This window comes from Giraffa tippelskirchi, chromosome 10, assembly GCF_054371585.1.
Source record: "Giraffa tippelskirchi isolate mGirTip1 chromosome 10, T2T-mGirTip1v1.2.pri, whole genome shotgun sequence".
NCBI lineage: Eukaryota > Metazoa > Chordata > Mammalia > Artiodactyla > Giraffidae > Giraffa > Giraffa tippelskirchi.
In genome coordinates this window covers 147026021-147147916 of record NC_137284.1, presented here as the reverse complement: position 1 = coordinate 147147916, position 121896 = coordinate 147026021, and the positions used below count along the sequence as shown (strand labels likewise).

The 121896-nt window shown below is 44.1% G+C and overlaps 2 protein-coding genes across 9 annotated transcripts; one reads left to right on the top strand and one right to left on the bottom strand.

Moving 5' to 3' along the window:
- Positions 1-14161: 14161 nt before the first annotated feature.
- On the bottom strand, positions 14162-28949 carry RAB19 (RAB19, member RAS oncogene family). The gene is made up of 5 exons (XM_081534295.1): positions 28812-28949; positions 28034-28166; positions 25396-25608; positions 23072-23255; positions 14162-15816 (listed from the first exon to the last, which is right to left on the bottom strand). Exons 3-5 carry the CDS (start codon positions 25594-25596, stop codon positions 15548-15550), a joined length of 654 nt encoding a protein of 217 aa, XP_081390421.1. The 5' UTR covers positions 25597-25608; positions 28034-28166; positions 28812-28949; the 3' UTR covers positions 14162-15547.
- Positions 16033-119354, top strand: SLC37A3 (solute carrier family 37 member 3). Of its 8 annotated transcripts, XM_081534288.1 has the most exons (21): positions 34735-34859; positions 41915-42075; positions 43438-43546; positions 53742-53834; positions 56957-57040; positions 58894-59039; positions 63374-63470; positions 66171-66255; positions 67000-67178; positions 69370-69511; positions 71911-72012; positions 72614-72661; positions 73576-73727; positions 78480-78545; positions 91071-91167; positions 92475-92588; positions 93077-94376; positions 106342-106454; positions 106573-106751; positions 118170-118305; positions 119207-119354. In XM_081534288.1, the coding sequence occupies exons 2-15, from the start codon at positions 41987-41989 to the stop codon at positions 91134-91136; spliced, it is 1458 nt and encodes a 485-aa protein (XP_081390414.1). In that variant the 5' UTR covers positions 34735-34859; positions 41915-41986; the 3' UTR covers positions 91137-91167; positions 92475-92588; positions 93077-94376; positions 106342-106454; positions 106573-106751; positions 118170-118305; positions 119207-119354. The 8 variants fall into 8 exon arrangements, with proteins under 8 accessions (XP_081390413.1, XP_081390416.1, XP_081390414.1 ...); XM_081534290.1 differs by lacking the exons at positions 34735-34859; positions 106342-106454; positions 106573-106751; positions 118170-118305; positions 119207-119354 and adding an exon at positions 16901-17086 and having other exon boundaries at positions 93077-94365; XM_081534289.1 differs by lacking the exons at positions 106342-106454; positions 106573-106751; positions 118170-118305; positions 119207-119354 and having other exon boundaries at positions 93115-94365.
- Positions 119355-121896: the final 2542 nt, after the last annotated feature.

Here is a 121896-nt window from a genome sequence, read left to right as displayed (position 1 = left end):
TTCCTCATTCTCCGATTTTCTGAGGTGATGGATAATATTCTAAGGAAGTGGTGGTTCCGTCGGCCAGGGTCTCCGTACGAGGAGGAGAGGTGGAGTGGGACACTTAGCTCACTTCTAAGGGGCATGGGACCCAGCTGTGTCCAGGGTGAAGAGCTCCTGAGATTTCGAGTGTTCGTGTTGTCACAGCATCATAGCCAGCCCCATGTTGATCTCATCTGTCTGTTTAAAGGAACTGTCATTTTATAAGGAAAACTGAATAAAAGATTGAGTATTTAAAATACTTTCCAGGCACCTCGATTCAAAGAAATCAAGTAAACAGTAAATTGTAAGGTGATCAAGTAAATTGTATTGATGAACAAACATAATAAACTTGATCTTTTACAATTGATACACAGGTGTACAGATATTAGTAGGGAATGCATTGTTACAAACCTGTTTTTTTGCCTACTCTTTGATAAATGTTACTAATGAAAACATGATATCTTTTAGAATAATGAGATTTTGTACTGACTTTTGTTGTTCAGTCACTAACTTGTATCTGACCCTTTGCAACCCCATGGACTGCAGCACACCAGGCCTCCCTATCTCTCCCTCACCAACTATAGTGAGTGTTTTCTTTTGGCCATGCCAGGCAGCATGAGCGGGACCTTAGTTCCCCAACCAGGGATCAGACCTGTCGCCCCTGCGTTGGGAGTTGGGAGTGCAGGGTCCTGACCACTGGACCACCAGGGAAGTCCTGTGCTTTGTCAGAAGCCTTTTAATTAAACTGTTGCAAATTGGGTAGCTAGATGCTAAGTTTTTAAGTAATCCTCAAACACCTTTTCTGAGGGTTGTATAGGCTCCTGTAGGAAAGGGATTTAACCTCTAAGTGGGAAAAGAATCTTTAACAACCCAGTGCTTATTCTTTGTATCAGATGACAGGAAGAGATTCATTGCTAATATCTTACTTCACCAGAACTAACCAGGTCTTCATGACAGAATGTTGTGCTCAGTCGTGTCCAACTCTTTGCGACCTCATAGACTGTAGCCTGCCGGGCTCCTCTGTCCATGGGATTCTCCAGGCAAGAATACTGGAGTGGGTTGCCATTGCCTCCTGCAGGGGTTCTTCCCGACCCAGGGATGGAACCCTCCTGTCTTGCATCTCCTGCATTGGTAGGCAGTTTCTTTCCTACTGTGCCACCTACAGCTCCCTTACCAGGGTGTAGAAGAGATACACCCTGTAGTACCTGGGCAAACAAGTGTTTTTAGGTTCAAGTGATATGCTTTACTTTGTTAATGGGTAACATTTTAATAAGATGAAGGTAACTTTGTTTTACAGGTATTCGAGTCCTTGCCAGTACTGAGCTAGCACTGAGGTGCTGTGAGCACCGAAGTGGCGGGAGCAGTGCCATCCAAATAACCCTGTGATCTTTATTTTCAAACTTTGGGACACCCCTGATAGCCCAGTGGTTAAGACCCTGCACTTCCAAAGCAAATTTCGATCCCTGGTTGGGGGATTAAGATCCCACATGGCATGCGGTGCAGCCAAGAAAATATAATAATAAATCATTTCTAAACTTCTTTGCGGTTAAGTCAGTGCCATGTGATTCACTTGGACCACATGCTGCAAGCCTCCTCCATCCCTCCTGCTGTGGAGATGTTGGAAGCCATGTGCTAAATTGACTGGTACAAGATGGTACAGGATGGAGGGGTTCTGGGGTCCCCAAATGACTGAAGAAGACAGCCCCTCCACCCCAAATCAGGTTTTGCATGAATCAGAGATTCATTGAGATTTGCAAGCCTGTTCTTTGTTTTGTTGCTTGTAGTGCTTTTCTTTACGGAACTTAGATTATTTGTGGGACTGTTTCTTATAGTTATGATAAGTATTATAAAGGTGTAAAGTGAGCTTTCAGTGGGAGGCCTGGCTCATCTCTGGCCAGGAAAAGCTCATCTGAGCTGAGATCTGAAGGGGAGAAGGGAACCTCCCTTCTGACCAAAGACGTGCCAAAGCCGTGAGGCCAGCAAAGGCAGACATATGACACCCTCTGTGGCCTGCAGGATATGCTCATTTTAGCTAAAACTATCTTTCCTTTTAGAAAAGTATGTCAATACAAGTGTGTTGGTAACATTTATAGGGATAATATTGGTTGCCCTGATATATCAAGGTGATCTTCCTAAGTTAGTACTTTTAGTAAGATGTGACACATCCAACTGGTCCTCTTCTTAGCCTAACTAGAGCTTAGCCCTACCCCCTAAAGTCACTGCACCCCCAGAATCCTGTCCTACAGGGACCTCAACTATCACTCTTCTAAAGCCACTTGCACGTTATTGGGCCACCTGGGCCGTAATTTGAAGTCCATGTCACCTGGCCATAACACTGTCTTCAAAAGGAGAACTTGGATGATGCTTTATGAAAGCTTTCTTTTATGATTTAAGTAATTTATTTTTTGATTGTGCTTGGTCTTAACCTGCTGTGTAGGGTTTCCCTGCTGGCTCAGACGGTAAAGAGTCTGCCTGCAATGCAGGAGACCTGAGTTCAGTTCGATCCCTGGATCAGGAAGATCCCCTGGAGAAGGAAATGGCAACCCACTCCAGTGGGTCCTGGAAAATTCCATGGACAGAGAGCCTTGCAGGCTACACTCCTTGGGGTCTCAAAGAGTTGGACACGACTGAGCGACTTCACTTTCTTCTTACTTGCTCTGTAGGCTTTTTTTTTTTCTTTAGTTTTGGCAAAATACGGGCTACTCTAGTCGTGGCCTTGGGCTTCTCACTGGGGTGGCTTCTCGTTGTAGAGCAGGCCCTAGAGCACGTGGGCTTCCATAGTTTTGGTTCCCAGGCTCAATAGCTGTGGCACACGGGCTTAGTTGTTCCACAGCACGTGGGATCTTCCCGGATCAGGGATTGAACCCGTGTCTCCTGCAGTAGCAGGCAGATTCTTTACCACTGAGCCACCAGGGAAGCCCCTAAAATTTTTTTCATAATGGATCCTCATAAGTCTGTAAAGCAGTTAAGGCCAGTATTTGTCTCATTTTGCAAATGAGAACACTGGTTTCAGGAAGGAATCCTTAATGGTTTTGGACTCCACCTGTGGGTCTTTACATAGATCTGCCACCATTTGCTTCCTGTGTGGATGTAGCTCAAGTTTTCTGGGTGTCTTGAATAGCAGATTTACATTCTTCCTCACCACCATCTCTTCAGTCGGCCTTTCTGACTTCAGCATCTGTTTTCTCTTGACACTGTGGAGTCCTAAAGCCTCAAAAAGTTTAGAGGGAATGATTTTTTTGTTGTTATTTCTAGCTATGAAATAACACCAGGAGACTGAAGTATAAGAAATTTAGTTTCTTGTAGAGGATATGCTTTGTTTAAATCCTGCAGACTTCAAAGATGGCCAAAACACAACTCTTACCCTCTAACTTATAGTCTAGTTCAAGTGTCTGAGACTCAGTGTGTTGAAGTGGCTGGCTTGCTAATCATAACTGTATAAACCAAGAAGTGGCAGAGACCTGGGACCTCCCTTCCAAAGTGGTGCTGTTCACTGCAGGTGATGGATTCGTGGATTAGGAGAACAATTCTTGGGCCACAAGCAACATTTAAGCAAATGAATGTTATATTTATATCAGTGCATCTTATGTGATAAGGTCATGTTTTACTAGCTAGAAATGTAAACTATTTCTTAATAGCAATGATAGTCAAAGTTCTATAAACACTGCTGTTGTATCCTACAGTCTTAGGGACTCTGAAGGTCATTCAAACAGAGACATAGAAATCTACGCACTGCAGCTTGAGACGGTGTGTTACAAATATTGGTACCAAGACAGTTACGAAGAAAGAAAGGCGAGGATGGGCACCGAAATGAAGGGAGGGTGCTGATTTACATGGTGCCTATTCACCAGCTGGTTACCAAAGAGAAAGGGGAGAGCTGGGCTCCAGCTGGCTTGGCTGAAAGCAAACACCCATGTCAAACACCATGTGTTGAGGGGGGCTTCATTGGTGGTCCGGTGGTTAAGACCCTGAGCTTCCAATGCAGAGGGTGTGTGAGTTCAATCTCTGGTCGGGGAACTAAGATCCCACATGCCTCGTGGCCAAAAGCTCATAAAATAGGAGCAATATTATAACATTCAATAAAGACTTTAAAAATGGTCCACATCCAAAAAAAATCTTAAACTGGCCGGAAAACAAAGACCTCAGTCCTACAACTAGAGAGAATGAATTCCGCCAACAACCAGTGGGTTTGGAAGAAGCACCTGAGACCCACAAGAGACCTGATACCTTGCTTCCAGCCCCATGAGACCAAGCAGAGAATCCACCTAAGCTGTGACTGCACTTCCACAGAAACTATGATATAATAAATGTGTTTTTTTGTTTTTACTTTACAATATGGTATTGATTTTGCCATACATTGACATGAATCCATCATGGGTGTACATGTGTTCCCCATCCAGAACCCCCCTCCCACCTCCCTCCCCATCCCATCCCTCTGGGTCATCCCAGTGCACCAGCCCCGAGAAACCACTAAGTTTGGAGCAATGCATCATTCAGTAATAATACACTAATATATCAAGAAATAGCTCTTCGGTTTATATCTTTCTAATACAATTTGTAGTTTTCTTTTTGTGTATATCTCCTTTTTTTGTGTGTATTAGAATATGCTTTCTTTTTAACCTTTTATTTACCCTATTGGTGAACATTTTTTACCCCATTAGACAATTTTACCACTTTTTTTTTTTTTTTAATTAGAGTAGAAGGGAATGGCAACCCACCCCAGTATTCTCGCCTGGGAAATCCCATGGACAGAGGAGTCCATGGGGTTGTAGAGTCGAACAAGACTGAGTGAATAGTTGATTTACACTGTTGTGTTAGTTGCAGGTGTACAACAAAGTGAATCAATTATACATATGTCCACTCATTCCCAAATAGGTCATTATAGAGTATTGAGTTCCCTGTGCTATACCGTAGGTCCTTATTATCTACTTCATATATGTTTTGTGGCTAAATCATGTCTGACTCTTTTGAGATCCCATGGACTGTAGCCCAGCAGGCTCCACTATCCATGGGGTTTCCCAGGCAAAAGTACTGGAATGGGTGCCATTTCCTTCTCCAGGGGATGTTCCCCACCCAGGGATTGAACTCTCATCTCCTGTGTCTCCTGCATTGCAGGTGGATTCTTTACCACTGAGCCACCAGGGAAGCCCATATATAGTCATTACTACATTTTAAAAAGCTGTATAGAATTTATGTAACAATCCTTTTTTTTTTTTTCCTAAGTTTTATTTTGTCTGTGGTGGGTCTTCATTGCTATGCAGCTTTTTCTCTAGTTGTGGACAGCAGTGGCTGTTCTCCAGTTGCAGTGCTAGGGCTTCTCTTGTGGAGCACAGACTCTAGGGTGCTTAGCTTCAGTAGTTGTAGCTTGTGAGCTCCGTAGTTGCTGTTCCTGGGCTCTAAGAGCACATGGCTTGATAGTTGTGTTCCATGGGCTGAGTTGCTGTGTGGCACGTGGGATCCTCCCGGACCAGAGATCGAACCCGTGTCTCTTGTGTTGGCAGGCAGATTCTTTAACACGGAATCACCAGGGAAGCCCCAATTCTGTATTGTTGATTATTTTCAGGTTTTCACTATGATTAGCAGTATGGGTTCACAAAATCCATGAAGAATTCCTGAGTCAAACTACCTAGAAGTAGTCTTCCCAATATTTAAAAAACCTTTGCTTGTTTCCAGCTACCAACTAATTCTCTCTTCCATTCACAGTGTGAGAGCTCTCGAACAAGGGGTAACTACTATTTATTGAATGCATGGGGTGTCAGGCCCTGTGCTTACCACTTCAGTTCTCATTTCCTCCTTAGAGCAATCTGAAGTGAACGGTGTCTCTGGTTTACAATGGTGAGAACTGAAACTTGCGTTACATCATTTGCCTGTGGTTTCACAGTTGATAAGCGGTGGAGCAGGTTTCAGATGTAACACCTTCTGATTAGAGGCTAGACTCAAGGAGATCATGCTGCCTGTAGTGGACTTGCCTCATCATTCTCCCAAAAGGGCATTGCCAAGGGCCACCAGCGACGGTCCTGCCAAATTCAGGAATTGCAGGCACCTTTGTCTTTGGCTTTTTGCAGCAATAGGTGAAATAGATCACTGTTCTCCCCAGTCTTTAATGTTATTTTACACCTGTGTCTTTCAAATGGTAAAAAGACTAATTGTCTTTTAAAAAAAAAATTCCAGGGGCTTCTCTGGTGATCCAGTGTTTAAGAATCCTCCTGCCAATGCAGGAGGCAGATTGGTCAGGGAACTAAGATCCCACATGCTGTGGAGGAACTAAGCCCTTGCACTCTGGAGCCCGTACTCCACAACTAGAGAAGCCCATGCACCACAAGAAAGACCCAGCATAGCCAAGAGAAAAAATTCCAGTTCATCATGGTCCAGAACTTCTGTGAAAGGCAAATAAATTGTTAGGAAAATGAGATGAAAAGCATCCTTCAAAGTACAATTCCAAAATTGTTATTGATTTCAACAGACCTAAAATTGGATGTTGTGGCAATTCCAAATTGACTCGTGTCCGACTCTTAGTGACCTCATGGACCATAACCCACCTGGTTCCTCTGTCCATGGGATTCTCCAGGCAAGAATACTGCAGTAGGTTGCTGTGCCCTCCTCCAGGGGATCTTCTCAACACAGAGATCGAACCCACGTCTCTTATGTCTCCTGCATTGGGCAGATAGGCTCTTTACACCAGCACCACCTAGGAAGCCCACCAAATTGTTGTTCAGTCACTAAGTCATGTCATGTCTGACTGTGACCCCACGGACTGCAACATGCCAGACGTCCCTGTTCTTCACTATCTCCTGGAGTTTGCTCAAACTCATGTCCATTGAATCCATGTTGCCATCCAACCATCTCATCTTCTGTTGTGTCCTTCTCCTTCTCCCTTCTTTCCCAGCATCAGGGTCTTTTCTAATGAGTCAGCTCTCCACATCAGATGGCCAAAGTATTGGAGATTCAGCATCAGTCCTTCCAATGAATATTCAGGGTTGATTTCTTTTAGGATTGACTGGTTTGATCTCCTTGCTGTCCAAGGGATTGATACAAAGATTTCTAAGGCTCTGCTTTCTGTACTTCTTGGCCTGGGACCAGGCATATTGTGTAGTCCCTTCCTTAGCAGCATTGGTTGACACCATCTAGTTCTCGTTTCTTTGGACTTGGCGCCTCCTTTCTCCTCCTCCTAATTATGGGCATTCCTTGAGGCATTTAGGAATTCCTTTGGCATTTCCACTTCTGCTTATATCTCTGTGGTCACCAGCCGCTAAGGCTTTGGGTGCTGAAGCTTGGAAAGCTGGTAGGAGCAACAGATGGGTTCTAGTCTGTGATACAACTGTTGGTCTGTGGATTGATGTGTGGGAATCCCCTTATGCTTTGAAGAGACTTCTAACAAGTACAAATTATGGATCCTGGTCCATACTTACTGAAGCAGAGCTGCGGGCCTCAGACCTGGTATGTTCAGCAGGTGTTGTGGCCCATCCCATGCACAGCCAGGACACACATGCATTCTCTAGTCCAGCCTTCTCTTCTTCCAGTTGAGGATACTAAAGCCCCCACAGGGGAAGTGACTTGAAACTGAAAAGAAAGTGAAAGTCACTCAGTTGTGTCCGACTCTTTGTGACCCTCATGGACTATATAGTCTGTGGAATTCTCTAGGCCAGAATACTGGAGTGGGTAGCCTTTTCCTTCTCCAGGGGATCTTCCCAACCCCGGGGTCAAACCCAGGTCTCCTGCATTGCAGGCAGATTCTTCACCAGCTGAAGCCACAAGGGGAGCCCAAGAATACTGGAGTGGGTAGCCTATCCCTTCTCCAGCAGATCTTCCTGACCCAGGAATCAAACCGGGGTCTCCTGTATTGCAATTCAGTTCAGTCGCTCAGTCATGTCTGACTCTTTGCGACCCCATGGACTGCAGCATGCCAGGCCTCCCTGTCCATCACCAACTCCTGGAGCTTGCTCAAACTCATGTCCATTGAGTTGGTGATGCCATCCAACCATCTCATCCTCTGTCATCCCCTTCTTCTCCCATCTTCAATCTTTCCCAGCATCAGGGTCTTTTCCAATGAGTCAGTTCTTCCCCTCAGGTGGCCAAAGTATTGGAGTTTCAGCTTCAGCATCAGTCTTTCTAATGAATATTCAGGACTGATTTCCTTTAAGATTGACTGATTTGATCTCCTTGTAGTCCAAGGGACTCTTGAGTCTTCTCCAACACCACAGTTCAAAACACACCACATTGCAGGCAGATTCTTTACCAACTGAGCTGTCAGGGAACCACAGAAGTGACTTGCCAGGTTCATATTGTAAATGACGAGCAAAGGACTTAAATCTCTTGAGGGGCTACCTGAGTAATAGCAACATCTCTGCACATGTCAAAATGTTATGGAAAGTCAATGTACAAGATCATGTTGAGAGAGTCACTCTTTGTGGGATCCCAACTTTTCTGTAATGTAATTTTTTCTTCAGTGTGCAGTAGAAGAAAAAATTACTAAAAATGTTACACTGGAAAAAAATATGAACTTTTCTAAAGCCAGTGTTCCTCATCTCTTTTCCTTTTCCCAAGTGACAAATCCCTTTCTTAGTTTTTCCTCAGTAATATATAATCTTAGTAATTCTCTTAGGAAATTAAAAATGTTTCAGTGTTTTTATATGATATACAATGGTTAAACTTAAAAGGCAATACTAATGGCTGATAAAGATTATAAAATTTATTTAAAATGGAATTACTTTCTCCTTATGCCCTTTTGAGCTCATTTTAAGATTCTTTTTTACAGCTTTAGTGAGATGTAATTCATATACCACACAATTCACTTATTTAAATACACAGTTCAATGAATTTTGTTATAATACATTTTTTAAAAATTGTGGTAAAATAATAAATATAAAAAATATTAAGGGTATAATTCAGTGGCATTAATTACATTTACAGTGTTGTGTACCTATCATCAACAGTGAAATTCTTTACTTATGTTCAGATATACTAATTTTTTTCCCACTAAAATGATGTTCACTAAGTTATTTTTATTTACATTAAGACATTGCTGAATTTTAAAATAACCTATGTTTTGGTTTGGAGATATATAGACAATAAAATACTGACAGACAACTGCCACACACACACACAAGCTTTTATATGGAGAATGCCTATATTCTGTACCTTTGAAAAAATAACTGACTTGGTATTTCTACAAATGCTAATTTTATTTCTGTAATTGAAATTTCATTTCTAGAGTAGATGAGGTTTCAGGCTGTTATTTGTAATCAACTTTCTAAAAATTAACACAATTATTACACATTATTAAAATTATGTGTGGGTAATTTTTATTCCCAAATGAATGAAAAACTCATTGAATATAATTATCACTCTGTGATCTCTTTTAAATATTGGTCTTTTCAAGTTCTAGAGACATCTTTGATATACCATGTAAGAATAAGTAAATGAAAGTTGCAATGATAGTAAAAGCAACTTCTAATCAGGTGAAGAGCAATCTTTGAATGACTTTGCAGAATTATCACCTAGTCTGTGCTACTTCTTAACTTGGACTTTAATATCAGCATTCCTGGAGCTTCCAGTTTTTGGCAATTATTTTGGGGTATAAATTAAACAATGTATGGTTCAGAAGAAACTGTATGATGTCAAGAACACTTTAGCAGCTTCCCTTCTGCTAATGGTAAACCAACTAGTGAGTCATTTGTGAATTGTGAAATTTACACATGTTCATTCAGTAATTGATCACAAGCTCTTGAAAAGATTATACTGATATTGTTGCAAATGAAAGAAATTCAGCAGGCACCGTTATTGCCTTTGGTGATATGAATCCCCAGAACCTCTTGTCAGTCTCAGGGAGGTTTGCAAAACACCTGTGGGGAGCCCCGAGGCATGCTGCTGGGTGAGTTCTCCCTCTTCTCAATCTAAGCCTTGGGCTGTGATGGCTCGACATCAGGCTGGCAGAGGCCACTCTGGTTGGCCCTGGATCACAACCACGTCACCTTACATATGAGGGAACTCAGGTTTCTACATCATCCCTGTTCAAAAGGCAGAGCACTCAGCCTGGGCCAGGCGTATTTTAGCCGCAGCTCCTCCAGAACTCCCCTGAAGTTAGATAGGACTCACCCAGTGCCCACAACCTGCTACCCTTTCCCCACCCTGCCCCTTCCTCACTGCCTTCTCTCCCCTTCAGCTTCTTGTATAGGGAGAGCTGCACAAGTGTACTTTGAAGGATATGGAAACGTATGTATGAGAGTTTATCTTGCAGTGAGTGTAGTTGTGTGTTTGTGTGTGTGTGTGTGTGTGTAGAGGGTGATGAGGGGTTAATGTGATAGAGCCCAAATCCAATACTGATCATTGTCTGAGAAAGCATATAGCATAATTGTTGAGTGGGTCTCTGGAGCCAGATGGTTTGGGTTTGAATCCTGGCTCTGCCACTTACTAGCTGTGTGACTTTAATCTCTCCATGTCTCATGGCTTCATTTTTAAAATAGGAATTACAAATAATACCTACTTCAAAAGATAGCTGATAGGATACACTGAGTTATGGCTTCCTTGGCAGCTCAGTGGTAAAGAATCCAACTGCCAAGCAGGAGACGTGGGTTCGATTCCTGGGTTGGGAAGACCCCCCGGAGAAGGAAATGGCTACCCATCCCAGTATTCTTGCCTAGGAAATCCCATGGACAGAGAAGACTGGCAGGCTAGAGTCCATAGGGTTGCAAAAGAGCCAGACATGACTTATACAGTAAAAAACAACAAAGTATAAATAAAATCCTTGGGGACTTCCCTGGTAGTCCAGAGTTTAGGACTCTGCTTCCCCTGCAGGGGGTTCAGGGTTCCATCCCTGGTTGGGGAACTAAGATCGTACAAGCTGAGCTGCCAAAAAAAAAAAAGCAAAAAGTTTGGTACAGTGTCAGGCACACAGTAATTGCATAGTAATGTGTTTGCCATTATTATTACCATAGTAGTACTATTACTGTTACTATTACTATTACCTGGCTCTATTACTAGTAGACCTTTTTAGTAATAGAGTGGGGAAGAGATTTAGGAATAATCTATGAACAATAAATTTTTTAAAATTAATTTTATTTTTATTGGTTTTTGAAAAATTTTGGCCATGCCCTGCAGCGTGTGGGACCTTAGTTCCCCCACCAGGAGTCGAGCCTGTGCCCCCTGCAGTAGAAGCATGGAGTCTTAACCACTGGACTGTCAGGGAAGTCCCAACAGTGAATTTTTTTTTTTAATTTTTGTTTATTTATTTGGATGCGCCAGGTCTTACTTGTGGCAGGAGGGATCTAATTCCCAGACCAGGAGTCAAACCTGGGCCGCCTGCTTTGGGAGACCAGAGTCTTAGCCACTGGACCACCAGGGAAGTCCCCCAACAATGAAATATTAACTGAAAAATGTTCTTATAGAAGGAAACGTATTTGACACTGGGAGATGAGATAGAGGCATTCATAATCTCTTTGTTCTTTCAAAATGTCCCTTTGGAACTTAATTTCATATAACTCACTTGTTAACAACCATACAGTTTTGGGGAAGTGGAAAAAGCGCCAGCAGTCAGTCAACACAGAGCCTCCCCCCACATAGCTCTAAAGCAGAACCCATCTGGGTGAGCTTCTAGTGCCCTGCGAGCCTGTGCTGAGCTTCAGAAAAGCCTGCACCTCTTTCCAAACAAAGGCAATGCCAAAGAATGTTCAAACTACCTCACAATTGCACTCATCTCACACAGCTAGCAAAGTAATGCTCAAAGTCCTCCAAGCCAGGCTTCAGTATGTGAACCGTGAACTTCCAGATGTTCAAGCTGGATTTAGAAAAGGCAGAGGAACCAGAGATCAAATTGCCAACATCCGTTGGATCATCGAAAAAGCAAGAGAGTTCCAGAAAAACATCTACTTCTGCTTTATTGACTACGCCAAAGCCTTTGACAATGTGGATCACAACAAACTGTGGAAAATTCTTCAAGAGATGGGAATACCAGACCACCTTATCTGCCTCCTGAGAAATCTGTATACAGGTCAAGAAGCAACAGTTAGAACTGGACATGGAACAACAGACTGGTTCAAATCGGGGAAGGAGTACATCAAGTCTGTATATTGTCACCCTGCTTATTTAACTTATATGCAGAGTACATCATGAGGAATGCTGGGCTGGATGAAGCACGAGCTGGAATCAAGTTTGCCGGGAGAAATATCAATAACCTCAGATATGCAGATGACACCACCCTTATGGCAGGAAGCAAAGAAGAACTAAAGAGCCTCTTGATGAAAGTGAAAGAGGAGAGTGAAAAAGTTGGCTTAAAGCTCAATATTCAGAAAACTAAGATCATGGCATCCGGTCCCATCACTTCTTGGCAAATAGATGGGGAAACAATGGAAACAGTGGCAGACTTTAATTTTGGGGGCTCCAAAATCACTGCCGATGGTGACTGCAGCCGTGAAATTAAAAGATGCTTGCTCCTTGGAAGAAAAGCTATGACCAACCTAGACAACATATTAAAAAGCAGAGACATGACTTTGCCAACAGAGGTCCATCTAATCAAGCTATGGTTTTTCCAGTAGTCATGTATGGATGTGAGAGTTGGACTATAAAGAGAGCTGAACACCGAAGAACTGATACTTTTGAACTGTGGTGTTGGAGAAGACTCTTGAGAGTCCCTTGGACTGCAAGGAGATCCAACCAGTCCATCCTAAAGGAGATCAGTCCTGGGTGTTCATTGGAAGGACTGATGCTGAAGCTGGAGCTCCAATACTTTGGCCACCTGATGCAAAAAACTGACTCATTTGAAAAGACCCTGATGCTGGGAAAGATTGAAGGCAGGAGGAGAAGGGGATGACAGAGGATGAGATGGTTGGATAGCATCACCAACTCAATAGACATAAGTTTGAGTAAGCTCCGGGAGTTGGTGATGGACAGGGAAGCCTGGCATGCTGCAGTCCATGGGGTCGCAAAGAGTTGGACACGACTGAGCGACTGGACTGAACTGAAGTTTTCAGAGCAGGCCTCTGTGTGCCCTCAGCCAGGAAAGCTGCTCCATTTCCAACCCTTTTGTCCCAGCACCGTCATTTCAACAGAGCCCACACTGGCTAATTACAGGTTGCTGGTGTTCAGATGAACTTGTTCTCACATATATAAACCTGTTGGTAGGAGTATTTAATTCCAGATAACCCGCAGAGTGCATCATCCTAGAAGCTGATGAGGTTTTCGAGTGTTGGTTAAGACTGATGTACAGATAAATGAAGGAGGATTGGTGTGAGCTCTTCACCTCATAGCCTGCTCAGCCTCTTTCTTCTCTGCCCACTTTCCCCTGATCCACTCAATTTTCCTTCCCCTTGTTAATGACTGCCTGCTCACTGCCTTTTCTGAAAATTGCTCAGTGGTTTGGTATAGGTATATTGCTAAATCTGTCTTGTGAACTCTTGCTTCACATAACCCTTTCTTTCCTTTTTAAAATTTATTTTCGGCTGCAGTGGGTCTTTGTTGCTGTGTACAGGCTTCCTCTAGTTGTGTTGTGTGGGCTTCCATTGTGGTGGGTTTTCTGGTTGTGGTGGGTTTTCTGGTTGTGGAGTACTGCCGTGTGGCCTCAGTAGTTGTGGCCTCAGGATTCCTGAGCCATGTGGAATCCTCCCATACCAGAGACTGAACCCGTGTCCCCTGCATTGACAGGCAGATCTTTAACCACCAGACCACCAGGGAAGTCCAGCCCTTTCTTTAGAAGGAGAATATGTATGTTAAAAAGGTTAATCTGCTTTGATGCATTTGTTCCTTCTGGCTTATAATAGATTTCCTTCCTGTTTCCAAAAGGTAGGTTGTTTTGTTTCCACAATAAATACATATTGATGTGAACTAAGACGTAACTAATTCTCTGTCGGCTCACTCCCACACTCACCTACCCTTTGTATAGTAGTAGTTCTCAAGATTTAGTGTGGGGAGAATCACCTGGCAAGCTTGGTGAAGTATGGGTTTCTGAAAAGATTCTGATTCAGTGGGTCAGCCTTGGGTGTCAGGAATTGGAGACAGACATCCCCTGGACACTCTCAAAGGTGTGGTTGGGGAACCCCACTTAGAGAAGTGTTGCTCTGTTATACAGTCCAACAGCTAGATGGTGTGAGCTGCACATGTAATTTAAGATTTCTAGTTGTCACATTAAAAAAAAGTAAAAAGAAACGGCTGAAATGTTAATATATATTTTATTTAACCTAGAAAATCTAAACTATCATTTTAACATATAATCAATATAAAAATCATTAGGAAGATAGTTTACATTTTTTTTTTATACTAAGTCTTCAAAATCTGGTATATATGGGGTGAGAAGTGGGAGAAAAGTTCAAGAGGGCAGGGACATATACCTATGGCCAATTCATGTTGATGTATGGCAGAAACCAATACAATATTGTAAAGCAATTACCTTCCAATTAAAAATAAATTAACTAAAAATTTAGAAAAATCTGGTATACATTTTACATTCAGCTCATCTCAAATTCACCACATTTTAAGTGTTTGTTTAGTCGTCATACGTGGCTAGTGGCTGTTTGTTTAGAGCTGGTCTCAGCCTATGGATAGTGATGCTAAGGCTTGAAATGCCTGGGGACCCTCACCTGCACCCTGGAGAGCCCCCCATAGACATTTCCCCTTTTAGAGCTAGTTTTGTGGCTGGACTAGCCCTTGTAGTTCTTATTAGGATTGCAAGACACCCTCAGCAACAACCCCTGGGGAGCTTTGAAAAAATGAGGTTTATGACTTACAGGTTCCACAGGGTACATGGCTTGCCCCAGCCACACAGTGAGGTTAGTATTGGTTTGATACATGCCTATGAGCCAATTTAATCTCAATTCAGAACTAGTTTTTGATCCCGCAGAACTAATTTTTGATCCCGCAGGGTGTTTTAGAAAGAAATTGTGTGCATCTCCCACATCCTAGGAGTCTGGTCCAATCAGCCCAACTAGGATAAAGTGAAATCCAATTCTCTCTCCATCACATGGCTCCTGACCATTTGGCAAGACAGTATTTATGGTCTTCAGTTCAAAAGGCTTTGCTCCCCAAACTAAGACTCGAAGTGTGAATGTCAGGAAGCAAAAGTTAACAACATCTGGTCATCATGGCAGGCTTTTCCCCCACCCTCCTGTGCCCACACTGTTTTAAACCACTCTAGAATGTTCCAAACATCCTCTTCCCTCTTGATAATCCTCTCTTCTTTCCTTCACTACTCACTTCTCCAAGCAAGAGGCAAAGTTCAGTAGAAAACAGCCAGAATGTTGGGGAGACAGAAAAGGGAAAGATGAACAAAAGGGGAAAAAAAAGAACAAATCTTGTCCTGCCACCCCTGGGCCTCACATCCTAGGAAGAGTCAAGAGAAACAGGGGTGTCCTCTGTTGTCAGAATCAGCATTCCCTCCTCTGGTGTGAACTGAGGCAAAAGGGCGCCCTCCGACCCCCCACCCCAGGCAGGAAGGAGGAGGACCAGAGGCAAGTCTGTTTACTCAGCAGACTCGAGGCCAGCAGCTGCCCTTGGTTTCAGAGGTGGCCTCTGCCGGGTGCGACCTGCCTGGGGAACCTCCTCAGCAAGTGCACTGATTCTTCTCCCTGGGAGCCGGGGCCATGAGGACGGGAGTGGACTCCAGGGGGAGGCCGCCCGGGGCGCCCTCCCCGTACAAGGGCAGGCTGTGGCGGGCCATCAGCTCCCTGGCCATCAGCACGAAGACCTCGTCGATGTTCTTGGACTCCTTGGCAGATGTCTCCAGAACAGCCAGGAGGCCGTATTTCTCAGCCAGGATGCAGGCATCCTCAAAGAGAACGTGGCGTTTTTCCCACAGGTCACACTTGTTTCCTGGGAGTGAGAGAGAAGCAGATATTCCGGGGAGTAACTTCCTCTGGTTTTTTAAAAGGTGGACTTTAAAAAGAACATTTTAGTTTAGCAGATGCCAAAGAAAGTTAGGAGACAGAACATCCGCCTAACCTAGGAAAGGAAGAAAGTGAAAGTGAAGTCTCTCAGTCGTGTCCGACTCTTTGTGACCCCATGGAATGTAGCCTACCAGACTCCTCCATCCATTGATTTTCCAGGCAAGAGTGCTAGAATGGGTTGCCATCTCCAGGGGATCTTCCCGACTCAGGGATCGAACCCCTATCTCCTGCGTTTCAGGCAGGTGCTTTACCCTCTAAGCCACCAGGGCTCCTAAACCATTACACTGAGGGAGTAAGAAGAGTTAAGAAGTTAGAGAAACAGAGAAGAGGGGAAGGAGAAAAAGATATGAAGCAGGAGCCTCCAGGGGGAGAGCAGGGCGTCTTATGAATCATGTTCAGGAATTCGCGATGAGGTAGGACGCCAAGGGTTTTAAACGGAGACAGAGGAGCTGGCCTCCCTGTGACGGGCTGGAGCTGAAGGAACACGACAGCTAACGCACAACCGTCTCTTTGACTAGTGGTGAGTGGCTTCGAGGGCCTGGGGTAAACTTTTGAGAGAGAAAGACTCATTTGAAGAGCCGTGGAGATGGAATGGAAGCTATGGTGGAAAGGCAGGGACACTTCTGTGAGGGAACGACACTGCTGACTACCCCAGATTAAGGCGAGGAGGCCACTGACAGAAAACAACGGCAAGACCCCTCGTGTCAACCCTCGGGGTTGGATGCGTCACAAACGGGAACGCCGGGGACAATTCGAGATCATCTCTGGGGGCGTTTCTGGAACCAGTTAAGAAGTGAGGGCAGAGACGGTTGTTACAACAGACACACGAGGGAGTAAATGACCAAGAAACAGTTGTGAGATTCCCGGAAATCCCGCCACATCTTGGCATCTGTTGCCCTCCTCTGCCCCACCTGTTTCTGCAGAGGAGGGAGGAGGGGTGGAGGGCGGGGCCAGAGGGGCGGAGCCAGGAGGGCGGGGCCGTAGGGGGCTAGGCAGGAGGGTGGGGCCTAAGGGGCGGGGCCAGCAAGGGAGGCGAGGGCGGTGCAGAAGGGGACTGCCCAGGCAGGACGGCTTTGCAGGGCAGCTTTCGAGGTTCTTCTGCTCCAAGATATCCCGGGAAGCCTGCGAATTTAAAGGGTCCAGTCCACCTTCCAGGGGAAACCTCTAGTGAGATTAGAACTGCGTGGTTCCCCTCGGTGAGATGCATGGGATTTGCACCTTAGCTTCCTTCCCTGTGAGCTGCCGTTGGTGGCATTTCCTTCCCTGCCTGCTCAGCTCTGTCATGGCGGGGGGGGGGGGGGGGGAATCCTCGGAGCCTCTCATTCAGCAGGGCAGGACAGTTTCCCTGGGTTGAGGTCTCAATTCAGTTCAGTTCAGTCGCTCTGTCGTGTCCGACTCTTTGCAACCGCAGCACGCCAGGCTTCCCTGTCCATCACCAACTCCGGGAGTCTACCCAAAACCACGTCGATTGAGTCGGTGATGCCATCCAACCATCTCATCCTCTGTCGTCCCCTTCTTCTCCTGCCCTCATTCTTTCCCAGCATCAGGGTCGCTTCCCTGTCCATCACCAACTCCGGGAGTCTACCCAAAACCACGTCGATTGAGTCGGTGATGCCATCCAACCATCTCATCCTCTGTCGTCCCCTTCTTCTCCTGCCCTCATTCTTTCCCAGCATCAGGGTCTTTTCCAATGAGTCAGCTCTTCGCATCAGGTGGCCAAAGTATTGGAGTTTCAGCTTCAACATCAGTCCTTCCAATGAACACCCAGGACTGATCTCCCTTAGGATGGACTGGTTGGATCTCCTTGCAGTCCAAGGAACTCTCAAGAGTCTTTTCCAACACCACAGCTCAAAAGCATCAGTTCTTCAGTGCTCAGCTTTCTTTATAGTCCAAGTCTCACATCCATACATGACCACTGGAAAAACCATAGCCTCGACTAGACGGACCTTTGTTGACAAAGTGATGTCTCTGCTTTTTAATATGCTGTCTAGGTTGGTCATAACTTTCCTTCCAAGGAGTAAGCGTCTTTGAATTTCATGGCTGCAGTCACCATCTGCAGTGATTTTGAAGCCCAAAAAAATAAAGTCAGCCACTGTTTCCGCTGTTTCCCCATCTATTTGCCATGAAGTGATGGGACCGGATGTCATGATCTTAGTTTTCTGAATGTTGAGCTTTAAGCCAACTTTTTCACTCTCCTCTTTCACTTTCATCAAGAGGCTCTTTAGTTCTTCTTCACTTTCTGCCATAAGGGTGGTGTCATCTGCATATCTGAGGTTATTGATATTTCTCCCAGCAATCTTGATTCCAGCTTGTGCTTCCTCCAGCCCAGCGTTTCTCATGATGTACTCTGCATATAAGTTAAATAAGTAGGGTGACAATATACAGCCTTGACGTACTCCTTTTCCTATTTGGAACCAGTCTGTTGTTCCATGTCCAGTTCTAACTGTTGCTTCCTGATCTGCATACAGACTTCTCAAGAGACAGGTCAGGTGGTCTGGTATTCCCATCTCTTTCAGAATTTTCCACAGTTTATTCTGATCCACACAGTCGAAGGCTTTGGCATAGTCAATAAAGCAGAAATAGATGTTTTTCTGGAACTCTTGCTTTTTTGAGGTCTCAGCACTGTGGTAAGTGCTTTATGTGTTCCTTTGTTTAATCCTTTCAATTCAACCATACCTTTGAAGCAGGTGTTAGCTTTATAGATGAGGAAGTCAAAATTCAGAGAAAGGGATGAACCCAAGTTCAGACAGGCAAGACAGAGAGGGAGATTTGAACCCAAATCTGTTTGACTGCGAAGTTCAGGCACTAGAATGGATGAGACACTGCTTCAACCAGAGCTTCAGGGGGCCTTGGGTGACAGCCTGATCAACTGCTGGAAAGTGTTTGGAAAGGAACTGACCCCATGGAGGCTCTGGTTCAAACCCTGCCTCGCCTGTCATTAAGTACCTTGACCCAGTTACTTAGCGCCATATTCAACCTCCAGAGGCCTCGCTTTCCTCAGCTGGGAAACGAGGATGGTGGTCTCTGCTTCTTAGGGTGGTTGTGAGGGTTAAATGAAGGGACTCAGGAGTGGATTCAGAGTGGAGTTTAGTAAATGTCACCTGACACTACCTCTTCCTATCAACCCTCCTGATTCTCACACCTCAGGAGCAACTATCATGAAAGGCGTCCGAAACCTCGGCCCGTGTCCTCCCTGGTACTTCGAAGAAGTGGTTATTGAGGAAGAAATCTAGGTCTTTTGTGTGTGTGTGTGTGGGGGGGATCAGTGTTTATTTGTATAAACACAGAAGAAGTGCCTTTAGAAGTGTCCAGTATATCAGAAGTCAAATCAAAAAAGTTTCTGGTCCCAAAGGGGACCTTTGGCTGAGAAGTAAAAAGAGAGAAGAGATACTCTTCCCCAAAGAGACAAGTGGTCCTCTGTGTGGAGGCCACCTGGCCTCACTAATCGCTCTTTCCTGGTCTCAGGCATGTGGGGAAAGACACAGCCCCTCTGAAAAAAGGAGGGGACTAAATTTGAGGCCCGTTTTCTTTGGGTGGTTGTGGATTCGGGGGCTTTTGATCTGACGCAGCAGGAACGGATGAGCCCTGTTGAGGCTCTGGGAGTGAGTTTGATTCTTAAGTTACAAGAAGCAGAATGAGTTACGAAGCAGCATTCTCCTCAAGGCTGTGCATACAACAGGGGCTGGTGGTGGTTCTGTCAGTCAGTCATGTCAGACTCTCTGCGACCCCATGGACCACAGCACGCCAGGCTCCCCTGTCCTTCACTATCTCCCAGAGTTTACTCAGACTCACATCCATTGAGTCGACGATGCCATCCAACCATCTCATTCTCTGTCATCCCCTTCTCCTCCTGCCCTCAATATTTCCCAGCATCAGGGTCTTTTCCAATGAGTTGGCCCTTTGCATCAGGTGGCCAAAGCTAGACTATGACTTAAAGCAGCAAAGACAGGGGAAGAGTGGTTCTAGAATAACAAGCCCTTTCTGGAGTCTGGATGATAATAATAAATGGACTGAGTGTGCCAATGATGTGTCCCATCAGTGAAGGTCCAGGGTGAGCACCTTACCCCAGATCCACCTGCCTAGAGGCTGGCCAGCAACCTGGGCCTGGCTTTGATGTGAAAAGAAGGAATGGGACAATGGGGTTTCCTTTCTGAGGAATGTGAGCTAGAGTGTATGAGAGAACGAGGGATTTTGTGGCAGGATCGGTCTGGGGATGATGCCTGGAGGAATCCAAGAGGGAGGGCTCAGAGTGAGAGAGAGTGGCCAGCCCACACCACCCCACGTGTAAGAAGCAGTTCTGAGAGAGGAGATAGATGCACAGTAGTGGAGAAGGCTTCCCAGGTGGCTCAGTGGTAAAGAATCCCCCTGCCAAGACAGGAGACATGGGTTTGATCCCTGGGTCGGAAAGATCCCTTGGAGTAGGAAATGGCAACCCGCTCCAGTATTCTTGCCTGAAGAATTCCCTGGACAGAGGAGCCTGGTGGCCTGCAGTCCATGGGGTTGTAAAGAGTCGGACACAGCTGAGTGCACACAGTGGAGGAGGCTGGTTCTTAGAGCTCACCCTGAGAGGAGTGTCCCCAGCTTCCTGCTTGTGGAGGGTGGCCTGGCTCCGCTGTGGCTCCCGCTCTCAGTGAGCTTGGTTGCTTACTTTTCCTAGGTCCCAGGGACTTGTACCTTCACCATAAGCCCCCCTCAATTATTTATAAAACACAGATGAGCTGTTCCCTCAAACATAACTCTAGAAGCAAATCCCACCCTTTATGACACACTTACAATGTGCCAAGCACTGTCAAGCAATCCATATACTTTTTCTCACTAAATCTTTACAACCCCAGTGAATATTGATCAAATGTTATAGGTGAGGACACTAAGGTTCAGATGGTAACTTAGCACAGAGCTAGGATATGCTTGTCAATGGGTAGCTCTTTCCCAGTCCCACAGCAGCTGTCTAGACCTGTGCTCTGCAAACTTTAATTTGCACAAGGATCTCTCTAGGGTAGATTCAGATCTAGTAGGTCTGGGGTGAGGCCTGAGATAGGGCATTTCTAACAAACCCCAAAGTGATGCAGATGCTGTGGATTTTTACAGAAGTGAAAATATACTCTGTGATATCTTCATGATAAATACTTGTCATCATACACTTGTCCAAATCCATAGAAAGCACAACACCAAGAATGATTCATAATTTAAACTATGGACTTTAGATGATTATGATGTGTCCATGTAGGGTCATTCTTTGTAACAAATGTACCACACTGTTAGGGGACGTTGATTTGGTGTGGGGGCTTCCCTGGTAGCTCAGCTGGTAAAGAATCCTCCTGCAATGCAGGAGACCCCGGTTCGTTTCCTGAGTTGGGAAGATCCCCTGGAGAAGGGATAGGCTACCCACTCCAGTATTCATGGGGCTTCCCTGGTGGCTCTGATGGTGAAGAATCTGTCTGCAGTGCAGGAGACCTCGGTTCGATCCCTGGATTGGGAAGATCCCCTGGAGGAGGGCATGGCAACCCACTCCAGTATTCTTACCTGGAGAATACCCATGGACAGAGGAGCCTGGCGGACTACAGCCCATGGGGTCACAAAGAGTCAAGAGTCAGACACGACTGAGTGACTAGCACAGCACATGAATGTGTGGGTACAGGGGCTATATGGGAAATCTCTGTATCTTCCTCTCAGTTTTGCTAAGAACTTTAAACTGTTCTGAAAAAATAAGTCTTAATACAACAAACAAAAACCCGGTGATGATGATGTTGCTGGTCTGCAGACCACACTTTGAGTAGCGAGAACTAAATCAGGTTGCCAAAATTAAGCAGCCACCTGGCAGACAGTAGTGTCCCCAGGAGGGGTGGTGCGCTGATTGCAAAGCTAATACTGTAGGGAACTGAGAGTATGTTGTGCTCAGTCATGTCCGACTTGTTGCAACCCCATGGACTGTAGCCCACCAGGCTCCCCTGTCCATGGGATTTCCCAGGCAAGAATACTGGAGTGGATTGTCATTTCCTACACCAGGGGATCTTCTTGATTCAGGGATCGAACCCACATGTCTTGCATCTCCTGCGTTGGTAGGCCGATTCTTTACCACTGCGCCACCTGGGAAGTTACCCATTTCTGAATGCATAATGCTGCTGTTGCTGCTAAGTCGCTTCAGTCATGTCTGACTCTGTGCAACCCCATAGACGGCAGCCCACCAGGCTCCTCTGTCCATGGGATTCTCCAGGCAAGAGTACTGGAGTGGGGTGCCATCGCCTTCTCCGAATATACAATGCTGCTAAGCTGCTAAGTTGCTTCAGTCGTGTACGACTCTGTGCAACCCCATAGACGGCAGCCCACCAGGCTCCGCCGTCCCTGGGATTCTCCAGGCAAGAATATTGGAGTGGGGTGCCATTTCCTTCTCCAGTGCATGAAAGGGAAAAGTGAAAGTGAAGTTGCTCAGTCGTGTCCAACTCTTAGCGACCCCATGGACTGTAGCCTACCAGGCTCCTCCGTCCATGGGATTTTCCAGGCAAGAGTACTGGAGTGGGGTGCCACTGCCTTCTCCGGAATATACAATGGGACTGCACCTATTTAAAGTTGTGAGTTCACTTAGTGTAGTTGAAGTTGATGTTAATTTTGATGTTAACTTGCTATTAAGATTTGTTTAGGATCTTAGCAGGTGTGAGAAGTCATTCAAGAGTGTTGTCAGTCATAGTCATCTGAGTGGCTCCCTTGGGAATTAAGAGCCATCTGAAGCTGTGAAACTCACTCTACAGAGTATTTCCTGTATAGTCTGCAAATATGTGTGTTGAATTAGCCAGGGTGTGCCTTCATCTATATGTCTTGGGTTTTTGCAATGAGAAACTCTAGGGTGGAGTCTTGGAGTCTATATTCTTTTTTTTTTTTTTAGGCCTCACTGTGCAACATGTGGCATCTAGTTCCCCAACCAGGGAGTCAGTGAGTGTGCCCTGCATTGGGAGTGCAGAGTCTCAACCACTGGACCGCCAAGGAATCTGTATTCTTAACAAATTCACACCACCCCCACTATCATGCTCAAGTGAACCTGATCAGATTTTTCTGGCCCAGACGTTTTCTGAGGTCCTAGCCTCCACGTATGCTTTTATGACTTCCTGTTCCACTTTCATTGGAAACCCAGAAAAAGCTGAGCATGGGGGCGTAAAGGAAAGAGAAATGTCTTGAATTCCACATACCAATCAGCATGATGACCAAGTTCGCTGCTCCGTATTTCTCTATCTCGTGAATCCAGTGAGGAACAGACTCGAACGTGGACCGCCGTGTGAGGTCGTAGGCGATGATGGCCGCGTGGGCACTGCGGTAGTAGCTCTGGGTGATGGTCCGAAAACGCTCCTGGCCAGCGGTGTCCCACACCTGCATCTGCAGAAGGTCGGGCAAGGGGGTCTGCATGAGGAATTCCCATGTCTGATGCTCACCTTAGTTGTTTCCTGGGTCTCACTTCTAGAGATCCAGACTCACGAGGTCTGGGGTGGGGCCAAGAGTCTGCTTTTTTTCAGAGGCTCCCCAGAGTCATCTGGATGTGTTTGCAGGTTGAGAGTCATCACCTAAGGGACCCTTCAGCCTGAGAGGTGGATCCAGGGTCCTAGGGTATGGTGTTCTTTGCCTTTCCAGCACACACATCTCCTTATCTAGATTTTGAGGTTTATCTTTTGACCCTAGTAAAGGAGAGAGCATTGGCTGAACTGAAGGACCACTCAGCCGTCCATGTTTAGAAGTGTGCCCATAATTGTTTAGTCATGTACAACTCTGTGACCCCATGGACTGTAGCCAGACAGCTCCTCTGTCCATGGGATTTCCCAGGCAAGAATACTGGAGTCGGTTTCCATTTCCTCCTCTGGAGAATCTTCCTGACCCAAGGATCAAACCCAAGTTTCTTGCATCTCCTGCATTGGCAGGCAGATTCTTTACCACTGAGTCACCAGGGAAGCCCTTGTCTTCATAATACTACCTTCCAAATTAACAACCCAGGCTGTGGCACCAGTTTAGATTCCCTCCAACAGTGTTTGAGGGTATTTGTGTTTTCTTTTAGCTTTGAGAAAAACTTAATTTCATTTATTTATTTATTTTTAGCCATGTGGGGTCTTCACTGCTGCGCAGGTTTTCTCTAGTTGTGGTGAGTGGGGCTACTCTCTAGTTGCCATGTTTGGGTTTCTCCTTGAGTGGCTTCTCTTGTTCCAAAGCATGGGCTCTAGGGCACTTGGGCTTCGGTAGTTGTGGTTCCCGGGCTCTAGAGCACAGGCTCAATAATTATGGCACACCGACTTTGTTGCTCTGCGGCATATGGGATCCTCCGGGACCAGGGATTGAACCCACGTCTCCTGCATTGGCAGGCAGATTCTTTTCCACTGTGCCACCAGGGGAGCCCCAGTACCTGTTTTTTTCATACTCTCACATTATTTATAAAGTTTATTTTTTAAAGAAAGTTTTCAAACATATATAAAACTAGAGAGAATATAACAGTGAACCCTGACATAACCATATAATTATCAAGATTTTGCCACTCTTGCTGCATGGAGCCCTTTCTGTTGATTTATTTGAAATATAATTTTAAAGAGAATCCCAGACTTTGTGTCATTTCCTGCCTACTTACATATTTCCTTAATAAACAGGCATTGTCTTTCATAACCATAACACCATTATCACTGCTAATAAACTTTTCAATAACTCCTTAGTGTGATCTAATATTCAGACCATGTTAAATTTTCCTAATTGGTTCCAAAATGTCTTTCTACTATTGTGTTTAATAAGGATCCCAAGCAAAATCCATTTATTACATCATCACCAACACTTTTTGATCCTTTTTAATCAAATGGGTAAAAGGTATCTCACTGTTAATTTCATTGCTTTAATTATAAGTGACAGTGGGTACCTTTACTTCTTCACATAAATGTATGAGCCAGTTTGCATAAAAATTATGAAGTAGTAGGTTTGTCAAATCTGTGAATTGCCTACTTTTTGTGTTTGGTTGTTGGTCTTTTCTTTGATATTTATCAGAGCTTTGCTGCGTGGCATGCAGGATCCCAGTTCCCTGACCAGGGACTAAGCCCATGCCCCCTACAGTGGAAGCACGGAGTCCTAACCACTGGGCTGCCAGGGAATTCCCTTATCAGAGCTCTTTTCATGTCAAAGAAATTAGCCTTCTGTGAGTTCCATATTTGCAAATGTTTCTTTCCAGTTTGTCATTCAGCTTTTGACTTTGTTTATGGTATTTCTGATTGTGTAGAAATTTGACCTTTATATGATTATACAGAAGAGTATAAATTTGACCTTTAGATATAAGAGTTAGATGGAGCAATATTTTCCTTTATGGCTTGTGGGTTCTTAATTTCAAGCCTGATTTTCCCCTTCCTCAGTAAGAAAAATAAATACTCCCATGTGTGTTTTTCCTGGTATTTTTATGATTTCATATTTATATTTACATCTTTTATTCCTCAGGCCTGTGTTTCCGGGTTAGGGTCTGTGGGTTAAAGAGGCGGCTCCACCCCTGTGCCCCTCTGACCTTCACTTTCTTGCCGTCAATCTCCAGGGCACGCACAGTGAAGTCCACCCCAATCGTGTTCTGCTGTGCCTCCGTGTAGACCCCAGACTTGAAATGCTGCACGACACACGTCTTGCCCACATTGGAATCCCCGACGAGGATAATCTTGAACAAATAGTCAAAGTTCTCATCCACTGCCCTGGCTGAGCTGGAGAAGTGCATGGCTCTTGCCACCTAGGATCAAGGAAGAAAAGAAGGAATTCAGCCTATCTTTAATGAACAGCTACTGGTGGCCAGGAACTATTCTTGGCACTCAGGATTCAGATGGTACAAGACAGAGGGAGGTAACTACTTTCCTAGCACGGACATCCTTGTGGGAGGAGAAGGCCATTAATTACTGGTCAGGTAAGAGGGAGCTGCCTCCACAAACCCCACCTGTCCTAGGTGAGTTGATACTACTTTAGAAGTGACCTTGGAATGAAGGGGTTCTACGGTCTGGGCCCACTCTCAGATGGTAACATTGACTGGGACTTCCCTGGTGGTCCAGTGGTTAAGACTCTGCTCTTTCAGTGCTTCCACTGCAGGGGGCGAGGGTTTGATCCCTGGTCTGGGAACTAAGATCCCACACACCTTGTGGTCTGGCTCGGCAGGTGTGTTTTACCTGCCACTTATCAGGTGGATTGACTGATTCCTGAAGGAAATCAACTCTGAATATTCATCGGAAAGACCGATGCTGAAGCTGAAGCTCCAATACTTTGGTCACCTGATGCAAATGGGAAAAGACCCTGATGCTGGGAAAGATTGAGGGCAGGAGGAGAAGGGGGCGACAGAGGATGAGACGGTTGGATGGCATCACCGACTCAATGGACATGAGTTTGAGCAAACTCTGGGAGACAGTGAAGAACACTGCAGACCCTTGCTGCAGTCCGTGGGTCGTAAAGAGTTGGACACGACTGAGCAGCTGAACAACATCAGTTGTGGAAGATGGGCCTAGCTGTCAGCCTATCTCTGTGTCACACGGGAGGAAGACAAACTGCTAGAAGCCTGAATGGCCAGGCAACCAGCAACAAACACCAAGGACGCTTGACAGAGAAGTCAGTTTCAGAAAGGCTTTTCTTGTGTGGGAAATTATGATTTTGAAAATACTCAAAATGAAAACTGTGGGGAATTCCCTGGCGGTCCAGTGGTCAGGACTTTGCACTTTCACTGCCCAGGGCCTTGGGTTCCATCCTTGTTCTGGGAACCAGAATCCCACAAGCTGTGCAGCGTGGCCAAACAAAACAAACAAACAAAAAAAACCCAGTGGTTCGAATCTTTGTGCCATATTCTGCCACAGGCTGGAAAAAAAAGTTTCTTACAACAGTGTCTCCCCAACTGACTATCAGAATTACCTGGGAAGGTAATTAAATAATTAAATATACAGGGACCTCCCTGTGGCTCAGTGGTAAAGAATCTGCCTGCCGACACCGGAGACACAAATTTGATCTCTGGTCCTAGAGGATCCCACATACCTTGAGCAACTAAGCTCATGTGCCGTAACTACTGAAGCCCGTGTGCCTAGAGCCCGTGCTCCACAACAAGAGAAGCCACTGCAATGAAAAGCCCGAGCGCCGCAACTAGAAAATAGCCCCCACTTACTGCAACTAAAGAAGGCCTGCATGCAGCAACAAAGACCCAGCACAACCAAAAGTAAATAAATAATAAAAGAAAAATTTTTTAAATATATATACATATATATTTTCCACAGCCCATCTTAGATCTGCTAAATAGATGTAAAAACATGCACACACTCCCAAGTGATTTTGATAAGCAGCCAGGTTTGGGAAGCATCGACCAGCACAGTCAATCACCTGAAACTTTATTCTCACCCTCAGCATCTCTGCTTAAATATCCACCTACACTTCAACTTCTTAGATCACAAGGAGCTCACTACCTCCTGACAAAAATCAATTTTATATGAACAGAGCTCTTACATAGGGTTGAAATCTACGTCCCTGAGGTTTTTACCCGTGGACCCTCGTGCTACACCAGGATTCTTACTCCACACGACAGCCCAGCAGACTTTTGGAGCAGCAAGCAGTTCCCCTTGAAGCAGATATCCCAGACCCTTTGACTATTCTTCAGTTGTGTTGCGTCTCCTCGTCCAATGTCTCATAAAACTACATGAAAGCTTATCCCATTTGATAACTAAATTTGATGTGCTCCAAATTATCCCTGTCTATGACATCCTTCTTCATTTCTCCCAGTTTTATTTTCTGGTCTTCTGATAAATCATAGAACATGACAAGTCTGTATCATCACATGAATTAAAATCTGTACTTAAAAACCCTAAGCTTTAAATGAATGAAGGAGGATCCCACACCTCTCTTGGATGTCTCTGAAGCTACTGTGGCTGCATGATCCAGCAAACAAGAGAAACAGCCAAACCACTTTTTCCCCCTCTGACTTTTCAAATAAAGAAAGCCATTCTACTTCCGGTGTCTAACCACTGTCATGTGCGCTGAAATCTTACTTCTTCCCCTCGACCCCGGCCGCCTCCCCCAGTAAGTCCTCAGGGTTTCCGCAAAAGCCCCCTTCACACGCCACCGTGCAAGGAGAAATGAGCCATGTCCACCCCCCTCCAAAACCCTCCATCCTGCAACCTACACCTCTTGCTTACCTGTTGCTCACGTCTGCCAGCAGGTGTTTGCTCTTTCTCCTGGTTTTCCCTTTGGCCCTCCGTGCCCCTTCTTCCTCCGGCCTCGAGGTGTGGTGGGAACTGTAGTTCTGTCCCCAGGTGTCAGGTTTAGTGGCTCGAGAAAGCGAAAGGAAAATGTAAACCCTCCCTCCGCCTCCCCCTCCCCCGCCATCCGGAGGAGCTGCAACTGGGTACAAAGCGCGGGGTGAGGTCCTAGCCACACCCGCCATGCTAAGTCAAGTTTCTTCTGAGCGTGAAGCATCCCATGTCGTCCATCAAAGCCCGAACGAAAAGAACTAGCCAGCTTTTATCAGCCAACACCTACTGAGCCACCCTGTTTCTTTTTTTCCGCTGGCCTTCTCTTGGGCGGCCCCAACCCCCATTTTTTCCTGGTGTCACCTGTTTGCCTGGCGTGAGGCTGGCTAGCTGAAGGACAAGTTAAAGGGGGCTACAGATCTGGGTTTTGAGTCATTTAATTGTTTTGTGGGCTTGAATAACCTTTGCTGAGGAGTCACTGAGCGAAAGGAGGGGATCCAAAGAGAAGATTAAAACACTAAATTGGGAAGATCCCCTGGAGAAGGAAATGGCAACCCTTTCCAGTATTCTTGCTTGGAAAATCCCATGGACAGGGGAGCCAGCCAGGCTACAGTCCGTAGGTCTCAAGAGTCAGACACGACTTTTCTTTCTTTCAAAGCTGAAAAAAATGTTTCCTTCCCCCCTCAAAATCTACCCCAAGACAAAGATAAATTTCTAGGAAGACCTGGTATCCATCAGTCCCCGATGGTGGCCATGGAAGCATCAAGCTGAGTTGAATTTTCCTTTTTGACTTTCCCCCCACAGAGTCTGGAAGAGTCTCTGCTTCTCCTAGCTTGAGCTTCTCCTAGCTCATCTCCACTACGTAGAATGTGCCGAGTAGGCAGTTAAGCTATAAGCACCACATGCAAAACAAAAACATCTGGATTGATAAAATATGAAACTTGTGTAGTGTTTTCAAACTGTGGGCTGAGACTCGTTATGAGTCATGAAGTCAATTTCAGTGGGTCGTAACCAGCATTTTTACAGAAGAGATGAGGAAAACATTCAGAATGCATTCCTGTTTTCATGAACTGTTTGTGTCAGTTGTGAACAGGGAGGTGTGTGCTGGGGGGGATGTAAGATGTACTTCTTACTGTGTGTAGAGGCCCAGCACTGAGATGGAGGACAGTTTATTCACCACACAACAGCATTTCTTTAGAGAAACTGTAAATGATGATTTATCTTATCCGAAATTCCATTTACACATCACTTGTAGGAACCTCTCTTTTTTTAAATTTAAACAAAAAATTTTGATTAGAGTATAATTGCTTTACAATGTTGTTAGTTTCTGCTGTACAACAATAATGTGAATCAGTCCGCCCTTCTTATATTCCCAGGAGGGCTTCCCAGGTAGCACAGTCGTAAAGAATCCACCTGCCAATGCAGGAGACACAGCAGACTCGGATTTGATCCCTGGGTCGGGAAGACCCCCTGGAGGAGGAAATGGCAACCCACTCCAGCATTCTTGCCTGAAAAAAATCCCACAGACAGAGGAGCCTAGAGAGCTATGGTACATGGGGTCACAAAGAGTCAGACATGACTGAGCGAGTGAGTACACACGTATCCTCAGGAACCTCTCAGGGAGGATAAACCCAATGTTGGCGGGTAGAGCAAGAAAACAAACAAAAAACACTGCCAAATATTCCTGCTGCAGATCGTGTTTTGAAAGCCATGGTCATGTATACGGGGCTTGAAAATGAAATATGAGTCAAGATCCATGACAAATGTATGGGCAGGGGCAGGAAATAGAACCCGTGAGATGTGTCAATGAGGTTAGGTGTACAAATGTTTTCTTCTTCTGGTAATGATTACTGATAAGGGCAAATAACAACAACAAAACCCAGCTGACTCAGACTTCCCACTTGGGAGGGTGTCTAGAAGGAGAAATCAAATGGTAAAATGCCTGGATGGTTATGGACATAAGGAGAAATGCTGCTTTTCCCTACCCCAACCCTGTTCACCAGTGTTGACTATAAGTGCAAAGAGCTGAGCTTGGGTTACGGGGGAGATGCATTTTGACATGGGTGGTGGTGACACAGGTTATATACTTATTTTATACACACACACACACACACACACACACACACACACATATGCATGCGTGGTAAGTCGCTTCAGCTGTGTCCAACTCTTTGTGATCCTTTGGACTGTAGTCCAACAGGATTCTCTGTTTATGAGGATCCTCCAGACCAGAATACTGGAGTGGGGGACTTCCCTGGTGGTCCAGTGGTTAAGACTCCAAGCTCCCAATGCAGGGGGTCCGGGTTTGATCCCTGGTCAGGGAACTAGATCCCACATGCCACAACTAAGACCTGGCACAACCAAATAAATAAATAAATAAATAAAATTTTAAAAATGGTTTTCAGATCTATTAAAAAAAAAAAGAATACTGGAGTGGGTTGCTGTGCCCCTCCTCCAGGGAACCTTCCCGACCCAGGGATCGAACCCACATCTCTTGCATCTCTTGCATTGGCAGGAGGGTTCTTTACCACTAGTGCCACCTGGGAAGCCCCATATCTGTGTATACACACACATATATTTCACGATGTATACATTTTACCATTTTAACTGTTTTTAAGTGTGTTGTCCAATGGAATTAAATATAGTTACATTGTTGTGCAGCCATTACCACCATCCATCTCCAGAATGTTTTCATCATCTCCAACTTGAACCTATATCCATTAAACAACAACTCCTTACTCCCTCCCCACAGCCCTTGGTAACCACTATTCTACTTTCTGTCTCAGTGAATGTGATTACTCTAGGTACTTCACACAAGTAGAATCACACAGTATCTGTCCTTTTGTGTCTGGCTTATTTCATTTAGCATAACGTTTCCAGGGCTCATCCACATTGTAACATGTGTCACAATATCTTTCCTTTTCAAGGTTGAATAATCATACAAAATTTGTTGTTTACAGTAAATGTGAAACATCTGGTGGATTTATTGTTGCTCACCATGGTATCACATTTCTCTAGCCACACCCTCTGGTGACTGTAGAGAAAACTACCTCTGCATTGTGTAAAGGCAGTTACAAATGGAAAAATAAGAGACAATTCTCCTTGTAGAAAATAAGAGAAGAGGACCTCCTCCTTTTTCTTTCAAAATTTCTTTCTGTGTCCTTTTCAAATATATGTGAAAATGAAAGTCACACAGTCCTGTCTGACTCTTTGCAACCCCATGGACTGTAGCCTGCCAGCCTCCTCTGTCCATGGAATTCTCCAGGCCAGAATACTGGAGTGGGTTGCTATTCCCTTCTCCAGGGGATCTTCCCAACCCAGCAATTGAACTCAGGTCAGTCAAATATACGTACATCTGTATAATGGCTAAACAATCTCTGCCAGCCTCACAACTCTGAAAAGTTTCCTCCAGGACCTGGGAGCTATCTTTTGAATACAAACATCCAGGGAGATATCAGCCCTAACTCCCAGTTCCTATGGGAGGAAGGGTCCTAAGTTTTCTGTGGGAGCCTTGCTCCAGTTTGCAAAACCATCTCCTGTCTTAAAGGTGTGACAAGTTTGTTTCTTCTCTGGATAAGCCAGTACAGATGATCTTCCCAATGACTGTGACGAAGTTAGGAGAACTTCGTATGACATAAAGTCCTGTTGAGTCCTCTTGAAGCTGTATAACTGAGATTGGGATTTGAACCCATGGTTTTTTAACTCAGAAAACTAAAATCATGGCATCCATTCCCATCACTTCATGGCAAATAGATGGGGGAAAGTGGAGACAGTGGCAGATTTTATTTTCTTGGGTTCCAAAATCACTGTGGATGGTGACTGCAGTCATGAAACTAAAAGATGCTTGCACCTTGGAAGAAAAGTTATGACAAGCCTAAACAGTGTATTAAAAAGCAGAGACATCACTTTGCTGACAAAAGTCCATCTAGTCAAAGTTATGGTTTTTCAAGTAGTCATGTATGGATATGAGAGTTGGACCATAAAGAAAGCTGAGCGCTGAAGAATTGATGCTTTTGAACTATAGTGTTGGAGAAGACTCTTGAGAGTCTCTTGGACTGCAAGGAGAACAAACCAGGAAATCAACCTGAATATTCATTGGAAGGACTGATGCTGGAGCTGAAGCTCCAATACTTTGGTTACCTTATGTGAAGAAGTGACTCACTGGAAAAGACCCTGATGCTGGGAAACATTGAAGGTGGGAGGAGAAGGGGATGACAGAGGATGAGATGGTTGGATGGCATCGCTAACTCAGTGGACGTGAGTTTGAGCAAGCTCTGGGAGTTGATGATAGACAGGGAGGCCTGGCGTGCTGCAGTCCATGGGGTCACGAAGAGTTGGACATGACTGAGTGTCTGCTGGTGAACTGGAGAGCAAGGAGATCAAGCCAGTCAATCCTAAAGGAAATCAACCCTGAATATTCACTGGAAGGACTGATGCTGAAGCTGAAGCTCCAATACTTTGGCCATCTGCTGTGAAGAGCTGACTCATTGGAAAAGTCCCTGATGCTGGGGAAAATTGAGGGCAGGAGGGTGACAGAAAATGAGATGGTTGAATGGCATTACTGACTCAGTGGACATGACTTAAGCATGGCATGTTGCAGTTCATGGGGTTGCAAAGAGTTGGACACAACAGCGACTGAACAACAACAACACATACCTGGTCTCAGGACTTAATAAAGGTCAGATTCTTGATGTCTCATTGCAGAAAGAATTCAGTGAGACAAAGTGATAGGTAAGGGGAGGATTTATTTAGAGAGAAACACTCCACAGAGTGTGGGCCATTTTAGAAGGTGAGAGGCCCTGAAATGTCGTTTGGTTAGTTTTTAATGGGCTGAGTAATTTCAAAGGATAATGAGTGGGAGGATTATTCCAACTGCTTCAGGGGAATGGGCAGGGCTTTCCATGAATTGGACCACCACTCACTTTTTGGTCTTTAAGGTTGGCCTTAGAACTGTCATGGCGCCTGTGGGTGTCATCATTTCGTGTGCTGATGTGTTACTAAGGCTCAAAGTCTATTGCTGTTGTTTAGTCACTAAGTCGTGTCCATGTCTGACTCTTTGCAGCCTCATGGATTTCAGTTTGCCAGGCTGCCTCTCTTTCACTGTCTCCTGGAGTTTGCTCAAACTCAGGGCACCTGTGTGTGTGTGTGTGTCATTTAGCGTGCTGATGTGTTACAGTGAGCATATACAGAGGCTCAAGGTTTAATGGAAGTCAACTCCTCTGCTATCTTGGACCTACTTGGTTCTAATCAGTTCATATCGTGTCCTTGGGCTACGTCATTCTTTTGAAGGGTGTGCCCTGCCCCCTTCCCTCCTGTTTCACTCTCACTTGAGTTAGTGATTATCTGAGAACTTGTATGTTGAGGGTAGAGTCTGCTTGGCTATGTAATGGGAGGGTCCTTTCTGCCTTTGCGACCTCTTAGCACATAGCCTGTGATGTGCATTGCAGTCTGGCTCAAAGTTTGCTGCTGCTGCTGCTAAGTCGCTTCAGTCGTGTCCGACTCTGTGCGACCCCATAGATGGCAGTCCACCAGGCTCCCCTGTCCCTGGGATTCTCCAGGCAAGAACACTGGAGTGGGTTGCCATTGCCTTCTCCAATGCATGAAAGTGAAAATTGAAAGTGAAGTCGCTCAGTCATGTCCGACTCTTTGAAACCAGAGTACTGGAGTGGGTTGCCATTGCCTTCTCCAGTTCAAAGCGTATTCAATAATAAAAGTTTTCTGATGTGCTATCTTTGTGGAGTGGTTTTCTGAGTTGGAAGACTTGGAAAAAAAAAAAATTTCCCTTGCTGTTGAAAGAGAGCCCAGGAGGGCAGAACACCCTTGTTTGATGTTGTGTGTTATACGGCCTTTAATTTTTGCTTGAGTCGCCGCCTTGACTATTCATTCGAAGGACTGTTGCTGGAGCTGAAGCTCCAATATTTGGCCACCTGATGCGAAGAACTGACTCACTAGTAAAGACCCTGATGCTGGGAAAGATTGAAGGCAGGAGGAGAAGGGGACGACAGAGGATGAGATGGTTGGATGGCATCACCGACTTGGTGGACATGAGTTTGAGCAAGCTCCGGGAGTTGGTGAGGGACAGGGAGGCCTGGCGTGCTGCAGTCCGTGGGGTCGCAAAGCCTCTGACAGGACTGAGCGACTGAACTGACTGACTGCCAGGATCTTAACATTCACTTATTGTTTGAGTGACTGGAGATGCAATGTACAACAGTGAAACAGTGAATGATACCGACAGACTAGTAGCCCTGTCTTTATCAGCAACTGCATTTATTAAAAAAAAAAAAATCTAAATCTTACGCTCTCATGGCAGGTCAGTGGCACACAGTGTGTGTCTCAAAACAAAACACAGAATAAAGTTTTTTGAAAACAGATGATCTATACATCATTTCTTCCCAGATTGTAACTTCTCTCTCCGTCCCTGCCTCTCTTTCTAACAGTCCTGGCCGAGGGCCGTCCCTCCGCCCCCGACTTCTCCCTCAGACCCGCCGGGTTCACCCAGGAGTTGCATGGCGGCCGGAAGTCAACTTTCTCCGCTCCTCCCTCCTCCCCCTACCCTGCGGCCCGCAGGTAAAGAGGCGCGGTCGGACTACAACTCCCAGCATGCCGCGGGCATCCGCGTGTCACGTGAGCGCCCGGAAACCCTGGCCGCGGCGGCCCGGGTGAGGTGGCGGCGGGAGTGGCGGGGTTGCGGGCGAGGCTGAGCAAGCGGACGGAGCAGAGCGCCCGGCCGGGAACGAGACGACTACTGCGGGTCTCGGATGCGCGAGCGGCGGTGCGTGGGGCCCGCGCCCAGAAGGGCGGTAACCAGGCGTGGGGCAGGGGTGGGGGCGCCGCTGGTGAGGGCAGGTCCGAGGGGCTTCTAGGGGACCAGGGGCCCGGGGCGGATAGGCAGACGGTGGCCGCCGGTGGGTGTGGCGCGGCAGGCCCGGCCGGCCGCCGCTCGTTCCCTCCACGCTGGGCCTGGCTTCTCGGCGCCCAGGTGCTCCGGAACCTGGCGGGGCCAGCGAGGACCGCAGGGGAGCGGGGCGGGAGGATTGGAGGGCCTCCGGGGAGAACCTGGCGCCCAGCCAGCGCGGCGGCGTTTGTTCAAGTAAAGGGCTCCTCGTCTAGACCAGGTGAAAGGATTCGCTCACAGGTAGGGCGAGGAGGCTTTTGGAAAGGATGTGTGGAGGCCAGAGAAGGAGCAGAGTCTTGATGGAATAACTGGGTTTTGCTTTTTGGCAACAACCGTGGTCTCAGTCAGGAATTTGATCTGGTTGCTTTTTCGTCATTAACTCGATATTCTTCTTTGCCGAATATGGTCTGTTTAGTCTCACTTTTGACGGGATTTTGGGAATGTGCCTGCAGAGCTTTTGGTGTTTCCAGAAATTAGGCGATCGCCTGATAACTTACAGAAATGATTATAGGGAGTTTGTGGGGTCAGCAAAGTCTAACTCTTAATGGCCATATGCAGAGGAGCAACAAAGCCCATGTGCCGCTAGTGAAGCCCAAGCGCCTAGAGCCTGTGCTCGGCAAAAAGTGAAGCCATTACAAGGAGAAGCCTGTGCACCGCAACTAGAGAGTAGCCCGTCCCTGCACCGCTCCCCCCATCACGGCAGCTAGAGAAAGCCTGCACGCAGCAAGGAAGACCCAGCGCAATCAAAAATAATAAATAAATTAACAATAAAAAAAGATTAAGAGAAGGCTGTCATCTGGACTTCAGATGGGCCCCACACACAGCATGAAAGTTCTAGCTAGAACAGCTTTCTTCAGTGTTTTGATGCCTGAATAATTATTATTTTTTTCCATTGTTGAATGTTTGCTGTATGGCAGGCACTGTACTTAGAACTCTTTTTAAGTGATCTCATGTAATTCCTTCAGTGAGGAAATTGAGACTCAAAGAAGTGAAGTCGAGGGTCTTGGATTCTAGCTGGAACTTTCATGCTGTTGTGTGGGCCATCTGTGACTTCAGATGACAGTCTTCTCTTAATCTTTTTTTATTATTAATTTATTTATTATTTTTGATTGCTCTGGGTCTTCCTTGCTGCCTGCAGGCTTTCTCTAGTTGCCTTGATGGGGGGAGGCGGGGCTACCCTCTAGTTGCAGTGATCAAGGGCTACTCTCTAGTTGCGGTGCACAGGCTTCTCGTAATGGCTTCACTTTTTGCCAAGCACAGGCTCTAGGCACTTGGGCTTCAGTAGCTGTGGCAGATGGGCTTAGTTATACCTCTGCATATGGAATCTTCCTGGACTGGGGATCAAACCCATGTCCCCTACATTGGCAGGTGGATTCTAATCCACTGCTCCACCAGGGAAGTCCTGTTAACCTGTGATTTCAGTCTCTGCATCAGAAAATAACCCCAAAAGGATACTTTTAGAAGCTCAGAATCAGTGTGGTGAATTGTTGCTGACTAGCAGAGTGTATTAGTCATTGTCTCAGGTTCTGATTTGTCTTGTTCATCAGTGATAAGGAAATGTCACAACAATGACCTTTAACTTGGCTATAAGTCCTTTGTCTTGGAGAGGGAAAGATTTCTATCTTGAAAACTGTTGTCTTTGGAATATGTTCAGAATAGGTAGGAAGAATGTGGTTTGGGGAATGCTAGAATGAGCTGAGAGAATTTTCTAAAAAAGTGATAAGTATTTTACATCTGTGAGTGAGTGAAAGTCGCTCAGTCGTGTTCGACTCTTTGCGACCCAATGGACTATACAGTCCATGGAATTCTCCAGGCGAGAATACTGGCGTGGGTAGCCTTTCCCTTCTCCAGGGGATCTTCCCAACCCAGGGATTGAACCCAGGTCTCCTGCATTGCAGGCAGATTCTTTACCAGCTGAGCCACAAGAGAAGCCCAAGAATACTGGAGTGGGTAGCCTGTTGCTTCTATTTTTTTTTTTTCTAGTTGCATTCATGCACAATTTTAATTCAGTTCTTGCAACACCCAAGTAGGTGAGTCAGTGACAATGTTAACAGCGGATCTTCCCAACCCAGGGATCGAACCGGGGTCTCCTGCATTGCAGGCGGATTCTTTACCAACTACATCTGTAGTAAGGAACAATTTGAGAAGAGAGAAAAATTACAGGAAGGCTTGTGTGTGTGTGTGTGTGTGTGTGTGCGCTAGATGTAAAATAGTGAAACCTTGCAAGAGGCTGTTGCACTAGACTGGAAGAGATGGAAGAGATGGGTGGTTGATTTTGGTAGTGGCATGGAGGTGGATAGAAGAGGATGGATTGGGGATGAACTTTGGAGGTGAGAAGGATGGATTTAGCAGTGGGTAGGATGTGGAATCCGAGAGGTAGGGAGAAATGAAGGCTATGTGCTAGTTGCCATGGTGGTACCATCTTCTGAGGATAGTGCTGGTGAGGGACAGGTTGAGAGGGAGACAGTCAAGAATTGTGTTGTAGCTCCAAGGATGGCCAAGTGGTCAGTTGGCTGTTGTGTTGGAGCCCTGGAGGGTCCGGGTTAGAGCTGGTGCTCTGGGAGTCCTTGGCAGAAAGCTGTGGTACCAGATGACGGGGAGACAGAGGTTGGAAGTTAAGAGAGCCGTGTAAATGGTTATCTTAGAGGCTGAGAAAGCAGGTCATTAGAGAAGTGAAGACTTGCTGGGCAGTGTTGCATGCCCTTTGAGGTTTGTGGTTTTGAATCTAAAAAGTGAAACCAGCTCGCTCGTGTGATTTTTCTCTGGCAAGACTCCACCACTTAGGCGCAGAGGAGGAGGCCAGAGGCAAGCAAGGGAAAAAGGCTCATAAGGCAGATAAGCCTAGATTCTAAGTTGGGAAAGAAGAGGAGGAGGACAAGAAGAGGGTCATGAATGAAGGGAAAACACAGGGAGGTGACCGAGCTGGGAGCTTGCAGAGGTAAAATGACTGTTGGAGTGAAGAGTTTGAAGTAAGCAGTTTTTTTGGAAGGAAGGAAAGTTGGATGTTTAAAATCCAGTTTGGGAGGTGAAAAGGCAGACATGGCTCAGACCATAAAGAATCTACCTGGATCGTGGGAGACCCAGGTTTGATCCCTGGGTCAGGAAGATCTTCTGGAGAAGGAAATGGCAACCCACTCCAGTATTCTTGCCTGGAGAATACTGGATGCCCTTACCGTTGACTGGAAACTGGCTGGGTTTTGACCACGGAGTGGGTTTTCCTTGTGCAATAGAAGAAAAGATTGGTGGGGAAGAGGCCAGGGGACTGCGAGATTATCCCCTTGGGTGTTGACAAGAGACAGAACAGGGGGACAGTGGGAGAGCAGGGGACAAGAGCTGGGAGGGGCAGCGGGCAGCAAGGCCCAGGAACTTCAGAGAAGCTGGGATTTCGCCAGGAGGAAAAGTGGTTGTGAGAAGTAAGATTGCTTCTCCCTGAAAGACCCTAGGGAAGTGGTGTTACCTGAGGGCAGGCAAGAGTCCACCAAGGTAAATAAGAAAGACAGGAACTTACAAAACAGGGTCCTGATATACAGAACTTGATTAACCACTTCTGTCCATTTCCAGAGAGCATTTCCTTCCTGCAGTGGGGTGGGGTGGCTGGGCGAGGTTGGGTCTGATGAGATGGAAGTGGCAGGTGGTCACCTTTTCTGCCTTTTTTCTGCCTTTCCTCTTTGCAGTCTGTTTCCGTCCAAGAAAACTTTAATTCTTATTATATTTGAGTTGGAATGGATTCTGAATATGTGTGGAAAGTGAAATTTGTGGAATGTTTTATATTCCAAGGCAGTGTTGATAAGGGGGAGATTTTCTCTGCCTGGACGTGTCACAGGTGAAGCCATCTTTCATTCAGCCTGGATCACCCGATACGGAATATTCCATCCTGGGAAGTACCTTGTGTGGGAGATCCTGTGGGTCTCCAGAGAGCTTCCTGACAAATCAAATGAGTTAGTGATCTCGATCTTGCCTTGAGAAGTATTATAGAACAGGGCTCGATGGTTCTTTCTGATGGCAAGGATCTAACTTCTTATATGTTTAATTTTTTTGAAGATCATTCTTATTCTTCCATGACATTTGTATATTCAGTATTCATGGATTAAGAAAATACTAAATGACCACGTTCTATTAATTTAGAAACACTTAAAATGAATTTTGGTTTTATTGATTATAACAGCATTTACATATACTTGAAAAATGTTAGATTTGTTCAATCTATACTAAGAGCCAGAAAGAAAACGATGTAAAAATAGAATGTGCTTGATGGACTCAGACTTGGTAAAAACTCTGAGCTTCCCAAGGGCCCCAGAGCTCACAGATGATCAGAAATCACTTCTGTGGTGTAGGGCATATAAGTGTAAGGTATTAGTGATTATAATTACCTAGGACCAGGTGTTGTAATAATATTCATTTTAAATGGCTTTCCGCCAACATCAGGTGAATGTTTAAAACTCTTTCCCATTGTAATTATGAAGCATTTTCTCTCCCATCATTGTAGCTAAGGAAAAAGTGGTTTATTTAGGAAACTAAATCTAGGTAGTCTCAAACATCTCAGTAGTCATCTAAAACCACTGGGCTTCCCAGGTGGCTCAGTACGTAAAGAATCCGCCTGCAGTGCAGAAACCTGCTTGCAATGCAGGAGACCTGGGTTTGATCCCTGGGTTGGAAAGATCGCTTGGAGAAGGAAATGGCAGCCCACGCCAGGATTCTTTCCAGATGGTAATCATTTAAAACCATTATTGTTGCTTACAGCCCTGAAATCCTCAACCATTATTTCCTAAGCAACGTAATCGAGGTCTGTTGGAGCATATATTTTTGGAATTACTATCTTACCTGATTAATTATAGAATTTTGTAACCTATGCCCTTTTCTGAAGTATTCAGTCCTGCATTTTGAGTTGTGAATGTGTTCCGTTCAAAGAACTAGGATTTGTAAAGAATGGTTAAAGCTTGGAGTTGTTTCACTTGGGCATCACATTTAATTTGGGGGATGGAGGTAAATTTAGCAGTAACACTAGTAGCTCTTGGGTTTGTCACGTCCTGGAATTATAGACAGAAAGTTCATTTACATTTTTGTGAGTGGAAATTTATAGTCTTACTGGGCTCATAATTTTGTTAACAGTTTTCAAGGAGAATGAGTATATGAAATTAGCTACATCTTCCTGCTATGGGATTAACCCTGGGCAAATCAGTGACTGAAATAATTATCTTAATACCTTGCATACGTTGTTTATTGTGGTCTCATAACTCTCAGAAGAGACAGGCCATTTTACAGATGACGTATCTGAATCAGAGAGACTGACTAGTCCCAAGGCTCACAGCCAGTTGGTGAATCAGCTATCGTGTTTATATAATTTTAACCACCTCAGCTTTGTACTTTTTATTGCAAAGTTTCAAGAATGGCCTTTCAACTGGATCTCTTCAACATTTAAGGCTTTCAGTTCACCTGCCAAGCGGTAGTATAAATTATAATAGAGAACAGGATTATAAATAGCAGGTACAGGGAACACAGCCTTGGGCAAAGTCCTGTGATAAATTGACTTTAAGGTTGGGAGCTCTTGAGTTTGTCTCCTACCTTGACTGTTTATAATACAAGGTATTTCGTTAATTTTATTTTTTCCTACTGTGCAGATGAATCATAACTTTTCCAACCCTGTGGATGTTTTCCACAGTAAGATACATGTTTATTGTAGAACTTTTAGGAAAGTATATAGAAAACTAAAACTACTCATATTCCTGCTACCCAGAAAGAGCTATATATTCCCTATTTGCTTGTAAATATTATGTAACCTAGAGTTCAGTTGATTACATTATATGTCATATGCTACTTTTTTCACCTGACATTTTCTCATGTTATGAAGAAGTCTTAATTGCCTTCCAGTGCAAGGGATGTAGGTTCGATCCTTGTTTGGGAAACTAAGAGCCTACGTGCCTTAGAGCAACTCAGCCTACTGGCCCCAACTAGAGAAAGCTTGGGCGGCACAGTGAAGACCCAGCACAGCCGAAAAAAAAAAAAGTCTTAATCATCATGTCAAATGAGAAAATGATATATTCAGCCAGACGTAATCCTGCCACTGTAATTTGTTTAATTGTTCCCATCTTATTACATGTTTAGGTTGTTTCTGCAGATTCATAACTGGAGACATTAAGTTTAGATGCTTACTTTATGCTTTATTATTCTTGGACGTCAGAGCATGGATGAGACTTCCTGAGAGGGCAGAGAGGTGAGAGGAAGTAGTGGAAAGAGATGGCAGAGGAGTGGCCCTGTTTCTTTCCCCTGTTCCTGTATGACTGACACAGAGTTTGTTTCTTCACATAAGAAGAAATGACTTTTTGTGAAAACTTCCTTTTGTATAGAGTTGAATCCATCTTGTATTTCTTTAGGAATAAATCCTGACAGTTGAAATTTTTTTTTTTCCCATCAAGTCAAAGGCTCTTGATAAACATGGCCAGATCATCTTCCTGTAAAATGTATTACTTTTCACTTCTGTCAGCAGTGTATGAGAGTTTAGGATCTTTAGATCTTGAGCTACATTGAACAGTCTTTTTAACTGTGCAAACTTTTTTTATTACCGTAATTGGCATTTCTTATGTTCTAATGAGATTAGAACTTTTGTTTGATAAGTTTAATAGCCGTTTCATTTCTTCTGAGTTGTCTGTTCATTTCCTTTGCTCATTTTCGGGTCTGAATTAGTGATTTTCCTGTCAGTCTGTGTGCAAGTTCATTCTGTTGGGATGTAATCCTTTGTCCAGGATTTCTTTTTAAAAGACTGGCTAATAGCTATAAAACATAATTATCAATCTGGTTTTTTGGTGTCAACTAATCCATGTGATTTTTTTTTCCCAAGGCCTGATAATATGGTGATTAGTTGTTAAGTCTAAATAATTCCGTTTTTGGATTATGCCTATTATGAGTAATGTTAATTATGTGTTTTGTCTTTCCAGAAAGAAGAAATGATGTAAACCATTCACTATCCAGACTTTAAGGTCACGGTGAGAAGGAAGGTCAGGAGGAACATGGCCTGGCCAAATCTTTTTCAAAGAGGAACTCTGCTCTCCCGGTTCAGCCATCATCACGTGGTTGTGTTCCTGCTCACCTTCTTCAGGTAAGTGGACCTCTGAAGCTCTGCTCTTGCTGCTGTTCTTGTTTTCCTTTTGAAGGAGCTGTTTATTGCATGGCAGGATTGGCCTGACTAATGGTCTGCTTTTCTTTGTGATAGTTCTAGTATTGTGGTTCTCCATTCTCGCCTGTATCTGGCAATGTTTGAAGATATTTTTAGTTGTCACACTGGAGGAATGGGTGCTGCTTGTACCTAGTAGGTAGAGACCAGGGGTGCTACTAAACATCTTACAGCACCTGAGACAACCCCCCATGGTAGAGAACTTGGGGAGCCCAAAATGTCAGTATGGCTTCCCTGGTGGCTCAGATGGTGAAGAATCTGTGTGCGATGCAGGAGCTGCCGGTTTGATCCCTAGGTTGGGAAGATCCCCTGGAGAAGGGAATGGCTACCCACTCCAGTATTCTTGCCTGGAGAATCCCATGGCCAGAGGAGCCTGGCGGGCTACAGTCCATAGGGTTGCAAAGAGTTGGACATGACTGAGCGACTAACACAAAATGTCAGTACTGCTATGATTGAAAAACCTTGATCTGATATAAAGTCCTTTAACTGTTAAAACCAGGAGCTTGAAAACAAAGGATGTGCATTTCCAGGGAAGGCTCTGTGCCTCATTGAGCAGTAGAGATGGTAGGAGACCTCTGTGAGGAACTTCGGTCACTCTATGAGAGCCTGACCAGTCCGCATGACCGAAGAATCGACCCTGTCGGACTCAAGGGCCCTCTGTAGCTCTCTGTAGTGGTCTGTTGATGACGTCAGCCAGGCTTTTTGGTGTTAGGGGCACAGTATTCACAAATCCTGTGACTCACTATTTTGATTATTTCTTATGAATAGATTTTATTTATTATTAATGTTTATTGAAGGCACCACAAATGATAATTTTTTTTTTCAAGGCAGAAACTAGGAAAATGTTTTTCTAATTGTATAAGAGTTGGTAGGTAATTTTAGATGCTTGCTTTACAGGAAATCCACTTGTAAGGGGTTGAGGAAAAGACAGGCCTCAAGGAAAAAGCTGCTGAATGGCTAGTGTAGGGAGTGGCCAGAGATTACTAAAGACTTGACCTTACGGAACTGCAACCATGATTTTAAGGGGTTGGGATCTGTCACATCTCCATCTTCTAGGTCCAGGGACCTGTTACAAGTGAACGTGGGAGTTTATATGGAAGAAGACAAGTTAATTGCTTCTTTGCTTAGCGGAGGCTGTTTCAGTGGATAGTTCCTATAAAGCAGTACTCTTTCTTTTTTAAAAGAGAAGAATTCTAAAATTGGATAAAACATGGCAATACATTTGTGATTTTATCGAATGTGTTTTCTTTTTTATGCATTCAGCTGTATTTCCTCTTTCTTTTGTAGTTACTCGTTGCTTCATGCGTCAAGAAAAACATTTAGCAATGTCAAAGTCAGTATCTCTAAGCAGTGGACCCCAAGTGCTTTTAACAAGTCAGTTGAACTGCCTGTGGAGGTAAGCAGAACCAAGAGCTGGGATGAATTTAAGAAGGGAACCTTGCCCACCCATAAATTAAGTTTTGTTTTATTTGATTCATCCTTTGGATGACTTAATCTTTCCTGTGGTATAACATCCAAACTGTTCTGCCTGCTTTCTTAGCTTACTCTGATTTAGGTCTGTTTTACCATTTCAACCAATGGTATTTCAACCAACTATTTCTCACTGTTTTGAAATCACACAGTTCTGATTTTCTTATTGTTTAGTGGCTAAGTCATGCTTGACTCTTCGTGACCCCATAGACTGTAGCACACCAGGCTCCTCTGTTCTCCACTGTCTCCTGGAGCTTTTGCTCAAATTCATGTCCATTGAGTCAGTGATGCCATCTAACCATCTCATCCTCTGCCACTCCCTTCTTTTGCCTTCAGTCTTTCCCAGCATCAGGGTCTTTTCCATGAATCGGTTCTTTGCATCAGGTGGCCAGTATGGAGCTTCACCTTCAGCATGAGTCCTTCTAATGAATATTCAGGGTTGATTTCTTTTAGGATTGACTGGTTTGATCTCCTTGCTGTCCAAGGGACTCTCAGGAATCTTCCCAAGCACCACAATTCAAAAGTATCAATTCTTTGGTGCTCAGCCTTCTTTATGGTCCAGCTCTCACATCTGTTCATGACTGCTGAAAAAACCATAGCTTTAACTATACAGACCTTTGTTGGCAAAGTGATGTCTGTGCTTTTTAATACATTGTCTAGGTATGTCATAGCTTTCTTTCCAAGCAGCAAGCATCATGGCTGCAGTCACTATCTTTGTGATTTTGGAGCCCAAGAAAATAAAATCTATCACTGCTTCCACTTTCTCCCCTTCTATTTGCCATAAAGTGATGGGACTGGATGCTAGGATCTTAGTTTTCTGAATGTTGAATTTTAAGCCAGCCTTTTCACTCTCCTCTTTCACCATCATCAAGAGGCTCTATAGTTCCTCTTCACTTTCTGCCATTAGAGTGATATCATCTGCTTATCTGAGGTTGTTGATATTTCTCCCAGCAGTTTTGATTCTAGCTTGTGATTCATCCAACCCAGCGTTGCTCATGATGTACTCTGCATGTAAGTTAAATAAGCAGAGTGACAGTATACAGCCTTGACATACTCTTTCTCAATTTTGAACGAGTCCATTGTTCCATGTCCAGTTATAGCTGTTGCTTCTTGACCTGCATACAGGTTTCTCAGGAGGCAGGTGAGGTGGTCTGGTTTTCCTCTCTTTAAGAATTTTCAATAGTTTGTTGTGATCCACACAGTCAAAGGCTTCAGCGTAGTCAATGAAGCAGTGGTAGATGTTTTCCTTGGAATTCCCTAGCTTTCTCCATGATTTCGCAAATGTTGGCAATTTGATCTATGGTTCCCCTGCCCTTTCTAAATACAACTTGTATATCTAGAAGTTCTCAGTTTATGTATTGCTGAAACCTATCTTGAAGGATTTTTAAGCATAACCTTGCTTACATGTGAAATGAGTGCAGTTGTGCAGTAGTTTGAACATTCTTTGACATTACCCTTCTTTGGGATTAGAATGAAAACTGACCTTACCAGTTCTATGGCCACTGCTGAGCTTTCCAAATTTGCTGGCATATTGAGTGCAGCACTTGAACAGCATCATCTTTTAGGATTTGAAATAGCTCAGCTGGAATTCCATCACCTCCACTAGCTTTATTCATAGTGATGCTTCCTAAGGCCCACTTGACTTCGAATTCCAGGAGGTCTGGCTCTAGGTGAGTGACTGCGCAATCATGGTTATCTGGATCATGAAGACCTTTCTTGTATAGTTGTTCTGTATATTCTTGCCACTTCTTAATCTCTTGATTCAATTAGGTCCTTACTGTTTCTGTCCTTTCTCATGCCCATCCTTGCATGAAATGTTCCCTTAATATCTCTTAATTTTCTTGAAGAGATCTCTAGTCTTTCCCATTTTATTGTTTTCCTCTATTTCTTTGCGTTGTTCATTGAATAAGGCTTTCTTATCTCTGCTTGCTGTTCTCTGGAACTCTGCATTCAGTTGGGTATATCTTTGCCTTTCTCCCTTGCCTTTCACTTCTCTTCTTTCCTCAGCTATTTGTAAAGCCTCCTCAGACAACCATTTGCCTCCTTCCATTTCTTTTTCTTTGGGATGGCTTTAATCACTGCCTCCTGTACAGTGTTATGAACCTCTGTCCATAGTTCTTCAGGCACTCTGTCTGCCAGACCTAATCCCTTGAATCTGTTCATCACCTCCACTGAATAATCAATCATATGAAATTTTATTTAGGTCATATGTGAATGGCATAGTGGTGTTCCTTACTTTCTTTAATTTAAGCCTGAATTTTGCAATAAAGAGCTCTCGTTCTGAGCCACAGTCAGCTCCAGGTCTTGTTTCTACCAACCATATAGAACTTCTTCTTAGGCTGCAAAGAACGTCGTAATCAATGTGATTTTGATATTGACCATTTGGTGATGTCTATGTGTGGAGTTGTCTCTAAGGTTGTTGGAAAAGGGTATTTGCTGTGACTGTTGTGTTCTCTTGACAAAACTCTGTTTGCCTTTGCCCGCTTCATTTTTGTACTCCCAAGGCCAAAGTTACCTGTTATTCCGGATGTCTCTTGATTTCCTACTTTTGTGTTCCAATTTCCTGTGATGAAAAAGACATCTTTTTTTTTAGGTGTTCTAGAAGGTGTTGTAAGTCTTTATAGAACTGGTTAACTTTAGCTTCTTCAGCATCAGTGGTTGGGACATAGACTTGGATTACTGTGTTGTTGAATGGTTTGCCTTGGAAACGAACCAAGATCATTGTATCATTTTTGAGGTTGCAACCAACTACTGCAGTTCAAATTCTTTTATTGACTATGACTTTTGAAAGGCAAGCTTTTAAGACTAGATGGCTAGATTTCTTGACTGGGCCTTGACCAGTGCTGTGTGCATAGTGAGTACGTTTGATCATTCACTGACGTGTCATTAACTCTAAAGATGAAGTGGCCTGGAGAGGTCGTATGCTCTAACCTCTCAGCCAGCATCAAATTCTTTCTTAACCATCATTGAAAGGTGACCACCCAACTTCTGCTTTAGTACTTCCGGGTGAAGAAACTCCTTGTTTTCTCAGGTGGACAATTACATTTTATTTAACTCTCATTATTCAGAAGTTCTTTCTTATGCTAAGGGGAAAGTGTTCTCTTTAATTTTGATCTTAGGTTTTATCCTGAGCCTTGTGTACTAAGTTGATTCTTGCTGCCTGTCAAATATTTGTGGAAAATCCATCTCCCTAAATTTCTCCTGTTTAGGCAGAACATCTGTGCTTCTTCTTCAGCTATAGTTTTGTGACACCAAGCTCTAAATGTGCTATTTCAGATACAGGCTGATCAATATATAGAATAACAGGATTGATTTAGGCACTACAGTTTTGGTTATACTGCCTTTGTTTTTAAGGTAATTGATTGGGGGTCCCCAAGGCCACCCTCAGATTTGGTGATTCACTAAAGGGACTCACAGGACTCAGCAGATGACTCAAAACTATGGTTTATTACAGTGAAAGGATACAGAGCAAAGTCAGCAAAGGGAAAACACATAGGGTCAGGTCTAGAGGAAAATCCCATGGACAGAGGAGCCTGGTGGGCTGCAGTCCACGGGGTCGGGAAGAGTCGGACACGACTGAGCGACTTCACTTTCACTTTTCACTTTCATGCATTGGAGAAGGAAATGGCACCCACTCCAGTGTTCTTGCCTGGAGAATCCCAGGGACGGGGGAGCCTGGTGGGCTGCTGTCTATGGGGTCGCACAGTGTCAGACACAACTGAAGCGACTTAGCGGCAGCAGCAGCAGCAGGTCTAGAGGAAAGTAGGCAAAACCTTCCAAGAGTCCCTCGTGTGTGTGTGTGTCTGTGTCTGTGTGTGCACTTAGTTGCTCAGTCGTGTCTGACTGCCTGCATCATCAGTTCAGTTCAGTTCAGCCTCTCAGTCGTGTCCGACTCTTTGCGACCCCATGAATTGCAGCACGCCAGGCCTCTCTGTCCATCACCAATTCCCAGAGTCTACCCAAACCCATGTCCATCGAGTCGGTTATGCCATCCAACCATCTCATCCTCTGTCGTCCCCTTCTCCTCCCGCCCCCAATCCTACCCAGCATTAGGGTCTTTTCCAATGAGTCAACCCTTCGCATGAGGTGTTCAAAGTATTGGAGTTTCAGCTTCAACATCAGACCTTCCAATGAACACCCAGGATTGATCTCTTTTAGGATGGATTGATTGGATCTCCTTGCAGTCCAAGGGACTCTCAAGGGTCTTCTCCAACACCACAGTTCAAAAGCATCAATTCTTTGGCGCTCAGCTTTCTTCACCGTCCAACTCTCACATCCATACATGACCACTGGAAAAACCATAGCCTTGACTAGACGGACTTTTGTTGGCAAAGTAATGTCTCTGCTTTTTAAATACGCTATCTAGGTTGGCCATAACCTTCCTTCCAAGGAGTAAGCGTCTTTTAATTTCATGGCTGCAATCACCATCAGCGTTGATTCTGGATCCCAAAAATATAAAGTCTGACACTGTTTCCACTGTTTCCCCATCTATTTCCCATGAAGTGATGGGACAAGATGCCATGATCTTAGTTTTCTGAACGTTGAGCTTTAAGCCAACTTTTTCACTCTCCACTTTCACCTTCATCAAGAGGCTCTTTAGTTCTTCTTCACTTTCTGCCATAAGGGTGGTGTCATCCGCATATCCGGAGAAGGCAATGGCACCCCACTCCAGTACTCTTGCCTGGAAAATCCCATGGATGGAGGAGCCTGGTAGGCTACAGTCCATGGGGTCGCTGAGAGTCGGACACGACTGAGCGACTTCCCTTTCACTTTTCCCTTTCATGCACTGGAGAAGGAAATGGCAACCTACTCCAGTATTCTTGCCTGGAGAATCCCACGGACGGTGGAGCCTGGTGGGCTGCCGTCTATGGAGTTGCACAGAGTCGGACACGACTGAAGCGACTTAGCAGCAGCATCCGCACATCTGAGGTTATTGATATTTCTCCCGGCAATCTTGATTCCAGCTTGTGTTTCTTCCAGCCCAGCGTTTCTCATGATGTACTCTGCATATAAGTTAAATAAGCAGGGTGACAATATACAGCCTTGACGTACTGCTTTTCCTATCTGGAACCATTCTGTTGTTCCATGTCCAGTTCTAACTGTTGCTTCCTGACCTGAATACAGGTTTCTCAAGAGACAGGTCAGGTGGTCTGGTATTCCCATCTCTTTCAGAATTTTCCACAGTTTATTGTGATCCACACAGTCAAAGGCTTTGACATAGTCAATAAAGCAGAAATAGATGTTTTTCTGGAACTCGCTTGCTTTTTTGATGATCCAGCAGATATTGGCAATTTGATCTCTGGTTCCTCTGCCTTTTCTAAAACCAGCTTGAACATCTGGAAGTTCACGGTTCACGTATTGCTGAAGCCTGGCTTGGAGAATTTTGAGCATTACTTTACTAGCATGTGAGATGAGTGCAATTGTGTGGTAGTTTGAGCATTCTTTGGCATTGCCTTTCTTTGGGATTGGAACGAAAACTGACCTCTTCCAGTCCTGTGGCCACTGCTGAGTTTTCCAAATTTGCTGGCATATCGAGTGCAGCACTTTCACAGCATCACCTTTGAGGATTTGAAATAGCTCAACTGGAATTCCATCACCTCCACTAGCTTTGTTCGTAGTGATGCTTTCTAAGGCCCACTTGACTTCACATTCCAGGATGTCTGGCTGCATCTTAGATGTGCTTAATTCTTCCAGCAACAAGTCCTAACACCCTGGTGAGGTATTGTCTACCAGGGAGTCCTGTTGGAGACTTGGTGGCAGGATTTTTATTAGGGCTGGTCATACCGGCATCCTCTGCTTGGCATGTATGAAAATTCCACATTCCCATAAGAAAAGCAAATGTTCAGCACAAACTGTATTATTGGGACAGGCAGTGCAGGCACAGGGAGCCACTCTTAACAGGGAATGATGGGAACCTTCCCAAGTCCCAAGGTTCCAGGGGCCAACCTTGCCAGATAGATCTGTTTAAGGATACGTATCAGGTCTGCTATGTAACTCTTGCCTGCCAGTAACCATGTCACGTTGTTGGTGCATGTTGAACTTGCATTAACTTTCCTGCTAAGATATTTATTTACTTACTTATTCTAATTGCTGCTTATTAAAATAGGTTTCATGGGAAACGACCCTGATGCTGGGAAAGATTTCGGGCAGGAGAAGAAGAGGGTGGCAGAGGATGAGATGGTTGGATGGTATCACCAACTCATGGGCATGAGTTTGAGGAAACTCCAGGTGATAGTGAAGGACAGGGAAGCCTGATGTGCTTCAGTCCACCGAGTCGCAGTGTTAGATATGACTTAGTGACTGAACAACAAACAACAAATTCTGATTTGTTCAAAACTGTGGATGCAGGAGTTCATATGGATTGGTTATGTAGAAGTCAGGTTCTGACTTATCTGGGGATCTTTGTATTTCCGTACCTGCCCTAGTGGAGAGCAGTGCCAGCTTTCCATTCCCTTCGTTAGACTTAAACATCCAGGTTTTTTCTTTCCTGAAGGCTGCTGAAAGTATTTACTTTCACTCCTCCTGTGTTTCTGGGTCTATAAGTGTCTTAACTCTAGCTTCCCTCCGAGCCTTCCTTTCTCGTCCAAAGTGGAAAGATTCTTAGAACCAGAAGTATGTGTAAAATCTAAAAAATGTTTTGTTTATAATATTATTCAATGTTTCTTAAGTGCCCTAAATAGCGTCTTCATAAAGTACTTATTATAGCTCTCATGTTTATGTTTAGCTATCTTAGGTGCTTTACAAAAGACTTTAAGCAGACAGTCTCTGTACCTTGAGACTTTATAATGAATCCCACTGACATGGACAAACATTGGAAATAGTAAGAGAACATAATATAAAATCTATGTTTATAGATAATGGAGAGGAAATGGTTGAATCTAATATTTGAGGACAACTTGACTGAAAGTGATAAATTTTTTTTTTATACAAGAATTTTTTTTCTATTAAATTAGAAAGTCTTATCATTCCAGACAACACAGTCCTTCCAGAGTGCAGAGAGTCTAAACTTCTTCTCTCCAGTCTAAAGCAGGATTCAAGGTGCCCTCAACATTCCAGCTCAACCTTGACCACAGCTGCTCTTAACTCCGATTCTCACGGCACCCGATACCAGAGCCCTGAACACAAGTCAGCGTCAGCTCATCCTCTGTGCAGCACTTGAGGAAGCTCTTTCATGTCAGAAGTTCCCCCACCCCCATGCATAGCTGTCACTCTGTGATAAACATTCTCGCTTAGGAAACCCACACCGTGACCTTTCGTGCTTCCAGGAAGTGTCCTAACTCGTAGCAATCGTTGTAGCTTAATACAGGCTCTCTCCCCACAAGAAGAGCAAGAAGAGCCTCCATCCGTGCAGGCCTCTAAAGGCCAGTCCTTTCACATGATAGCTGTATGTTGGTGCAGGCCAGCATGGGAGACTGTGGCAACTTAAAGTCACTTTGTCGGTGACTTGCAGACTCATTCCCTTCTCTTTTGAGGAAATGTCTGCCAGTAAACAAATCTGAATAACTAGAGTTCATCTGTCAGTCCCTCTTACAAGCAAAAATGACCTTTCAGCTTGTGACCCACACAGTTTTCTTCAAGACGGTCATCTTCTCTCCTATTAGTATAGTTGTCTTGATCAGAGCTGCATTATTGATATAAAACTTTCTTCACCAGCCTTTTTGCTTTCATTCTATTTTCTTAATCTTTTTGTTCGTCCTGCTTTTTTTTTTTTTTTTTTTTTTAGTTTTGGGATTTGTTTGCACTTGTGAAGGAGGCAGTCAGTAGTATCTTCAGCTGAATTCCAGCAGTGAAGCAGAAAAAAGCCGTTTAAAAATCTGTCCGTTTTTGTGACAGCCACACCTGCAGGGAGTTTTTGGTGGCTTCTCATGAGAGTGAAGAAAAAACCCTTGAAACCTGGAGCAGCTGCTCAAATGTGAGCTCTAGCTCACGTTGGCTTGTGCCCCACAGGGCTTCATCCTGGGTCCTGTTGAGCCTGGACGGGATCAGGAGTCAGAGCTTGTGGCTCGAGGGGAAGGTGGTGAGGTAACTCTCATTGGAAGTATTTAGGGCCCCAAGTTGTCACCTTGATGTACTGATGGGTCTCAGTTGTGAGTGTCTTTCTTTTGCTCCTGAAAGCAGAGTGTGAGTGTTAAGGTATCAATAACAAGACAGATGGCACAAGCCACACAGAAATGAGTCACTGGACTGCAATCACAGTTTATGTATTCTCTTGACAATTTGGGGATTTTGCTTTCTGTGAAGCGATGATGTATTTTCAAAGTTGCTGCTTGTGATTTTTCTCTTTAATATTCTTTTTTTTTTAAAAATCATTTTATTTAGTTATTTTATTTTTGGCTGTGCTGGGGCTTTGTTTCTGTGCTAGCTCTTTCTTTAGTCGTGGAGAGCAGAGGCTACTCTCTAGTTGTAGGGCACAGTCTTCTCACTGCGGTGGCTTCTCTTGTTGCAGAGCACGTCGGGGCTCTTGGCTCACAGGCTTCAGTAGTTGCGGCACGTGGGCTCGGCAGATGTGGCTCGCAGGCTGTAGAGCACAGACTCAATAGTTGTGGCACATGGCATGTGGGATCTTTCTGGATCATGGATCGAACCCCTGTTTCTTACACGGGCAAACAGATTCTTTACCACTGAGCCACTGGAGAAGGCCCTCTTTTTAATATTCCGAAGTCAAAAGATTTTCTGTTTGACAAGATTTTCTTTTTTTTTTTTGATGTGGGCCACTTTTAAAGTCTTTATTGAATTTGTTACAATATTGCTTCTGGTTTATGTTTTGGCTTTTTAACGCGCTTATGGGGTCTTAGCTCCTGACCAGGGATCGAATCCTCACCCTCTGCATTGGAAGGCGAAGTCTTAACACTAGACTACCAGGGAGATCCCCAAATTTTCTTTACTATAATAACCTATCTGAGAAATCATTTAGTACAACTCCTTGATCTATGGAGATCCCAAAGAGCTATGAGTTTGTATTTATAGAGACTTACTGTTTCAGAAATTAAAACCGAGAAATTAAAAAAATACATTGGTTTTAAGTTATTAAAAAAATGAACTGAGTAACCCATAACGTTAACATAAATAACATTTGATGAAAAATGACTTTTTCAAAACAACAAAAAGAATCACTTGCTAAGGAGAGTGACATTGACTTAACATTTTTGGAAATCTCTTCATGTCTGACTTAATAGAAGACAATGGATTTTCGTGTCTGCTTCTGAATTCAGCCTCTTGTAGCAGGATCCTTTGAAGTGTGTGAAGAGAGTTTGGCTTTCAGAGATACATAGTGGAAAGGGGAGAAGTATTTTAATAGCCTTTTTAGTTAATTGTGGATATTTGTCTTTGATACTATACCAGAATTTGACAAGAGGCAATTTCTTAAAGGTTAGTGACAGTGGAATCTGAAACTATATTAATTAACTTTTTTACCCTCTTACATTAAGATCTATTTGTCTGTCTTGTCCTTTGAATGGGTCTTGGAAGTGACAGGCTCATTTCATTCTTTTCGGAGGAAATATCTGCCAGAAACCCAAATCTGAATAACTAGCCTTTGTCTGTCAGTCACTCTTTCAAGGAAAAATGACATTCCAGCCTGCAACTCACAGTTTTCTCAAAACAGCCGTCTTTCTTTGGTGTGCTGAGTGCTAGATGCATATTTTCTATTTCATGGCACAGAATATTTTTAAAAAAGGGGGGGTGGGGACTCGGGCCAGATTTAATAAGATTAATAATTTTTAATGCTTGACAAATATTTATTGAGCGTCTAGCGTGTGCCAAGGACCTTCTTCAGTGAAATTGCTCCTTTTGGGGAACTGTGAGGCAGTAAAAGATACAGCGCTTAATAGTGTAGTTTGGTGTAACTGCCTCCACTTATGCTTAGGCACAGGAGTTTTACCCACCACTGCTTTTGCACCATCAGTGGAACAGTTAAAAGGGAAGAAGCAGATAGCATTTTAGTGTTACTATGCAAATCGTTGTGGCCTCATGGACCTGTTTGCGTATGGTTTCCTCAGGTACAGAGTGCTGATTTGCTCTTTTCAACCTCACCAGGTTTCCGTGAGTGTGGGTGGAGGTGGCTCCAGAAGGTGCTCTGGCCTAGTGAGACTTAACAGGTTCTTGTTGTTGTGTGACCGCAGGTTTGGAGCAGCAACCATTTGTTTCCCAGCGCAGAGGAAGCCACTCTTTTCCTTGGAACGCTGGACACCATTTTCCTCTTCTCCTATGCCGTGGTAAGTTTTAGAACGCTAGGCTTTTCTGTTGAGGAAAGACGTAAATGATTCCACATCTTACCAAGTTGGTGAGGGATTTTGAATGTGCCGACTAAAGAGAGTTCAATTTCCCTGGAGTTTATATTTTGTGTCCTTCCTGTCCATCCATCTATCCATCCATCCATCCATGTGACACAGATTTCTAGAGCGCCTAGTGTATGGCTGGTAGTTTTCTCGTTGAGGGGAATTCATCAGTGAGCAGCACAGGAAAACTCCCGACCTTTAAAAAGCTCCTGTTCTTGACTGGGAACTAAGAGAGACAAACAGTAATACAGTGCTGTAAGGAAGGGCATTACTGAGTGTGTTCAAAGGTGTTAAGTGCTGTGGAGTAGAACCAGGCAGGGAGTGAGTTTGTCTCGTAGGTGGGATGGCCAGGAAGGACCTCGAGAAGAGCAGAGATGTGAGTGTAGGTAGAGATTTCGGAGCCCTTTGCATGTAGATGATTTTTTTCAAGATTGGATGAAAATCATCAGGAGAGTTGATCAGGACAGGGAAGAGAGGACAGGGAGAGTTGATGAGGTGGGAAGACTGAGCTGGGCCCCGGGAAAGGGGTTTCTTCATTTCCAGCTGGGGAAGACGAGGGATGGGGCGGGGAGGCTGGGAGGGAGCAGGAGAACCACAAGAGGGTGGCCGGGGCCAGCTCTGACTGAGGTAGTATCCTGAAATCGGGCAGCCGGAGTCCCTGTCTGGTCATCGGGAACATCTGTGGTGGCTGCAGAGGTGGCTCCATGGTAGAGAACCCGCCTATCAAGCAGGAGATGAGGGTTTGATCCTTGGGTCGGGAAGATCCCCTGGAGAAGGAAATGGCAACCCACTCCAGTATTCTTGCCTGGAAAATCCCACGGACAGGGGAGCCTGGCAGGCTACAGTCCGTGGGGTCGCCAAGAGTCAGACATGACTGAGCGACGACTAAACAGCAGCAGCTGTGCAGGCGAAGTGACATACTGGGTGAAAGTCCCAACGTCCTCTCCACATGTTTATTTGAGTAATTCTTAGAATATCCTGTCTGTGAGGAGGAAACTGACAGACCCAGTTGGAGCAAGTGTTGGATCATTTAGCCCAGCTCCGCAGCCCAGCCTTTTCGGTACAGAATCCCATCCCGTGGTGCTTCTCCTTTGGCCTTTGAGGAAGTATTGGAGGAAGTCTTGTGGTCTCACGGTGGCTCCGTGCTACCAAGTAGCTATGATACACTCAGTATCAAAATGGAATTTAACTTTTTTTTTGGATTGTTTCCTTATCTATAGAGTTATGATAATATAGTTGTCTATAGGATTAAATACGTTTATGAGATAAAAGATAAGTGCCATGAAAAATCAATGATCTGGACTTCCCTGGCTGTCCCGCATTTAAGACTCTGCTTCCAGTACAGGGGATGGGGATTTGATCCCTGGTCAGGGAGCTGAGATCCCACGTACTGTGTGGTGTGGCAAAAAAAAAAAAAAATTAGTGATAATAGCTCTTTATATTGAGCTGCATTTCCTTCTGTAATTTCCAGGTATTGTCTGGGCGTTTGGAGCAGTACAGAATAAATTAGGTCCCTAATGTGAAACACAATTGAGAGATTTTCTTCTCTGCCTTTACTATATATAAGGTTGTTGTTTAGTTGCTCAATCGTGTCTGACTCCTTTGTGACCCCATGGCTCCTCTGTCCTTGGAATTTTCCAGGCAAGAATACTGGCATGGGTTGCCATTTCCTACTCCAGGGGATCTTCTTGACTCAGGGATTGAACCCTTATCTCTTGCAATGGCAGGTAGATTTTTTACTATTGAGCCACCAGGAAAACCCTATGCATAAGACCATGTAAATTAGAGCTTTAGAACGTAGAATCTTCTCTAACCTCTTCTGGCTTAGTGAAAGGTTGACAGTAATGAGGGAGAAACATTTATTATGATGTTTATCATCTAAATTTTCTCTTATGTGTGTGTGTGTGTGAAGGTCGCTCAGTCGTGTCTGACTCTTTGTGACTCCATGGCCTATACAGTCCATGGAATTCTCCAGGCCAGAATCCAGAATACTGGAGTAGGTAGCCTTTCCCTTCTCCAGGGGAAACTTTCTACCCAGGGATCGAATCCATGTCTCCTGCATTGTAGGCAGATTCTTTACCAGCTGAGCCACAATATATATATTATATGTATAATATAGTCAGTTTATTAGAAACACGTGTATCTGAATTTAGGTATTTAGTTAAGACATTTATTCATTTTACATGTTTGTGGAAGAAACCTGAAGTGTGTTGCCCTTAGCTTTTTGATCTGCTTCCTGCTGTATGTGTGTGTTAGTTGCTTAGTTGTGTCTGTCTCTTTGCAACCCCATGGACTGTAGCCCGCTAGGCTTCTGTGTCCATGGACTTCTCCAGGCAAGAATACTGGAGTGGGTAGCCATTCCCTTCTCCAGGGGATCTTCCCAACCCAGGGATCGAACCCAGGTCTCCTGCATTGGCAGGCTGATTATTTATTGTCTGAGCCAACAGGGAAGCCCGGAAAGTCCTGCCATGAGCTCAGCCTTTTAATTCCTACCGCTTAGTGGGGGGAAAGCAGAAGGCAGAACACTTGTACTTATCTTCAGCTATAATTACCATCTCTGCCCCCCTGTTCTCCTTGCCTTGTGGTGTGATGAAACTCAAGGGTTAGATTAAACAGGCAGGGCGCGTGCCCTCAAAGCTTCTGTTCCTTAGGACATGTTGTAACATCTTCATTCAGAATGCAAATGGCTAAGACGAATCCCTTTGGGAAAGCAGATACTGATGTTGGAGTTCATCTGTTCTAGAAGATGAAGTATATTTTTGTGCTTGTTTTATTATAATTATTCTTTTTTTTCCCTAGATGTGTCAGGCAGTTAGGGGGATCAAATAGAAGAAAAATTTGCACTGAATTGCACTGTCTTGGTGCATGAAATGTTTACAGTGTGCAGAAGCAGTTGTCATTTCTTGAAACACTGGTGAAACTGATACAGAGGTTAGGCTAAGCACGAGAGCGAGGTTTAATTTTTGTGTATTGTTTACCTCATTTGCTTTGGAATGTATCTTACTTTTCCCAGGCTGTGTTGTTACCCAGAGCTGTAAAATGAAATGCTTTCTTCTCAGGGCCTTTTCATCAGCGGTATCGTCGGGGATCGGCTGAATTTGCGATGGGTTCTGTCTTTTGGCATGTGCTCTTCTGCGTTAGTGGTAAGTTGAAAAGCATTGTTATTTTCATTCCAGTTACCATTACCTTGGCCGGGAATTTTAGAATCCACACAAGCCCCCTACTTCTGTCTATAGAATAGAATAGTAAAATGAATCTTTGGTTTTCTGATCCCTTGTGTGCCTTTTTGGTTAAGGCATATCTTGAGAGTATGATTTCAGTCACACCCCTTCCTTGATTCTCAGTCACCAGCAAAAGTCACGGCATAACTCGGGTGGTGTCCGGTGCTCTCGAGTACCTGGTCCCGGCTTTCTTCTACAGTCACGTCTGCCCTGCGTGTCACCCCTCTGCTCGCCCAAACCAAGCTGCCTCCTGTGGCCCTCACGTATCCTGCCCCTTTCTACCTCACTGCTACTGTTCTTGCTCTTCTTCCTGCCTTCAGCGTCCTCCGCTCAGCTCTGCATAGTCTGACTCAGCGTCTCCTTCAAGTCACTGGCCAGATGACCCTTGTTTCCCCATGCCTGACTTTATCCACCCCGCTCCTGGAAGTTGTCGCTCCCTGTCCTGAGCCCTTGCCCCTGACTTTCCTTGAAGGCACTTCCATTGTCTGCCGCTCAGCCTGCTTGTTTCTGGTCAGCCTTGTTGCCCTTAGGAATCTGCAGCAGGGTGGTCGAGACCATAGACTCGGCAGGGCTGCACTGCCAGGCTTTCAGTCCTTCCTCTGCAGCTTCCAGCTGTGGTTTCTCCATGCTTCAGGCTCCGCTTTTCAATACCTGCACCCAGGGTTGCAGTGAGGGTCCTGTGAGTTACTGTGTGGGGGGCATTTGGAATGGTTCCTGGCGTATTCAGTGCTCCAGAGGGCAGGATCCATATTTTAATCATCTGTATTTGTTCACAAGCACTTGGTGATTGAATAAAAGCATGGGGCTTAGTTAGACTCTATGAATTGTTTTTCAATATCTGCCATTGGTGTATGGAAAAAAAATTATTTTCCTTTATATTTCAGAGATTGAAGCACTTTATTCACAAGCTGCTCACCCATATATATGTACAAACTGTTTTAAAACCTGGTTTAGGGTTTTTCCCTAAACCCAAATGAGCTTTTTGGCCAACCCAATGTTTTCTTTGCTTTCTTTTTTTTTTAACACACTTTTAGAAAAGCTGACGTATGTACGTAAACTTAGCCTTTTTAGTGTACAGTTTTGAATTTTGACAAGTGACTATAGTTGTGTAACTGCCACCGTGTCTTCTGTCCCCAGCCTCTGGCAACCACTGCCTGTTTTTCCTTATGGTTTCCCTCATTGCAGGATGTCATGTAACTGGAATCATACAATATTAGACATACACCATTTTTAAACCCACGCCAAACATTCCCAAAGGAGATTGACTACAAATAAAACGCCCACCCTGAGCAGAATGCCTGGAAAAAAGCAGTCACTTGATACATGCCACCAAATGACTGAGTCAGTCACAAGTTATGCTGATACACTGAGTAGCCACGGTTAATAACAATAGTGGGTGCTTTCTGGCCCCCAGAATGTGCCTGGAAATTTACACATGTGAACTCCGGTAGTCTCTTTTACCGTCCTCCAAAAACAAGAGGAAAGGGAAATAGATGTAAGATGAGGTCACACAATGGAGACTCAATCTTTTTAGAGTTGGAGAGGCAAGCTGGAGGGATGGTCCTCGCTGCGTTTTACGCTGTTTACTGTCTCTGCCTCGCTGGTCGGGGGTGGTTTGATGGTTGTCTTGCCCAAGGCCACTCTGAGCAAGGGCATCTGAAGAGTCTGCTGCGAGTCTCTCAGGCTCCAGACATTGAATGTGTCTATCACAGAGTGTCTTGAGTCGGGGTGTCCATGGGACGTGACACAGGTCTCGTTCTTTCTTCTTCCCTAAGGTGTTCATCTTTGGCACTCTCACGGAATGGCTGCATTTCTACAACAAGGGGCTGTACTGCAGCCTGTGGATCGTGAACGGCCTGCTGCAGTCCACCGGCTGGCCCTGCGTCGTTGCTGTTATGGGCAACTGGTTTGGGAAAGCTGGGTATGCCACTTCCTTCCTCGTTCATTTCCTTGTTTGATAGTAGTTTGAATATCCTGTGGTTCAGATTTGTCAGAGTCAGTTCGCTCTATCCCTTTTTTTTGTCTGTAAATTTGAAAATTTTATTACTGGAGTATAATTGCTTTACAGTGTTACAGTGAAGTGACTCAGCTGTATGTGTACACATATCCCCTCCCTCTTGAGCCTCCCTGCCGCCCCCCCCCCCTGCTGCTCTAGGTCATCACAGAGCACCGAGCCAAGCACCCCGTGTCACACAGCAGCTTCCTACTAGCTGTCAGCTGTATACATGGTAGTGTGTATACGTCAGTGCTGTTCTCCCAGTTCGTCCCACCCTCCTCCGCTTACCCCGCTGTGTCCAGCTGCCCATCACTTGATCTTTTCAACACCACCCGTGTCTTCCCTCTATTTTAGGAAGTTTAGAATAGCAGAGAGAGGAGGTTTCACGTCAAAGGACATTGGAGACGGTGTGGACTCTATAGAGAAGGTCTGGCCCGTGAGACACGTTCACAGCACTGTTCTGACCATGGTCAGACTTTGTGGCTGAGGCAGTACATCTCAGTTTTTTTTTTTTTTTTTTGAAATCTTCCCTTTAGAGAACACAGATAACACATTGTAATAATAGAAGTCTCATATGCCATCTCATCATGTATCTTCCTGTGGGTTTTGCCTTCCCTATTTTTGAGACTCAGTGATCTAGTTTGACCTTAAATTAAAGATAAGGAAATTGAGCTCAGAAGTTGTCCTTGGGACTTGCCAAGGGTCACAGAGCAAAGGCTTTAAGAAGATGCAGATGAAGAATGCCAGACTTTGGGCCTTAGTTAAATTGGCCGTTTCCCCCCTAAACCGGGGGCCATGGCATATGGATGGGCACCTGCTGACGGATCTTCTGGGCCACCCAGGAAGACCCATACTTAACCTACAGGATGGAAAATAAGTAGAGATACCCAAAGACTTGGCTTCGTTTCTTACTGCCGTTCGTGACACTCTGCCTTTGTTGTTTACCATCATTTATGACTCTCTGCCTTCAGGGACTGTTAATTTGGATTTCTAGCTTTTGTCCTGGATAAATATTCATGTGTTGTGAATCACACATTAGTTTCGTTGATAGCTCTGTCTTTTTGTTTACTCGCTTGCGTAGGGGCCAGTGTGCCCAGAGGGTATTACCCACCTGCCGTGGCGATCAGTGCACGCTTTAGGCAGCTCCTCTCGGTTTTCCAGCTTCCCCAGTTTCCTAATGGGAGCAGTGGAGCTTGCTCGATGATGATCTGTATTTGTTGTGAAATAATGTTTATGTTCAGTGTGCTAGTGATTTCTTTTTTTTTAAATACTGTTATTTATTTTTGTTTATGCTAGGTCCTTGTTGCCATACGTGGGCTTTCCCTAGTTGCAGTGCATGGGCTGCTCATTGTGGCTTCTGTGGTTGCAGAGCACAGGCTGTCGGTGCACAGGCTTCAGCAGTTGTCCGGCTCTGGAGCGTGGGCTCCGTAGTTGTGGCGCACAGGCTTACTTGCTTCTTGACATGTGGAATCTTCCTGGGCCAGGGTTTAAACCTGTGTGCTCTGCGTTGGCAGGTGGATTCTTACCCACTGTACCACTAGGGAAGCCCTGTGCTAGTGAGTTCTGTTTCTTTACAACTCTAGTGTCACTGGTTTAATAGAATTGATTTTCAGAGGTACTAATTCCCCAGTGATACTTCAAAAATTTTATTTATTTATTAGTTATACCAGGTCTTAGTTGCAGCACATGGATCTTTGTCACGTCTTGTGGGATCTTTCCTTTCAGTGCAGGAACTGCCTAGTTGTGGCGTGTGGGCTTAAGCAGTTGTGCGTGGGCTTAGTTGCTCTGCGGCATGTGGGATCTTAGTTCCCCAAACAGGGATCGAACCCGCATTGTCTGTATTGCAAGGTGGATTCTTAACCCCTGGACCACCAGGGAAGTCCCTCCCCTCTTATACTTTAGTTTTCTCTTGGGAGTAGGTGATGCTGTTTGTGTGCTGTTTATTTTTATTAAAATTTTTAAGGTAACGTCTTTCCATTCATGATTTTTGAAAATTATACCAAAGCAACTTGATTAATGTCGTGAAACCAGCTATTGCAAACGAACAAAGAGAAATAAAGGCAAAACCACCTGAAATCCTGTTATTTCAAGATAATCACTTTGACATGTATCATTTTGAGATAAACCTTATCTGAGCTTTTCCAAATTGGATGACACTGGGTGTTCGGTAGCAGTGACTGGACAGTCTTAACTCGTCATTATCTCTCTGTTTCAGTCACAGAGACAAACAGCACATTCAAGAAAGCCATTACAGTTTACTTTTGAAAGTAAGACAGTCTGTTTTTAAGTGAATAACAAGTAGTACGTGAAATTGATGATGTTCCACTTGACACACAGTGACTCTTCCTGTGAAATGTAGCAGTAAACCACAAAGTACCAGTAAAACTGTGACAACTTACAGTCACAATTGTTTTCAGCTAGTTTCTTCTGAAATCATGTCTTTGATCAGCATGTTCTTCCGACCCCGACCTTTGCTCTTCCCTCTAGGATCCTCTTGGTAGGTTTTGTGTTTTAAAGGCTTGGGGCATTATCGTACTGGTGAAAATGTAGAGATTGTCTAGTTCAAATAATTTGATTTCCAAGTGAAAAAAGTTAAATGATCTACTGAAGACATTGCCCTGAAAAGCTGTTACCTTGCGTAAGTCGTATCCCTCCTCCCGTTGCCAGGGGTCATAGTTTTTTTTTATGCCTCGCCATTTGGCATGCAGGATCTCAGTTCCCCAATCAGGGATCGAACCTGTGTGCCCTGTGTTGGGAGCTCAGAGTCTTAAACACTGGACTGCCATGGAAGTCCTGGGGTCATAGTGTTTTAGAACACATTGAGGGTGGTAGTACTAGTAGATACACCTTTGCAGGCCCCAACTGTCAATTCTGCCACTGCACCCAGGCCTTTGAGGAGCACAGCGCTTTCCAGATGTTTTCCAGATGAGAGCATTGAGCCCGTGCCGTGAGCTGCTGGTGATCACTCTGCAGAGCTGGAAGTGACTTCTGAACACGCTTTTTCACTGTACGGTGTTGCCTCCCTCTCCGTTTTTGTTTTTGATTTTTTTGGGCCATGCTTCACGGCATGTAGGATCTTAGTTCCCCAACCAGAGATCAAACTGGTACCCCCTGCATTGGGAGCTCCCAGTTTTAACCTCTGGACCACCCGGAAAGTCCCTGCAGTTTGTTTTCTTGTCTCTCTTCTTCCATTCGGCACAGTAATGTTGAGATTCATCCGTGTCTGCATCGATAGTTCATTCCTTTTTATGGCTAAGGAGTCATCCATTGTGTCACAGTTTATCTGTTCAGCTGTTGGTGAACATCTAGGTTTTTAGTTTTTGGCTTTTACTATTGAAGCCACTGTGCTTATTTGTTCACAAATCGTTCGTTCCCTTGGATAAATACTTTGGAGTAGAATGGCTGGATCTTATGGTAGGAGCATGTTTATCTTTTTAAGAAACTGGCAGTTTCTTCTACAGTGGTTGAACCACTTTACGTTCCTACCAGCAGAGTGGAAGGGTTCTGGGTGCTCTGCACCCTTGCCAACACTTGGTATGCTCAGTGTGTTTTGACTTTGCTATTCTCTTAGGTGTGTAGTGATACCTTGTGGTTTTAATTTGCATCTCCCTGATGTTTGATGATGCTGAACATCTTTTCATGTGCTTAGTGATGGTTTAGTCGCTAAGCGGTGTCTGACTCTTGCGACCTCATGGACTGTAGCCCACCAGGCTCCTCTATCCGTGGAATTTTCCAGGGAAGAAGACTGGAGTGGGTTACCATTTCCTTCTCCATTCATGTGCTTATTTGCATCTTATTTTGTGTGTGTGTGTGTAACGTGTTTATTAAAATCTTTGCCCCCTTTTCAGAAACTTTGTATTTGAGATGATTATAGATTTACACTCCTTAGAATTTTATTGCATTGTTTATTTTTCACAGTATTGAGTTCTGAGATTTCTTTATATCCCAGCAGCAAGTCTTTTGTCAGATAAGGGGTATCCAAATAGTTTCTCCAAATCCATGGGGCTTGTCTTTTTAAAATTCTCTTAATAGTGGCTTTCAGTGAGCCCCAAATTGAACTTTAGTATAATAAAATCTTAGAAGAAGAGAGCTACCCATTAAGTGTTTTGCCATCTGGGTGTACTTTAAAAAAACACATGGAAATGGGGCATTGATGCTGTGTAATGTGAACCTGCACCATTTGGCCCTTTTGTACTTGAGCTGCACACAGAACCCCTTCTGATTGTGTTGTCTTCTGTTCCGCTCTGTTCCCATCCTAGGCGAGGAGTTGTTTTTGGTCTCTGGAGTGCCTGTGCCTCAGTGGGCAATATTTTGGGCGCATGTCTAGCGTCTTCTGTTCTGCAGTATGGTTATGAGGTAGGTGGGTTTTTATTTTGTAGCTTTTTCTTCAGTATATAAATATATTTTTTATTTTTAGGAAGTAATCCTGTGACCATTTAAAATGACTTAGTGCTGTGTCTGGGAGGGGCAAGGTTTGTATTAAGAGTGGACAAGCTTGTGGTAAATTAAAACACATTAAAAAAAATTAGTCATGGAAAAACACCTAAGTCTAAAGACATAGTCATTTGGGGAAAAGTACTTGCAACTCATATTACAGATAAAGAGCTAATCTTCTTAATATATAGTGTGCCCACAAATTGATAAAGAAAAAGACTAACAGTGCACGGAAAGAAAGGTAAAGGATTTGAATGTGTAGTTCATGGAAAGGAAAGAGAAATGGCTTGTAAACATATGACAGGATATTCTACTTCACTCAGAACTTGTTTATTCATTCAGTAATATTAAGTTCCTCTTAAGTGCCCCAAGGCAGTAGAGGATAGCGCCTTGGCCCAAAGAGCCAAAAATCTCTGCCCTTGTAGGAGTTTAGGTATTAAGTGGTAGAGAAATGCAAGTTAAAACTACACTGTAAAAAAAAAAAGGAAAACACCTACACTGTATCCTTATTAGATTGGTAAAAATCCAGACATCTGATACCATGTTTATTAGGAGGTGGCAGAGCAGGCATTGCGGGGTGGGCGAGTAAATAACTCCTCTTGGCGTCAATATAGAATGTCGGTCAAAAGCCCAGTCACTTAACTGGGCTTCCCTGGTGGCTCAGACGGTAAAGAATCTACCTGCAATGCGGGAGACCCGGGTTTGATCCCTGGGTCGGGAAGATCCCCTGGAGAAGAGAATGGCAACCCACTCTAGTATTCTTGCCTGGAGAATCCCATGAACAGAGGAGCCTGGTGGGCTACAGTCCATGGAGTTGCAAAGACTCGGACATGATTGAGCGACTAACACATCAGAATTATAATGGCTCTAACCTAGCAGTTCAACTTCCATGAATTAATCTGACTGATGAGTATACTTCATCATATACAAAGAGTACATCAGCAAGGTTATTTACTTCAGCGTTGTTTGTAATAGCAAAAGACTGGTAACAGATGTCAACCAAACGGGAAACAGGTAAACCACAAAACACCTATTCAGTGGAATCTGTGCAGCTGTGGAGTAGAATTAGGCAGCCCTGTGTGTCCGGATTGGGCTAGAGCTCAGTGGCATGTTAAGTGAAGATAACTGTGTGTTGAGTATTGCCATTTATGTGAAACGGAGGAAGAATTAAAGAGTATCTATTGTATTGGCTTGCGTATTTCCAAAACAAACTTTGGAAAGTACAAGCTAAATAACAGTGCTTATTTGTTCGGCAAATAAAAATCGAATGGCTCTTGTCAATGGAATGCCTTTTCAAAGACCTAATATTTGGGAATTCCCTGGTAGTCCAGTGGTTAGGACTCCAAACTTTCACTGCCGAGGGGTGTGGGTTCAGTCCCTGGTCGGGGAACTAAGATCCCTCAAGCCATGCAGTGCGGCCAAAACAAAATAAAACCCCAAACCTAGTAACTGAAAGTAAGTTGCTCTTTTAGAAAGTAGGTAACAGTTTTTAAACAGCTTGCCAAGTGTTTGGTCCTTGAAGAATTTTGGTCTAGTTAGGGCCAGTGGGAAGTCCTTCCTGTGTTCATAGTCACCTTTTCCCAGGTTTCTTAGCTTCACACCTGGATTGTACTAATTGGCTCAAATGGGAATTTCAGGTCATCCTATGGGCTGCTCCCAGATTTGAATCCTGGAAACACTCATTGACACCTCAGGCCCCATTCTCTCTTTAATAAAATTCACTGATGCCGCCTGGCTCTCGAGTGTCTCACCTGGACCGTTGGAAGGACAGTTGTTCTTCCCTGTGACCCCCAGCACAGCCCTCAGCTCCCCCCATGCAGAAGGCTTCCCGTCTCCCTCCCGCCTGGTGTCGGGGCTTCAGTTGTGCTGGGAAAGGTGGTCACTTGCCAGGATTTTCAGCTCTTCCCTAAAGCACTGTCTCCCTCCTTCAACCTCTTTGGCTTTTTTCTTCCAAATTCAGTTCCTCTGTATGTTTCCTAAGGAGACTCAGTCTTCTCATTTATTCAGCTCCATGCTGGCTATATTAATGTGTGGTGTCTCTGATTTAAATTTATCTTTTTTAGTTTTTCGCTGTGTCAGGTCTTCGCTGCGGCACTCAGAGTCTTTGTCGCATCGTGCTCACTTCAGTAGTTGCACCGGCTCAGTTGCTCCATGGCATGTGGGATGTTAGTTATCCAACCAGGGATCGAACCCACATCCTCTGCATTGCAAGGCAGATTCTTAATTGCTGGACCACCAGCAAAGTTCCTATTAATTAATGTTGTGTGTAGTGTTTAATCCCCCTCAACTGGAAACTGTCTTTGAGGGCAGATACTGTCTGTTACGTGAGGCTGAGTGGTGGCAAGAGCACTATTTTTGGAGCTACTTCTGACTTCCCAGTTGTAATAGTACCATTCAGTGTCCAGGAGACCTTAATTATCCTCTCTGAGCTCCACAGAGTCCCTGGGAAAAACTTGTGAGAAAACAAGTAAAACACTTAGCTCAGGGCCTGGCGGAGGCCAGGCGCCTGGCGCTCATTTCCCTCCCAGTCGCCCCGTCCTCCCACTTGTGTCTGTAACGACTGTGTGGTTAACGAGCATCCCAGATGTGTCAGGAGGACCTTTCCCCTTCCCACCCCCCCAGTATGCCTTCCTGGTGACGGCGGCTGTGCAGTTTGCTGGCGGGATCGTCATCTTCTTTGGACTCCTGGTGTCACCGGAAGAAATCGGTGAGAGAAGCTGCTTTACTACTCAGATTGTCTTGCTAACATGGGCAAAGAGAAACCCGAGGCTGAAACAGCCCGATCTTTCTCCCTAGGAGAACTATGAGCTCCTTTCAGTGAATTAAAAGAGCATTCTTGCTGTTTGGTGTCCTGTCGACACCACGGCCTCGCCTGGCATAGCTGCAAATGTTTGAGGGAGTGAGGCTCACCTTTTTATAGATTCAGGGAAAACTCATCATTTGCAAATGAGGTTTTATAATGGAGATGTTGGCTTGAAATTAGCATGGATGGATTTCGAATTTCGCTTCTTGAGACAGATCTTTTTTTCTTCAGAAGAATAATTCATTGAAATACTTATCTGTGGTTAAATACAGATCGTACAGGCAGAACGTACAAATGAAACCACAGAAGCAGATAGATGTATGATTCTTCTATCTTTTGAGTCTTACTGAAGAGACACGTCAGTTTAATAGTACGTAATTAACGAGTTTTTCTGTATGTAAGAGAGATAGTGTGATATAGTTGAAAAAACATTGCTTTGAAGCCAGATAAAGGAGAGTTTGAGTCCTGGGTTTGTTGCTCATTAGCTATGTGACCCTAATTGACCTTGGACTCTGAACCTTAGTAACTTTTTCTGTAAAATGCAAATAAAAATAGCATGGACCTCATAAGTAATGGTACATGTAAAGCACTTAGCACAGTGCCGGGCACCTGGAGGGCACCCTCTCAATGTGGGTGTCGCTGTTTTAGGTATCCCAGGTATCGAGACAGAAGAAAGTTTTGAAGAAGACTCTCACAGGCCGTTAATTAATGGTGCTGAAAACGAAGATGAAGCTGAACCTAATTATTCAATCCAAGAAGGCAATACTGTGACCCAAGTCAAGGCAATAAGCTTCTACCAGGCTTGTTGCCTTCCTGGAGTTATAGCGGTAAGGACTGTTCAAATCTACCCACCGAAGCCTGGGAGATACCATAGCCTGGGTAGTAGCACTGCTGGGGATAAGGCAGCTTGAAGCAGTTAGCTTCTCTTTGAGACTTTATTTCAGGAATATATGTCCAGAGGAATTGCGAATAGTGGCCCTCAGCTTGTTTCTGTATTGACACCACTTGAAATTATATCTGATACTCATTGCGGGGGTTGGTACCTTTTCTGTGCAGAGCCAAATGTAGATGTTTTCAGTCTCTGCCACAGCCACTTAGCTCAGTAGAGCAGAGGACTCCACAGACAAGATGGAACCAGTGGAGCTGACCGGAAGTGGCCCGTGAGCCCCAATTTGCTGACCCTGATACTAGAGTTTGAGTAAGAAGGCAAAAATGGGAGTTTTTGAATGTATGCCTTTTGGCCTGTTGAAGTCTTATAGAACTATAAGTAGATCAAGAGGGGCTTGAGTGGTTCGTTAAGTCTGTCTTCTTTGCCCATATTCTTGCCATTCTAGGGAAAAAAATAGTTTGCTTCTGTAAAAGGCCAGAGCAGGATGCTCCACAGTATCCCTTCGTAGTGCATTCCAGTGATTCCATAACCTCCACGGTCAGGTTTTTTCCCTAACATCTAAACCGAGTCCATCCTGCTGCGGTTTTTCTGTCTTGGTGTTTCGGGCCTCTAGCGCGGGAGTGAAGTTAAGAAGCCTAGGTTATGTTGCCAGCTTACCCACTGAGCCTCTGTGAGGTCTGTGGCATCACCCAGGTCCTCCTTGTGTCTCAGTTCCCCTTCCTGTGGATAGAAGGCCTACCAGTCCATCCTCCCTGGAGTCTGCAGTGCCGAGTTAGTGTGAATAAGCACCTTTTTAATTTTATTGTTTAATGGTGCTTTACGAATACAACCTCTCAGCTAGATTCAGAGTCTGCTGGTTGTCCTGTTTCATACTTAGCCACTCCCTTCTCCCTGCCCCAAGCTAAGAGAACTGACACTTAACCAACAGATAAAGTTTAAGCATGAGTTCAAATCGAAGTGTAAGTTCCCACAATTCTTCAACCAAAAGATGACGTGTCATACAGGGAAATGCATGTTCCCTGGGGGGCCTGTTCTTTTGCTAATGATCAGTTATTTTTTACAGTAGTTATTAAAATATTCTGCTGGTAAGAGTTTAATTTCTGAGACAGGACTTAGATTTGTTGTGACTAAACGTGGTGCTCCCTTGCTATCCCTTTGTATTTCACAAGCTATTGTTCCCCGCTATGGGCAGGGTATAAAGGAAATCCAGTGAACTTAATCCCTTTGTCTTTGTGGCCGGCTGTCTGGACAAAATGCACTCGTGGTTGAGATTTGGCTCTCTAGGGGGTGGCCGTCCTGCCAGGAAACCCCTTTAAAACAAGTGATACCTAGGGAATAAGGGGCAGCTCCAGGGAAGAGAATATACTAGCCAGACACCCTTTGAAGTGAGTCTCTTGATTCCTCCCCCTTCTTCCTTTGATGCTGAATGTCAGGATTTCCTGGTAATAATGTGTTGAATATAGGTTTCTCAGCCCCACTGCCATGTTAAGGCAGCTCTCACTTACTACTCAACCTAGAGCCACGAGGCCTGTGACGATCCTATGCTTTCATTTTTGACTCAGAGCTTTCAGAAACTACCCTATGAAAGTAGTTTTCATGCTGATGCTTTTCTTAGACCTTTGGAACTAGAGTCCAGTCACGTTGCTTTGCATTGGTCATCATATTAACTTCGAAGGAAGTAGAACCTGAAAGGTCTGGCTGCTTGCAATAAAAGCTGTGATGTTTACTGGGTTCGTTTGCTTATGGTTAGTGCTCCTCAGTGGCATGAATACCTTTTATCTTTATCTAAATAAAGAAATGTGAGTCCATGCCCTGCCTTATAGTTCAAAACACCGGTTTACTTCTACCAGAGAGCTGAAAGGAGAAGAAAGTGGGGACAATTAGGGAGTAGTCCTCTGTGTTTTTAATTCCAAGGCTTATCGTACTGCCTTTCTAGACACTAAGTGGGGGGAAGAGAAGAGGAAGACTAGGACAACTCAGGCAATGGGAATTTATGGGAACATTTAATTTTAAAATCAGGTACTGTTCGTCCCCAGCTCTTCCGTTTTGTTTTGCTGTTTAATTGTATTAGAACGGTAGTTATGCTGTGCTGTTTGTTCCTTACTGACAGTGGAGTGTTTTCCTTATAGTATTCACTGGCCTATGCGTGCTTGAAGTTAGTGAATTACTCCTTCTTCTTCTGGTTGCCCTTTTATCTGAGTAACAACTTTGGATGGAAGGAGGCCGAAGCTGACCAGCTGTCCATCTGGTACGACGTCGGAGGAATTATAGGTATGGCCAATGAAGCATCTTTTCCTCTAGCAAGAGTGAGTCACTAGTCAGATTTTATTGGGTTATGAAATCTGGCATCATTTAAAGTTTTATCACTTATTCCACAGCCATTTTTCCTAAACTGTCCTACTGGTAAATAGCCAAACTCTTAAAAAAAAAAAAAGTCCATAGAAAAGAAGACCCAGCCTGTGGCAGCCCCGTGATGTATAGAGCTCTTTTTTCTCAGCTCTTTGTTGCCGGATCAGTTCTTTTGTCCTGGGACGCACCAGGATGTTGCTCTCTCTGATCTCTTTAAGTGTGAGCCTTTTGTACACTCCCAGGGATCGCTTAGCTCTAAAGCTAATTGTATGTCAGAGATCCAAGTTTTGTTCATTTTACCTATCACCTGCAGCTGAAGAAGGGAAACATATTAGCTTAGTGTATTGACTGTCAGATCATAAAGGTAGGAATAATAGGGATTATTTTGTTTTGCAATTGCTTCCTTGTACACTGCAGACTTTAATAGTGACTTTTTGCTATAGCTGGAAGTGTAAACAAGGAAGTGGGAAACTTTAAAATCAGACAGACGTACGGAATGCATGTTAGTAGGTACCACTTACATGGCTGTGGCAGAACTGTGGCAGCCTTTCTGTAATGTTTACATTTAGACATGTGGACAGACTAAACTGCCCTGAGCACATGAAAGCACAGGGTACCCTTAGGTGGTGTGCTGTTATTGTGTTTGAACTTGTGTGTCCCATTCTTTTAAAGTTGCTTTTATTTATTTATTATTTTTGGCTGTGCTGGGTCTTCATTGCTGCCCGGTGTTTTTTCCTTCCCTCTGGTTGCAGAGAACAGGGGCTACTCTCTATTTGAGATGTACAGACTTCTCCTTGCTGTGGCTTCTCTGTTGCAGAGCACAGGCCCTAGGGCACGTGGGCTTCAGTAGTTGCAGCTTCCGGGCTGTAGAGCACAGACTCAGTAGTTGTGGCACATGGACTTAGTTGTTCCATGGCATGTGGCATCCTCTCAGATCAGGGATCGAACCTGTGTCTCCTGAATTGGCAGGCAGGTTCTTCACCACTGAGTCATGAGGGAAGCCCCACAGCAGACTTTAATAGTGACTTTTTGCTGCAGCTTAAAGTGCAAGCGAGCAAGTTGTTGTTTAGTCGCTCAGTTGTGTCTGACTCTTTGTGACCCCGTGGACCTTAACCCGCCAGGCTCCTCTGTCTTCAGGATTCTCCAGGCAAGAATACTGGAGTGGGTTGCCATTTCCTTCTCCAGGAGATCTTTCCGGACCAGGGATTGCACCCAAGTGTCCTGCATTGGCAGGCGGGTTCTGTACCACTGAGCCACCAGGGAGGTCCAAACAGGGAAGTGGGAATCTTCTAAACCAGATGGATATACAGAATGCATGATAGTGGGTACCACCTGCATGACTATGGCAGAACCTTGGTAGCCTTTCTTTACATTTAGATCTGTGGACAAACTAAACTGCCCTGAGCACATGAAAACACAGTGTATCCTTAGGTGATGTGTTGTTATTGTATTTGAACTTGTGTGCCCTCATTCTTAGACTCAGAGCCAAAGGTGAGGATGCTGCCTTTAGACTTGCACATACTTCTGTGTCCTGAGCATACTTCTGATGAGGGTGTACCAGATGTCCCAGTGCCCTGAGGTTCCAAACAGGACTGTATCTGAATGTGACTGTTGCTTCAAGGATCCACATCACTTCTTTTTTTTTTTTTAACTGTTTATTTATTTGGCTGCACTGGATCTTAGTTGCAGCACTTGAGATCTTCAATCTTCATTGTGGTATTCCTGCTCTTTAGCTGCCACATGCAAACTCTTCAGTTGCGGCGTGTGGGATCTGGTTCCCTGACCAGGGATTGAATTCGGACTGCCTGCACTGGGAGTGGAGTCTTAGCCACTGGACTCCCAGGGAAGTCCCCCACATAAACTTTTTTTTAAACATCTTGACCTATTAGTTTTTGCCAAACCATAATTGCTGCATTTAATTTTAGTGAATATTTACGTTCACTACTACTAATAACCTGTGACGCACAGAGTCTAATTAATTGTCTTTCAAATAAAAAGCAGGGGGGAAAAAAGGCAAGAAAAGACTTCACAGATGATTGGAGAAGGGAAAACAGCAAAGAACAGTGGGGGTGGGTCTGATGATTTTTCCTGATTTCGGTGTCTGACTGGTGGCGTCTGTCCCTATCTGCCATCGTGTGAGTTGACAGGTGATCTTTCTAAAAGGAAATTACGGAGGAGATTTTTTTAGGAGAGTCAGCTTTCTTGTTGGATAGACCAGTGTTAGGATCCTGCTGGTGGGTGGAGCGTACGTGGTAAGCAAGGGTCAGGTAACTGGGCTAATTTCGAGATATTGATTGGGTTGCACTTCTTTGTGCTTGAAGGTGGAACGCTGCAAGGCTTCATCTCCGACATGTTACAGAAGAGAGCGCCGGTGTTAGCTCTCAGCCTGCTTCTGGCCATCGGGTCCCTGGTTGGATACAGTCGTGAGTATTTCCTTGCAGTTAAACTGTTTGCCTCATCTCTTAGGACTAAGGCATTTACTTGCCTCGAGTCAGTGATCAGCCCTGGGGAGGTGGTTGAGACCAGCCGCCAGGGCATAAATGGGATCTTTGTATTGTCCTGTAAACAGCGGTAAAAGTATCATTACGTAGTTTTATTTGCGTTGGGGAGGAAACTGGCATCTCTTGTGCTTTGTCGGTTCGTGTAAAAGCTTGCTTGGGAGTGTATATGCTTTGTCCAAGGGTAGGCTCCGGTGGTGCAGCATTAGAGCCAATAAAACAATAAAAGGGACAAGATTTCAAAAGAGGAAAGATGGTAATTAGTAGGTTTGGTATATGTCCCTTAAGATGCTGCTGAGATAGGAGTTTTCCTGTAGCTTTTAGAAGTCACAGTAGCTTGAGCACCAGCCAGAGGCAGACATTACAAATGAAAGTCGGGCGAGGCAGTGATGGAGCCGTATCCGCTTGCTATCTCTGGGAGTGATCTGTGAGGTCACGGGAATCCAGGCCTGTGTGTCCTGTTGGGTAGAGACACACGTACTGCACTCCTCACGTCGTCACCCTGTGTCTCTGTCTTTCCTTGCAGGTTCTCCAAACGACAAGTCCATCAATGCGCTTCTGATGGCTGTCACAGGTACGGCACAGGCTCCCTTTCACTGTCCTGTTCCTCTGTAAATAAAAAGGGGAAAAAGGAAACAGATTGCTCCTTCAAGCTGAGTTATTCTAAAGACTTAATTATAGAAAACTCAGGTGGTAAAAGGAAAGATGCCTCCCCTAGATCCTGCTTCTCTGCTCTCACATGACCGCCTCAGTCCTGGTGTGGCAGAATCAGTCCCTTAGAGATTTCCTCCGATTTTTGATCGCGGCCCACACCCGCTCATATCACTCCCAGAAGTGGTATAGGAAGAATGCTACATTGGAAACCAGTTCACCAACTTTGAAAAAGTCCAGTGTAGCTGGTTTTTCCTCCTATGTTGGAATTGGTCAGTATTTCTTCCCTTGAACCCCAGATGAATCAGTTGACTGCCATTAGGGACCATGTTAGATAAAAACTCTTATTCTTAAATTTGAGCTCCTGGGATAGTTGAAGCTGCTGCTGCTCTGTGAGATGCTTGGCCCTGACCGCGCTCAGTCCTGTGGCAGCCTCACTGAGAACAGTGGCAGATGGAACCGCTTGCACCATTTAAATCGCTTTTTCTCCTCTCTCTCTTTCTCAGTGTTTGGTAGAATTTGGGTATTCAGATACTCTGACTCATCTCTGCCATAATAGAATTTGATAAACTAGTCAGACAGTTATCAGTGAATGCACACTTCACCGAATTAGAAAGGTCTGTGTTCACTGTTTTCTAGAGGAAAGTGGATGCTAACTAAGATGTTACATCTGGGGAAGTTTCCATTTTTACAGGTGATTTTCCCCCCTTCTTTCTGTTTCTCTCCAACATACCGATTATAGTATTGGGATTAAGAGTTTACGTAATTCTCAATAGATTCCTAGCGCATTGTTATGAGTAGTGTTTTAGTAAGAACCTGTTCTGTTTCTGACTTTAGGATTCTTTATTGGTGGACCTTCTAATATGATTAGCTCTGCTATTTCTGCGGACCTGGGACGTCAGGAGTTGATCCAAGGGAGCAGTGAGGCTTTGGCAACCGTCACTGGGATTGTTGATGGAACCGGGAGCATTGGAGCCGCGGTGGGCCAGGTGAGAGCGCAGGGAGGGCTGGACAGGGAGTGTTCAGCGGTGGAAGGGTCTACCCCGCCTGCAGGGTCACGGTAGGTGGTGTTCTTATGCTATAGTGCCCTGTACTAAAAGCCTTGGGTTCTCAGTGACCTAACACGGAAGGCTCCTCTACATTTATCAGTTCCTCCTTTCCACTTTTACCTGCAGATTCTTCCTGTCTAGAAAGAAGCGAACACTTTGTAAGACAGATCCTTCAGTCCCTGCTGCCCGCTGCCCCTTCTTCCAGCCTGAACTTGGCACTTCAGGGAGGCCAGGAGACACATGCTTCTCATTACCCTGCGCTTGACACACAGGCCCCAGCTCTCTCACCCACCAAACACAGATGTACACACATTCTTCCCACAGATCCCCGCCAGAAATTGCCACGGACCCTGCAGCTGCCCTGAGATGCTTTCTCTGCTTCCTACAACTGTGTCTCAAAAGACATTTCATAAATGTCTTATGTCAGAATCAATCTGGGAATTCATTAAAGTACGGAACACTTAGCTTACTGTGGACTCGCTGAATGAGGGCCTGGGGATCTGTATTTCAACAAGCCATCCTGGCGAGTCCTGTGCACTCTCAAGTTTGAGATCTTCTAGGCTAAGAGTGGCCTACTGTAGGTAGTCAGAACTGTGGTCTCTTTTTTTGGCCGCTCTGCACAGCGTGTGGGATCTTAGTTCCCCAACTGGGCGTCGAACCTGCACCCCCTACATTGGAAGTGTGGAGTCTTAACCACAGGACCACCAGGGAAGTCCTTGTCAGAACCATTCAAATTGATCTTTCTTGCTTACATTCAGCTTCAGAAAGGCATTGTCTCTCTGGGATAGTCATGAGTCGTGCCTCTCCTAGGGGTATACCACTCTCAGTCATTGAGTGCTTAATTTGTAAAATGTAGATTTGAGAATCAACCGCATGGATAAAATATCTGAAACTTTGGCAGTGATGTGATGTTTAATGGGAAAAGAAAATATGGGCAAAACCTCAGAGGATGCCCAGTTGTCACAGAAACGAGAAGCCAGAATTTGAGGGGTGGGGGTGTTACTCAGATTGTAAATGTAGAGCAGTCAGGAGAAAGAGAATGGAAGGAAAAAGGCTTGTAGTTTTGACACTGAGGACATTAGATGGCCTTGAAGATTGATGCTTTGCTCGCTTAATGGGGGTGGATCACTGGTATCTGATTGTGAGTGGTTAATACAAGAGCAGATGTTGCTGGAGATTGTTGTTGTTTAGTTGCTCAGTCGTGTCCAGCTCTTTTGTGACTTTGTGGACCCACCAGGCTTCTCTGTCCATTGGATGTCCTAGGCAAAAATACTGGGGCGGGTTGCCATTTCCTCCTCCAGGGGATCTTCCCAACCCAGGGGTCGAACCCGCATCTCTTGCACTGGCAGGTGGATTCTTTACCACTGAGCCACCTGGGAAACCCGTTGCAGGAGATACACCAACTTAGTGCACACCTCTCCCTGGTCATACAGTACATATTTATTTGTTAATGTCTGTCTCTCTCACTGTAAGATGAGCTTCTTGAGGGCAGTGTTTTGTTTTGTGTTTTGCTCTCAGCCCTGTCCTAGGAAGGGTGCCTAGCACACGTGAAACATTCAGGTACTTGTTGAATGGTTGTAAAAAGAATGATTTATAAGATCAGGGTGTTAGCTTATTTGATTATGAAACTAAAGGGAAAAAAGAAAACTTAGCAAAGTAAGAGAACTTTGTTTTCTTGCCATGCTCTGGAGTAGGAACTAAAAAATGCTATTGGCCACCTGTTCAGATGTCTTCATATAAAAGGTATTGGGCATCCTTTTCTGAAATGACTGTATTTTACGTTTTCCTTCTTAGCTAATGCTTCATTAATCAGATGGGTGGATTGTAATTAGCATTTCAAGGAGTTTCTTTTTAATTAGAATGCCTGCCAGTCTTAAGATCCCTAACTAGGAACTTGCGGGGTCAGCATTAGACTGACTTTCATGATTTTAGAAGCAGAATCAGGAGTTAATCATTGTTCGCTTTACTCATTCCCCTGGCGTGTTGATTTTTGAATGATTTCTTACTGTTTGAGGTATAAAACCCAAAACTTCATGACTTAATATTAAAAACTTCGGACTCCCCCAGGTGGTCCAGTGGTTAAGACTCCTCACTGCCACTGCAGGGGGTGCAGGTTCGGTACCTGGTCAGAGAACCGAGATCCCCCATGCCGCGCAGTGTGGCCAAAACAAAAACAAAAATTCTATAAACTTGGCCCCTAGCACTCGCCTAATTCACATTGAATAGCTTTGTTCTCCCAACCTTTCCTTGACTTCCCAAGAAAAATATTGCTTTCTCCCCCTGGTTTCCACAGCAGTTGGTGCACACCTGCAGTAGAACACTTGCCACAGTCTCGCACTGGCTGGTTGATCAATCCCCTGTGTCAGACTCTGCCTTCTTCTTTGCGTTCCCAGAGCTTAATATGTTTTTGACACACAACGGGGGCTCAGTAGTTTAAATTGCAGTGTTTTCCCAAGAGAGATGAGAACAAATGTCCACATAAACATTTTTACACAAATGTATTTCACAGCAAATGATTATTTATAATAGCTAAGAAGTAGAAGCATCTTTATATCCATCAACTGATGAATGGATAAGTAAAATATGATATATTCAATAACGGAGTAGTATTTGGCAGTTCAAGAGGAATGAAGGTTCGACAGATGCTACAGTATGGATGAACTTCAACTCTATTATGCCAAGTAAAAGGAGCCAGTCACCAAAGACCACCTATTTATGTGATTTCATTCATATGAGATACCCGGAATAGGCAAATCTATAGAGAAAGAAATTAGACTAGTGGTTGCTTTGGGTTGGGTGGGTCTGGGGAGTGACTCCTAATAGGTTTCTCTTGGGGTGATGAAAATGGTCTAAAATTAGATTATGGTGATAGTTGCACAACTCTGTAAGTATACTAAAATCCATTGAGTGATATGAGCTTTAGTGTTTTGTAAATTATATGTCAGTAAAGCTATTTAAAAGGTAAAGTAGCATTCAGAGAGTTTGGAGGGCCACTGTGCTTCCTTTAATGGGTGATTACACCTCTGCTTTTTTGTTTTCCGTGAGGCCATCCAGGCTAAATCACTCAGTTGTTGTCCTTTAATTTCTCCCACTTAAAATTTTTACTAATATTGTGACCAAGAACATGAGTTAAATGATCATGTCAGTGGTCAGCTGAGTTTTGAGAAGGGTACCAAGACCACTTATTGGGGAAAGAGTGGTTTCTTCACCAAAAGGTGCTGGGAAAGCTGAATGTACACATTGCAAAATGATGAATTTGGACCCTTACCTTACACTATGTGCAAGAATTAACTCAAAATGGATCACATACCTAACTTTAAGAGCTAAAATTAATAAAACCCTTAGAAGAAAACATAGGGACGACTCCTTGTGACAGATGTGTACCAATGGTCAATGAACCCCTGAAAAGATTCTCAGCATCCTTAGTCTCTTAGGAAATGCAAAGGAAAAACATGAACTACCACTTCACACCTAATTAGGATGTCTGTAATTAAAGCAAAGTAGAACAAAGTAGTAAGTATTGGTGAGGATGTGGAGAAATTCCATACAGTGCTGGTAGGAATGTAAAACCACACAGCTATTGTAGAAAGTGCTATGATGGTTCCTCAAAAAGGTAAACATTATCATATGACCCAGCAGTTCCACTCCTAAGTATGCTGTACTCCAAAGACTTGAAGATGGTTTCAGTTATTTGTTTGCCATTGTTCATTGCAGCATTATTCGTAATAGCCACAAGGTGGAAACAACTAAAATGTCCATGGATAGATGAATAGATAAACAAAATGTGGTGTATCTACACAGTGGCATATTATTCAGCCATAAAAAAGGAGTGGAGTTCTGATGTGTGCTACACATGAATGAACCTTAACAACATTGTGCTTAGTGAAATTTGCTGTGCACAAAAGGACAAATATTGGGTGATTCTGCTTAACACAAAATATCTAGAATGGGCAAATTCATAGGAATAGAAAGCAGATTAGAGTTTGTCAGGGGCTGAGGAGACAGGCCGTGGAGAGTTCTTGGAGAGAGTTCATAGGTGCAGAGTTTCTGTTTGGGGTGATGAAAAAGTTTGAAAATAGGTAGTGGTGATGGTTGTACAAAGTCATGAATGTGTTTGGTGCTGCTGAGTTGTATGTACAACAAAAGATTGCTAAAATGGCAAGTTGTATGTTGTATGTATTTTGCCATAATTTTAAAAAAAGAAAATGGGTTAAAAGCTATTGGATACTTTTTAGTAATTGAAAATAAAAGAATATGCTGTAAAATGTCAAAGTCATGCAGTAATCCTGTGAGCAAATAGTGTAATTGGAAAATGAGTGGTATACTTAAAAGACGAACTATTTTTAAAAGCATCAGTTATAGTACCTTTCACTGGAAGAAGGGATGATTAAACGGAAGTGGCTTGAGGCTGTTCATCATTCTCGCTTAATAGCAAAGTGAAAAAAATATAGACCTCTTAGACTTAGGCCTTCCATTCCATTTTTTATTTGGATTCTGCCAGCTTACCAAACGACGGTTATCAGTAAAAAAGCTTAACTAGGAGCACGTATATGCAGGAGCTCTGCAAACTGCAAAACATTATACTGACTCCCTTCTCATTTTCTAGAAGAGCCATGTTTCATCTGCTTTTTAGCTACTTCATTTTATTAATTTGTAAAGGATTGTATTGTGATTTCTTTTTCTCCCTTTTAGTATTTAGTGTCTTTGATCCAGGACAACCTGGGATGGATGTGGGTTTTCTACTTTTTCATTCTTATGGTAAGTATGTGCCCTTTTTTTTTTTCAAACTAGTAGTTTTTTTTCCTTAAGAGTTACGTATATATTTTATTATTTATCTTTGGCTGTGCTGGGTCTTTATTGCTGCGTGGGCTTTTAGGTGAGGCAAGCAGGAGCTCCTCTGTGTTGTGTTGCGTGGGCATCTCATTGCAGTGGCTTCTCTCGTTGCAGAGCACAAGCTCAATAGTTCTGGTGCCCAGTTTTTTGCTCTGTAGCATGTGGGATCCCAGCTCAGGGGTCGAACCCCTGTCTGCTCTACTAGCAGGCGAACTAGTCCACCAGAGAAGCCTTTAGCTAGTAGTTTTTAAATTAAATTAGTTCAAAACATTTACTTAAATCACTTTTTTTTTTTAATGTGCAAAGGAGTCTTTTTTTGTCGTTGAATTAATTGGCTTAAAGTAAATGGCATATATCTGAGATATAAAATTCGGAAAGATTTAACATATGTCCATACACATCTGTGAAACCATTATCCGGATCAGGGCAGGAAGTGTCCATCACTCCCAAAAGTTTCCCCACAGCCCCTGTGTCATGCCTGTGTCCCACCTCTCTCCACCAGGTAAGTGCTGGTCCACTTTTCTGTTGCTATAGACTAGTTTGCATTTTCTTGAGTTTCATATACATGGAATCATACGTTCCGTATTTTTGTCAGCTTCCTGCAGTCAGCATAATTATTTTAAATTCATTCCTGTTGTTGCATGTGTCAGTAGTTCATTTCTTCTTATGGTTAAATTACTTCTTAAACCAGCAACATTGCTGACTGCTTTTAAAGATTCTTTTGTGAAAAGTAACGTCTTACTATTCTAAAAGACACATTCATTTCTCAAGGAAGAAAAGGGCTGTTACATTTGCCCTTGACCTGAATCTAATGAGTATTGTCATTCATGATTCCAGAAAAAATGGTGAGAGACTTACATCCCCAACTGTTAATCAGGGTACTCTTCCAGGGTACTTTCTGTCACTAAATATAATTTGGGAATTCTGAAGGAAATGTGTATGCCAAACCACTTAGGGTTAAAAAAGAAGCATTGCTATAATTAACACTGTGGTGTGCAAGTTCTAAAATGAACCTTGAGTCTCTTGAGAAAATATCTGTTGCGCCTTAGATATTCTTGGCTGGAACTCTGTATTTTCTGGGAAATAGCCAAGACAGAATAAGGCCTTGTGCTTTTAAAACATTGCTTTCTGTTGAATAAGTACGTGACGTGTTCTTACCACGTTACTGAGACACAGTGCTCGAGACCGGTCCACTTGCGAGTCTGGCGACAGCTTCGTGCACCAGAGGATGTATTCAGTATCCTTTCCCTCAGTTGAGAGCATCCTAATTGGAGGCAGCCTCCAATGCCCAAGTCCAGACACTGTCCTCCAGCCTCGTCCAAGGGGCCTTGGAGACAGCTCAGCACCTGGAATCCCCTGGAGCGGCCTTAAGGCTTCTGTTCTCTGCTATCACAAAGGATGCTTCCATTAGCTTCACTGGTTTCTGGCTCCTAAAGGCTGGGGCCTATAACTCTGTGTTCCACTTCTGATATCCGCCCTAAGCACAGGGAGATATCTCCTGATGTACCTGCTGGTCTAATCATACTAGAAATTGTCATAGAAAACTGAATCTATTAGAAGAAACACTGTTTGAAATCTGAGCTCCAGTATCAATTCTGTGCTCTGCTTATAGCAAATTATTTCATTAGGTTCTTTTTTTGAGGAGACTATAATGTTACATTAAGTATTTTATTACAGTAACTGTAATTTTCAAAATCATTTTCTATTTCATTAAAGATTAAGAGTTATCTTTGTACAAAGTCAAAAAGAATGTAGTCCAAATTCATTATTATGTTCAAACCATGATGCACTAACAGAATTAAATTATCACTGCACATTTAATGCTCTTTTTCTCTTCACAGACAAGTTGCACAATTCTGTTTATTTCACCATTAATAGTGAGGGAAACATGCTCTCTTATGCAAAGACAACAAACTCGCGTATTGAGTGAGTGACTGGTGCCCACAAAAGAACATCAGGACTCTTAACTTCTTTTAATTCACCCTATTTGGGGTTTGTCTTAAGAACTCCAACATAACCTCAGATTGTCAGGCCTCTTTCAGCAGTGTCAGCCGCGGGAGATGCTGACCAGAGTGAAGGCTGGGTTGTTTTTTCTACACTACAGGAATGAATGATTTTTATTTATCAACATTGTTCCATGAATGTACCAAATGGCCTGTGAATCTGCCAGCAACTCTGTTGGCCTGTGGAGGTTCATCCCTTTAACCATAAATGCTTTATTGAACTTGGACCCTTGTTCTCCAGCCTGGAAAGCTGAGTGACCACGAGGCAGTCGTGCCTGGTTTGTAGCAATGACAGACTCCACGAATAGAAAGGATCATTGCATTTTGCTTCGGTCAGGAGTTTACAGAGAGCAGGTCATCTCTGAAGCATCACATCCTGGTACAGCACTCCAGCTGGGTCCAGCGTAAGCCTGTCTTGGACAGAGAATCCCTTAGTTAAACTCTGGTGGGAAAAAAAATCACACTACGTGCTGAGTGGCTCAGTTACTTTGTGTCTGCTCTGAAGTCGATCAGCTCCGGAAGCAGAAATATCTTCCAGTGATTGTCAGCTGTTCTCCTCCATCTTCATTCAGAGTTACTTTCAACTCCTGGCAGTCTTTTGTCTTCCTGTCAAGGACCATGAGGTACCTCAGTTGTGAACATTCCAGGATGTAATTTATAACCGAAGTACTCAACCCCAGGCTTGTTCTCTGGGAACTTTTTAGGATCCACTAGGAAGCCAGTCAGCTTAGTCCTATTTTCAGAGGCTCAGTCTCTGTCATAACCGGGTTCCTTGCGTTACCTCAGCAGAAGACTAGAATTAGAGAAAAAGGAAAGACCTTTTGGCCTTCTATGCATTAAGTATGTGACATTGAATCACAGTGGATTACTAGGGCCTGAAAGGTATCTAGGTATCTATTCTTTAGATGTTTGTAGAATATACATCTTCAAGGCTGTGAATTCTATCCTAATTATCAATATTTTAAGGTCATTCTGCATATATATTTTAAATTATGAAAGTGAGCAGGCGAAAAATGTGCAATTTTGAGGGCTGCCTAATTTACATGGAATTAGGGGAAAGTTTTCAACCTCTTGCTTTATACTCTCAAATGTGTGTTTATGAACTTGTTAATGTTATTTAATCAAGCAGACTTCCAATCAGTTAAGTGCTCATTACTGACAAAAAGGGAAACTTTTGAAACACAGAAAGGGAAAATAAACTGACTTTTATAATAAATATCTGTCTGTCTGGTTATTTTCTTTGTACTCTGAGCTCCGCGTTGTAGAATGTGACTCACGCCTGGAGATTTCCTGCTCCTGAGTGTTCCCTGCCGACCGTCCCCTGACCCCGCCGGGCTGCCGGATTGTACAGCTGTATGTCTGCTGCGTTCTGGAAAAGCCTCCCCTTCTTCTTTGTGCAGGACTGTGCTGAGTTTGGATGAGTGGCCTAGTTGTAGTTTAAGAATCGTCTGTGGATGAAGCCCATTTTGGTTATTTAGCCTCTTGGTGACCTTTGGCTGAGAGACTTTCCTCTCCCGCGCCATGTAATCAGTGTGGTCACACCTTCGTATCCTGACACCAACCATTGTTTTCTTGCCCCAGTTTAAACTTAGCTGGACGAGTGTTCCTCTGACCTCTCTGTAGCCCCCAAGCTGTACCTGCAATGAAATTATAAATAAAATAACTCCTTGGCCTTGAGGGAATTATATCTTGTACTACGGGTAGATTGCCTGTTGTTCTGGTTCTGGCACTCTGCGTACTGATTAGCTTTAAAGAACTCGTAAGAACTGACCTCACGTTCTTACTGTTTTTCCCTTGAAGAAAGGGCCATCATGATGGCTAGTCTGGAAAAGCATTCTCTGACACCTCGATCTCTGATAGAATGCTCCGGCCTGTCTTGTCTTGTCATGTGTTTTCTTTTCTCCTTCTGTGCATACTAAGTTGCTTCCATCGTGTCCGACTTTTTTGTGACCCCATGGATTGTAGCCCACCAGGCTGCTCTATCCATGAGATTCTTCAAGCAAGAATACTGGAGTGGGTTGCCATTTCCTCCTCCAGGAGATCTTCCCAAGGATCTAACACATCTCTTACATCACCTGCATTGGCAGGCAGGTTTTTTTGCCACTGGCGCCACCTGGGAAGCCCTTTCTCCTTCCTTGACGTTTCAAAGGGAGAAGGGCCCCTCTCCACTCTGGCTTATTCTAATCTTTGCTGCTTCCTGGAGGATGGTCCCCACAGTCAACACTCACACAGAAGTGTCTTGAGGGCCCACTCCTTTGTGTGAAGTGATGTTCAGCGAGACGGAGGGTACAAGATGTTCTTGTCCACTCCTTCCCTCTCCGTTTCAACCTTCGACGTCCTCCCATCTCCCACATAGGTAGCTGACACAGCCCTTTCTTATCCCGACTAGTTCTTCTGACTTATGTCCTATTTTCCTTTTCAAGAGCAAGTCCTTTTGAGTTAACAGATGGTAGCTGCTGCCTTCCTGGCGGTTGTACTTCCTCCTCAACTAGGAAACTAACTGTATTTCCATTCATCCAAGACAGCCCTGGTTTATGTCTGATGCTCTGACATAATTATCACGTCATAATTAGAGCACCTCTCTCTGCTCTCCCAAGTGTTCTAGTTTGGATATCTTACCCTTAACCTCTGACCTTTTTTCTGTATCACTACAGAAACAGTGCAACGGAATGTCGTAGAACTTAGCAATCTTTTTTTTCTCATTCCTTTCTTAATCCTCCTCTTAAACTTGATGCCGGTAACTGCTTCATCTTCTCCAGGACTTTTTTCCGTTTGGCTTCTATGGCATTTCAATGTATTGAATCTCCGTACCTCCTGTTTTTTTACTGGGTTCTCTTCTCTGCTCATCCTCTGCTAGCTTTCTACAATAGAGGTCACCAGCTTTCCGAGAGAACTGTTCTTAGAACTGAACAATAGCTCTGTTAAGTCCTAAAGAGAGGTATGGCACCTGTTTACATAATACTATCTGGTGTTTAGTTAAGAGCGAGTCTCAAGGGAACTGAGCTCAACTTATATGTAACCTCAATCCTCATCCTGTCCCCACCCAGACCACACTGCCAATTGCTTTCACGAATGGTTTTCAAATTTCCCTAAGTCAGAAGCCCATCTGAGAATCCAAAACCCATGTACCCTCTCCCCAGATCAAAATGCACTTATAAAGAAACATTCAAGATTTGTTACAAGGGGGCTTCCCTGGTGGCTCAGTGGTAAACAATCTGCCTGCCAGTGCAGGAGACTCAAGTTCGATCCCTGATCCAGGAAGATCTCACATGCCGTGGAGTGACTAAGCCCATGCGCCACAACTGTTGAGCCTGTGCTCTAGAGCTGCGACTACAGAAGCCCGCGAGCCCAAGAGCCTGTGCTTTACAACTGGAGAAAAGCCCTCACAGTGACAAACACTCAGCACAGCCAAGGATAATAAATTAACTAAAGAGAAAAAAAGGTTTATTACAGGGTGTCATGGACCAAAACTTGAAGCCTATCCTTGAACCACAAAGTTAGAAACCTTGATTGAGAGAATCGGGTGCCCAGCGGGGTCAGTGGATGGTCAGCAGAGAATCGGGTTGAGAGAACCTGTTTGCCTGCGGTTTCCCACAGCCCAGCTTCTGTCTGTTTCTTTACTGAATCTCCCATTCCCCCTCTACACGAACTTGCTACAGAATCAGACTGATCATCTTAATGTTGTTTAGTTGCTAAGTTGTGTCTGGCTCTTATGCGACCCCACGGACTAGGGCCTGCCAGGCTCCTCTGTCCATGGGATTTCCCAGGCAAGAATACTAGAGTGGGTTGCCATTTCCTTCTCCAGGGTATCTTCCCAACCCAGGGATCGAACCTGTGTCTCCTGGATTGGCAGGCAGATTCTTTACTGCTGAGCTACCAAGAAAGCCCAGTCATCTTATTCAGTTCAGTTCACTTCAGTCGCTCAGTCGTGTCCGACTATTTGCGACCCCATGAATCACAGCACACCAGGCCTCCCTGTCCATCGCCAACTCCCAGAGTTTACCCAAACTCATGTCCATCGAGTCAGTGATGATTACTTGGCTACAAATAGCAGTATTTATGTCTGTTTTTTTTTTTTTTTTTTTTAAATGAAGTACCAGTTTTTTGGTTTGGTTTTTAGATGAAAAAAAGCTTAATTGTGATGTAACACATCACATGCATGTAACATAAAATGTATGCTTTTAACCATTTTAACTGTACAGTTCAGTAGTTAAGTACTGATATACTCACACTGTATACTCACACTGTAGTGCTTTCCTCCTTGTGTTGATTCACACTTTCCGTAATACCTATTTTTAACTCTCCGCTTTCTGAGTCTTACTTTTTCTTCAAGTCTTGGCCAAGCATCATGTGGCCCAAGAACAGCTTCCCAGCCAGCCTTACTAGCGTCCACTGTCTCGCCTTTTTTTGGTAGTGATGGTAAGATTACATATTTGGTGCTTAGCTGCTTCTGTGTTACCTATTTTTATATCTAACTCTCCAAGGAGATTATTGGCCATTTTCTCCAATGCCTAGTTCCTCGCATGGTTGGTGCTGAGTAAATGTTGATCATGTTGGGAAAGGTGGAAGGAAAATGAGAGCGGAGAGGGGATCTAGTGGATGTGTCCTCCTGACCCTGCACCTTGCCCTTCCTCTTGCTTTAACTAGGACACCGCTTCCTGCAGTGAATGGCCAGTTACTTAAATTGAAGTATAGTTGATTTACAATGTTGTACTAGTTTCAGGTGTACAGCAAAATGATTCAGTTTTATGTATATATGTGTGTGTGTGTGTGTGTGTGTGTATCCCTTTTCAGATTTTTTTCCTTTATAGGTTGTTAAAAAATATCGAGTAGACTTCCCTGTGCTATCCCGAGTATCTGCTTTATATATAGTTCTGTGTCTGTGTTAATCTCCATGGAGCTTTTCCTGTTTACCCTCTTCTAATGCTCTTTCCTTCCTTTGAACTTCTTGAGCCATCACAGGTAGACTGGAGTCTGCCCAGACTGAGTGGTTTTACTGCCTTATTTTATTCTCTGGTTGTTTCTGGTTAAGTTGTCATTTCCTCAATTACATTGTGAACATGAAGGAGTCAACTCCATGTCCAAGGTTGCAGCAGCTATTTAATCAAGACAGCTGGTTTACCTTCCCATGTGGCCTCTGTACTTTCAGATTCAGGCTCATCTTCCTTTTGTGTGTGTGTGTGTGTGTGTGTGTGTGTGTGTGTGCACGCGCACGCGCGCACGCTTAGTCACTCTGTCGTGTCTGCCTCTGTGGACTGTAGCCTGCCAGACTCCTTTGTCCCTGAGATTCTCTAGGCAAGAATACTGGAGTGGGTAGCTGTTCCCTTCTCCAGGGGATCTTCCCGACACAGGGATTAAAACCTGGTCTCCTGCACTGCAGGCAGATTCTTTACTGTCTGAGCCACCAGGGAAGCCCCATCTTGCTTTTTGCTTTTCTATAAATGCCCCAATCATTTCCTGTGACCAAGTTTGTTTCGGCATATATCCAGAATAAATCAGATGCTGTATGAAATTTTATACATATGAACACAGATAATACAAATTAATTAAATTGTTATATATGTGTTATAGGTAATTCTAGGTGACTATATATGTATATATATATAAAACTATGTGTTACATTTAACTGCACACACACATATAACTATATACAAATGTATGTGTACGTCAAGACTAATATTTGAAAGGGTATTCTGTGCTTAAGCCCAAGGGGCGTGATCTTCCCACCATCACCAGAACAATGCTTCACGTGTGTACACCTCTTTTATTTATTTTAAGCTTCTCATCTCCTGGCCTCATTTTCTTCCTCCTTCCCTCCTTGCCTGCCTTCCTTCACACGACTTTTACAAGTGCCCTCCTATCCATCGCTGTGTCTTACTCCCACCGCCTCTGTGATGTGGGAGGACCCGTGATGGATCTGGTCCTCAGATTGGAGAGCTAAGGCTCTGAGACACTCACGGGTGTGCCCGGGGACACACATCTAGTGCCCGACAGCAGGACTGACTCAGAACCCAGGTCTTCTGACATCAGTGTTGGTCTCTGTGATGCCATGCATCCTCTTCTCGTTTGACTTGAATCTTGTCCTAGGCTTCCTTCCAACGTATATGCTGTGCGAAAGCTCTCATCCTCCGAGCGCCAGAGTCCCACAGATGAGAGGCTGGCCAAACGCTGCAAAGCTTTGTCTTAAAATCGCCTTCTGTCTCGCTCCTGCTGCTGGGCTGAGTGCCCCTCCGTGCCCTACTCTGCAACATCTTCTGCTCCAAGTTTGCCTTTTTAAGGGGCATCTCTTCCCTCTTTCCTGGTCCTTCCACCTGAGGCTCGAGATGATCTCCCACCCGACAGACTCTAGTCTTCCCTCCTCTTGGCCCTGGAGTTGGTGGAGGTGATGATGTCACGTGCCCACCTGAGCCAGCTCTACTCCTTCCTTTTGACCACGGTCACTACTCTTACCCTTCTTGTTCTTTATTCGTGGCCAAGCTGCATAGCTTGTGGAATCTTAGTTCCCCAACCAGGGATTAAACTGGGTCCTGGCAGTGAAAACTCTTGAGTCCTAACCATTGGACCTCCAGGGAGTTCCCTTACTCGTCTTTCTTTTTTTAGGATTATTTACTTGTCACTGTGCTGGGTCTTCGTTACTGCGTGGGATTTTCTCTGGTTGCAGCAGCAGGGTCTACTCTAACTGTGGCACGTGGGCTTCTCATTGTGGTGGCTTCTCTCGTTGCAGAGCATGGGCTCTGGAGCTCAGGCTCGGTAGTTGTGGTGCCTGGGCTTAGTTGCTCTGCAGCACGTGGGATCTTCCTGGATCAGGGATCGAGCCTGCATCTCCTGCACTGGCAGGCGGATTCTTTACCACTGACCCACCAGGGAAGCCCCCCTTACCCTTCTTTCTAATGAATGTTTAATTCTGAATATTGGTCTTGCCTCCAAAGTGCCATGAGTCAGCTTTTTCTCATCTGCCACTGCCCTCTGATTAAAGAAATAACTTATTTTTTTCCCTTTTGTCCTTTCAGAAATTAGATAACAAGTAACAAAATCATTAACCATTTTAAATCCCCTTGAATCCCAAGGAAGTTGTAATAACTTCATCATCAGTGAAATACTGATAAAAATGCCACCCCTTTGGATGAAAATGTTGTTGTGGATATTGTAATAGGATAACTGAATTTAGGTAAAGCCTTTCATCTGAGCACTTCTAAGGCCCTCAGCTTGTTTAACAGTTATCATCACGCCCCAAAGAGTGACATCAGGATACACAGTTCATGATTGTATGTGTGTATGTGCACGTTTGCTTATTTACTTAGAATTTTGTTTGTTTGCCTAGGCTCACCATAGAAAGTTTCAGGAACCTAACTATTGCTGTGGGTTTCATTAAAAAAAAAATAATACCTAAGGAGTAGCATACAAACTTGCCTTTGTTGCATGGGATGAAGATGTTAATGAGGTTACAAAAGGCAAAAAGAGTGCTCTGGAGCCAGGAGGTTAGGGCTGGGGGAGGAAGGAGCAGTGGCTGAAGTAGAGGCAGCAGGTAGACTCCTCCCCAAATGCCCCCAGGTGTGAGAGAGGTTTCATCCTTGTTTGCATTACTAGGTCGGTTCTCCTAAAAGTGATGATTCTGTGAACAAGGTCTTGGAGGGAAGATAATTTATGAGAACTTTCAAAATTCAAAACAAGCCTAAGGTCCCTAATTAAGACCACAGCTCCCGCTCCTGGTCTCTGCAGTCACTTTGAGGCTGTTGAAACAGCGTCTGGATAAAGGGATGGGTCGCTTAAGAGAAGAGCCTTTTAGAGAAAAGCCTAGCAAGATTTTTTTTTTTCGCCATCTTAGTTCCCCGACCAGGGATTGAACCCATCTGCTTGCAGTGGAAGCACGGAGTCTTAACCACTTGACCACCAGGGAAGTCCCAAAAAACATTAGCAAGAATGGCCCATGGGGATGACCAGCGCTGGCCCCCTTCCTGCTTCTGTCTGCTGTTTGGCTCTGGCACAGCACCTCACTTCATGCTGCAGGATCTAGCTAATAAGGCGATTTATGAAAATCAGCATTTATATTTTCCTCTTTCCACTCCCCAGCCCCCCAAAGAAACTGTTCTTTGCTCTGGGGCTCCTTTCCTTGTCTCAGTTGCTCACACCTCTGGCCTCAGCAGGGGGAGACAAAGTTCCAAAGACCCTGCCCACTGCACTTGTCAGAGTGGCACGGGTGCTTCGTTTCATTATTACTTTACATCCATTGGCTTTGAAACCCTCCTGGCTAGTCATTCTCTCAGAAGTTCTCGGTCCACCCACCCGCTCCCCATCCCTGCCCCACTGGCCTCTTATCACCACTGGCGACACAGCCTGCCTGTTTCATTGAAAAATCAGGACTGTCTAGAGTTTCTCTACTTGGGCAAGTCTCTGTTCTGCACAGGAACTGAGGCCTTAACGTCACTCTAAGTTCCACTCCTTTTGATTACCTTCTCTCCATCTTTTTTTTCCCCCTAGTTTTTCAGTTCCCTGGGCCTCTCAGTTGAGACTCTCACCCTTGCTTTCCACATCAGTTCTCTGAATGGATGCTCGACCCATGCGCCCCCCAGCCAGGCCCTCCCACAGGAGGCCTTTCATTGTGGGAGTGCTCTCGTTAGAAAAGGAGTTCTTCTGAGCGAAAATCTTAACAGTTTCTTCCAGTGGTCCTAATTCTCCCTTCCAAAGCAACAATGAAATTAAATTCAAGCCATGAAATTAAAAGACACTTGCTGTTTGGAAGAAAAGCTATGACCAACCTAGACAGCATATTAAAAACCAGAGACATTATTTTGCTGACAAAGGTCTGTCTAGTCAAAACTATCATTTTTCCAGTAGTCATGTATGGATGTGAGAGTTGGGCTATAAAGAAAGCTGAGTGGCAAAGAATTGATGCTTTTGAAGTGTGGTGTTGGAGAAGACTCTTGAGAGTCCCTTGGACTGCAAGGAGGTCCAACCAGTCAATCCTAAAGGAAATCAGTCCTGAATATTCATTGGAAGGACTAATGTTGAAGCTGAAACTGCAATACTTTGGCCACCTGATGTGAAAAACTGACTCATTGGAAAAGACCCTGATGCTAGGAAAGATTGAAGGCAGGAGGAGAAGGGGTCGACAGAGGATGAGATGGTTGGATGGCATCACTGACTCAATGGACATGAGTTTGAGTAAACTCCAGGAGTTGGTGATGGACAGGGAGGCCTGGCGTGCTGCAGTCCATGGGGTCACAAGGAGTCGGACACAACTGAGCGACTGAACTGAGAGCAAGACAGGTCTATATTTTCCCCTGGTGTATTGAAGACAACTTCCATCCTTCCCTTTCAGCTTTTTATGCTTCTAATCTTAAATCTTCATTGAAGCTATTCTCCCTGCCGTTGCTTCCTGATCAAAGCTGACCATCTTCATTCTCTACGTTTGATGTTGTAACTACCTTCTTATTCTTTGAATTCTGTTTCTCTCCATTTTGATTTCCCCCTTTTCTTCCTAATCCTCAATCCTAAGAGAACTCTCCAGACAAAACTGTTTCATCTTCTGTGTTCCCGACACTCTTGTTCATAGTCTATTTTTAGTTTTGTCATCACCTGTCTGCAAAGCTCTAGAAAGTCAGGACTACCTTCTCATCATTTTGAAAAATCCTCTCCTACAGTGCAAGGCACATGAGAGGTAGAACTTAAATGTTTAATTTTCTCTGTGCCTGTTCCGGTACTTTTACACTGTTCACTTTTTCATATTTTCCTAAAACCTCCCGACGACTACCAGATTTTTCTCGCTAGCTGCTATTTGTTACTCATTTTCCAATCTTAAACTGCCTGGTGATCACCCCGACGTCCTGCCAGCAGCCCAAAGTAATAGAGTTCATTTTCTCACCCCAGTCCCCGCAAAGCTACTTCCCACATACTCTCCTACTGGTCTTGCTTAATAAGTTGCTTGAAACATTTCTGGGTAACCTTAGGCGTCAAGGCACATTTTGATCCTTATTCATTAAGGGGCTCTCTCATTAAGTGACTGAGAATTTCCACTGAGCCCTAATTCTCACATTTCCTGAGTTGATTTGAACTGTCAGTGGCAACACCATCAGACCAGGCTCACAGCCCTAAGGATACTTTCTGCTCTATCTTTTCCTTGCTCCTTGTCTGCAGTCTCTAGGTGTTGCTGATTCTTTCTCCCTTGCTTTTCTTTTCTTTTCTTTTTTAATTTTTATTGGGATGTGTAGTTGATTTACAGTGTTGTTTGTGTTTCTGCTGTACAGCAAAGTGAATCGGTTATACAACTGGCTTGCTTTTCGAACTCATCTTGTTGATTTCGAAGTCAATTTCCTCTTCCTGAATTATTCTCAGGGGCCTTATTTCTAGTGTTCCACCTTCTAGTCTTCCCTTTTCCAATCTGCCCCATGCTCAACTCTTAGAATAATCCTGCTAAACAGTATTTTTGTGTTGTTTTTCTCTTGTTCAGCTATCAAAAGGGGACTCTCTTGTTTCCTGGGTTAATGTTGACATCTTACATGATCCTCATCTCTAACTAGAAAATCTGAGACACCAGAGATCTGAGGGTAAGTAGCAGCAACACCTCTCTTCTGCTGATTTTTTTTTTTTTTTCACCACACCACGTGGCTTGTGGGATCTAGTTCCCTGACTAGGGATTGAACCTGCACCACTGCATTGAAAGGGCAGAGTCTTAACCACTGGGCCACTAAGGAAGTCCATATATATATATATATATATATATATAATTTTTTTTTAATAACAACTTTATTGAGATATAATTTGCATATATATAACTCACCCTTCAAAGTATATAGTCATTTAGAAACTACACTTCAATAAAACTTAATAAAAAAATTGAACAATGGTTTTAGGGATAGTCACAGGTCTATCTAATTCTAGAACATTTTGTTCAATCCCCAAAGAAACCTCATATCTCTTAGCAGTCATTCTAAGTTCTATTCTCCGCTTTTCCCAGTTCCTGACAACTCATGATTTGCGTTCTGTACCCATGGTGCCTGCTCAGTCGCTAAGTCGTGTCCTACTCTTTGCGACCCCATGGACTATAACACGCCAGGCTCCTCTGTCTGTTGGTTTTTCCATGCAAGAATACTGGACTGAGTTGCTATTTCCTTCTCCAGGGGAGCTCTCCAGCCCAAAGATTGAACCTGTGTCTTCTGCATTGCAGGCAGATACTTTACCACTGAGCTACTGGGGAAGCCTCTGTACCTACTGTTGTTCAGTTGCTCAGTCATATTTGACTCTTTGTGACCCCATGGACAACAGCACCCTGTTGAAGGCTTCCCTGTCCTTCACTGTCTCCTGGAGTTTGCTCAAACTCATATCCATTGAATCAGAGATACCATCTGTACCTGTCGATCTGCCTGTTTTGCACATTTCATATAAATGGAATACATGGTCTTTTGTGATTAGCTCCTTTCACTTAAGCATAATGTTTCTGAGGCTGTTCTAACTGGGTTTTCTTAAATCCTGGATTTGTCTATTTGGTGTCCATTCATCAGAAGACCAACTGTCTTAATTATATTTTATTTTCTGTATTCTTGATGCTCTGGCATTTGTGGCCTCGGGGCAGAGACAGCCCCCCTCCCAGGACTAGCTAGCTCTTAGCCTTAGCAAAGGGCTTGCCCTACAGTACACTTTCCATATGCAAATAGTCTGGTCCTGAGCCCGCACACCAAACCAACCACACCCTTTATCAAACTCTCACACACCAAGCCAATCTCTCCCCCTCCCTAAGTCAACCGAAAGCCAGGTGCCAAACAGCTAGGAGACAGCCATTCCCAAAGCCTGCCAGAATTATAGAGACTAGTCAGTCCTAAACTGTTTATCCTGTCATGTCTTGCCTTTCCTGCAGGAAACATAATAAAAGCCCTGGCTAAGGTTTTCCCCAGCTCCTTCCGCCTCCTGGTCCAATCTGGAGCTTCCTTGTGTGGCCTTGTGGGCATGGTGTGCTTGCCTTTCAGGAACAGTGAGTAACAAAAATCTTTCAGTGGCATTGATCTCTCCTTGTCATCAGTCACCTCCCTAAATTAAAATCCCACAGAACTTGAATGAAAATGTGCTCTGTTTTCAGGCTACAGAGTTCGGTGTATCAATTTAATCTTATTTTTGAGATTGAAAGCTTCTATACTCTTAGATACCTTTTGTCCACTTAATAGTGAAATGAGAAAAGTGATTATTAGTATGTATTTCTTCTCATATCTTTTATAATTTTTCATTTATAAATGTTCATACCATATTAATTAATTAAAGCACATTTGCATATAGTTTTCTTCATTATATAATTGGATTATAAATTGCACACTTGAGTATTGCAAAGGGTTTTGTTAGTTTTTGTTCAATGTTTTTTGTCTCTGAATTGAACCATGTCTGATATTGTCTTTGTTTGAATTTGCCTAATGTAACTGTCCTAATGTAATGTAACTTTTGTTTTCAACCTTTCTGAATCACTTTTAGAACTGAGTGTTGCCCATGTATCCTAATGTTCATTGCAGCACCGTATACAATAGCCAGGACATGGAAGGAACCTAGATGTCCATCGACAGAATAATGGATAAAGAAGTTGTGGTACAAGATATACAAGCTGGATGTAGAAAAGGCAGAGGAACCAGAGATCAAATTGCCAACATACACTGGATCCTAGAAAAAGCAAGAGAATTCCAAAAAAACTGCTTCTGCTAAAGTCTTTGACTGTTGGACATGGAACAATGGACTAGTTCAAAATTGGGACAGGAGTACGTCAAGGCTGTATATTGTCACCCTGCTTATTTAACTTATATGCAGAGTAAATCATGCGAAATCTCAGGCTGGATGAATCACAGGCTGGAGTCAAGATTGCCAAGAGAAATATCAACAACCTCAGATATAGAGATGATACCAGTTTAATGGCAGAAAGTTAAGAGGAACTAAAGAGCCTCTTGATGAAGGTGAAAGAGGAGAGTGAAAAAGCTGGCTTAAAACTCAACATTTAAAAAATGAACATCATGGCATCTGGTCCCATCACTTCATGGCAAATAGATGGGGAAAATGTGGAAACAGTGACAGATTTCATTTTCTTGGGCTCCAAAATCAATGCAGATGGTGACTGCAGCCACAAAATTATAAGATGCTTGCTCCTTGGAAGTATAGCTATGACAAACCTAGATAGTGTATTAAAAAGCAGAGTCATGACTTTGCCAACAAAGGTCCTAATAGTCAAAGCTACAGTTTATCCAGTAGTCATGTATGATTCTAAGAGCTGGACCACAAAGAAGGCTGAGCGCTGAAGAATTGATGCTTTGGAACTGTGGTGCTGAAGAAGACTCTTGAGAGTCCCTTGGACTGCAAGGAGATCCAACCAATCAATCCTAAAGGAAATCAGTCCTGAATATTCATTGGAAGGACTGGTGCTGAAGCTGAAGCTCCAATACTTTGGCCACCTGATGTGAAGAGCTGACTCATTGGAAAAAACTCTGATGCTGGGAAAGATTGAAGGCAGGAGGAGAAGGGGACAATAGAGGATGAGATGGTTGGATGGCGTCACCAACTCAAAGGAGAAGAGTTTGAGCAAATTCAGGGAAATAGTCATGGACAGGGAAACCTGGTGTGCTGCAGTTCATGGAGTTGCAAAGAGTTGGACACGACTTAGCAACTGAATGACAGCAACAGCATACAATAAATGTTACTCAGCCATAAAAAGGAGTGAATTTGCATCAGTTCTAGTGAGGTGGATACCTAGAGCCTGTTATACAGAGTGAACTAACAAAGAGGAAAACAGGTATCATTTATTAATGTATATATGTGGAATCTAGAAAAATGGTGTTGATAAGTCTATTTGTAGAGCAGCAATAGAAACGCAGACATGGAGAACAGCCTTGTGGCCATGGTGGCCGGGGGAAGGAGGGAATGGGATGAACTGAGAGCAGCATTGAAAACACGTACATCTATATGTAACTACGTGTATCTATATGTAAAATAGATAGCCAGTGGGAATTTGCTGTATGAAGTAGAAAGCTCAACCTGGTGCTCTGTGACAACCTAGAGGAGTGGGATAGGGTGGGATGTGGGAGGGAGGCTCAAGAGGGAGGGGACGTATGCATGCCTGTGACTGATTCATGCTGATGTATGGCAGAACCAACACAACATTGTAAAGCAATTATCCTCCAGTTAAAAATAAATTTAAAAAATTGTGTTGTGATTTAATCTAATCCTTTTGAATAAGTTTGGCTTATTTATATTTGAAAATATGTGCTACCAAAGCAAGCACTGTTTGTTTGGTTTTTTTACAATTATGGTTGTGGCATACTGTCTTAGTTGCCCTATAGCATGTGACTCTTCCTGGACCAGGGATTGAACCTGTGTCCCCTGCATTGGCAGGCAGATTCCTAACCACTGGGAAGTCCAGCAAACACTATTGTACATTAAAATCTGTTTTTTCTTTCACCTAAACTAAATATAAATATCCCACAGGTACAACTGAGACAAAGCCTCATTTCTGTTGTGGTATGTATAATATCAGTACTTCATTTCTTTTTATGACTGAATTATATGCATTTACCACATGTTTATTCACTCATCAGTTAATGGACATTTGGGTTAGTTGCACTTTTTGGCTACTATGAGTAATGCTGATAGGAGCATTTGTGTACAAGCTTTTGTGTGGCTATATGTTTTCAGCTCCCTTGAGTATATACCTGGGTGTGGGATTCCTAGGTCATATGGTAACTATATTTAACATAAAGAATTACCAAAGTATTTTCTAAAGTGGCTGTACCATTTTACAATCCCACCAGCAATCTGTGAAAGTTCCAGTTTCTCCATGTTCTCACCGTCACCTGTGATTGTCTTTTTAACTTTTAGTCATGGACTACACAGGAGCTGGAAAGATCGAGAAGTTAATCCAAGTGCTGTGCAGTTATATAGAGCTGTAAATCAGACTGTAGGTACCAGTCTGATTTTTCCTCATATTAATAGAATTTAGAACTTAAAATTACATACTTCTTGGGCACTCTTAATCAAAATAAATAGCCAGGTGATTCACTTGGGAAATTCCACAAGGTGTGCCCTCCCCTCCCTGGGATGGATTGATTCTCAGCCAGGCTGCTTTAGCTGGGCTTGGACCGAGCTGGCTCTTACTCCTCTTCTCCTGTGGGTGATTTCCAGGAATTGAGAAGGGTCGCAGGAAGAATAGAAAGTGTTAGATAGTTTCTGTCTTGGGCTATGAAAAAAAACACAGATACTCAGTTCCTAAAGCGCTCGTCTCCTGGCAGCCAGACAGGCAAGGAGAGAACAAGAGCATCCGTGTCCTTGGCAGCGCTCAGAATAGCAGTCAGGCTCTCAGTGATTCATCACGCGCGGGCCTGCCCACCCGTGACCCGAGCGGCTGAGCGCTGCGTGAGTCAGGCCTCCCTTGGCTTCCTCCCTGGGCTTTCTGGGGCGGGGCGGGAGCGGAGGGGAGGCCCGTGACCCTGGAGGCGGTGCCAGCCAGGAGAGGCTGCCTTTTCTGGTCTGTTCCTTCCTGAAGGGGTTTCTGCTCCAGTCTGCACCAAGCCCTGGGCTTCCCAGGTGGCGCTAGTGGTAAAGAACCTGCCTGCCAGTGCTGGAGACATAAGAGGCGCGGGTTCAACCCCTGGGTCAGGAAGATCGCCTGGAGAAGGGCATGGTAGCCCACTCTAGTATTGTTGCCTGGAGAATCCCACGGACAGAGGAGCTTGAACGGGCTACAGTCCATGGAGTTCCAGAGCCAAACATGAATGAAGTGACTTAGCATGCATGCACTGCACCAAGCTTTAGGGAAATTTGGAGGAGAAGAATCCTGATATTTGGAAGAAAGAGTACACTTAGGGTCCTTTCTAAAATTGAGGCCACTTTGCCCCACTGAGCTGGACCGTGCTGCCATGTGGATCCCTACAAGAGCCCTCATCTCTGATATCCTGCCCTCTCCCATTGGATGGGCATTCTGTTCTCTTGCTTTCCGTATCTTGTCTCTTCCTTCTTTTCTCTGTCCCCTTGCTCAGCAAGGATTATATGTTTTTATGAAATCACACCTATTGGATTTTTCCTTCTCAGGCCACATCTCTTGGCTGGTGCTTCCTATCCTAGTCCTAGCAGAGAGAAGAGCCCAGGGTTCTCAACACCAACCTGCCCTGTCTGGACCCAAACTCCCCTTTGACCCACAGTAGAATCACAAGTTGAAAAATCATCCTGATACCTACCATAAGATGCTTAAAAACATGCTGACTCTTAATCACTGGACCAGCAGGTATCCTAAATGGGAAGGAAACCCAAAAGAGAGGGGATGTATGTATATATGGGTTTTCCTGGTGGCTTAGCGGTAAAGAATCTGCCTCCCAATTCAGGAGACACAGGTTTGATCCCTGGGTTGGGAAGATCCCCTGGAGGAGGAAATGGCAACCCATTCCAGTATTCTTGTCTGGAAAATTCCATGGACAGAGGACCCTGGTGTGTGTATATATATATATGGCTGATTCATTTTGCTGCACAATAGAAACTAACACAACATTGTAAAGCAACTATACTTCAATAAAAATAATTTTTAAAATTAAAAACATCCTTCTTCATCTGATCGACCTGAGACACGCCCTGAGTCTCAGAATCTCCTTCAGCTGAACTCTCATTCTCTCCTCAGTGCACGGCTCTTGCTGTGTGTCCCGCTTCACTTTTGTAGCAAGTCATTTTCCTCTTTGCTACTTTTCCAGTGCTTATTTTCTTGGATCCACTCAAGTTAAAACTGAAGTGTTCCTGTTCCTCCTTCACGGCGGGAGCGCATCGCTTCCATCTCTGCATGTGTCTGTCACGCGTTCCATGACACCTTTTAGAAATCCAGGCACAGCTAGGCTTGGTGGCTTGCCTAAGATGACATAGCACTGTCTGGCAAGAATGATAACTTACTCTTTTTAAAAAGTTTTTTGTTTATTTTTTAACTGAAGGATAATTGCTTTACAGAATTGTGTTGGTTTCTGCCAAACATCAACAGGAATCATGCACAGGTATACATATGTCCCTTCTCTCTTGACCCTCCCTCCCATCTCCCTTCCCATCCTACCCCTCTAGATTGTTACAGAGCCCCGGTTTGAGTTCCCTGAGTCATATAGCAAATTCTTCTAAAGGTTTTCTGTGTTCCCTTCCTCGTGGCTGCACGGCTCACATGCTCTGAAGAGAACACGGCTTAGTAACAAAACATCCAAGAGCTTTTATTTCCCGAAAGAGCTGGACGAGATGAAGCACTGGGGAAGTGGAGATTATACCTTATGTGAGCATAGGAAACAGGAGGAGGCTGGGTGTGAATAACACGTCACTTTTGTGGGATCGACACTTGGAATGAATATGATTGGGTCTCTGGATCACAGCTAATTCTAAGCCCTGGCCGATGACCCATTTATTTCAAACACGTTACACAATATTTTAAAGCACAAGAAATAGTTATCTAAAATTCATTTCAATGAGGTAACATGGGGCGCTTAAATGTGCAGTGGTTTGAAGTAGCTTTCGTTTTTATCATTAAAGTGATGCCATGAAATGGGTAGAACAGAGATTTAGGCCCATCGTAAAGTGAGGACACTGAAGCACCATGAGTGAATGAATAAATGAATGAGGTCATGCCGCATTTGTTCCAAAGGGCACAGGCTTGGTTAGCACAGCTGGGACTAGACTCCTGCCGCATGTTTGATTTCTATCACACTGCTTTCTTTTCAGGAAGCCTCTTTCATATAGAGATGAGACAAACCACCCTCTCCGCCTTGCAGCCATCAGCTTCTAGCTATTATCCATCCAAGGAACCACCTCCTGTCCCTATTTGCCCCTTCCTTTGCATACCATGGCCACTAGTCAGGCCCAGCCCTTTCTTATCTCTCACCTGACTGTTTAGGGGCCCTGGTCTCCTCTTTTAAATATGTCTTATACACGGATGCCTGGCTAATCAGTCTCAGGGACAGCTTTGAGAACTTCATTCTTCTGCTCAGAATTAAATGGAAAATTCTTGATTTGGTATTCATGGCATCCTGGTGCTGGTCCCCCACCCACCCACCCCCCCGCCTCTCCAGCTCCCTCTCTACTTGGAGTCATCTCCAGCCAAACTGGAGTCGATACTAAAATATGCCATCTGTTGTTCTTCCTCTAAACCTTGACTCCAGCTGCTACTTTGGGAGCAGCCCCACCTGCTTACCCATCTTGCAAAGCTCAGCTGCAGTCCAATCACCTTCAGGAATCCTTTAGAGACCCCATGACCAGGTGTGATCTCGCCTGTGAATTTCCTGAAGCACATTTTTAGAACCTCCTGAGAGCATTGCTGTATTACTACAATTAGGTCTATTTCTAGCCTTTAATCTCCTTAAGGATAAGAAATTGTTGTTTTTCAGTCGCTCAGTCGTGTCCGATTCTTTGTGACCTCATGGACTGCAGCATGCCAGGCTTCCTTGCCCTTCATTATCTCCCAGAGTTTACTCTAACTGATGTCCATTGAGTCGACGATTCCATCCAACCATCTCATCCTCTGTCACCCCTTCTCCTGCCCTCAGTCTTTCATCGAGGTCTTTTCCAATGATTCTGCTCTTTGCATCAGGTGGCCAAAATATTGGAGCTTCAGCATCAGTCCTTCCAGTGAATACTCAGGGTTGATATCTTTTAGGATTCACTGGTTTGATCTCCTTGCAGTCCAAAGGACTCTCAAGAGTCTTCTCTAACACCACAGTTTGAAAGCATCCGTTCTTCAGAGCTTAGCCTTCTTTATGGTCTGACTGTCACATCCGTGCATGACTATTGGAAAAAACATAGCTTTGACTATACAAACATATGTATCTTTAATTTTGTCCATCTCCTCTGCCCTTACTCCAGCATCAGTGAGAGGTTTGGCTTACTGCTGAGTCCTTGCTTGGTGCACATGAGGTGTCCAGTGTTAACCACTCTGAGCCCGAGATCCCAAATTGGTGCCCACAGCTGACATAGTAATCCTGGACATGTTTTGTCTGGCCATTCTAGAGTTGAGTTGTTATTGTTGTGTGTGTTAAAACACATAAAATATAAAAAGTTTCCATTTTAGCCATTTTTAAGTGTACAGTTCAGTGGCATCAGTTACATTCACAGTGTTGTGCAAGCATCACCACTGTCTATTTCAAAAGTATTTTCATCACCCCAAACAGAAACTCTATAACCATTAAGCAATAACCCCCCAACCCCTGGTAACCTCTTATCTACTTTCCGTCTGTGGATTTGTGTCTTCTAGATATGTCACATCAGTGGAATCATACAATATTTGTGTCTTTGTGTCACTTAGTATAACGTTTTCAAGGTTTATCTGTGTTATAGTATCAACGCTTTGCTCCTTTTCATGGCTGAATAATATGCCACGGTGTGGCTGTACCAGATTTTATTTATCCATTTGTCTGTTGGACATTTTCATGTTTTAGCTATTGTGAAGAATGCTGCAGTGAACATTGGCATAAAAGTATCTGTCTGACTCTCTGTTTTCACTTTTTCTGAGTATATACTTAGGGATGAAACTGCTGAGTCATATGGTAATTCTATGTTTAACTTTTTGAGAAACCCACTGTAGAGTTTTTAAAATTCAAATTTCTTAACAACTTTAGAAAATGAAGGGATTACACATAAAATCAGATTTTTCCCCCTCAACTTCTCTTGAAAAAATGAGAAAGTCTGAAGTCTGGCTATCCTGGGTCCATGTCTCTGTTTGGTTTGTTTTGTTTTTAAATTTTTTTTTTTTTTTTTGGCTGCCTATCATGTGGGGTCTTAGTTCCCTGACCAGGGATTAAACCCATCCCTCTGCACTGGAAGTGTAGAGTTTAACCACTGGACTGCCAGGGAAGTCCTAGATCCATGTCTCTGTAGAGATATGATCTGCTGGGAATGAGTGGGGAACATCCCCCTGTAGATGGGATGTCTAGTCTCCAGCTCAGCAAGATCCTTACCCAGCTGGTATTAGAGGTTGGCAGTCCCTATCTGGGCCCAGTTCTGGTCCCCTCCCTTCACTGTGTCTTCCCCACCCCTCCCATATGGACACTGTTTCCCTCCTGTGTTGGTACTCACTCCATGTTATTTGTGTACATGCCATTCGTCTCCCCATCTAGGCTGTAATTATCTGAGAGCAGAATACCTGTCTTTTTATCTCTGATTTACCAGAGCTGACTGGCACATTGTTTATACCCGAAGTCTTATATTACAATTTAAATTGAATGACTTAGGTTTAGGGCAGACCTAATTTTATGATTATGACTGACTGAGTCACGCAAGACTGCATTGTCGCATGTTATAAGAAAAGGGGAAAAGCCTAAAATTGGGGAAATGAATTATAGATTACAGGCAATGCGGGAAGGGCTAACCACTTCCTCATTTAAAATATTTCTTCCCTAGAGTTTTCTTTTTTATCACTCTAGGCTGTAGTTGGATGAAAATCATCTAAAAGATGATTTATGGGAAACTGAAACTGAGGTATAATACAGAACATGTTATTGAGAAATAGAACTAAAATGTAATGTCTAGGGACTTCCCTGGTGATCCAGTGGTTGAGAATCTTCACGCCAGTGAGTTCCATCCCTGGTCCGGGAAGATCCCACGTACCCCAGAGCAAATAAGCCCAAGTGCCGAAACTGCCCAAACTACCGAGCCTGTGCACCTCGAGCCCATGCTCCACAAGAGAAGCCACCACAGTGAGAAGCCCATGCACCACAACTAGAGAGTAGCCCCCGCTCACTGCAGCTAGAGAAAGCCTGCACGCAGCAACAAAGACTCAGCACAGCCAGAGAAAATAAATGAAGGAAACGAATAATAAAAACTTAAAAAGTATAATGTCTGTATCCATATGTAAGAAAATAAATTTGGACCCCTGCCTCACATCAGAGGAGAGTGAAAAAGTTGGCTTAAAGCTCAATGTTCAAAAAACTAAGATCATGGCATCTGGTCCCATCACTTCATGGGAAATAGATGGGGAAACAGTGGAAACAGTGTCAGACTTTATTTTTTGGGCTCCAAAATCACTGCTGATGGTGATTGCAGCCATGAAATTAAAAGATGCTTACTCCTTGGAAGGAAGGTTATGACCAACCTAGATAGCATATTTAAAAGCAGAGACATTACTTTGCCAACAAAGGTCCGTCTAGTCAAGGCTATGGTTTTTTCAGTGGTCATGTGTGGATGTGAGAGTTGGACGGTGAAGAAAGCTGAGCACTGAAGAATTGATGCTTTTGAAATGTGGTGTTGGAGAAGACTCTTGAGTGTCCCTCTTGAGTGTCCCTTGGATTGCAAGGAGATCCAACCAGTCCGTCCTAAATGAGATCAGTCCTGGGTGTTCATTGGAAGGACTGATGTTGAAGCTGAAACTCCAATACTTTGGCCACCTCATGTGAAGAGTTGACTCATTGGAAAAGACCCTAACGCTGGGAAGGATTGGGGGCAGGAGGAGAAGGGAACGACAGAGGATGAGATGGTTGGATGGCATCACTGACTCGATGGACATGGGTTTGGGTAAACTCTGGGAGTTGGTGATGGACAGGGAGGCCTGGCATGCTGCGATTCATGGGGTCGCAAAGAGTCAGACACGACTGAGTGACTGAACTGAACTGAACTCGCATCATATTATAAAAAATAACTATTGGTGATGTAACCACTGTGGAAAAGAGTTTGGAGTTTCCTTAAAAAACTAAAAGTAGAGCTACCATATGATCCAGCAGTCCCACTACTGGGCACTTATTCAGAAAAGATGAAAACTCTTAATTTGAAAATATACATGTACCCTAGTGTTTATAATAACAGTATTCATAGTAGCCAAGACATGGAAACAACCCAAGTGCCCATGAACAGGCAATTGGTTTAAGAAGATGTGGGATATATAAACAGTGGAGTACTACTCAGCCCTGAAAATGAATGGAATAATGCCATTTGCAGCAACGTGGATGGATCTAGAGACTATCGTACTGAGTAAAGTAAGTTAGAGAAAGACAAACATCATATGACATCACGTATATGTGAAATCTTAAAAGATGATACAAATGAACTTATTTACAAAACAGAAGTAGACTCAGAGATAGAAAACAAATTTATGGTTACCAAAGGGGAAAGGGGATGCTTTTGAACTATGGTGTTGGAGAAGACTCTTGAGAGTCCCTTGGACTTTGAGGAGATCAAACCAGTCAATCCTAAAGGAATTGAGTCCTCAATATTCATTGGAAGGACTGATACTGAAGCTCTAACTAATACTTTGGCCACCCAATGCCAAGAAATGACTCATTGGAAAAGACCCTGATGCTGGGAAAGATTGCAGGCAGGAGGAGAAGGGGACGACAGAGGATGAGATGGTTGGATGGCATCACTGACTCAATGGACATGAGTTTGAGCAAGCTCCGGGAGTTGGTGAAGGATGGGGAAGCCTGGCGTGCTGCAGTCCACGGGGTTGCAAAGAGTTGGACATGACTGAACTGAACTGAAAGGGGAAAGGGGAGGGGGAGGGATAAATTCTGAATATGAGATTAATAGATACAAACTACTCTATGTAAAAAGGATAAGCAACAAGGATTTACTGTATAGCACAGGGAAGATCCCTTAGAGGAGGGCATGGCAACCCTCTCCAGTATTCTTGGCTGGAGAATCCCATGGACAGAGGAGCCTGGTGGGCTACAGTCCATAGGATTGCAAAGGTTGGACACAACTGAAGTGACTTAGCATGTACACATACACATGCACACACAACTACATTCAATATCTTGTAAAAACCTATAGTGGAAAATAATCTGAAATAAAAAATATATATATAACTGAATCACTTTGCTGTACCCTGAAACTAATACAGTATTGTAAATCAACTATATTTCAATTAAAAATAGATATCACATAAATGTAAGAGCTAAAATCATAAAACCCTTAGTAGAAAATATAGGAATAAATCTTTGAGTCAGGCAATAGTTTTTTTAGATAAAGTGGAAGTGACAAAAGAAAAAAATACATTGGACTTCACGAAGTTGAAAACTTTGTGTTTCAAAGGACACCAGTGAGAAAATGAAAAAGCTCACAGAATGGGAGAACATACTTGCAAATCATAAATCTGGGAAGGAAATTGCATCCATAATAAACAAAGAGCTCTGACAACTCAACAGTAAAAGGACAAATAACCCAATTAAAAAGTAGCCAAAGAATCTGAAGAGGCATTTCTTCAAAGAAGTTATACCAAGCACCTGAAAAAGTTGAACATCATTAGTTATTGGAGAAACGTAAATCAAAACTACGAGATACCTACCACTTCATACTCACTAGGATGGCTGTAATAATTTTTAAAAAATTATAATAGCAAGTTTTGGAGAATTTATGGAGAAACTGGAACCCTCATCCATTGCTGGTAGGTTTGTAGATGGTGTAGCCACTTTGAAAAACAGGTGGTTCCTTGAAATATTAAAATAATATTACTATGGGATCCAGCATTCTACTCTTAGGTCAGTCAGCAAGAGACATAAAAACATAGGTCCACACTAAAACTTGTACACAAGTGTGCACTGCATTGTTACTCATAATAGCCCCAAATTGGAAGCAACCCAAATTTCCAACAACTAATAAATGGATAAACAAAATGCAGCATATCCAAGCAATGGAATATTATTCAGTCAGGAAAAAGAATGAAGTATTGATAAGTAACATAGTATTGATCTGTAACATAGATGCATCTTGTAAACGTTATGCCAAGTGAAATAAGTCAGACACAAGAGATCACATTCTGCACTATGATTCCATTTATGTTAATTTGAAATGTTCACATTAGGTAAATCTATAGAGATAGAAAGTAGCTTAGTAGTTGTCTGAACTGGAAGGCAGGGGGAGTGAGAAGCAACTGCTCATTGGTGCAGGGTTTCTTTTTTGGGGTGATGAAAATGTTCTAAAACTGGGTCATAGTGATGGTTGTACAACTCTGTGAATATATTGGAAACCACTGAACTGTAAAAAACAGAAGAAACAGGACCCAGACATAAAGTGCTATTCATTCCTTTTACATAACTAATAAAGTACAAAATACTCAAAGATGACCAAAAAAAAAGTGTCTAAAGTCGTTTAGACTAAAGCATTTACAGATGACCTGGAATGATGTGTTGAGTTTGCTTTTAAATACTCCAGGCATCCTTCCATGCAAAATACACTTGGGTGGGGGTTGGATGAAATAAAATGGACAAAATGTGGATCGTTGTTGATGCTGGAGGATGGGCACATGGAGTTTATTATACTGCTCTATTTTTGTGAATGTGAATTTTTTTTTTCCCCATAATAAACTTAAAAAGAAAAAAGCCAAGACGTCATACTGTCTTTGTCTGGGGAGCTCCCTGTGGAGAGCTGAGACTGTGGACTCCACGGGGTTCTCCCCAGGCTCCTGTACTCATGTGGACGAGGAGGGATGAAAGGCCAGAGCAGTTCGGGGATGTTAGTTTCCCAGGGCTGCTATACAGCGTTCTGCAAACCCGGGGGCTTAAGACCACAAATTTATTCCCTCGCAATTCTGTAGGCTTGCAAGTCTGAACTCGAGGTATCAGCAGCCTCTCTCTGAGCCACCAGGGGAGGATCCTTCCTTGCCTCCTCTAGCTGGCAATCCTTGGGGTTCCTGGCTGCCAGATTGCACCCCTCCAATCTCTGCCTCTGTTATCACATGGCCTTCTCCCTGCCTCTCTCTGTGTGGTCTTCCCTGGGCGTGTCTGTCTCCAGCTCTGTTTTCCAGACTCCCTAAGACACACCCCTAAGGGAGTGTGACCTCATCATAATTTGATTATCTCTGCAAAGACCCTATTTCCAGAAAGGCCACATTCACAGGGAGCAGGGGTTAGGACTCCAGTGTGTCTTTGGGGACAGTTGGGGAGACACAGTTCAACCCCCGCAAGGGCGCAGGGCAGGCTAAGCAGAAGGAAGAAGGCAGTTCCCAGCAGCGCACATCCTACCACCGGGTCGTCAGCTGTCCCTCACGCAGGCCACGGTGGACACCATGTTGGCGATGACTAGACCTGAGCAAAAGGCACCCCTCCCCCCGCCAGCTTTATCTTTCCCAAACCGAGACAAGCCTTTTCTGGGACCCGTTTCCCACTTGGCAGCCTTGACTGATGAGTGACACATCTGGACTCTTCCAGTCCATCCTTTCACCAGGATGTTCTTGGGGGTAATTCTGACCGGCATTCACTTGAGATACAGCTCCGAAAAGTCCGTTTCCTCCTCTCTGACACAGACAGGCACGGTACATTTAGAGTTTATCTTGTGAGCTGGCTGCTAAAGTTATTTTAGACTCTCCAGTTAAATTGACCCAGAAATCATTCCTCCTTTGAAACTTCCTCTGAAATGCTATTCCCTCCAACTTTTTAACTGAGGATTACATTGTGCTGTTTGCTCTGCAATCTTACTCTGGCCTTTGAGCCAGAGCAATAACATCAGCCCTCCATGTGAGGTGGTGGTTCTTGTTGTTCAGTCACCAAGTCATGTCTGACTCTTTTGCGACCCCATGGACTATAGCCCTCCAGGCCCCTCTATCCATGGGATTTCCCAGACAAGAATACTGGAGTGGGTTGCCATATCCTTCTCCAGGGGATCTTCCTGGCCCAGGGATTGAACCTGTGGTTCCTTCATTGGCAGGTGGATTCTTTACCACCAAGCCATGTGGGAAGCCTGGTGGTAAAAGAATTTGCCTGCCAATGCATGGTTTGTAAAATATACATAATTTTATTCTAGTAACTAAGGTATCTGGTAATGCTGTGTAGTTCCAGATACTCACTTGAAGAGTTTCGTGAAGGCAGGCAGACTCCTCTGTGCTCATGACTGTGTGGACCTCTGGCTGTTGGTGACTTTGCAGAGGGCGCTGGAAGGAATAGAGGTAGGAGGGGAAAGGGGTGGGCCTCGGGCTCCTTCAGGGTCTCCACAGCCATCTTTGACCTGGATTTCGGCTCCGATTGATACGAATGATTTTCAACCTGTTTGTTTTCATCTCATAGGGGGAACAGGAAAGGCCTGAGTGGGAAGGAGTTGATGCTTTTCAGAGGAGAGGGAGGGAGGAGACTGGCCTGACCCAGATGCAGGATGATGGCCAGAGTGGACTTGGGCTCTGGTCTGGAGCTTAGAGGTGAACCGCCATGGGCTCCTGGGCAGAGATGAAAAGACGGGCGAGCACAAGGTAAGACATTGATCGTTGGGGCCCCAACCCCTGTGTACAAGTGGAATACACAGTATCCAAACAAGGTGGACAGTGGTATTTTCAGAGCATCCATGTATTGCCTGAGTCCTCAGGGTGAGGCACTCTGCTCACAACTTTACGTGCCTTGGATACCTGCCAGCTGCCCTGAATTTCTGTCATGTGTTTGAGACTAATTCATTCTCTTACCTTGGGTGGGCTCTTCTATCTTGCTCTTTAAAATTCGGATTTACAAAAGATTCTGTTTTACAGTAAACCCCATTTCTCCCTCCTCTTCCAGTGCAATTAATATACTATATACAATTTGTAGAAAGTCTGTTTACAACAGCCTCTGTAAGAAGATCCCTTTTCTTGAAAGCACAGAAACATGAATAACAGAAAGGCTCAGAGTCTGTTGATGGTTCACTTATCACAAACAACATGTAATGAGATAGAATTAATTGTACCACTAGAAGGGCCTGGGACTAAAGTCCTCGGAGCTTTTTATAACTGGATTGAAGGGATCCACAGACTTACCCCTGACATCCTGTCAGAAGCTCACGTAATCCACAATAGAACCAAGGGGATTTTTTTTTTTTTAACTATCTGTTAAAAAAGGACTTCTGTGGCGAGCCCATTATTTCCTTTGTTAGTTTGGATCAGAGTCTAATAGCCCCAACATGTCAACGTTGCTTTGTGCTCTGGCTGTGATTTGAGTCTATTCCTTTTATGTCATGTTCTTAGTGGAGGTGGAAAAGACACTGTCGTCTACGACGTATGTGTGCCTGTTAAATTCCTAAGAACCGCCGCTAACTCGCACGTGAAAATAATTGCCACCGTCTTTTCTAGTGTGTATTTCTGACCTCTTGGTTATTTATTGTTTTCTCTTGTTATCTTTGGTTTCTCTATGTTTCTTTTAACAAGTAGCAGCTCAGTGTGTTCACGTTGTAATTTCTTTCATTTGTTTTGCATCTCCCTTTTCTCCCACTCCAGTACTCTCGCCTGGAAAATCCCATGGACAGAGGAGCATGGTACACTACAGGCCATGGGGTTGCAAAGAGTCGGACACGACTGAGCGACTTCACTTTCACTTTTCACTTTTCTCAAAAGACAGGGAAGATCGTGTTCTATAAATTGCTGAAAACTCTGTGAAGACAGAGTGAAGGAAAGGGGTGGTGATACCTTATAGGTAACCAGAAATCCCCAGCCTTCTTCAGGCCAGGCCACAGCCCAATGAGGGCTTCTTGCTATTTCAGATCTTTGCTCTGAGCCTAGTTGTGAGGGTTTAGTAAACCTAATGTACCTTGAGTTACCTGGAGTACTGAGTCAGCATTTGCTTGTTACTCTGTGGACTTTATCCCAAGTTCTTGCCAGTACCCTTAAGAATCTAGCTCAGGGGCCCGCAGTCCCCAGGCCCAGGAAATGGGCCACACAGTAGGAGGTGAGCAGTGGGCAAGTGAGCAAAGCTTCATCTGTATTTACAGCCACTCTCCATCACTTGTTTTAGCACCTGAGCTCTGCCTCCTGTCAGATCAGCAGGAGGCACTTGATATAATAGATATAATGCACTTGAACCATCCTGAAACCATTCCCTGTCTCCCCAGCCCTTCCCTCCCCTCCCCCCTATCCTCCTGTTGGTGAAAAAACTGTCTTCCAGGAAACCAGTCCCTGGTGCCAGAAAGGTTGGGGACCACTGATTTTGCAGGTTCCAGATGAGCGGCCCTGCAGTTTAATCTGCTGCTTTTAGCCTGAATAACACCCTGTGTTCTGCAGTGCAGTTTAAAAACACGGGAATATAGGACCCACCTCTGAACGCTTTGTGGGGGCTCTGAGGGGCCTCCTATACCACTGGGATGATGATTCCCCTGGGGCAGGGGTCCCAGGTGTGGCTACAGATCATCACTAGGGATCACCTGGAGGGCTTACAAACATCTAACAAAATGTTAATATCCGTGAATCTCTTTTCATGGGTATTAGAAACAAACATAGTTCAGTTCAGCTCAGTCGTTCAGTCATGTCCCACTCTTTGCAACCCCATGGACTGTAGCATGCCAGGCTTTCCTGTCCATCACCAACACCCAGAACTTGCTCAAATTCTTGTCCATTGAGTTGGTGATGCCATCTAACCATCTCATCCTCTGTTGTCCCATTCTCCTCCTGCCTTCAATATTTCCCAGCATCAGGGTCTTTTCCAATGAGTCGGTTCTTCACATCAGGTGGCCAAATTATTGGAGTCTCAGCGTCAGCATCGGTCCTTCCAGTGAATATTCAGGACTGGTTTCCTTTAGGATGGACTGGTTGGATCTCCTTGCAGTCCAAGGGACTCTCAAGAGTCTTCTCCAACACCACAGTTCAAAAGCATCAACTCTTCGGCGCTCAGCTTTCTTTATAGTCCAGCTCTCTCATACATGACTACTGGAAAAACCATAGCTTGGACTAGATGGACTTTTGTTGGCAATGAAATGTCTCTGCTTTTTAGTATGCTATCTAGGTTGGTCATAGCTTTTCTTCCAAGGAGCAAGTGTTTTAATTTCATGGCTGCAGTCACCATCTGCAGTGACTTTGGAGCCCAAGAAAATTAAACATAACAAACACATAAACCCCAAGATAGGAACTTTCTTCTCAAAAGGAATCAGAGTTTGAAAGTGAGCCAATTTTTAAAACTATTAAATTGGTAAACACAGGAAGTAGCACGTGGCTGGAGAGGGCCATGAAGGTGGGATCTGCAGATCTCAGGTGTGGAGCTCCCGTGGAAGGAGTACAGGGACCCTAGGCCCTCACTCTGCCCATCGTCCCCCTTCTCTCTTTGCTTTTCCTCTTTTTCCTTCTTTTCTCTCTAAGTTTCTCCTCTTCTGGGCTTGTTCCTACTCTCCTTTCTTCCTCAAAGCATCCCTGGTGGTCGTCTGGGTTTTAAAAGGGAAATGGAAGAAAGCTCACATTTACTGCTCATTCATTATTTGTTGGAAGGTCACAGATATATTAGTGAGATATTGTTAATTTCTTGAGAGTGCTTCTCAAATTTTAAAATGCCTCTGATTAAGAATCATCTGGAGAGCTGGTTAAAATGCAGATTCTGGTCCAATAGATCTGGGGTAGGGCCAGGAATTTTGCATTTCTAACAAACTCCCTCCCTGGTGGCTCAGTGGTTAAGAATCCGCCTGCCAGTGCAAGAGACTTAGGTTCGATACCTGGTCCCAGAAGATCTCCTGGAGGAGGAAATGGCAACCCACTCCAGTGTTCTTGCCTGGGAAATTGGACAGAGGAATCTGGTGAGCTACAGTGCAAGGGCTCGCAAAGAGCCAGACACGACCTAACAACTGAACCAGAGAAGGCAATGGCACCTCACTCCAGTACTCTTGCTTGGAAAATCCCATGGACGGAGGGGCCTGGTGGGCTGCAGTCCAGGGGGTCGCTAAGAGTCGGACACGACTGAGCGACTTCACTTTCACTTTTCGCTCTCATGCATTGGAGAAGGAAATGGCAACCCACTCCAGTGTTCTTGCCTGGAGAATCCCAGGGACGGCAGAGCCTGGTGGGCTGCCGTCTATGGGGTCGCACAGAGTCGGACACAACTGAAGCGACTTAGCAGCAGCAGCAACAACTGAACAACAACAACAAGCCCCTGGGTGAGGCTGATGCTCCTGGTCCATGGTCCACACTTGGAGGAGCAAGGATTGAAAATGTGGCTGTACTGCTCTTTTAGATAAGTATGAGCAGAAAAGGATGTTTGTAGGAAGAGGATGAGCTCTGAGATCACTCTTTGTCTACAGTGAAACCAATATAATGATTAAGAACACTGTTTACAAGTCCACATGTCTTGCTCCATGAAAGGAATATAAGATGCTTCCTCATGCTGACTGACCCTAGAGGAGGAAGTGGCAACCCACTCCAGTATTCTTGCCTGGCAAATCCCATGGACAGAGGAGCCTGGTGGGCTGCCATCCATGGGTTGCAAAACGTTGAACACAGTAGAGCGAACATGCATACTGACTGAAGTGGTTTGTAATGAAAACTTTGGACTCAAATTGTTGCTAGGGCACTGCCGGGAGAACCAGCCACACAGCGGGAACGTGAAACCTAATCTTACTGTGTGTGAATGATGAGCTCGAGCCTTGGAGAGATAAGAGAGGATCTATTTCAGCCCCTTTCTCAGGTGACAGGCCAGTCCCAGCCCAGGCAGGCAAACCAGGGTGTCCTTCTCCACGCAGGACTGCTGCAGGCCCTTTCTCTGGGTAGAGATAACGGAATTGTTGAACTGATCAGAGTATCTTGGTGTGTTCACATCTATTTGGTTGTGACAGCCAGACCCACCAGTGAGTTCTGAGGGTTACAATAGATACAGCGTTTAGGAAACAAGCCAGCTACATACAATAGGACCCCGATTGAGGTCATATTAAAAATGGGACTCGATTCAGGGCCAGGCTATTTTAAAGGAATGGACCCTTGATGTTATCTCACCTGTAGAGATCAGAGAGAGATGCTACTGTGTGGCCCTGCAGTTTCACAGTATCCTTTCTGTTGAGGCAGAAAAATCTACGGAAGCTAAAAAGCAAGGCCATCTATTCTTTTTAAGATTCAGCTGGAGCCAGACACTAAGTGAAAAATCAAGCCCTTCTGTTGACACAAGGAGCCACATGATTGCAGAATATTAAGTGCTAAAATGGTTCTTGGAGATCACCAGTCATGATAGTGTTTAATTTTCGGGGGAGGGGGTGGGTATTGTTACACTCGGGCCTTTATTCCACCAAAAACACATACATTGACAATCTTCCATGTCATTTCCAGTGGTTAGTATGTGCTGGCTGTGTTACTAGTTGCTTAGTCGTGTCCAACTCTTTGCGACCCCTCAAACCGTAGCCCACCAGGCTCCTCTGTCCATGAGGATTCTCTAGGCAAGAATACTGGAGTGGGTTGCCATGCCCTCCTCCAGGGGATCTTCCTGACCCAGGTCTCCTGCATTGCAGACAGATTCTTTATTGTCTGAGCCACCAGGGAAACCCAAGAATACTGGCGTGGTAGCCTATCCCTTCTCCAGGGAATCTTCCTAACCCAGGAATTGAACCAGGGTCTCCTGCGTTGCAGGAAGATTGTTTGCCAGCTGAGCCACAAGGGAAGCCTGGGGGTTAGTATATTCCCTAGTAAATCCGCAGATTTCAGGTTAAGTGTCTCTAATGTAGTACACTTCCATCTTTTTGTAGATGAAAAAATTAACACTCAAACAGAAGGTGGTTGACCATTGGTCTCATAGCAATGCTTGTGGTGAACTAATTAGACAAGAGGATTGAAGTACCACAGATGTCCACGGGGAAACCAGGGGTGCGTGTCTGCACATAATTTATTCCTGAGGGTCCCAAACCACAAGTGCTGAGAGTATTTTGAAGTTTTAGCTGGAAGAATCCCAATATTTAGCCAAATCACATTTGAAGACAAGTAGAAGTAACTGAACCAGAAAGGTATGGGACCTAGATTTTATGATCCGTTCAAAAGACCTAAGTGAGAAGCCCCACTGCTAGTTGATAGCCATGCGCTAAGCTGCAACTTGGGGTGTTTTTTAGGGCAGGTAATAAATTCCTTTCAAAATTTGCAGTCACATACCAGTGTGAATCTTCCACCCCCCCAAACACTCTTTAGTCAAGATGCCTCGTGGAAACAGAAGTCTCAGTTTAGCTGCACACTTTGGGATTCATCTCCTAACACAATCCCTGGCATCATTTGGATGCTCAATAAGTATTTATTGGAATAAAGAGTTTGTTTCACACTATTACAGTCTCTGGAGATGAGAGATGCAGAAAACTAGAGAGCCACCAATACACAGTAAGTACAGAAAGGAAAGTTGGGGTTCCTAGTGAGGGTTTTAGAGTCTTACAAGCATAATGTTGAGCAAAATAAGCCAGATACAAAAGATGATTCAGTTATATGGAGAACAAATATGGACCATATGAACCTGTGCTTTTAGTAACTGGAATTCTGGTTATCTTTGGTGAGTGGTAGTTTGTTATGGAGGACATGTGAAAAGGGGGCTTCTAGAGTTTTGGCAGTGTTTCTGGATCTGGGTGCCAGGTATACCTGTAGACTCACTTTGTGATGTATAATTCATCAAATGATACTCCTATGACTTAGTACTTTTTTTTCTTCCCGTTTTCTTGAGATATAATGTCATACAGCAAGTATGTTTGTGTACAGCATAGCAGTTTGACTGACATACATCATGAAATGATTTCACCATAAATTTAGTAAACATCCATCATCTCATATCAATACAAGATTAAAGAAATAGAAAAAATTTTCCAGGTGATGAGAACTCTTAGGATTACACTCTTAACAACTTTCATATATAACATACAGCAGTGCTAATTAGATTCTTCATGTTGTTACATTCCATCCCTAATTCTTACTTAACTTATAACTGAAAGTTTGTACCTTTTGACTGCCTTCACCCCCCTGCCACTGGTAACCACAAATCTGATATCTTTTTCTATGAGTTTGCTTATTTGTATTTGAAGTATAATTGACCTCCAACACTATGTTAGTTTCTATTATACAACACAATGATTCAATATTTCTGTACCTTTTAAAATGATCACCACGATAAATCTAGTTACAATCAGTCATCATACAAATATATTGCATATTTATTGATTATATTCCCCACCCTGTATGTTTCATACCCATGACTCATTTATTTTGCAACTCAAAATTTATTATTATTTTAAAATTTTTATTGGATTATAGTTGATTTAAAGTGTTTTAGTTTTAGGTGTACAGCAAAGTGAATAAATTATAAACATATCTACTTTTTTCAGATTATTTTCTCATATAGGCTATTACAGAATATTAAATAGAGTTCCCTGTGCTAGATAGCAGGTTCTTATTTATTTTATATATAGTAGTGTGTATATGTCAGTCCCAATCTCCCAGTTCAGTTCAGTTCAGTCGCTCAGTCGTGTCTGACTCTTTGCAACTCCATGAACCACAGCACGCCAGGCCTCCCTGTCCATCACCAACTCCCTGAGTCCACCCAAACCCATGTCCATTGAGTCAATGATGCCATCCAGCCATCTCATCCTCTGTCGTCCCCTTCTCCTCCTGCCCTCAATCTTTCCCAGCATCAAGGTCTTTTCCAATGAGTCAGCTCTTCACATCAGGTGGCCAAAGTATTGGAGTTTCAGCTTCAACATCAGTCCTTCCAATGAACACCCAGGGCTGATCTCCTTTAGGATGGACTGGTTAGATCTCCTTGCAGTCCAAGGGACTCTCAAGAGTCTTCTCCAACACCACAGTTCAAAAGCATCAATTCTTCGGTGCTCAGCTTTCTTTATAGTCCAACTCTCACATCCATACATGACCACTGGAAAAACCATAGCCTTGACTAGATGGACCTTTGTTGACAAAGTAATATCTCTGCTTTTTAATATGCTGTCTAGGTTGGTCATAACTTTCCTTCCAAGGAGTAAGCGTCTTTTAATTTCATGGCTGCAATCACCATCTGCAGTGATTTTGGAGCCCAGAAAAATAAAGTCAGCCACTGTTTCCATTGTTTCCCCATCTATTTCCCATGAAGTGATGGGACCAGATGCCATGATCTTAGTTTTCTGAATGTTGAGCTTTAAGCCAACTTTTTCACTCACCTCTTTCACTTTCATCAAGAGGCTCTTTAGTTCTTCTTCACTTTCTGCCATAAGGGTGGTGTCATCTGCATATCTGAGGTTATTGATATTTCTCCCGGCAATCTTGATTCTAGCTTGTGCTTCATCCAGCCCAGCATTTCTCATAATGTACTCTGCATATAAGTTAAATAAGCAGGGTGACAATATACAGCCTTGACGTACTCCTTTTCCCATTTGTAACCAGTCTGTTGTTCCATGTCCAGTTCTAACTGTTGCTTCCTGACCTGCATACAGACTTCTCAAGAGACAGGTCAGGTGGTCTGGTATTCCCATCTCTTTCAGGATTTTCCACTGTTTATTGTGATCCACACAGTCAAAGGCTTTGGCATAGTCAATAAAGCAGAAATAGATGTTTCTGGTACTCTCTTGCTTTTTCGATGATCCAGCAGATATTGGCAATTTGATCTCTGGTTCCTCTGCCTTTTCTAAAACCAGCTTGAACATCTGGAAGTTCACGGTTCACGTATTGCTGAAGCCTGGCTTGGAGAATTTTAAGCATTACTTTACTAGCATGTGAGATGAGTGCAATTGTGTAGTAGTTTGAGCATTCTTTGGCATTGCCTTTCTTTGGGATTGGAATGCTGCTACTGCTGCTGCTAAGTCGTTTCAGTCGTGTCCGACTCTGTGCGACCCCATAGACGGCAGCCCACCAGGCTCTGCCATCCCTGGGATTCTCCAGGCAAGAACACTGGAGTGGGTTGCCATTTCCTTCTCCAGTGCATGAAAGTGAAAAGTGAAAGTGAAGTCGCTCAGTCGTGTCCAACTCTTCTCGACCCCATGGACTGCAGCCTACCAGGCTCCTCCGTCCATGGGATTTTCCAGGCAAGAGTACTGGAGTGGGTTACCATTGCCTTCTCTGTTGGGACTGGAATGAAAGCTGACCTTTTCCAGTCCTGTGGCCATGGCTGAGTTTTCCATATTTGCTGGCATATTGAGTGCAGCACTTTCACAGCGTCATCTTTCAGGATTTGAAATAGCTCAACTGGAATTCCATCACCTCCACTAGCTTTGTTTGTAGTGATGCTTCCTAAGGCCCACTTGACAGGTGAGTGCGTTGAAAATGTATACCCCTTCATCTCCCTCACCTAGTTTTAAAAAGATTTTATTTTACATTGAGTATAATTGATTTACAATTTTGTCTTAGTTTCAGGTGTACTGCAAAGGGATTCAGTTATACATGTACATAGATCTACTCTTTTTCAGATTCTTTTACCAGACTTAGCCATTTTTCATATGTGTTGTACTTCAATAAAAGTATTCATTAAAACACACACATACACACACACACACACACACACAGTGATCAGTGCTTCTCAAACTTGAAAGTACATACAAATCATCTGGGAATCTTATTAAAATACAAAATTCATACTCTTTTGGTCTTGGGTCGGTCGTGAGAGTCTGCACTGCTAGAGACCGGCATCTTCAGGATCTTTCCTTAGAGAGATCCAGAGGAAAGTGTCCCGGGCCCCTCCTGACCTGTGGTGAAGGAGACAGTGTGCAGAGATATTAACCTAGAAGATTATTAACACCCAGAGCGTGGTTTCCAAGACCAGCCCAGAGTTGGCTGGACTGTGATATCTGCCTGCTCTCAGCACCTTTGCAAAGGCTTTTCTGACTGCTGGGTGGTGATCAGAGCCTAGAGTTGGGCCACTGGAGAAAAGCGACCAGCTGGTTTCCAACCTCTGCAGCTCACATTAGGGACCTTGGCCTGTCGGTACCATGGAAGCCACTGGCTTACCCTCAAAGAGCGTACTGAGGGTACTGGAGGCCCGTGTACCCTGCTCCCTCTCCACCCACACGCAGATGAAAAACTGGATTGTTAGCTAGGAGTGCAGTATGAGTGAACTGGACATCCAAGCTCCTCTGTGAAACTCTGCAGGATATAGATCCATAAATGCCAAACTTATAGCAAGAAAAACCATAATTGGGGCTGGGGCTTCCCGGTGGCTCAGTGGTAAAGAATCTGTCTGACAATGCAGGGTACACGGGTTTGATCCCTGGTCCGGGAAGGTTCCACATGCCATGGAACAGCTAAGCTTGAGAGCCGCAACTACTGAGCGCACATATCTAGAGCCCATGTTCCACAATGAAAGAAACCACTGCCGTGAGAAGCCTGAGCGCTGCAACTAGAGAGCAGCCCCAGCTCGCCACAACTGGAGAAAGCACGTGTGCAGCAACCATTAAAAAACAAACAATCATGACTTTGAGGGACAAAAAGCAAGTCACACACAGTATTATTCCTTTCATAGAAGCAGTAAAGCCAGGTGAAGTTAGTCAATGCCTTGTTCAGGGATAAAGATGTACGTCGTAAAATATAAAGAAAAGACAGGAGATAACTACTAAATACTAAGGAGGCAGTGTTCTCTGGAAACAGAAAAGGAAGGAGGGGCCGTTCAGGGCCTTCCAAAGTATTAGTAATATCCTGTAGTTTCTACTAGTGCTGGGTTTACCACCAGGGATCGAACCCATGCCCCCTCCATTGGGAGCGCACAGTCTTAGCCACTGGACCACCGGGGAAGTCCACAGCTGTGTATTTTATTATTACTTTTTAGACTGCGCAGCATATACACATTCTGTCCTCTTTCACTTGTATGCATTGTTCACAGTCTAAAAGTGAAAATGCACTGTAATATCTTAAGGTAACATTTTATGTTGAAACTTGCTTGTGCTTAACTCTTTTTAGGATATTCTGTTACTCAAAAGTTTTTGACCTAACAGAGTAAGCTGGCAGCTATGATTTTTTGGAAGGATGCTTTATTTTGAGATTCTGCCCCTCTTACTTTTTGGATATTAAACGGCCCTTTTCTTTGATGGCATTTTAGTGAAATGTTGGTGATAGTAATATTGATTTAAAAACAAAAAATCCCTTACAAGTTAAATAACAAATTGACAACTGTAAATCATCCCTCATCCCCCCCACACCCCCGCCGCCCCAGCCCCTTCCTTTTTTAAAAGTTAACTTGATCTGTGACATTCAAAAGACTGGGAACTGCAGGTTTAGAGAACTTTTCTTTGGGAAAAGAAGACATTGCCCTTCAGCTCTAAGGTGTTTTAAAATAAGAGAAATAAAGAAAGGGAGTGAGGGAGTAAAGAGGGGAGGGAGGGAAGAAGGAAAAGAGAGGGCTGGGGAGAGGGGTAATGCCTGGAGAAGATGAAAAGGATGAGTAGAATCTTCTAAAATTTTTTCAAAGAGCTTTTCACATTCTCAGAGACCTCATGTATTAGTTTGGTAGTCTTTTTTGTGGTCTTAAAAGAAGGAAATGGAGTGAGTGAAACAGAACTGCTATATGTCATGTTTAGTAGGACACCAGCAATTGGAACTGTGTTGCAACTTTATTTTCCCCACAATAGAAGCAGTTTGTATGTACGCTGCTACCAAGTAGCAGTATTCACCGAATCCAAGAGGTGGAAGAGAATTTGGAGGTAGGGAACAACTATTACAATAACCTGCGTTTACTGACCTTTTAACTATGTGCCCTGTGTGAATACTTGACTGAAACCAGCCCATTTAATCCTCTTATCAGCCTTAAAGGTAAGTGCTTATCCCATTTCATTTTAGATTATTTCTTATTGTTCAGTCACTAAGTCATGTCCGACTCTTTGCAACCCCATGGACTGAAGCACACGCGCTTCCTCTGTCCTTCACTATCTTCCAGAGTTTGCTCAAATTCATGTCCATTGTGTCAGTGATGCCATCTAACCATCTCATCCTCTGCTGCCTCTTTCTCCTTTTAACGTCAATCTTTCCCAGCCTCAGGGTCTTTTCCAGTGAGTCAGCTCTTCACATCAAGTGGCCAAAGTATTGGAGCTTCAGTATCAGTCCTTCTGTTACTGAAAGATGTGTGGATTCCAGCTGCTTGCCACTCAAATGCCAATAAATAGTCCAGGTTGGTAGAAAGGAAAGTTTGCTTTATTTCAGATGCCAGCAGCTGGCAGGGGGTGAGGTGGACGTCATCTTGGTTGTTTTAGGTACAATCAACCTTCAGTTCTAAGGTCCATTTGTTCCCATTTTTTTGTGGTCAGTTCTCAGAATTGTGGCAGCTCATGTTCTGGGTACAGTCCGGTCACCACGTGGTTAGCTTCTCCCCCTGGGGTCTTGGTATCTATAAGACAGCCCTCAGGATATGGCTCAGAATATTATCCATAGCCCTTGAGGAAAAAGGCTCAAGGTCCTTGACTGTGCTTAATGACCACATTGTTATTATTTAGTCTCCTTTGACTGTTTTCCTTTGTTTCCGCATTTCCCACTTCTCTAATTAAACTTATTCTTTGAGTAAAATTTTCCACAGACAAAAGGAGGGCAGAGGACATAGTGGGGGTGGGGGGAGGGACCATAGGGTCCTGCTCCGTTTCACTTCCAATGAATATTTAGGGTCGATTTCCTTTAGGATTGACTGGCTTGATCTCTTTACTGTCCAAGGGACTCTCAAGAGTCTTCACCAACAGCCCAGTTCAAAAGCATCCGTTCTTCAGTGCTCAGCCTTCTTTATGGTCCAACTCTCACATCCATACACAATTACTGGAAAAACCGTAGCTTTGACTATACAGACCTTTGTCAGCAACGTGATATCTCTTTGATGACTCACAGTTTTATATAAATATACATGTACTTTGGAGGAGGGTAATTTTAGATTTACAGGACATTTACAGATAGTACAGAGAGTCCTCATGTACCTTCATCCAGATTCCCCTAGTGTTAACGTCTTATATAACCATGGTGGATTAACTCAATATAGATTTTAATTAGGATTTTACAGTTTTCCCACTAATGTCTTTTTCCTGTTCTAGAACCCAATGGAGATGGAGCATAAGATCTCCCTGGCAGTCCACTGATTAGGACTCTGTGCTTCCAGGGCAGCGGGCACCAATTCAATCCTTAGGAAACTAGAATCCCACATGTGGTGCAGCACAGCCAAAATAAACAAATAAATAAAAAGCCTAGGACTTCCCTAATGGCTTGGTGGATGGGAGTCCGCCTGCCAATCCAAGGGGTGCGGGTTTGATCCCTGGTCTGGAAGACTTCACATGTGGCGGAGCAGCTGCCTCCGAGAGCGGCAACTACTGAAGCCTGTGTGCCCTAGAGCCTGTGCTCTGCAACAGGAGGAGCCACGTTCATGAGAAACCCACAAACCACAATGAAGAATAGCCCCTGCTCACCACAACTAGGGAAAAGCACATGCGAAGCAACAAAGACCCAGTGTGGCGAGGGAGGGAGAGGAGGAGGGGGGGAGGAAGGGAGGAGGGAGGGAGGGGGGAGGGAGGGAGCGCTGTTTTGCCGTCCTGTCTCTTTGGTTCCCTTTGATCTGTGATGGTCCCTTGGTCTTCCCTTAAAATGCCGTGTTTAATTACAAAAGTCCAAAGGAAACAACCGACAGAGGGAAAAAGGCAACCTACAGAGTGAGAGAGAATATTTGCCAACTATATATTTAATCAGGGATTAGTATCCAGAATACATAAAGAACTCTTACCACTCACCACCAAAACACCCAGATAACCTGATTAACAAATGGGTGAAGGACTTGAACAGACATGTCTCCAAAGAAGACATGCAAATAGCCAACAAGCACGTGAAAAGAGGCTCAACATCATTAATCATTAGGGGAATGCAAATCAAACCCCAGTGAGATTCACCTCAAAACCATTAGGATGGCCACAATCAAAACAAACCAGCCAACAAATCAAATTAAAAAAAAAACAACACCCAAGCGTTGATAAGACTGTGGAGAAATTGTAAACCTGGTGCAGTGTTAGTAGGAATGTAAAATGGTACAGAAACAATGGGAAACAGGATAGAGTCGCCTCAAAAAATTGAAAATAGAATTACCATGCAATCCAGAAGTACCACTTTCAGGCATATGTCCAAAATAATTGAAAACAGGATCTCAAAGAGAGATTGGCACACACAAGTTTACTGCTGCATCACTCACAATAGTCAAGAGTTAGAGTAGTTACACTGGGCCACTTCCACCAAGGAAGGGACAGAGTTTTTTCTTACTAGAACTCTTAGGTTATAGATATACCTTTCCTGCCCACAATACTTGTTTCAAAACTCCCACCCATGCACTTACAGAGTGCCTTATCCACCACCAAGGTATTCCACATAGCATCAGTTCTGACCAGAAACCCTTTTCACTGCAAATGAAGAGAGACAATTGGCTCATACTCATGGAATTCATTGGTCTTAGCATGTTCCCCATTATCTGGGGGGAGCTGGCTTGATAGAATTGTGGAATGGCTGCCTCACAATGTGGATAAGGAGGAAGAGAGCTGGAAAGCCGAAGATCCCAGGGCTCCTCTTAGAGCTACAATGTCCTGTGACGCCTCCATGAGCTTTCCCTTTGCAGTTCCCTTTGGCAGTTGAAAGCGCTTGGGTTTCAGATCAACTGATGGGTGACATATCTGTGATCTTCCAGCTTCCCTCCTGGACTTTTACTTCTCCAAATGTAAGGTCTGAGTACATTGTAAATCCTTTACACATTAACCCAGCAGTTGGCAAACTACAGGTCATGGGTCAAATCCAACCCGCCATCTGTTTTTGTAAATCAAGTTTAATTGGAACACAGGCGCACCTGTTCATTTACATATTATCTATGGCCGCTTCATGCCTAAATTGTGTAGGTGTGACAAAGACCATATGGCTCCCAAAGCCTAAAATATATTTATTATCTGGCACATGAAAAAATTCGCCACCACGTCCCTCCCCACCGCCACGCATACCAGGTAGTCACGCTTCTCTCATTGAAACTCGGCTGAAACACATAGCCAACCCAGACATCAGTGTGGCAGGTAAAAATATCCTGCCTCTAGTAAGAAGAGCTCTGAGGTTACAAAGAAAGGGCTTGGGTGCAGGGAGAACTGAAGAATTAGAAACTAATGCATTCTACCATATATAGTAGTATAAATCTATTTAATTTTTTTTAAAGAAGATTAAACAAAAATTTGCTAACATGAAATGTTTCTTCACCACAAGAGATGTTAATTCCTAAAATAACCTTTGAAGTCTAAAAAATTATGAATTATGGTAACTGTCAGAGGCTTGAATCTTCTAGTTTTTGAAATCACATTTCAGTTTTAGATAGACTTGATTTGTTCCAAATTATAAGAGATGAAGTGACAATGCTGCTTCATTGCCTTCCTCTCCCCTCTCCTCACTCCAGGTTTTGCTTGTACTGTTTATCCTTACACCCTATTTTTCTATTTAAGTGGATTAAGTGCCTACCATCTATTCCTCTGTGTGATGCCCCTATTCTGGAATTCTTTATTTTGACTCATCTGTTGGCTAGATTTCATCATCAATACTTTTTATTTTTTTTAAAGAAGTGACTATCAGTTCAGTTCAGTTGCTCAGTCGTGTCCGACTCTTTGTGACCCCATGAACCGCAGCACGCCAGGCCTCCCTGTCCGTCACCAACTCCTGGAGTCCACCCAAACCCATGTCCATTGAGTCGGTGATGGCATCCAACCATCTCATCCTCTGT

Bases quoted from the DNA above. Each gene is read 5' to 3' on its own strand.
- RAB19 (XM_081534295.1), bottom strand. From the start codon at position 25,596: ATGCACTTCTCCAGCTCAGCCAGGGCAGTGGATGAGAACTTTGACTAT. The intron at 23,256-25,395 runs GTCAGAGGGGCA...GACCTTCTGCAG, and splicing joins TTGACGGCAAGAAAGTGAAG to ATGCAGGTGTGGGACACCGC. The intron at 15,817-23,071 runs GTATGTGGAATT...TCTCACTCCCAG, and splicing joins CTTGGTCATCATGCTGATTG to GAAACAAGTGTGACCTGTGG.
- SLC37A3 (XM_081534287.1), top strand. From the start codon at position 41,987: ATGGCCTGGCCAAATCTTTTTCAAAGAGGAACTCTGCTCTCCCGGTTC. The intron at 57,041-58,893 runs GTAAGTTGAAAA...TTCTTCCCTAAG, and splicing joins TGTGCTCTTCTGCGTTAGTG to GTGTTCATCTTTGGCACTCT. The intron at 78,546-80,461 runs GTAAGTATGTGC...TTCTCTTCACAG, and splicing joins TCTACTTTTTCATTCTTATG to ACAAGTTGCACAATTCTGTT.